Source organism: Amia ocellicauda, chromosome 14 (genome assembly GCF_036373705.1).
Source record: "Amia ocellicauda isolate fAmiCal2 chromosome 14, fAmiCal2.hap1, whole genome shotgun sequence".
NCBI lineage: Eukaryota > Metazoa > Chordata > Actinopteri > Amiiformes > Amiidae > Amia > Amia ocellicauda.
In genome coordinates, this window is record NC_089863.1 from 4,926,820 (window position 1) to 5,051,856 (window position 125,037).

The 125,037-nt window shown below is 49.3% G+C and overlaps 8 protein-coding genes across 11 annotated transcripts in view; 2 read left to right on the forward strand and 6 right to left on the reverse strand.

The window, feature by feature from the left end:
- Positions 1-4,008, reverse strand: part of capgb (capping protein (actin filament), gelsolin-like b) — a 9,295-nt gene extending 5,287 nt beyond the window's left edge. Inside the window, exons 1-3 of one of the 2 annotated variants that reach the window (XM_066722604.1) lie at positions 3,422-4,006; positions 1,429-1,508; positions 493-689 (exon numbers count right to left, since the gene is read on the reverse strand). In XM_066722604.1, the coding sequence (XP_066578701.1) occupies positions 493-689; positions 1,429-1,430 (199 nt within the window). In that variant the 5' untranslated portion in view covers positions 1,431-1,508; positions 3,422-4,006. Of the gene's footprint in view, positions 1-492; positions 690-1,428; positions 1,509-3,421 lie in introns of both variants that reach the window. The other variant, XM_066722605.1, reaches the window with a different exon arrangement.
- Positions 4,009-7,425: 3,417 nt separating this feature from the next.
- Positions 7,426-26,417, reverse strand: polr2a (RNA polymerase II subunit A). The gene is made up of 28 exons (XM_066722552.1): positions 26,071-26,417; positions 24,590-24,722; positions 24,331-24,467; positions 24,054-24,227; positions 23,684-23,965; positions 23,406-23,567; positions 23,088-23,308; positions 22,831-22,963; positions 22,553-22,677; positions 22,228-22,438; positions 20,357-20,566; positions 19,991-20,159; positions 19,805-19,899; positions 19,343-19,546; positions 18,539-18,761; positions 18,223-18,406; positions 17,756-17,927; positions 17,129-17,234; positions 16,814-17,019; positions 16,477-16,701; positions 16,133-16,379; positions 15,609-15,709; positions 14,828-15,115; positions 14,542-14,745; positions 14,194-14,380; positions 13,963-14,076; positions 13,616-13,765; positions 7,426-12,452 (listed from the first exon to the last, which is right to left on the reverse strand). The coding sequence occupies exons 1-28, from the start codon at positions 26,155-26,157 to the stop codon at positions 11,296-11,298; spliced, it is 5,907 nt and encodes a 1,968-aa protein (XP_066578649.1). The 5' UTR covers positions 26,158-26,417; the 3' UTR covers positions 7,426-11,295.
- Positions 26,418-34,078: 7,661 nt separating this feature from the next.
- Positions 34,079-56,942, forward strand: zbtb4 (zinc finger and BTB domain containing 4). 3 transcript variants are annotated; one of them, XM_066722554.1, is made up of 3 exons: positions 34,079-34,319; positions 37,676-37,793; positions 48,464-56,942. In XM_066722554.1, exon 3 carries the CDS (start codon positions 48,480-48,482, stop codon positions 53,580-53,582), a length of 5,103 nt encoding a protein of 1,700 aa, XP_066578651.1. In that variant the 5' UTR covers positions 34,079-34,319; positions 37,676-37,793; positions 48,464-48,479; the 3' UTR covers positions 53,583-56,942. The 3 variants fall into 3 exon arrangements, with proteins under 3 accessions (XP_066578651.1, XP_066578652.1, XP_066578650.1); XM_066722555.1 differs by lacking the exons at positions 34,079-34,319; positions 37,676-37,793 and adding an exon at positions 40,646-40,830; XM_066722553.1 differs by lacking the exons at positions 34,079-34,319; positions 37,676-37,793 and adding an exon at positions 45,821-47,489.
- A 1,084-nt stretch (positions 56,943-58,026) lies between these two features.
- Positions 58,027-67,710, forward strand: shbg (sex hormone-binding globulin). The gene is made up of 7 exons (XM_066722584.1): positions 58,027-58,349; positions 62,315-62,504; positions 62,691-62,852; positions 63,304-63,463; positions 64,339-64,478; positions 64,694-64,895; positions 67,140-67,710. The coding sequence occupies exons 1-7, from the start codon at positions 58,144-58,146 to the stop codon at positions 67,328-67,330; spliced, it is 1,251 nt and encodes a 416-aa protein (XP_066578681.1). The 5' UTR covers positions 58,027-58,143; the 3' UTR covers positions 67,331-67,710.
- A 1,676-nt stretch (positions 67,711-69,386) lies between these two features.
- On the reverse strand, positions 69,387-72,899 carry LOC136768390 (BTB/POZ domain-containing protein 17). Its single transcript, XM_066722575.1, has 2 exons — positions 72,817-72,899; positions 69,387-71,358 (listed from the first exon to the last, which is right to left on the reverse strand). Exons 1-2 carry the CDS (start codon positions 72,817-72,819, stop codon positions 70,018-70,020), a joined length of 1,344 nt encoding a protein of 447 aa, XP_066578672.1. The 5' UTR covers positions 72,820-72,899; the 3' UTR covers positions 69,387-70,017.
- Positions 72,900-77,623: 4,724 nt separating this feature from the next.
- LOC136768387 (BTB/POZ domain-containing protein 17) lies at positions 77,624-93,867 on the reverse strand. The gene is made up of 2 exons (XM_066722571.1): positions 93,719-93,867; positions 77,624-79,059 (listed from the first exon to the last, which is right to left on the reverse strand). The coding sequence occupies exons 1-2, from the start codon at positions 93,839-93,841 to the stop codon at positions 77,719-77,721; spliced, it is 1,464 nt and encodes a 487-aa protein (XP_066578668.1). The 5' UTR covers positions 93,842-93,867; the 3' UTR covers positions 77,624-77,718.
- LOC136768389 (BTB/POZ domain-containing protein 17) lies at positions 88,248-93,724 on the reverse strand. The gene is made up of 2 exons (XM_066722574.1): positions 93,566-93,724; positions 88,248-91,288 (listed from the first exon to the last, which is right to left on the reverse strand). Exons 1-2 carry the CDS (start codon positions 93,581-93,583, stop codon positions 89,957-89,959), a joined length of 1,350 nt encoding a protein of 449 aa, XP_066578671.1. The 5' UTR covers positions 93,584-93,724; the 3' UTR covers positions 88,248-89,956.
- A 9,938-nt stretch (positions 93,868-103,805) lies between the features above and the next one.
- grk1b (G protein-coupled receptor kinase 1 b) lies at positions 103,806-121,646 on the reverse strand. Its single transcript, XM_066722567.1, has 8 exons — positions 121,336-121,646; positions 112,442-113,163; positions 109,964-110,091; positions 108,766-108,923; positions 108,499-108,582; positions 108,133-108,257; positions 107,507-107,708; positions 103,806-106,879 (listed from the first exon to the last, which is right to left on the reverse strand). The coding sequence occupies exons 2-8, from the start codon at positions 113,138-113,140 to the stop codon at positions 106,590-106,592; spliced, it is 1,686 nt and encodes a 561-aa protein (XP_066578664.1). The 5' UTR covers positions 113,141-113,163; positions 121,336-121,646; the 3' UTR covers positions 103,806-106,589.
- Between the last annotated feature and the right edge of the window lie 3,391 nt (positions 121,647-125,037).

A 125,037-nucleotide genomic window follows, 5' to 3' on the forward strand; every position in this document is an offset into this window, starting at 1 on the left:
ACAGACACAGAGACACACAGGGACAGGGACAGAGACAGAGAGACACAGGGAAAGACACACACAGACACACAGAGACAGAGACCCAGGGACAGACACAGATACACACACATGGACACAGAGATACACACAGGGACACACACAAGGACAGAGACAGACACATGGACACACACAGAGACACAGGGACACAGAGACACAGGGAAAGACACACAGGGACACACACAGGGACAGACAGTGACACAGGTTCAGAGAGACAGACAAAGAGACACAGGGACATAGAGACATAGACAGACAGGCACAGACACAGAGAGACAGGGAAAGACACACAGGGACATAGAGACATAGACAGACAGGGACAGACAGGCACACAGTGACAGACACAGAGACACAGGGAAAGGCACACAGGGACACACACAGGGACATAGAGACATGGACAGACAGAGACACAGGGAAAGACACACAGGGACAGACAGAGGGACACACAGACAGACTGACCGATCCACATGTGCAGGCTGCAGCCACCCTCCTTGCCCTTGTTGCTCAACACCAGGTAGGCGTCCCCATTGAAGAAGGCACCCAGCTCCTTGGCGGGCAGCGGAACGGCCTTCATCTTCTCCACTCGCCAGGCGTGCAACCCGGGCTCGTGGGCACTGGGGCCGAACTGCCCCGGACTGGCCTTCAGTGGCTGCATCCTGCCCCGGGGAGAGGGAGGAGAGAGAAGAGGGGATGGGGAGAGTGGGAGTGGGACAGCAAGAGGGGGAGACGTGGGGCAGGAGAGAGAGAGAGAGAGAGAGAGAGAGAGAGAGAGAGAGAGAGAGAGAGAGAGAGAGAGAGAGAGAGAGAGAGAGAGAGAGAGAGAGAGAGAGAGAGAGAGAGAGAGAGAGAGAGAGAGAGAGAGAGAGAGAGAGAGAGAGAGAGAGAGAGAGAGAGAGAGAGAGAGAGAGAGAGAGAGAGAGTCTTTAGTCTTTCAGGACTGGCTGCCTGAGCAGATCGCTGAGAGAAGCAGTGCAATTAAAACCTGTCGGCACAAGCCCGCGCACAACACAGACAACACACGGGCCGGGCTCATCCGAGGAGACAGCACAGGGAGGGACTGCAGACAAGTCCCCTCACGCCCGCCCGTGTCTCACACACACACACACACACACTCAGTCGCTTTTTCTTCCGCTGGATCAGATTTAGTTCTAGTTTTTGCTTCTTCTTTTCCAGTCCTCACGAAAAAAAACACCGACACACAAGCAACATGAAGCCCAACTGTGGAACGACAAGCCGGAGCTGCAGCCGGAAAACTGACTGCACTGGACTGCACTGGACTGCACTGGACTGCACTGGACTGCACTGGACTGCACTGGACTGCACTGGACTGCGAGAGGCTGTTAGAGGCTGTTAGAGGCTGCGAGAGCTTCTGCTGTGCAACAGGGGGTGGCTCACATGTTTGTATCTGGGGTCGTGGGGGAGCAGAGGGAGCTCAGTCCGGCAGAATGGGTCACTCTGGCTGGGAATCTTCAGACCTGGGGGGGAAGGGTTACACCAGATGGAAAAAGGAAGATGCATTAGACCAGTTGGGTACGGTGTCCAGGGAGGCTCACACTCACCTCCGCTGCTGGGCTCCCGGCACAGTGTGATCTGGGCCGAGCTGGGATATACGGCACCGCGCTGTACCGTACTGGGCGATACTGCAGCTCTCCCAAGCTATTCTCCACCGTGCTATACCCCACCGTGCTGTGCTGCGATGCAGGGGATGGGGGGAGGCAGACGAAACCCGGTGACAGTTCCCCTGTGTGTTTTCAGCGAAACGGCACAGACCACAACCACAGGATGGTGTCGATGCCCGTGTGGTGGGCCATGCGGGACACATGATCAGATCTGAACTGGAGCAGACAGGTGTTTGTGGGGTGGCAGGGTGCATGCTCTGGGGAACAACGCTATACATATATATGATCAGTTATATCAGTTGATTTTGGGTCCCGTCGCTGCAAGCAAACTTTTCATTCCCTGCACTTTGGCATTTGTGAATGGATGATTTACGTATTTATTTATGTAATGTCGCTCTATTCATTTTCTTTTTCAACGTTTTGACATCCTGGATCGGGACTCTCTGTGCTGTATCGCGGTTCAGCACAGGAAACGTTGCGCACGTCCATGCGCAATCACGAGGTGCTAACCACCCCCCGCAGACAGTTATATATATACATATATATACACATCACCGTCAATTTTTAAGCCGTGAAAACAGCTGTTGGGCGAGGATGTCAAAAACACGAAATGTAGCAGCTAAAAACCTACCAATCGCCTCCGCCAACGGTTGAACAGACGTGCATTTTGGGTTCTGTCTGGGGAACCGCCCTAAGTGGAAATTAAATTATTTTGTTTTGTTTGGGGATTTATTTTTAACACTTATCCATGGAGACGAGGGTGAGTCACCTTCCTGCCACGACTAGAAGTAAAAATTGACTTAATCCACCCAGTTAATGTCCTGATCAGGCAGAAGTCGGGGTTACCGCAGGTTTTGCGCTAAGGGTTGCGCAGGGTTATGTTTTATTCAGCAGAGCAGTTGCCCATGACCAGAACACACTCAGTGTACACCTGGTAATTTACTTACTAGCTGGCACGGTATGAACACGGTGACCTGATATGCACCTGAAGTCCCCAGACTGCAAAACCAGCAACTGAACCGGCTCCGAGAACAGGCGCAAATTGCTCCGGGAATTCGCAACCACGCACAGGATGTGTCACAATATCACGCAAACCTGCAGAAGCTGCTAATTGGAAATCCATTTCTTTTCCAAAGGTACAGGCACCCAATCTTTCCCACACCCTCTGCATAAACAGCTCCCAGGCTCTGCATCTCGCCTCTCTCCCGGACTGCGCTAATTAACAGCTTACAGCGTTAGGTGAGGAATTGGTTCAACCTCTCTATAGCCCCTGTCACACAAAAAGCCACATTCATTTTGCCGATACAAGCACACACACATGAATGAATGAATACATGTTTTTCCCCTCCATATATCCAGCTTCTTCTATACTGCCAGCTCACAGTCCTGCACCCTTAACCCAAAACCTGTTGACAGAAATGCGGTTCTGCCGGTAACTGGAGAGCTCCCCGCTGCCCTCACCCCACCTTACAGGTGAAAATCAATCCCCTGGTCCTTTTGTAGGCGCTAATAGGCCAATTTAGTGTAAAGCACACTGCAATCATTACCCTGAGAAAGAACAGTACAGAGAGATATTTATCACTGATGTTTTTGTAATACTTATTCTGATCAGGCCACAGAGAGCAAGACAGACAGAGTGAGTTTTGCTGGTCTGTACAGAGAGAGAGAGAGAGAGAGAGAGAGAGAGAGAGAGAGAGAGAGAGAGAGAGAGAGAGAGAGAGAGAGAGGGGGGGGGGGAGAGTAAATGGAGAAGAAGGCTCAATCCCTACCTTGCGGAGTTCAGGGAGCTGGCGAGGATGGGCAGAGCTGGCAGACTGGAAGGCAGACAGGCTGGCAGGCAGGGTGACTTCTTACAAACTTCCTGTCTTTATTTATTCTGTCAAAAGGAAAAGAAAAAAGAAAAAAAACGCAAAGGCCAGCCCCCTTGGCCCCAGCCCACAGGGAGGGAGGCAGAGAGAGAGAGAGAGAGAGAGAGAGAGAGAGAGGAAGAGAAGGTAGAGGGAGGAGAGTTTTCTCACTCCTTCCGTGCTGCCGACTATGTATATAACTCTGTGGGCAGCAGGCACAAAACGGAGCACACCCTAACACGCACCGTTTATCCAATGCATTCTTGTCCGTTTGTCAAGTTTATTTTCAGGAAACCGCAACTTCCCCTTTAAATTGTGCGAAGGGACGGAGAACGGGAAACAGAACACACGCCTAGAAAGATGCAAACGGCCAAACAAGCCATGACAAATGAAATATATATTTTAAAAACATGTCGAAAAGCGTGCCCCTGTTCTCTTTCAGCCCCGTTTGGTGCTGGTATTGGGTTGCTGTTGTTTTTCAGTCTGCACATATGTATTCTTCTTCTTCTTCTTCTTCTTCTTCTTCTTCTTCTTCTTCTTCTTTTGCAGGAAATCTCTGCAAAGGAAACCGTGCCGATGCCTAGGGGCTCTTTTCTCCCGTTGTGAGCATGCGCAAACCCGAGCCCTAGGCACACAACGACACACCCCACATTGCACACCCAAATGAGCTGTTGGTTCGTTTTGTTATTGGAATCTGGAAGTGTCGTGTCCCTCAGAGATCGTTAATCACAGTTGTAGTCGCTTGGTAAGGTAGTGTGAGGCTGTGTGTGGGGGGCTGCGGCTCACAGTGAGTCATATTGTGCAAAACCACCAGACTAGAAGAACAGGAAGTGTGCCCACCCCCACAACACACACACACTTACACACACACACACACACTTACATACACACTTACACACTCACTCACAGACAGACACACTTACACACACACACACACATACACACACACACACACACACTTACATACACACTTACACACTCACTCACAGACAGACACACTTACACACACACACTTACACACAGACACACTCACACACACACACTTACATACACACTTACACACTCACTCACAGACAGACACACTTACACACACACACACTTACCCACACACACACACACACACTTACACACAGACACACTCACACACTCACACACAGACACACTTACACACACACACACATACACACACAGACACACTTACATACACACTCACTCACTCACAGACAGACACACACACACATTCACACAGACACACTTACACACAGACACACTTACACACACACACACAAACACACACACACTCACAGACAGACACACTCACACACACACTCACAGACAGACACACACACACATTCACACACAGACACACTTACACACACACACACATACACACACAGACACACTTACATACACACTCACTCACTCACAGACAGACACACACACACATTCACACAGACACACTTACACACAGACACACTTACACACACACACACAAACACACACACATTCACACACACACACACACACTCACAGACAGACACACTTACACACAGACACACTTACACACACACACACACACACACAGACACACTCACTCACAGTCACACACACAGACACACTTACACATTCACTCACAGTCAGACACACTTACACACACACACTCACACACAGACACACTTACACACATATTCATACTTACACACACTCACTCACAGACACACTTACTCACACACACACACACACTCACACACACAGACACACTTACACACTCACAGACACTCACACACAGACACACTCACACACTTACACACTCACACACACACAGACTGACACTTACACACACAGACACACTTACACACTCACACACAGACACACTCACACACACACACTCACACACAGACACACACACACTCACACACAGACTGACACACTTACACACACAGACACACTTACACACTCACACACAGACACACTCACACACTTACACACATACACACACACTCACAGACGCACACTCACACACAGACACACTTACACACACACTCACAGACACTCACTCACACACAGACACACTTACACACACACTCACAGACACTCACTCACACACAGACACACTCACACACTTACACACATACACACACACTCACAGACGCACACTCACACACAGACACACTTACACACACACTCACAGACACTCACTCACACAGACACACTTACACACATACACACACACTCACAGACGCACACTCACACACAGACACACTTACACACACACTCACAGACACTCACTCACACACAGACACACTTACACACATACACACACACTCACAGACGCACTCACACACAGACACACTTACACACACACTCACACACACACTCACACACAGACACACTCACACACACTCACACACAGACTGACACACTTACACACACAGACACACTTACACACTCACACACAGACACACTCACACACTTACACACATACACACACACTCACAGACGCACACTCACACACAGACACACTTACACACACACTCACAGACACTCACTCACACACAGACACACTTACACACACACTCACAGACACTCACTCACACACAGACACACTCACACACTTACACACATACACACACACTCACAGACGCACACTCACACACAGACACACTTACACACACACTCACAGACACTCACTCACACAGACACACTTACACACATACACACACACTCACAGACGCACACTCACACACAGACACACTTACACACACACTCACAGACACTCACTCACACACAGACACACTTACACACATACACACACACTCACAGACGCACTCACACACAGACACACTTACACACACACTCACAGACACTCACTCACAGACACACTTACACACATACACACACACTCACAGACGCACACTCACACACAGACACACACACACTCACAGAGTTTCCCTATAGTTCAGTGCAGGAAAAGCAGTAGAAATGCACATTAGTGCTTGTATGTAAGCGAATGGGGCCTATATTTGTCAGTACTGCACACACAGCTACAGGAAACCTTATTTATTTATTTTTTGGCAGACACCCTTATCCAGGGAGACTTACAGGAAAAGTGCAGCAATACATTCAATGATATTGAGCTTTTGACATTGAAGCACTAGGAACTTTGTTTCAAAATTAGTTTGGCTTATCAGACCCTGAAAGCAGAACACGACTGGGGAACAGAGACTGACTGGGCTGCAGTTGTGTAACCCTCGATCCTCACCATGTCTCAGTACCCCACAGTGCCCCGTCACTTCTTTAAAGACACCCTTTGTGTCTGCAGTGAAACGCAGGCAGAGGCTTAATCCTTAAGGTTAGGGGACTGGAACTTATTTCACATGCAAGTTCTGCATGTTGCTCTACAGGCTTTATTTCCATCTGTTTCTATCAATTTATTCAACTATGTATCCATCTCTGTGCCTCTCTCAATCTCTCTAAGCATTTGTGCATCTGTCTGTCCATTCATCCACCCATCAACGTATCTATTAAATTAGGTTTTCTGATCTGTAAAAGGTTTAAAATCACTTTCAGTTCCTTACAAAAAAAGATCCTCACATCAGAGAGGAAAAAACATCCATAGAGACAATACATCTCTGGTGAATTCGGACTGCTGCAGCTGGTGGAGTCTGGGTGTGTGGCTGTACCAGGGAACGGCTTTGGGTGCTGGTTGGTATGGAGGGTCCAGTTGATAATCAAGCAGCTCAGGAAGGTACAGCACAGATCTTCAGTACAGATTTTGCCGAAAACACTCAAAATCAGACGTATGACCTTCGCATCAGATCAAACCAGGAACTGTTTCCATGTCTGTGGACGGCCCCCCCGCCCCCACACCCCCCTTCTCTAAACTTCACAGGAGAGCAGAAAAGCAGAGCAAGCCACACCAGAGATGTAGTAAAACTTTTATTTTATTTAATTTCTCAATTCCAAAAAACAAACAAACAAAAACGAACAAAATCGAACAGATAACGATTCAATTTCTATACAGTTGCGAATTTCCTCTAGAATTTTTTTTTGTTTTTTATTTCTTCCCCCCCCCCACAAACCCCATCCAGTCTGCACTCACACACAATCGTCACAAACTCATTCACACGCAGATGTAGACTCGCTAGCCCACTCTGGACGCACACACACACACACACACGTTGCAGCCAGGAGTCAGGCAAGGGGGGGAAAACCAAAAGAAAAAAAAAAAAAAAAAAAATGTACAAAAATCTGAAAATGGAGCTCAACCGAAGCCCCGGCACCCCCCGAGCTGTCGGAGACCAGTGCTTTGCGAAGCGCGATCGGAGACCGTACCATCACTGCTGTACCCTCCCGCCTCCGGGGGCGAGGAGACGTCCACGAAACGGGAGTCTCTCCCCCCCACGAGCTTTATCAACCGGGAGAGATCTTTTGATACATCTCAACGACAGGAAATAAAATCACTAACGCACAAAAAAAAAAACCAAACAGATTTGATCATAAAGGATCTAGCAAATGCAAGAAGGTTTATGTATATATCATCATAATAATAATAAAGTTAGCAATCCAATAAACAAGATGTCATAGTACTAGTAAACCAGCCATTGAACAGAGGCTAAAAATCGACGGCACTGGTTCAGCGATCGCTTGGCTCCTTGGCGTGAAGGTAATGAAAATCGGACAGCGGCGTAGGTGCCCCCCCTACAGGGCTGTGCCAAAACTCTCACCCTCCCCCCCCACCCCCGGCACACTGGATCAGACTCCCACCACCCTCAATACAGATGTATAAGGAATTGGAAAACAAAATGATCGGAAGGGATGCTTCCCAGGGGATCGAGGGGTGGGGGGCAGACGGTCACTCGGAGAAGATCTATTTAAAAGGGGCTGTTATGCCTGGGGGTGGGGGAGGATTGAGGGGTTATTGCATCGTATAGAAGTCACTGCGGTCGGGTGTTATTGTAGTGGTTCGAACGTGTCAGAGAAGGGTTGGGGGGTGGGGGGGTGTTATATATATTAACCCTTCTTGTGGTATCAAAAAACATCTGTCAGGGGGAGGGAGGCTGGGGCGAATTAAGAGTAAAATTCATCTGGAAATTAAGCATGTAGTTTAAAACAAAAAGGCCTCCCTTTATAAGAAGGGACTCATAAAAGGATATTGAGGAGTTAAGGTCAGTATTGTTAATAAATAAGTTATTACTCAGAGCTTTCACCCCTGCCATCTTCCCCTAGACAGGGTTCGAACCCCCACCCCCAAACACAGGAAGCTTCTAGACTGTCCGGTCGCTTACAAAACACTTCGCAGCAGGGGGCAGGGGAGGGTAAAAATACACTTAAAAAAAAACAAAAAACAACATTCCCCTCAAAAGAAAAGCGCTCTGGGCACAGCACACACCGAGCAAGTGTCTCCAATTAAATTACTTGTACAGCGACTCGGAAAACAAAACGAAAACGGACCAGTCGAACGAAAAGTAGAGTTCTCGAAGCCATGAAAGGAGGGGGGATGAGAGGAGAGGCCGATAACTACCCCCTCCCTTCATTAAATAAAAACCAGGCAATGATTTTCAGGAACCTCACACTCCCCTCAACCACAGCGAGAGAGAGAGGCGGCCCAATTGATTTCACAAGCGTTTACAACAAAAAGAGGATAAATAAAATCTGCTGGTTTCGTCCTTCACGTTTTGTCTGTCAGCCGGGGGTTCAGAGTATTGGGGTTGGGGGGGTGCAGACAAAGCAGCAGGAATATGGTCTCTCTCCTTTCTTGGTTTTCAAACTCACAGCCCTGCAGGTGAAAAAATACACCGTTTTGTGTGGGTGACGCACCCCTGTCCGCCCGGTCCCACTTTGGATTTGAAATCCGGTGTCTGTGCGGTCCTCGTCCACAACACCGCAGACCGCCGCGTCCGTCATTGTCACGTACCGAGCGACTGATAGATCCGCCTGATCGGAAACCGTTGTTTTAAGGCGATGCTGTAATACTGGGGTGAGGGACTGCCGGTCTGGGATGGACGATCTCCAGACGCGGGGACACAGAGAGGACACCGCATGCGAAACGCCACGAGGGGTCGGGACAGAGAGCGCCGAGAAGATCTAGAATACTGATTGAATCGCAGGGAAAAGGGAGACTAACACCATTTATTTCGAGGATTGAAAGCGCCTCGCCCGTCTGGTCCAGCGCCGATTGCAGAGAGAAAAAGTACCTAATAACAGTACCAAAATACCTCCCCCAAAAAAGAGGAGACGTTGTGAGTTTTGGAGGCCATGTTCAGCAGATAAGACCACATCCTCCTGGGGTGCAAAATCTCAAAGTCAATCTTACTTCCGCTCGGTATTGCCCTTTAGCGGTGCATCGAAACTGACATGCACCCAAAACACCCCCGAAATGTATTAAAAAAGGTGTGTGGGGGGGGGGGGTGTTCAAAAAAAAATGTATAGAAAAAAAGACCCGCTTCTAAAAAAATAAATCCTTCTCACTCTATTCTGCTAAAGTGATTTTCTTGGGGGGAGGGAAAATAAAACCACACAGTGCAGTTCTCCCCGACTCTCTCTCCGCTCTACCCCCCCGCCAACACTTCCTGAGGATCTTGAAATAAAATCTACGTCTGTGTGCCGCAATACTGTGCTTGGGTCGGTGACGGGGTGGGGTACGGTAATTGAGGGATCCTAAATATGCACGAGAACCAGAGAGACCTATCCTCCCCATTTTGTATATTTTACAGATATTAAGAAAACTAAAAATATATATTTAAAACCTCAATACTGATTACTTGTTAGGCTTTCACTGAAGCCCAGAGTTCACCTTCCCTTTGAGCATCGAGGTGAGCCACACACCCTCTCTGCTTTTTGGTTCCGTTTGCTCGTTTTCTTTAAAATCACCCTTGTATCTTCAGCCGCCCCCTAGTGGGGGCTCCGGCGGGTTTAACGCCTTTTCAGCGGCGGCTCAAAGTCCCCGATGCGGACGGGGAAGGGACCGATCTCTCAACCACACTTCACTACTCAACTAGTGAACTCTACAGCGTACAATATATCATTTTTCTATAAGTCGATATCTATCTATATAGATACACGTTTTCTCCACCCCCCCCCGATGTAAAAGCGAGGAAGTGGAAGCGGCGCATCGGTCCGATTGCTCTCGATCAACCCCGCGGATGTCGTTGGTTGGATTGCGGATCTGTTTTTTTATGTGTGGGGGACGTTTCTCCGGGAATTGCCACGACATCGCCTCATGGGTCTTGCGTCTTCGGTTCCTCCGGGGGGCGCAAGGGAGAGGAGTGTGTCACCCATTGTTTTTAAAAAAGTGAAACCACCGATTGATGGGTTGAGAGAGAGGGAGAAGGAGAGAGAGGGGAGGATGACATCAAATCCCATCTGCTTTTAAAAGCGTTTCCCCACTGCTTTGTTAACTGCACACACCACTGGCTGGGCCAATCCCCCCACGGAAAAAAAACAATGATAGAAAACACCTGGTCATCGCCAAGGTTCAAGTCTCCTTAATGAAGCTGACGGGAGGGACAGGGGTAGGTTGTTAGAGGAAGCCGCCCCCATCTCCCAGGTCACTTGCAAATCCAGGGTTCCACAGGGGCAGGGGGGTAGTCCTTTCTGTTGAGCGGCAGCAAGGTGGTGGTCCAAAAAAAAAAAAACACCCCCCACCCCCCAAAAAAGAAAGAAAGAAAAGAAACAGTCCAATATACGTGCGCGAACACATACACTGTGCCACGGCAATGCAAACTGATCTCGGGGCGGCAGCTGGCGGGAAAGGTGGCAAGTCTCTGTGGGTCCAAGCTGCCCCGGTTGCCCCCTCAGTTCTCCTCGTCGCTGTCGTCCGGGCTGATGGCTGGGCTGGTGAGGCTGTAGGTGGGGGAGGTGGGGCTGTAGCCGGGGGAGGTGGGCGAGTAGGTCGAGCCCTTGGGGGAGGTGGGCGAGTAGGTGGGCGAGGTGGGGGAGTACTTGGGGGAGGTGGGGGAGTAGGTGGGAGAGGTGGGCGAGTATTTGGGCGAGGTGGGGGTATAGCCGGGGGAGGTTGGTGAATAGGTGGGCGAGGTGGGGCTGTACTTGGGGGTGGTGGGCGAGTAGGTGGGGGAAGTGGGCGAATACTTGGGGGAGGTGGGGGAGTATTTGGGCGAGGTGGGGGAGTACTTGGGGGAGGTGGGGGTGTACTCCGGGGAGCTGGGGCTGTAGCTCGGGGAGGTGGGGGTGTACTTTGGGGAGGTGGGGGAGTAGGACGGGGAGCTGGGGGAGTAGGAGGGCGAGCTGGGGGTGTAGGTGGGAGACTGCGGGGTATAGCGGGGGCTGGATGGTGAGTAGCTGGGGGAGGTGGGGCTGTAGCTGGGGGAGGTGGGGGAGTAGGACGGGGATGTGGGGCTGTAGTTGGGAGACGTAGGGGTGTAGTTGGGAGACGTAGGGGAGTATGAGGGGGAGGTGGGCGAGTAGCTGGGGGAGGTGGGGGTATAGTTCGGCGAGGTGGGGCTGTAACTGGGGGAGGTAGGGCTGTAGCTGGGTGAGGTGGGGCTGTAGCTAGGAGAGGTGGGGCTGTAGCTAGGAGAGGTAGGGGAGTAGGATGGGGATGTAGGGCTGTAACTGGGGGAAGTGGGAGAATAGGAGGGCGAGGTGGGGCTGTAGCTAGGGGAAGTGGGGCTGTAGCTAGGGGAGGTGGGGGAATAGGACGGCGAGGTGGGGGAGTAGGAGGGGGAGGTGGGGGAGTAAGAAGGAGAGGTGGGCGAGTAGGAGGGAGAAGTGGGGGAGTAGGAAGGAGAGGTGGGTGAATAGGAGGGAGATGTGGGAGAGTAGGAAGGTGAGGTGGGGCTGTAGTTGGGGCTGGTGGGGGAGTAGGAAGGGGAGGTGGGCGAGTAGGAGGGTGAGGTGGGCGAGTAGCCCGGGCTCTGGGGGGTGTAGCCCCCGGGTGAGCGGGGCTCGTAGGCCGGGGAGGTGGGGGAGTAGCTGGGCGACATGGCGCCACCTGGCGGGAGAGAAGAGAAGGACGTGAAAATTTGCCGACGTAAGTTTCAGCCGGTTTCACCTGCAGTCCTACATTTTCCACAGTCGACAGCGTTCCACTACACATGAGCACAATTCTACATACCATAGCGCAGAATATACGGCAATGTAGGGCAGACCATAACTATACGAGAATTCTAGGTCGTATACGTACATATTTACGTATAAAAATTGGAAGGTTCGTGAAAAGTTGTCACGTATACGTAAATATATTTTGCGAACCTTCCAATTTTAATACGCAAATATTTCATGGGACAAATTTACGTATACAAATAGGAAGGTTCACACAAAATTCTAGTATACGTAAATATTTATATACATATATCCGTCACCTTTTTGCAAGAAGAAATGTGTGCACAGTAAATGTATAGTGCTCACGGATGTGCCAATACATAATTCCACATCTGCTGACCCCGTTATGCTGCCACACTCGGTGCAGGCATGCATCAGGTATCGGATTTAAAAAATACTAACTGAACAAAATCGGATAATTAGCACGGCACATTACGAATGATTAAGAACTCAATCATACACGATAAATGCAATAAGTAGCACTCGCAATAGTAGGGTGGTCCAGTTCGAAGAATAATCCAAGTTGATGAAAACAAAACCCTATGTAACTATTTCAACATTTAAGAGTCCGAAAATATCATAACTTTATACATGGTAGTCAGGCACTTGTAGTCAGGTTATAGTTAAAGTGTATTGGGTCTCGGATTCCCCGGATCGTTTTCCTTTGGCCAGACTGTGCAGCCTGTTGGAAACCCCCAATAATACAGTCTGGATTGTTTGGTGTGTTTGGATGAGTTCATTAACCATCTCAAGGGGCTTGCCGAGGCTCATGGCAAGGTTTATACTTTCACAGCACCATATTTAACCAATGATTAATATAAATTATGCAAGGATTTTTGGGAAGACTAGTGTTTTGGCGATATTTCAGTGAAAATATTTGCATATACGTACAGATTCCACTGACAATCCTACTTATACACCGAATTCTATCTACACTTATGATGAAAGAGAACTCTAATTTCAAAATCGAAACACTTTCGCCTACACACGAGCCCCTTGTCCACCAATCAGAGATTGGCCCACGAGGAGGTGGCCCCAGTTCCTGCTGCTCACCTGGCGAGGGGATGTAGGGGCTGGCCGGCCCGGGAGAGCCAGGAGAGCCTGGTGTGGGTGACCAGGCCGGGGAGTATCCGGGGCTGAAGCCACTGGCATCCGAAGCCGCGCTGGGGGAGAACCCGGCGGCACCGGGGGTCATTCCACTTCCTATGGTGGAGGAAGAACGAGAGAGAGAGAGAGAGAGAAAGAGAATGAGAATGATACAGCCCAGCCCATGGATCTCCCTACAGTATGGGCTGAAGGCTACCGAATTGTGGCCCTTTAATTACAAATTTAATCAAACTATAATTGCTTAATTGAACCTTCACAATTAGTAAAATCAAAATCGGTGCAGAGGTACTCACCCACGCTGGGGGACCAGGCTCCATAGGCCGGGGTGGCTCCCTGGTTCCAGGGCGTCATGGCTGGTGACATGCCACCCATGGGGCTGGGCGCCGAGCCGAAGAACATTCCAGTGGCTAGAGAGGGAGAGGAAGAAAGATTGTGAAACATTTCCACACAGCTGCAGAGATTTAATTCACAATACCAACAGAACTGCAGCAGTGCATTAAACGGGGGCAGAAGTCTGTACTCACGGCCTGCCACGCTGATGCCGGGGAGGTTGGTGGGGATCTCCATGCCATACTTGCACTTCTCGGCGTCCAGCAACAGGTCGAAGCAGCCAGTGCCGGCGGGGGCCAGCTGGCCCAGCATGATGTTCTCGGACACGCCCTTCATGGGGTCGCTTTCCCCGTGGGCCGCCGCCTCCATCAGCACGTCCACCTGGGGGGGGCGGGGGCAGAAAGGGTTATTTATCATCCTCCCTCAAGGTTGTACCACTCCCATCAATCCCCTCCCTGCCCCTCCTCCACCATCTCATTAGCTCCTCCCATTACCCTGCCCCCTGCCCCTCCACACTATACCACAATGGCCCGTTCCCTTACCGTCTCCTCAAAGGAGCACTTCATCAGGGGCCCGGTGTCCTGCCGGTTGACCCCGTGCCTGGTGATGGCCATCAAGTGGCCCCTGCAGGTCATGGTGTCGCACAGCAGGGCCAAGTGGCGGTAGTTGACATAGGAGCCGTCAAAGGAGATGACGTGGTAGAGCTCTCTCTCCAGTGCCTTGCGCACTGCCTCAATGCCCAGCACCTGTGGGGAGGAGAGAGTGGTTGAAACCGGTCCAGACACATGAACCTCACCCCCCTGCCCCTCGGCACGCAGCCAGGCCTACCGTGAAGATCTCCACGATGTCGTTGGACGTGGTGCGCACGGGGTCCACGTCCTTCTCGCTCAGCACGCGCATCAGGCCCACGCCGTCCGTCTCCAGGATCCACTCCTGCAGCGCCTTGAACTCGCCGTCCTCCGTGATAATGATCTTCTTCTTGTTGTCCGTCTGCGGCAGGTGCATGTACACCTTGCTGATCTGCTCGATGCCCTGCAGCGTCATGTCCGTCAGCATGTTGGACTCGATGCAGCGCAGGAACACGTCGTCGTCCATCTTGTCCACCACCTCCTCGTCCTGCGGGGCGTGGAGACACGGGAACAAGAGGGTGAGGAGTCAAACACACGATTATACTATATCATAGACTATACTATAATATACACCATATTATACACTAAACACGATTATACTATACCATAAACTATACATAACTGTATATAACATACTATAGACTACTGTACACTAATGTATATAATATACTATAGACCATACACTAATGTATACTATAGACTGTACACTATAGACTAATGTATATAATACTATACTTGCATAATACTATAATATACCATAGAATATACACTAATGTATATAATATACTAGTGTTTAGTGTATAATATAAATACTACACCATAGACTATTCTGCACTACTCTCTCTAGGTAATGGAGAAAGACTAATACAGGGCCTTCAATTAAGACGGCTCCCTTTACAATAATGTAATGAACTCCATTACACACACGAGCAACCGAGTGCGAGTGAACTTTGACCCCAGAGTGCCGCCCAACCACTCACCTCCTGGAACTTGTTCTCGTCGCTGTTCATGATGCGGATGCGCAGGACGAGCTTCTCAGCGTTATCGTCGTTGAAGATGCAGTTCAGATCATCTCCGAAGCCTGGGGAGAGTGAAGAGCAGAGTGAAGAGGGGGCACAGGATGAAGGGGATCTCCCTCTCTGCGTCTGTCCGTCCGTCCCTCCGTGCCTCCCTCCCTGCGTGCGTGCGTCCGTCCCTCCGTGCCTCCCTCCCTGCGTGCGTGCGTCCGTCCCTCCGTGCCTCCCTCCCTGCGTGCGTGCGTCCGTCCCTCCGTGCCTCCCTCCCTGCGTGCGTGCGTCCGTCCCTCCGTGCCTCCCTCCCTCCCTGCGTGCGTCCGTCCCTCCGTGCCTCCCTCCCTCCCTGCGTGCGTCCGTCCCTCCGTGCCTCCCTCCCTCCCTGCGTGCGTACGTCCCTCCGTGCCTCCCTCCCTCCCTGCGTGCGTGCGTCCGTCCCTCCCTGCGTCTCTGGGTAGGAGGCGGGGAAGCAGGAAGGGGGCGCTGCTCACCTGCATTGATCTTCTCGGCGATCTGCTCCATGGTCAGCTTGCGGTCGGTCATATGCTTGCGGTCAAGCTCGATGCGCAGCAGCCAGGGCGAGATGCGCGTCACATCGAAGTCGGGCATCTCGTAGTACACGTTGACCCACTCCTGGTCCTCCGTCACCACCGTGTTCTGCGGGTTGGGGTCGTAGTAGATGGCCGTGTTGGCGGTCACCTTGCGCAGGGTGGTGTGCTCCAGCCGACACAGGATGTCCTGGGGAGGGGAGAGCACGGCGGGTTGAGGTTCTGACCCGAGCCGGGGGGCGGGGGGAGACCCACGGGTCGTATGGGGGAGGGGGTCGGTCCCTTACCTTGGCCCTCTCGGCATCCCGGGCGGCCTGGCCCAGCAGGAAGACGGTCAGCGAGGGGGTCTTGGGCCGCTTGGAGATGTTGATCAACTCCTTGAGTCGCGGCACGCCCAGGGTCACGTTCTTGGCCGACACACCGGCATAGTGGAAGGTGTTCAGGGTCATCTGGGTGGCTGGCTCCCCCAGGGATTGGGCGGCCAGCGCTCCCACCATCTCGCCCGGGTGGGCCTGAGGTGCAGAGGGAGAGAGAGAAGTGGAGTCAGATCCCGCTCCCCGTGGGCCACGCCGCTCGGACCCCCGCCCGCTAGCCCCGCCCCCTCTCCCCCCACCCGCCACTCACGATGGACTGGTTGAACTTGGTCTCGATCTCCCCCAGCAGCCAGTCGTAGGCCTCGGTGCTGAGCCGGAACTCCTCGGTCATGCGGCGCGAGCACAGCGTGGAGCGCAGGTGGATGTTGAAGAGCAGCGTGGCGTTCTCCTGGGCCTGCCGGCTCAGGGGGTCATCGCCGTTCACGATCACCAGCTTCTTGCTCAGATCCTGCACTCCTGGGGGGGAGGAGAAAGATGCGTTGATGGTCTCGTTTGACCGGACAGGATAGCGTCAACAGAAACATGAGAGAGGGCTATCCCCGGCATGCAGCGGGGCCTGCCGTACCTTCCACCACGCGCAGGGGGTTGAGGTCGGTGGGGGTGCGGACGTTGATGCGAAAGATCTTCTGCGCGTTCCAGATCATCCTGGCTAGGTTACAGGGCAGCACCACCTGGAGGCGGGAGGGAGGAGCACGTCTGGGTCAACACGGGCGCCTGGGAAGACTGCCTAGACACGCCACCGGGCTGAATCTGGATCAGTCTTCATCCCCCCCCTTCTCCTCTTCCCTCTCCCACCACCCCTAACCATCCCTCCTCCCTACTCTTCCTTCTCCCTCCCCCAACAGCATCCTTCTCTCCTCCCTCCCTTATCTACATCCCTCTCTCCATCCCCTCTTCCATCTCCCTCCCCAACATCCTTCTCTTCTCTTCTCCCTTATCCTCATCCCTCCCTCACTTCTCCTCCTTCATCCTCCTCATCCATCTCCCTCCCTTATACTCACCCACCCCCTCCCTCTTCTCCTCTTCCTTCTCCCTGCCCAACATCCTTTTATCCTCCCTCAACCCTCTCTCCTCCCTCCTCCTCTACCATCCATCTCCCTTCCCTTATCCTCATCCATCCCTCCTCCCATCTCCCTCTTCTCCAATCATGTCCCTCCCTCCTTCTTTCCCCTCCCCTCCCTCATCCCCTCACCTTGCTGTCTCCAGTTGGGAAGATGGCGCGCAGGATCTCGCGGTCCTCCTTCATCTGCTCGAACTCGCGCTCCAGCTCGCCTTGCACATGTGCGTTGGTCAGCACGTCCTTCAGCACATCCTCCTGCAGGGTGCGCCGCAGAGCGCGCTCGTTCGTGTAGTCGAACTTGAACCTGAGAGGGAGTGAGGAGGAGGGAAACTAAACAAAACCGGCAGGAGCTTTCGAAACTGGTCACCCTTGTTCTCTCCTGAGCGGATGACTGCTGCCCTCTTGTGGACAACTTGAGAAACTGCACCCCATCAAAATGGATGCATAGTGGATCACTATATTAGCAGACAGATGGACAGACTGAGGAAGAGCCAGAGACCCCAAGAGATGGACAGACGGACAGAGACTGAGAAAGAGAGACATGGACAGAGAGCGACAAGAGGAAGACAGTGAGAGAGATGGACAGATTCACGCCTCACTTCTTCTCGAAGGCCTTGTTGGAGGGTTTCAGTGTGGCCATGTTCTGGAACTCCACTGCCTCTCCGGCCAGCCCGTCCTCGCCGTAGCGCAGCTGCACCACCTGGTTGATTGAGTTACGCACCGTGGCATCATACTTCACCATCACCGACTCCATGGACTTGATGAGACGCCGCTGGATGTAGCCTGAGAGGAGGAGGAGGAGGAGGGTCAGAAGAGACCAGAGCAGGGAACTGCAGGAGAACACACAGCCCCTATAACACACCTCTGTACACAGACGTACATACACTCGCACACACGAACTCCCCCCGGCCCCACCTGTCTCAGCAGTCTTGACGGCTGTGTCGATGAGACCCTCTCGGCCCCCCATGGCGTGGAAGAAGAACTCGGTGGGCGTCAGGCCGGCCAGGTACGAGTTCTCCACGAAGCCCCTGCTCTCGGGCCCGTAGTCATCCTTGATGAAGTGCGGCAGCGTGCGGTGCTTGAAGCCGAAGGGGATGCGTTTGCCCTCCACGTTCTGCTGCCCCACCACCGCGATGACCTGGGGGCGAGAGGGGCAACTTCCAATTGAGCAACTGACTTCTACACGCACGCACACACGCGTACGGAGCCCCTACCCTGCGGGTTTTTGTTCCAACCCATCTCTCAATTACTTAATTGAACCCTTAACTGAACTAATCATTGCCTTTTCATTATTTTAAAACAGTGAGGGTTAAGTAGAACATTGTATAAAGAACACATCTTGTTAAGGAACAGACTTTCAAGTTACAGAGTCAAATGAAAGCAAACTACTAAATCAATTAAGGGTCCATTAAGTATGTTTACTTTTGTGTGAGGAAGCCATCATTAGCCGAGGTACGTTCTAGCTTAGCCAATCACAGACGAGAAATAAATCCCACCCTCCTGTCAATCTTCTCTACCACTACACAGACAATTAGCACAGGCTTTAAAATATATACATTTAATTGAAGGTTATCAACAGGTGTGTAACTCTGCAACACACTGTCCCGCACGTACACACACACACACTAACACCGTCCCACACACACACCCACTAACACAGTCCCGCACACACACCCTGTCCCTCAATTAACCAATCCATCGATCTAGGGGGGTGCTGACCTGCGAGATGTTGATCTTGGAGCCCTTGGAACCGGCCACCACCATGGACTTGAAGTTGTTGTACTCAGACAGGGACTTCTGGGCGGACGAGCCAGTCTTGTCTCGGGCGTCGTTCAGGATGCGGTTCACCTGGTTCTCAAAGGTCTGCCTCAGCGTGTTGCCGGGGGTCGGCTCCAGCTCGTTGTTGTGGGCCTTCTCAATGACCTAGAAGAGAGGGACGGAGAGAGGGAGTGAGTGTGGAGAAGGAGGGAGAGAGCAAGAGAGGAGGACAAAGGAAAATCAAGAATGGGGGGGACAGAGAAAGAATGAAGGAGAGAATAAGAGGGGGATAGAGAATGAGAGGGAGAGCAAGAGAATGAGGGGGGAAGAGAGGGAAGATCAAGAGGAGAGCAAGAATAAGGGGGGACAGAAGGAGGGAAAGAATGAGGGGGGGACAGAAGGAGAGAGAATGGACTGACGCACCTCTATCACATCCTGCTTGGCCTTCTTGATGGTGTTCTGGATGTCCAGGTAGGTCTTGGCGTCGGCAATGGAGTCTCCAATACCGATCGAGTGACCTGAGGGAGAAACGGGGACGTGTCAGTCAGGAGGTCAGAGGTCACGAGAGACAGACCGAGAGAGAGAGAGAGACACAGAGAGGAGCCTCACCCTCGATGAGCAGCCAGTTGTTGATGACCGTCTGGATGTTGCTGTAGAAGAGCCGCGTGACGTCGTGGCCCATCTCCAGGTAGGAGATGTGCACCAGGGAGCCGGCCGACGTGCCCAGAGACTTCTTACACAGGATGCCCATGATCAGCTCGCCGTTCTCCACGATGACCTGTGGCGAGACAGAGCACACTGAGCATGTGCGGGGTACAGAGAGCAAGACCGAAAGAGAGACGGGCAGAGACTCACAGGACCTGAGCTCCACACACAGGGCGCTGCCCGAGACCCCTTCTACACTACAGAAGGTAATGTCTCCAGGCTCTTTTTAAAGCCATGCTTCAATGGACCCCCACTGGGTTCTGGGCATACCTTGGTGTCCCCAGGGGAGATGTGCTTGTAGGGGCCGCTGTCCTCCTCGTCGGGGTGGGTGCTGTGGGTGCGGATGGCATTGATGTGCCCGGGGATGATCAGAGAGAACACCTGCTTGCCCGTCCACAGGGGGCGGGGCTTCAGCACGGCCGGCTGGGGGACCTTGCCGTCCCATGTGGACAGAAACATGAGCAGGTTCATCACCTCCCCCTGGGGGCAAGAGGTCAGAAGTCAGTATCATACAGTTAGACCTCACACACTCTTGCTTACACATGGACTTTAACACTCCTGCACACACAGACGCACGCACATGGACTTTTACACAACTTCGCTCACACACACACGCATCACGGACGGACTGTTACACAACCTCGCTCGCACACACTTTTACACAACCTCGCTCAGGCACACGCGCATCACGGACGGACTGTTACACAACCTCGCTCGGGCACGCACAGACTTTTACACAACCTCGCTCGGGCACGCACAGACTTTTACACAACCTCGCTCGGGCACGCACAGACTTTTACACAACCTCGTTCACACGGACTTTTACACAACCTCGCTCGCTCACACACGCACAGACTTTTACACAACCTCGGTCACGCACACACGGACTTTTACACAACCTCGCTCACGCACGCACAGACTTTTACACAACCTCGGTCACGCACACACGGACTTTTACACAACCTCGCTCACGCACGCACGCACGGACTTTTACACAACCTCGCTCACGCACGCACGCACGGACTTTTACACAACCTCGCTCACGCACGCACACAGACTTTTACACAACCTCGCTCACGCACGCACGCACGCACGGACTTTTACACAACCTCGCTCACGCACACACGGACTTTTACACAACCTCGCTCACGCACACACGGACTTTTACACAACCTCGCTCACGCACGCACGCACGGACTTTTACACAACCTCGCTCACGCACGCACACACAGACTTTTACACAACCTCGCTCACGCACGCACGGACTTTTACACAACCTCGCTCACGCACGCACGCACGCACGGACTTTTACACAACCTCGCTCACGCACACACGGACTTTTACACAACCTCGCTCACGCACACACGGACTTTTACACAACCTCGCTCACGCACACACGGACTTTTACACAACCTCGCTCACGCACGCACGCACGGACTTTTACACAACCTCGCTCACGCACGCACGCACGGACTTTTACACAACCTCGCTCACGCACGCACGCACGGACTTTTACACAACCTCGCTCACGCACGCACGGACTTTTACACAACCTCGCTCACGCACGCACGCACGCACGGACTTTTACACAACCTCGCTCACGCACGCACGCACGGACTTTTACACAACCTCGCTCACGCACGCACACACAGACTTTTACACAACCTCGCTCACGCACACATGGACTTTTACACAACCTCGCTCACGCACGCACGCACGCACGGACTTTTACACAACCTCGCTCACGCACGCACGCACGCACGGACTTTTACACAACCTCGCTCACGCACACACGGACTTTTACACAACCTCGCTCACGCACACACGGACTTTTACACAACCTCGCTCACGCACGCACGCACGGACTTTTACACAACCTCGCTCACGCACGCACACACAGACTTTTACACAACCTCGCTCACGCACACATGGACTTTTACACAACCTCGCTCACGCACACACGGACTTTTACACAACCTCGCTCACGCACACACGGACTTTTACACAACCTCGTTCACACGGACTTTTACACAACCTCGTTCACACGGACTTTTACACAACCTCGCTCGCTCACACACGCACACACAGACTTTTACACAACCTCGCGCACAGACTTTTACAAAACCTCACACAGCGCTCACCCTCTCTAAGAAGACGTCCCTCTTGGTGAACTTGCGCACGGCGGTCAGTGTGTCCTGCACGATGCCCATGACGGGCCTGTTGGACTGGGGCGTGACGATCATACGGGGCACCATGGCCAGCTCCTGGATCTCCGCCCGCGTCTCCAGGGATTGCGGCAGGTGCAGGTTCATCTCGTCCCCGTCAAAGTCCGCATTGTAGGGGGTGGTCACGCTGGGGAGGAGGAGGAGGAGGGCAGGGTGAGACGGATGCACAGAGAGACACAGACAGCCTCTATTGACAGCTGTACAACCACCCCGTACAGGACGTCCCAGCGGTGGAAGGTACCTGAGGTTGAGTCTGAAGGTGGACCAGGGCAGGATGCGCACCCTGTGCCCCATCATGGACATCTTATGCAGCGTGGGCTGTCTGTTGAAGATGACGATGTCTCCGTCACACATGTGTCTCTCCACCTGGGGGGGAAGGAGAGTATTAACAACAATGACTTTGAAATCTCCCAAATCCCTTAAATAAATGAAGTTAGGTTCCAATTAAGCGCATTAAATAACCAATTAAGTTTCAATCAAACAATGGAATCAAATCAAGTTTGCCCGGCAGCGGCGCACCTTGTATCCGATCTGCAGGTGCAGGTCGCTAGGCTTGGGGTGGAAGCGCAGGTCGATGCGGTCCCCGTTGTCACGGATGATGTACTTGGCCCCCGGGTACTGGCTGTTGCCCCGGCGCACCAGCTCCTGCAGCCTGGGGGGGGGGGAGAGAGTGGGATGTTCCATGGTTAGCATTCTCTTCCGAGCCGTGTCCGTATATTTTTGTCACCCGAGAACCTCCCCGCCGGTCAGCCGTCCCTGCTGCCCCCCGCACTCACCGGTCGATGTTGAAGGGCGTGACTATCTCGGGGAAGGTCATGTTGGCGGCGATGGAGCGCGGCACGCCCACCTGGTCGATCTGCAGGTTGGGGTCGGGGGTGATGACCGTGCGGGCCGAGAAGTCCACACGCTTGCCCATCAGGTTGCCGCGCACCCGGCCCTCCTTGCCCTTGAGCCGCTGCTTGAGGGACTTCAGGGGGCGGCCGGACTTCTGCATGGCCTGGAGGGGGACGGAGAGGGAGAGGGAGAGGGGGTGAGACACCGCTAGCGCTCACCGGGCTTTCCTGTTGGGGAGGCGGCAGTGTGGCAGTGCGTACCCTGGGCAGGCCGGGCAGCTCGTTGTCCACCATGGTGGCCACGTGGAACTGCAGCAGCTTGACGTCCTCGGCAATGACGTGGGCCGCCGCGCCGCTCTGCTCGTTCCGGCGCAGCTGGTTGTTGATCTTCACGATGTCAGCCAGCTTGTGCGTCAAGTCGTCCTGAGAGATAGAGAGAGAGAGGAAGTGGAGAGAGGGGAGAGAGTGAGGGTTAGATCTTCCTGAGAGAGAGAGCAAAGAGGGGGCGAGGCAGAAGTGTATGAGAAGCGGGCGCTCACCTGGTTGCGGGCGGACCCCTGCATGACTACGGCGGGCCGCACGGACAGGGGGGGCACGGGCAGCACGGTGACGATCATCCACTCGGGCCGGGAGAACTTGGGGTCCATGCCCAGGATGTGGTCCTCCTCATCGGAGATGCGCTTGAAGATCTCGTGGACGCGCTCGGGGCTCAGCAGGATCTTCTTCTCCTGCGAGTCCTCATTCACGTGCTTCCACTCGGCGTACAGCTCCAGCCCCGAGCGCCGGATGCGCGGCTGGTAGCGCCCGCAGCCCCCGTGGCCCTGAGGAGAGAGGGAGCAGGAGTGTGAAAAGGTGGAGAACAGGGGATGCAGTAGAGGAGGAGGGAGAGAAAACGAGGAGGCACCCTACCTTCTCCTTGCTGATGTCCTCCTCAGCCTCGGCCTGCTCCACGCCGAACTTGTTGTCCATCTCCTCACCACCCTCGCAGATGTTCTTGCCCTTGCATAGGTCGTACACGTGGGTCAGGCGCTTGCGGGGCTGCCCCTTGGACTTCACCAGGATGTCCTTGATCTTCGGATTGTTCTGGAGAGAGAGAGGGAAGAGGAGAGGAGAGTGATTGAAATCACATGTTCTGCAGATGCTACACGCACCCGTTCACTGTAGGGGGACAGGAAGCGCCACTCACCGAGTCCACCAGCAGCTTGGAGCAGAAGAAGCAGACGCAGCGCAGCACCTTCATGATCTTGGTGACGAAGCCCACGTGGAACACCGGCTTGGCCAGCTCGATGTGGCCGAAGTGGCCCGGGCACTCTGTCATGTTACCTGGGAGGAGGAGAGAGAGAGAGAGAGAGAGAAGATTGGGTTACAGAGGAACAGGGACTGGGGACAGCAACAAAACAACAACAACAACAAGGTCCAGCACAGAGGGAGAGCACGATCCTCACCTGCACATGTCTGACATCGCCCCGACCTCTCGATGACCCCTTGCCGGGGGTCCATGAGCCCCCCCAGCTTGGGGCGGCCCCCTTCTGTGGTTTCGGGGTACTTGATGCCCCCTTCTGTAACAGACATGCGTTTCTGGGGAAGGAGAGAGAGAGTCAAGCTGTGAATCAATGTCATTTACATTTATTGAAAACAAATCACCAGCGCAGGGCACAGACTGCAGAACAGCTTCGATTCACAGATTCACACGCAGCATGAAATTAAACTCCTCGCTTCCGAAGCGCACCCCCCCCCCCCCAAAAAAAGATGCCAAGGAGCGGAGGTTTGTTTTTGAGGGGGGGTTCTCAGAGACCCAGATTCGGACTGGGTCTCGGCCTAGCTGCTATTTAGCCGGTCTGGGGTCAGCGGTAAACAGGGGTTTAATGGAAGCAGGCTGTTCTAATACAGTATGTTATAGCAACCCAGGGATACAAAAGCACATCTCAGAAATGGCAGCATACTGGCATTAATACGCGACACACACTCTCTCTGGCTGCTCTGAAGCCCAGCATCACAGCTCCATAACTTATGGGGTTCGGTTTTACAATGTGGTCTCTAGGATAACCAGTATGAGGCTTCTCAAAAGACATTTTTTTTAAACCATCTGAATGTGCAAAATAAACAAGGTGTGGGATTTATAGAGAAACCCATATTTAGAAAGCCACAGTATGCAAGAAAATCTATAAATGTAAAGGTGTATGCAATGTAGTGGTGTAAATTCATCAACCTAGTGCAATGCAATGACACAAGCGAACTCAACTTGAAATGAGGAAAACAAATGCGTTGGAAAGTGTAAATATGCTGTAACTCAGTTTGCAGAGCCAGGATCTCAAACAGCAACACGTGAGTCGTACTAGCAAGAAGACAGCATTCACAAACGCCAAGTAATTAACATCAATACAGTTTACCACAGCAATGATTTCTTTATTATAAAATCAGATTTATTACATTTCTCAGCCTGTGTTGGTTCCCTACGGGGCGATTAAGCAGTATACAAGAGTGGGTCTGAACAAAGAGTCGGCTCCCTAAGCAGAAAGTGAAGTTTGTAGGAGAGCGGGCCTGCGCTTTGCAGTGGTCGAGATCACGATTCTCCAATAACATCGATTCTGTGGGGTTAATCGATAACTACAAACAAGTGTAACAGTAAGCATGTCTATACGTCCACTGGCACGGCCGAGGCAACTAAAATAGAGGACCGCGATGGTGGAAACACAGCTTTTTAAGATGCAATGCCGCTGTGGAGCTACTTTTGCAAGCGACTTGCGCCGGAGCAGCTTCCGGCTCCACACGTGAACCCGGCGCGCAGTGAAGCCCCCAGCGGGCCGCCGCTCCGCCGCCCGCACGACGAGCAACCGCACATTTCAACACGAATCAAACCAGCACCGGGAACGGGTCTGACTTTCACCCCTTAAAACAGGAAAAACAAAACAAAACAAAAACCTACAAGTTCATCTGGGCTGATGATGCCGAACTGCACTCTCTTGATCAGGCGCAGTGGGCATGCGCTGTCGCCGGAGGGCGGTCCGTGCATCCTCTCTATTCAAACAGACGCGTCTCCCTCGGCACGCCGCTTTGAACGGAGGAAGGCAGGGGGGAAAGACGGCCACCGAGACGCTCTCCTAGTCCCCAACGGCGACCGGAATGGCTCCGACAGCGATCGCTCACGTTCACACGCTGCTGCCGGCCACTGGAGGTTATTTATTTACGTTTTCTCCGCTAACACTAACGCTAAGCTCTGTCTCCTCCCCTTTTCCTGAACTACTCTCCAGTGCGCTCTGAGCGCATCTGAGCGCTTTCGCTCGCCACACAGCGTTATATAGACTCCCAGCCAGGGCACGGGTTTACCCCAGCTGCAGAGCAAGGGCTGAGGAGTCGGGGGGCGGGCCTTCGGGCCGCGTAGTAAATCTCTGATTGGCTGTGGGGAAGGAGAATATGAATAATTCATGTAAAGGCACGCACAGCCAAAGAACGGGCACGTTTCTATCTCTGGACCAATTGAAATTGGAGGCGGGCTTTAAATAGCCTTGCCTGATGCCTATTGGCCCATACCATCTAAGGGCAGGCTTACAAATGTAACCGGATTGCGTGTCTATGAATATTCTATAAGAAACGATGCCATTGGTCCCCTTCCTCATTAATATTTACAACTCGCCGACGATGGACCAATCGCTGGGCCTGTTTTGTGAATAATTACTCATCCCACGCTGACGTCGGTATAATTAGCACTCGGCCCGCCCCGTTTCCGAGCGCTGCCGACTTTTGCCGAGCGCTGGTTTTTTTTTCCTTTAAGCAAAAATAAAAAAAACCTGCGCTGTCTCGCCCGTCCCGCGTCGCAGCAGCTCCGGCTCTTGGAAAAGCAGAGGCTCCCGCTCCGGGCCTGCGGCGCCCCGCACGGAAAGGGACAATAAAGCGTCCCACTAAAACCCACAAATCCGCCCTTGAAAAACAGCACCCTGACTCAAATCGGCAGCGCCTTTCCAACCACGTCGACGTTTTGTCGCATTTTTGCGGATTTTTTCCACTTCACGGGAGTCTTCGAGAAGCCTCGGATTCAAGTAGGAGGCGACGCCGCGACAGGGAGCCTGCTCTCCGGCTGGGCGCTGCAGGAAAGTCCGGGGGAAGCCTAAATATGTAAAAAATGGAATATTTTCGATGGGACTTCATACGTCAAGTCTTGCCAATATCTAAACGAGCGTTTCGAGGCCGAATCGATATTTACTACCTGTGAGGAGGTTGTTTTGGTGGTGAAAATAGGGATTTTAACAGCATAGGCCTTTATGAGATACCCTCTCCTACTGTAGAAAAGAAACAAGTATGGCCGCGGGAAGAGAAGGAGAAACGGCTTGGGTTCCTGTTTTGGGGGAAGGGTGAGATGATCTCCCCACTGAAAATACCTCAATACTGTGGGTTTTTAGTCCCGAATAGATTTCAATAACTCCTAAATGTGCGTTATTTAAACCAGGCGGGAGAGAGAGATGGAGATAGCTTTGTTTCCTGGTTTCAACCCCTAGTCCACGGTGCGAGTGAGTGGATTTGCGTGGACATCTTATACTGTGGGACATTGCCTATAAATGTCCCTCCAGTTTGATTTAATGTGTGTATTTCCACGGGTGGGTAAGTCACAGCCACAATGGATGGGTCTGCATCGGTGTGGAGGGGTTTAAACTCAATTTAGTTCACTTTGAGGCGGTTTTAACACTTTATTATAATAAATGAATGCTTGATTTCAGCTCTGATGGCGTGTTTTAAGTCCTCGGTCGTGTAAAAGGGTGAAATGGCTGTTGTGATTGGGTGACACTCAATCTGAAGTGCTGGGTTTCAGTGTTTTAGCCCTGCTGTTCAGTTTTAAACTGTTTTGTGTGGGTCCTTGTGTAACGTGTTTTTATGTGAGTTGATTCTTAAAAAAAGTCCTGTTGTTCACTCTCAGTAGTCTGGTCTTCGGTGCTGTGTTGATTTGGCTTGATTTATTGTCTTTAATTAACTGTGAAACGTATTTTAAGTTGGAGGGACTCGTTTTTGGAGCTGAAAAAACATGGAGTCTGGCTGGGGCTTATTGTGTGAGTTGAAGCAGCTGGATCTGCGGGGCGGAAGAAAGAAAGAGAGAGGGGGAGGAAGAGAAAGAAAGCTCCACCTCGGCTTATATAACCAAGCATTATTCCTGTTTTTGGGGATGAGACGTAGTTTTTATGAGTTTTAAAGTACAGGGAGATTGAAGGGAGACGATTTCGTATTTCCTAAGAGAAAATGGCAGTAGATCCTCCTGTTGTGTGTGTCGCCACTCTCTAGCTCTTTCTTCCAATATGGACGGTGCTGGGAGTTTAGCTAGTCTGGCATGTCTTCGTATTAATACCCATCTCTCCCCACAGCTTCCCGAAGACACGGCTACAGAGTCACTCTTTTGTTTTGTTTTTTGGTGTGAGAAGTGGGATTTTATCGGTGTGTCGAGTTTGAAGTCAATCTGGTATTTAGTAACGGCCCAAACTGATCAGTCCTGCCGTGGGTTAGAGAGAGATTTCTGTCCTTTCCTTTGGCCTGTGTGAGATCATAGAGGTAGGCTGCCGTCCAGTCTTTTGTGTGAAGGGTAAGCAAGAGAAAATAGTTTGTGTATCGGTTTTGATTATAGAATGTACTATAATGTAATAGTGCTTTGTTTTCCTTGCTACACGCGTCCCCTTGCTTTTGTGTGGCGTCATACAGTCCAGCTTTGTCTCTTAGTCAAAGGGTACAACGTTGCTTTGTCCCAACTGTGGCTGTTACTGTTTACGTGTAGAAACCGCCATCTACCCCACCAGTGGGAATAAAAACGCCAGGGGCTTCTGCTTTGTACTCTGTGTGCCAGCCTCCTTTACGGATTGCTTTTGTTTGGCATATATTTCGCTTTCCCCATTTTGAAAAATACCCTCCACTAGTGAACTGGGAATGCTGGGGTTTAAGTCAAAGGGATGTCGATGCTAACTGGGGTCGGGATTGGCAATTCCAGCTGGATTTGGTCAGGACTGGGGTGACAGTGGAATTGAACAAGAGAATTGAGCCAATAAAGCACAAACTACCAGACACAAGCCCAGACCAAAGCACAACTGTCACCCCCCAGCTCTGGGCAGAATACAGACCTGTACCCGACTGGGGTTAAGTCTGGTCTCACCGGTCGGCTTTCTACCCGTTCCAGATCTGAGTGGGAAACATGATTTTCAGATTTAATTAAATTGCAAAAGATGCGCTTGGATACTAAAGTGTAACTGGAGATTCAAAACGGGTGACACAGAGGTGGAAATTGCTTTGTGGTTTGCCTTAGTAGGAGTCCCATAGTGAGCAGAGATTTTAGCTAAAAACCCAGGGGTTGTGCAGTGTTGTTGCGGTTGAGGCAGGTGACAATGCGCCCCCCACAGGGAAGGTGGGCATTGTGTACTCAGCCCCTCGTGTTGCAGGCTGTGGCACCCAGGCGAGAGGTGTGCCCAGGCAGCAGCCGTCAGCCGGGAAACTTGACTGCGTTTGTTGAAGCAGCCGCTGTAACTTTATTTTTATTATAATGAGCCACCTGACCTAAAAATTCCCTAAAAGTACAGACAAATTGAAGTGGACAGTTCTGGATGCCATCTGTGGCTGCTTCCCCCTCTCCCCAGTTGGTTTTTAAATCTTGTTCTTCCAGGAAAGAAAGAGAAAACAAGTTTGCCCCAGTCTGACTGCAGGCCGTTTGAGCTTTTATTTTCCTCTTCCCCACTGATGGGGAGTTGAGTTTGTCTGGTACCGTTCGAGACATTCAGCTGCAGATATGTGACTTAGGGCAGCAGTTGGTGGTGTTTTTTGTTTTGTTTTTTTATGTATGTGTGTGTGCGTGATCTGTGCTGTGCTGGACAGAGTAGACTTTGTTTGTGTAGATTGTGTGAAATATTGTATTGCAGTCTCTCCAAATGTGAGTGAGTGCAAGTGTAGTATGTGCTGTAATTGAGTGGAATATATTCTCCCGTCAATCTGAAACAAATATATTCTCACGGTGAAGAAGAGCTTGGTGTTCAGTCCCATGTTGGACATAGGGTGGGCTCAGGAAGTTATTGTGCGTCTGTACAGGGTGGGAGTGGTCTGCTTCCTGTCCTCGAGGGTTTAATGGGGCCCCCAGCAGGTTTCAATTAGCAATTAGAGCTGGAATCTGCTGGGGAATTGGACTTGTGGATGGGAAGAACCAGCTGTAATTAAGGCATAAATACCCTGAGGGTGGGGTGGGGGCAGGAATAAACACTTCTGGCTCTTGAGAACTGGAGTTCCCTGCTCCTACATAATCTTTCTGGCTTCAGCGAGAAGACGGGGACCCCCAGTCATTCCCCTGCCCACCTTCAACGGCTCCCCGGCGGCAGTCCCTAATGAGGCCAATTACACTCTGCCGTTCTGAGAGGGCCATCATTTCAGCTGCCGCCTCTCTGCCCTGCTCCTGGTGGGCGCGACCTAGAACGTGATCCTTTGGACTTCTGAGCCTGCTCGGTTTCCAGGGTGGGTGGGTGGGTTGGGAGTTGGATCCTGTCTGCGTCTGCTTCAATAAATGCCATTTGGAAGAGAAACCGTGCCTCTGTCTCGTTCTTTCTTTTCCCGCTCACCGTAGCCCAGCGTTGGGGAGGTGGGGGTACATTGTGAAGAGCCCCCCCCCCATCTGGTGCCAAGACAAGAACAAGGAGAATCTCTCCCCTCTTGTGTCCTGTTGACTGTGTTGTTCAGGAATCCCCCTTCCTGTCCCTGTGTGAGCTGGACTTTAACTGTGTGGTGTGAGTGCGTGTTGCTTAATGAACCTGTTTATTATTCCCATCCTCAAACATGAAGTCTGCGCTTGTACTGGTGTTACTCCGACTGTATTTCATTGTTTTTGTAAGTTGCCTTGCACCACGCTATCTGCTGAAGAACTTGCCACCACTCCTACAATACTTAGTGACGTCATTCTGCTACTCAGACCTGCTAAGTAACAGCTGAGCTGCCAAAACACACTCACGGCGTTGTTTCTCATCACAATCCAGTTGTTCCACTGCATCACATTTTGAAACGCAATGTGCGGGAGCAGGGTGGAGGGTGAGGGTGAGGGTGGGGATGAGGGTGATGGTGGAGGGTGAGGGTGGAGGGTGAGGGTGAGGGTGGGGATGAGGGTGATGGTGGAGGGTGAGTGTGATGGTGGGGGGTGGAGGGGTGAGGTTGAGGGTGAGGGGTGAGGGTGGAGGGGTGAGGTTTAGGGTGGAGGGTGAGGGTGGGGATGAGGGTGATGGTGGAGGGTGAGTGTGATGGTGGGGGGTGGAGGGTGAGGGTGAGGTTGAGGGTGAGGGGTGAGGGTGGGGGTGAGGGTGAGGTTGGGGGTGGAGGTTGAGGGTGAGGGTGAGTGGTGAGGGTGACGGTGAGGGTGAGGGGTGATGTTGGGGGGTGGAGGTTGAGGGTGAGGGGTGAGGGTGGGGGTGAGGGTGAGGTTGGGGGTGGAGGTTGAGGGTGAGGGGTGAGGGTGGGGGTGAGGGTGAGGTTGGGGGTGGAGGTTGAGGGTGAGGGTGAGTGGTGAGGGTGACGGTGAGGGTGAGGGTGGAGGGTGAGGGTGAGGGTGGAGGGTGGGGGGTGCGGTGCCAACGCAGGCTGCCTGCTCGCGCCCGGAATAGATCCCTGCGTGAGTCACGCGCTGGGGCCCCGGCCGGCCACGCGTGACGGAGGAGCGACGCGGGGCAGGTGACGCACACGGCCGGCGTGACGCACTCCGGGACTGTGGAGCCACGACACCCCGCCGCCGCCGCCGCCGCCGCAGCCTGGAGGCCGGGAGCCCGTCCGTGTGTGCTCAGAGCTGGCCTGCCTCAGCGGTGAGTCCACGACAGCGCACGCAAAGGGGCAGCGCCGGGGCCAGGGGTGCGACCACACGGCCTGTTCGACCGCGGCACAGTGCCGGGGGTCGCCGGTGGCGGGGCGCCCTCTGCTGCCCGCTGTTGAAACGCGCCGGTTGTTCTGAAGTGCGTCCCGGCTGACGTGCGTGGCAAAGCGGGCTTCCTTCGCCAGTGACGTCGCAGCAGCAGCAGCGGGATTTCATTACAATAAGAACATGCTTTACAATGCTGGTAAGAAGGATATTGGTCGGTGTCGGTTTATTTCACGGAGGTGAGTTTTCCCTGCGCCTGACTTTTGTGACCGACACGTACACGGACTGACACCCTGAATGACACACTGAGTGACGCACTGAGTTACTGACTGACTGACTGACACACTGAGTGAGTGACACACTGACTGACGTATTGACTGACTGACTGACTGACACATTGAATGACTGACGTATTGACTGACTGAATGACTGACACACTGAGTGACTGAGTGACACACTGACTGACTGTCACACTGAATGACTGACACACTGAGTGAATGACGTATTGACTGACTGACTGAATGACTGACACACTGACTGACTGACACACTGAATGACTGACACACTGACTGACTGTCACACTGAATGACTGACACACTGACTGACTGTCACACTGAATGACTGACACACTGAATGACTGACACACTGACTGACTGTCACACTGAATGACTGACACACTGACTGACTGTCACACTGAATGACTGACACACTGAGTGAATGACGTATTGACTGACTGACTGAATGACTGACACACTGACTGACTGACACACTGAATGACTGACACACTGACTGACTGACGTATTGACTGACTGACTGACACACTGAATGACTGACACACGGACTGGTTTCCATGTCGCCTATCCGGGAGTTGTCTTAGTATGCACGTGTACAGAGTACTGTATTATTATTATTATTATTATTATTATTATTATTATTATTCGGTGCCCGTTTATTTCTACGTCTGTGTGTGTGTTGGGGGGGGGGGGGGGGGGGGTGCTTGTTACGTAGCGCCCTCTACCGCTCCCTGTGCGCATGTGCGGCAGAGTCCGGGGCCTGCGGTGACGTCGGCGCCGAGGAATGATGATTACGTAACCCGCCGGTGACGCGCCGGAGCGAGTAAACAAGCGCGTCACCGTCTCCAGCGTTACCAGCAGTCATAATACTAATTAATTAATTAACCATAATACCAGCGACACTTTCTGCCAGTCTGAGTCAATACGCCGTTTACCTCGCAGGTAGACGCCAGTACACAAGCTTTGCATTACCATTATTCTTGTTTGTATTTTTATTTACCTGCAGTGCTGCAAAAAGATAAAACACCAGACAGAGATGAAACAGACCCACGAGTGGCAGATACAGACGTTGTTCATAAGTCATGCTCAAATCAGTGTTTCTATAGGTGTGTCTGTGTGTCCTGTCGTTTCGTCTGTCTCTCCCCGTGTCTCTGTGTTGGTCTGTCTTTGTCTGTCTGTCTGCTTGTGTGTCGAATATCTGCCTCTCTCTCCGTCTGTCTGTGTGTCAGCCCTGGCCGCTTGTCTGTCTCTCCCTCTGTCTCTGCGCTGGTCCGTCTCTTGCCTGTCTCTCTGTTTGTGTGTCGGTCCCGGCCGCCTGTCTGTCTGTCTCTGCCTCTCTGCGCTGCGTGTCCCCCTTGCTGTGTGCGGTTGCGTGTGTGCAGAGGAGTCCTGGGATTGTGCTGGATAATTCGTAAGCTGCTCTGTTTTGAAAGGGGGGGTGGATTGTGTGTCTGCGTCTGCGTGCGTGTGTGCATTGTGCCGGGTGGGGGGGGGGCTGACAGTTCCAGGTGTGAGAATATTCCAGCATACGCAACAAGCAGGCCGAATCGGTGAGATCCTCTCCTCTTCTCACTCCCGCTGTAGCCCTGGGTGTTTCTGTAAAACTTTAAGCCCAGAAGAGGGAGGGAGAGGGTGGGGAAAAGGAGGAGGAGGAGGAGGGTGAAGGGAAGGGGGGTGGGGAGGTGGCAGAGGGAGGGAGAGAGAGAGAGAGAGAGAGAGAGAGAGAGAGAGGGAGGGCACAGGAATACAGAGATGTGATGATGTCAGGATTTTTTCCTTTTTTTTCTCTCTCGCTTTCGCCTGGGTCCTGTGTCTGTGTTTGTGAGCGAGCGAGAGAGAGCGAGAGAGAGAGAGCTGCTCTGTTGCACACTGAGAGAGAGAGGGAAAGCGAGAGAGAGGGAGGGAGAGAGAGAGAGAGAGAGAGAGAGAGAGAGAGTACCAGGAGCAGAGTATGCACAACACAAGGGAGCAAGGGACTCCATTTTGGGAAGGAGACACCGGAGCCCTCTGTAAACAAATCCTGCTTCCCTTCCTGAGGTAAGGATCCGGCCGGGCCCGGCTCAGCCCGCTGCCAGCGCTGCTGCCAAGGCCCCGGCACCTGCAGTCTGTGTCTGAGCGCAGAGCGCGGGCAGAGGGTAGGCCCTGAGTGTCGTGCTGTGTGCGTAGTTTGTGTTGTGTTGTGTGTTTGTGTTTGTGTGCTGTGGGCCTGGAAGGACTGTGGCTGAGGAGGGCAGCAGAGGTGGGATGTTGTTGTGATTGTGTGTGTGTGTGTGTGTGTGTGTTGGGAGGTTTCAGGGGACTGTGCCGGGGGGTTTAGGTCTGATGGTGAATGGACTTAACTTTTGTATTTATAGACACTCAGAGGAAAGGCAAAATAAAATACAAATGGAGGAGCACTATCTGTTTCTCCTCATTTTAGGGGGGGAGCACTTTGTCTGTGTGTGTGTGTGTGTGTGTGTGTGTGTGTGTGTGTGTGTGTGGGCCCCTCCCATCCCTCTTTCCCACACACAACCCAGCCACCCATCCTGCCCCCCCCCTCCCCCATCATTCCCACCAGGGGCAAGGAAGGGTAATAGAGCTGGACCTGACGCCAGTCCGAAAGTCAGGATTTTGTGGCATTTTCCCCATTCTGTGCCCCCCCCTCCTTTGCCCTCCCCTCCCATATCTCCCTCCCCCCCCCACCTCCACTCCGAAAACAGCATTCCGCACATATGTGAACCGGGGCTCTGTATATAGCGCCTTGCAGCAAGGCACTAACATCTCAAAGCTCTTTACAACCGAGTCAGGAGGAATCATACGGTGCGGCGTCAGTCAGCTCCGGGGACAAAACTCTAATGGCCACAAAGGCATAACATGACAACTTGTTTTTGTCCTTAATTTTACCTGTTCTGAATTAAAAGGACACAGAAATCACTGTGATGTCACTGTGATGTCATTCATATATCAGGATTTCAGGGCCCAGATCTTGGTATCGAGGCACAAATCCTGATATATGAATTTAAATAAAACACACACACTTGCAGATACATACACTCACACCAACTAAACGCCCCAATACAATCAAAACACAGCACAGATAGTAGGAGTAGATTAGATTAGGCCCCTCCCCCTTGAGGGATGTCGAGGCCCCCCTCCCTTGAGGGCTCATGAGGCCCCTCCCCCTTGAGGGCAAACAGTCCATCCTGGATGGAAGATTTTTTTTGTTTTCCGCTGCCCATTTCTGTTACATTGCCTGGAGGGGGCCTGGGCCTCAAGCTGTGGACCCCCAGAAATGGATCTCCTTTTATAACAGTCTCTCCTCCACCCCCGATAGTTTACGTTCCCTTCTTTTGCATTAGTCCCAGGCTTGCTGGGAATGTCGCCACCTACAGGTCTGCCATCGCCAATGCACATTTGTATTTTGTATTTATGTAGAGAGACTCCCTATTCCTGTGGATAAATGGTTATACAGTCCGGCTGGTACACAAACAGAGAGAGAGATGGAGATAGATGACATGCACAATTAGATAGATTGTGCTCAATATGTGTAAATGCTTTTCCTTATTTTTCCTGAATCATTATTTAATTGTTTTTATTATATATATATTTATAGAGAGATAGATAAAAACTGTACCCCATAGCTCTTGAAATAGACCTTATATAACAAAAACACTAACAAACAGCTGACACTGAGTTTATATTCTTCCTATTTTCAGGCCCGGGGATCATCTTATTTTGTATGCAGGGGGTGGGGGGGTGAGCGCCTCTGCACCTGAGACGAACTCTCACCCTCATTCGTTCTGGATGCCTATTAAGCCGGGCTCTTATGACTACGGTGCCGGGTCGCACAGACGGGCCCCTCTCTCCTCCGCCGCTATGTCTGTTAACTCCCTCCCCCTCTCTCCTTTCTCTCTCTCTCTGTCTCTCTCTATCTCTCTGTGCCAGTCCTCTGACCCCCTGCCTTCCTCTCTCCCACACTCTTCTTCTCTCTCTTCCTCTCATCTCTGATCCCTGCCTTCTCTGCCCCCCTCCCCCTCTATCTCTCTCACTCCCTCTCCTTCCCTCTCCCCACCTCAACCCCTCCCAGTGCTGCTCCTTGCCCCCCCCCCCTCCCAGCCAAGTTCCACTGCCACCGGAAGTCCCATCTCGAGTGTTTGTGCGCCTGCTTCCCCTGGCCGGGCTCCACAGTCTCTCAGTCTCCTGCAGTAGGCCGCGCTTTATTATCATTATTAATATTATTATTATTTTTTTTTTTTCGTCCACGAGGGAGTGATTTCCTCTCTGAAACCTGTCTTTCTCCTATCGCCCTCTCTGTTCTCTCTTTGTCTCTCTTCTCTTGTCCTCTTCTTTCTCTTCACTCTCTCCCCCTCCCTCCCTCCCTCTAAGTTCTTTCTCAATTCTCTCCCTCCATTCTCGTTTCTCTCCCTCTCCCTCTCTCCTTCCCTCTCTTTCTCTCTTCCGCTCCCTATCTCCCTCCCTTTTTCTTTCTTCCTCTCCCCCTCTCTTCCTCTCCCTCCCTCCCTCTCTCTCTGTGTGGTAGTGTCTGGCAGTCGGGAGATGATGAGAGCTAATTAGTTTGATTTAGATTTTTCTCTCCAGCAGTGGAAAAAAAAAAGAAAAAAGGAGAAATCTGCCAGAACCGTCACCCACTTACCACCCCCCCATCCTCTTCCCCCCTCTCTCTCTCTCTCTCTCTCTCTCTCTCTCTCTCTCCCCGTCTCCCTCTCTCCCTCTCTCCTTCCCTCTGTGCCACCCCTCCCTGCAGATTTTCCACAGATCCGCTCCAGTGTCTCCCCCCCCACCCCCCTGTCACGTCTCTCCTCCCCACAGTGCTTTTGTTATTTTTGGTTGTACTTTCCCTGTTTGTGTCTCCCTCCTGACAGACGGGTGGGCGGCAATAAAGTCACACAGCGCCTCATCTTTGCTCTGAATCTCTAACCCCCACCCCCCCCTCAACCCAATAAACCCGTCCTTGATCTTTATCTGCCTTATTCAATATCTGGCAGAAGTGATTTAATTCTATTCAGACGCCAAAATGGGCCCCTTGTTTGTGGGCCGGCGTACGATATAGGGGACATATTTTAAATCTGATTTAGTCTGTTTTCCACTTCTATATGTTGTAGGTGGGAAATATAGGGTTGACATTGAATCTATAACATAGATACATAGATAACAGGCTCAAACAGATTTAAAATACGTCCCCTATATTTTTCATTTGGGACAATTTTGGCATCTGAACAATATAAGGGCCACACATTCCTGCCAGACGTAAAAACGCGTATGCGTGTGTTCCCTATGGGTGGGGTGCTACAGTCACAGACTTTTATTGATTTATTGATTGATTGGTTATTTGATTGAGACCTTGGCACCTCAACCCCACGCCTGTCTCCCTCCCCCACCCCGCTGTGTTTCAGAGGCATGAGTAAGGAGCGGCTGTGAATGGGGCCACGCTCAGAGCCTACGTGGGGCCAACGTCTCCCCCTCTGCCCCCCCAGACCGCAACGCCCTGCGCTGTGAGACCCAGGACCCCAGGTCAGTGAGGGTTGCTGTTCCTTTAACAATCCACAGAGCAGTAATTAATATTTAATGATAATAATAATAACAGTAATAATAATACATACATGGGCTGCCTTGGCAGAGCGCATAGAGAGAGAGAGAGAGACTTGTGGGACACAATGCCAAGCAGAAAACAGAGTAGCCTCTAACACAGTAGCCTTGTATCTGGTTTGGTCCTCGCCGGAGGCTGGTGTTGAGATTGTAGCGCTGTGTGTGTGTGTGTGTGTGTGTGTTGACGGGAGGCCAAGCATGCCAGATTGAATGTGCTGATTTTAATCGGGCAGGGCTCTGTATGCAGGTGTGTACGGTGTGTATAGATCGGCTAGAGACGTGAGAAACAAAGGCCTGGGAAACTGATCCAATTAAGCAATTACCCCCAGTTAGCTGATTGATTGAGCTGAGGTGGAAGCCAGAAAGCAAAACAAAGCAGGAGACACCTCGGCGCCGGTGCGCAGGGGTGCCCTGGTAAATCCGCGGACTGTGGCAGCCCAGGGTACAGTCCAGGCCTGGTGTGGGACGGCACAGACCCACCAGGACCACAGGGAAGCGCCGAGGCCCTGTAAGGGTCCGGCCACAGCGCGGTCTGGTGCACAGAGCGCCATGTGGGCCGGCGGAGGAATTCCCACCGTGTGTGAGACGCCGTTCACAGACACTGTTCGGCGTCTACGTGACGGATCGCTGGTCGCAGCTACGCCCCCCCCACCCCTCCATGTCTACCTCACCGCCCCCCCCCCCACCTTGAAAAAAAAAAAAAGAAAAACCACACAGGGAGAGAGGGAAGAAAGAGAGTTGAAAAAGAAGCGACGACATGAAAGGAGTGATTCCGAAACACGGAGGGGTCAGGGAGGAACGCGGAATCCAAATGCGGTTGCCATGGTGATGCACGGGCTGATACACAAAGAGGGAGAGAGGGAGAGGGAGGAAGAGAGAGAGAGGAGGGGAGCGGGGTGGCTGCAGTGAAGCGAACGAGAGAGAGGGAGAGCGAGAGAGACAGACAGAATGGAAGGAAGTCTGGTTACACACACACACACACACACACAAAGGTTCCAGAAAACTCCCGCCCTCCCTCCTCATCCCCCCTTCCCTCCTCCTCTCCCTCCCTCTCTATCTCCTTTTCAGTTTCCGCTCAGTAACCTCTCTGTGCTCCCTCTCTCTCTCTCTCTCTCTCTCTCTCTCTCTCTCTCTCTCTCTGTCTTGCGGTCTCCCTGTCTCTCTGCCTCCTTCTCTCACTCTCTCTCTCTGTCTCCCTCTGTCTGTCTCCTTATCTCCCTCTCTATCTGTTTCCCTCCCTCTCTCCCTCTTCCTCTCCCTCTCTCTCTCTCTCTCTCTCTCTCTCTCTCTCTAACCACCACACAATCCACCTTGGGCCCATTGATAGGCCTTCCTCTGTGTATGTTTACCGTGGGGTTTGTGTGCCGTGGCCCTAGTCTAATCCTTACTTATTACTTATTATTATATTGGGCAACAGCTAGAACACCTCTGGGAGGAACTGTAGTGGGGGGTACTATCAGGAGGATTGTTCCAGTTCTCCTTGTCAGACTCACAGCTCTTGGTACAGCCACGGGACAGATTACGACATGCATAATCTGCACAGGGCATGGGGCCCCCGGCTAGTAGGCCTTGAACGCGCTTGGCCTACAGCGGGAGCCGGGAAGGTCGGGGGGCAGAGCTCCCAGACGGCCGTCTCCCCTCCTCGGTCCTCTCCCCCATCCGTCAGTGCTGTTAATTGAAACGGCGTAATTAGACATGCATTGGTTTTCTCTCTCTCTCTCTCTCTCTCTCTCTCTCTCTCTCTCTCTCTCTCCAGTAGTCATAGATCTCGGGAGAACAAGCAAAACAAACCTAAAAAAGTAATGAAATCAACCCAAACAAAATGGAATTACAGAGAGAGAGGTTATGACTAAATCATTCCCGTATGCCTTGACTGACTAGACATGGAGCCCGTGGTGCCTCAGGGTATTCCCGGGGCCCGGAGTGGTCAGGCACAGTGAGGGCCCGATGCCGAACCAGGAAACCACGGCGAGACGGCAGTATAGCACACTGAGTCAGACCAGGGCCACGGCATGCAAACCTCGCGGTAAACGGACGCAGGATAGCGAGGGTTCGAGTGAACGGTGTGTGCGGCACAATCCTCTCCTGCTCGGGATCGATACTTTTCCTGCCTCGCTGTCCGTGGGTCTGTGGCCCCCCGCCGCGTTGTGCGAACTTGTTTAAATGCGGCCATTATATAGGCGCCCGTTCGGTTTTAAAGGGACGGTGCATCCCTGCCCGTTCTCTCCCCCGTCTGCCTCCAGAAAGATCAGTTTGATAAACACCAAAGGCGACGGGCGGCGGACGCTGGAAAACAAACACAAACTCACTAACCTCCCTCCCAAAACAAACAGACAAGAAAGCGTCCTTTTCTCTTTTTAATTTCCCCCCTGCTCTCTCTCTCTCATTTAAACCCATCTCAGTTTCGCTCTCCCTCTCCCTCTCTCTCGCTAATTTAGGGAACAGTACATCCCTCTCATCGACTGTCTCTCTCTCTTTCTGTGTGTGTGTGTGTGTGTGCGCGCGTGTGTGCGTGTGTGTGTGTGTGTGTGTGTGTGTGTGTGTTCTGCAAAGCTGGCATCATTCCTGTTTGTTTTCAGCCATTTTGGGGCTTCTAGTGCCTGTGAGGAACTGCTAAATGGCTGCCTCTCAGAATCTGGGAGCCCAGCAGCCTGCAAAACTCTCCTAAAAAAAAGAGAGAGAAGAAAAAAGGAAAGAAAAGAAAGAGAAAGCCAGCCATAGGGTGTGTGTGTGTGTGTGTGTGTGTGTGTGTGTGTGGTGAAGGGGGGGGGGTTAGTAGGGGGGGCGTCAAAGGGAAGAGAGAGAGAGAAAAAAGAAAAAGCTAACTAACTACCCAGCGAGAGAGTGGCTCGTCAGACAGGGCCGGCTCGGGGAGTTAGCAAAAGTCAGTGAGCTGGAGGCGCCGCGGCACTGTGGTCTGAGCACAGACTGCGCTCCGAGATGCGGCTCCACGTTTTAAGAGGTACGTAACCTTGCTGTTTACCCACTTGCTGCTAGAGGGAGAGGAGGAGGGAGAGGGAGAGAGAGAGAGAGAGAGAGAGAGAGAGACAGCATTGGTGGCTTTGGGTTTTTTTCTTTCTGGATTCTGGATTCATCCTCCTTTTCTACTTCTATTTGTGTGTGTGTGTGTGTGTGTGTGTGATTTTGCAGATTAAATTGGATGTTCGTCTCCGGGGGGGGGGGCTTTTTATTTTTATTTTATTTTTCTTTGCTCTGCTTTGTTTCTCTTTTCTTGCTGTTTTGTTGTGTCTGTTTTTGTTTTGTTTTGGGCCTGGTCGGGGGTTTGTTTACACCAAGGGGCCTGTGTCTAGGTGGGTGTCGTGGTGGGGGGGGGGGGGGTCCTTGTCGGCACATTATCTTGTGAAAGGTGAATCGTTGGGAAAGGGCCACAACAACAACAACAACACACACGCACGTACACAGATCCACAGCCGGGGACAAGAAAAACAACAATAACAATAATAGCAAAGATCCATTCAGCCGTTTTTGTTGTGCAGCTGGTTTTGGCAGCCATGTGGCGCTGAGTACGCACCAGGAATTTCGCAGCAGAAGTGTGTCAGTCTTTTTTGGTTTTGTGTTTCTGATGGAGTTCATTCAGGCTGGCGAAAAGGAAGACAACACTTCTCTCCAAACTCATCTCTCTCTCTCTCTCTCCCACAGTCTTGTCGCTAATATTATAAAGAGAGTTGTTGCTTTCCATCTCTGTGGTTTATTTGTTTTTTTTAGATGCGTATCCCCGCTCCCAGCGCCGTAAACAACCATCTGCGCACTCCGAGTGGCCGTGCGGCGCGGCCCGGTGTTTCCCACAGCGCAGGAACACAGACCCGACGCGCTAACGAGGGAGCGTCTCGGCGGATCGTAATGGGACGCCCTCGAGGCGCCGGGGGGAAGGAGGGCGAGGGGGTGCCACACTCGTTATTGTCAGACTTGGCGGACGTTCGGGGGGCCAGATGGGATGGTGATGAAATGAGGAGAGAGAAAGGGGGGGGGGGGGGAGGAAAACAAACAGATCAGAAAGAGAGAAAGTCTGCGCACGTCGTCGGTCAGGAAAAACAAAAAAGGCCAGTCGTGTCTTTGGGGAGAAAAGAGAAAGACGGGGAAGGAGTGTCTGTCTCCCGTCCTGTCTGATCAGAATGTTCTCCCACGAGGACCCGGGCCAGATTGCTGGCGTACCGGGGGCCTTTTCTAGGTGTCTGTGCCCGCTAATCCGATCTGAACACCCCCCCACCCTCCGCTGCCGCTTGTGAGAGGGAGGCCTCGGTTTTATTTTTGTCTCTGCCTGTCATTGTGTGGCGTCGCCGGTGCCCTCGGGGTGAGCGAGTGGGCGTCTGCTGCCGGTTTATTTGCTCTCCCGGCCGCTTAACACAATAAGTGTTGCCGTGGCAGAAACCCTGCCGTCACAGATATCGGGGATTGGGGTGGGGGGGTGAATTGCACTGCTGCACAGAGCTCTGCGGCCCACTGCTCCCTGAAGCCTGCGCAGCGCTGAGCTCTCCCCTCTACTAACACCAACATTTATTTATAGGCATTGTGGGATACTGTGCCGAAGGATTTGTGTTGTATGTAGTACAGGGCCCGGACTGGAGCCGGCACTGTGTGGACTATAGTACAGGGCCCGGACTGGAGCCGGCACTGTGTGGACTATAGTACAGGGCCTGGACTGGAGCCGGCGCCGTGAGGACTGTAGTACAGGGCCTGGACTGCAGTCAGCGCTGTGTGGACTATAGTACTATAGACTGGAGCTGTGTGGACTGTAGTGCAGGGCCCGGACTGGAGCTGTGTGGACTATTATACAGGGCCCAGACTGGAGTTGTGTGGACTATTATACAGGGTCCAGACTTGAGCTGGCGCTGTGTGGACTATAGCACAGGGCCCGGACTGGAGCTGTGTGGACTGTAGTACAGGGCCCGGACTGGAGCTGTGTGGACTGTAGTACAGGGCCCGGACTGGAGCTGTGTGGACTATAGCACAGGGCCCGGACTGGGGCTGCGTGGACTGTAGTACAGGGCCCAGACTGGAGCTGTGTGGACTATTATACAGGGCCCGGACTGGAGCCGTGTGGACTGTAGTACAGGGCCCGGACTGGAGCTGTGTGGACTATAGCACAGGGCCCGGACTGGAGCTCTGTGGACTATAGCACAGGGCCCGGACTGGGGCTGTGTGGACTGTAGTACAGGGCCCAGACTGGAGCTGTGTGGTCTATTATACAGGGCCCAGACTGGAGCCGGCGCTGTGTGGACTATAGCACAGGGCCCGGACTGGATCTGTGTGGACTATAGTACAGGGCCCGGACTGGAGCTGTGTGGACTATAGCACAGGGCCCGGACTGGAGCTGTGTGGACTATAGCACAGGGCCCGGACTGGAGCTGTGTGGACTGTAGTACAGGGCCCGGGCTGGAGCTGTGTGGACTATTATACAGGGTCCAGACTTGAGCCGGCGCTGTGTGGACTATAGCACAAGGCCCGGATTGGAGCCGTGTGGACTATAGCACAGGGCCCGGATTGGAGCCGTGTGGACTATAGCACAGGGCCCGGACTGGAGCTGTGTGGACTATAGCACAGGGCCCGGACTGGAGCTGTGTGGACTGTAGTACAGGGTCCGGACTGGAGCCGGCGCTGTGTGGACTATAGCACAGGGCCCGGACTGGAGCTGTGTGGACTATTATACAGGGTCCAGACTTGAGCCGGTGCTGTGTGGACTGTATTGCAGGGCCCGGACTGGAGCTGTGTGGACTATTATACAGGGTCCAGACTTGAGCCGGCGCTGTGTGGACTATAGCACAAGGCCCGGATTGGAGCCGTGTGGACTATAGCACAGGGCCCGGATTGGAGCCGTGTGGACTATAGCACAGGGCCCGGACTGGAGCTGTGTGGACTATAGCACAGGGCCCGGACTGGAGCTGTGTGGACTGTAGTACAGGGTCCGGACTGGAGCCGGCGCTGTGTGGACTATAGCACAGGGCCCGGACTGGAGCTGTGTGGACTATTATACAGGGTCCAGACTTGAGCCGGTGCTGTGTGGACTGTATTGCAGGGCCCGGACTGGAGCTGTGTGGACTATTATACAGGGCCCGGGCTGGACCTGTGTGGACTATTATACAGGGCCCAGAGTGGAGCCGGCACTGTGTGGTCTATAGTACAGGGCCCGGACTGGAGCTGTGTGGACTATAGCACAGGGCCCGGACTGGAGCTGTGTGGACTATAGTACAGGGCCCGGACTGGAGCCGGCGCTGTGTGGACTATAGCACAGGGCCCGGACTGGAGCTGTGTGGACTGTAGTACAGGGTCCGGACTGGAGCCGGTGCTGTGTGAACTGTATTGCAGGGCCTGGACTGGAGCTGTGTGAACTATGGCACAGGGCCCTGACTGGAGCCGGCGCTGTGTGAACTATAGCACAGGGCCCGGACTGGAGCCGGCGCTGTGTGGACTATAGCACAGGGCCCGGACTGGAGCTGTGTGGACTATAGTACAGGGCCCAGACTGGAGCTGTGTGGACTATAGCACAGGGCCCGGACTGGAGCTGTGTGGACTATAGTACAGGGCACAGACTGGAGCTGTGTGGACTATAGCACAGGGCCCGGACTGGAGCTGTGTGGACTATAGTACAGGGCACAGACTGGAGCTGTGTGGACTATAGCACAGGGCCCGGACTGGAGCTGTGTGGACTATATTACAGGGCCCAGACTGGAGCCATGTGGACTATAGCACAGGGCCCGGACTGGAGCCGGCGCTGTGTGGACTATAGCACAGGGCCCGGACTGGAGCTGTGTGGACTATAGTACAGGGCCCAGACTGGAGCTGTGTGGACTATAGCACAGGGCCCGGACTGGAGCTGTGTGGACTATAGCACAGGGCCCGGACTGGAGCCGGCGCTGTGTGGACTATAGCACAGGGCTCGGACTGGAGCTGTGTGGACTGTAGTACAGGGCCCGGACTGGAGCTAGCGCTGTGTGGACTGTAGTACAGGGCCCGGACTGGAGCCGGCGCTGTGTGGACTATAGTACAGGGCTCGGACTGGAGCTGTGTGGACTGTAGTACAGGGCCCGGACTGGAGCCGGCGCTGTGTGGACTATAGCACAGGGCCCGGACTGGAGCTGTGTGGACTATATTACAGGGCCCAGACTGGAGCCATGTGGACTATAGCACAGGGCCCGGACTGGAGCCGGCGCTGTGTGGACTATAGCACAGGGCCCGGACTGGAGCTGTGTGGACTATAGTACAGGGCCCAGACTGGAGCTGTGTGGACTATAGCACAGGGCCCGGACTGGAGCTGTGTGGACTATAGCACAGGGCCCGGACTGGAGCCGGCGCTGTGTGGACTATAGCACAGGGCTCGGACTGGAGCTGTGTGGACTGTAGTACAGGGCCCGGACTGGAGCTAGCGCTGTGTGGACTGTAGTACAGGGCCCGGACTGGAGCCGGCGCTGTGTGGACTATAGTACAGGGCTCGGACTGGAGCTGTGTGGACTGTAGTACAGGGCCCGGACTGGAGCCGGCGCTGTGTGGACTATAGCACAGGGCCCGGATGGCAGCTGTTTCTTTAAACAATGTCCTTCGTTTCCCACCTGACGGTTACAACATGACCCGACCCATGTCTGAGTGGAAAGTCAGGCGTACCAGGCTCCACTTTGTCGCAGTCGGGCCGTTTCTCTGCTGGTGTTGGTGCCGGTGGGCTGCTATTTCCCTTGCGCAAGTTTACTTGGGTACACTTTCACCTGGGGCTGTTGCCCTTTCATTGGAGTTGTAAACAACATTTCAGTACAGACTTTCCCAGGTCTGTCCAGTGATTTCCTACGGGTTCAGCAACCCAGTTTCCCTGTGTCGTCCCACCCTGGGCCTCGCGCTGTAACCACGTTGCGGTATGGGCAGCAGCTGTCCTCGGCCACACGGAGGCCCAATTAGACGAGGATTAGGGGCAGTCTGTGCCCCTCGCTCTGTTTTGCTGTAAATAACAAATCCCATGACCCCCCACCGATGCAGGGGCCTGCGTTCTCCGATGCGCCCCACTGGCTGCCTGTGACCTCCGCCCGGTGGAGGGGAAGAAAGATGAGAGAAAAATAGTTTCAGATGACAGATGAGATGCTTCTTCTTTGGCCGGCGCCTCAGTCTGCATGTCTTGGGGGGTTTGTGCAGAAGCTGACGGTTCCCAGGCGGCCGTTTTCACTTTAAACTTTGTTGAAGGTGGGTGTTAAAGCTGCCGGCAGAGAGACATCCACGTCCAGCAGAGACACATCTGATAGGGGATGCAACAGGACCGCCATTTCTCATCTTTCTCGTGCGTTACAGAGATTGAAAACTTGGGTTCTCGATCCAGTCCTGTTCCCCACCATGGCCACCTGCGTTTTCTCTCCGGGGGGCTCTGGGTTGGTATTGACGGGAGAAGACAGGCGAAAACTGCGACAGCATCCTGAGTGCCCTCCACGGTGTGGTGTTGTCAAAACGTTCCCAAACAACGTTATAAACTGACATGTTTAACTACATTAAAGGGATGCAATATCAGACAAATGCTGTTTATCAAACACAGATTAAACAGTTTAATTGAAATGAAAAATGGATCTAACGAGATATACGGTCACGCTTCGTATGGTTGTGCGATTTGTAGGAGGGACCCCTGACAGGTGCAGACAACGATACTGCGCCAAATGCTCTGTGGGGGGGGCGGGGTCACGTATTTTTTTCGCACGGCGTCTCATACTAAAGTGCTATATACTGCCTCCCCCACTGTTTAAAATAATGAAGTAGCTCAAATCGCACACATTACGAGCCCAGGTGCTTCAGGTCCAGTGAGGTGACTGAGAGCTCGGACTGCGTGTGTGTGCGTGTGTGTGTATTGGCTGGTGCATTTCTTGCGAGTGTGTGTCCGCCTCTGAAGGGGCTGGGGAATCAGTGTGTTTGTGTCTGTGTTTATGTGTGTATCTATTACAGTGTGTGTATTTTTGCTCAATTGTGTGTGTATTACAGTTTGTGTGTGTGTGTTAGTCTGTTCATCTTACAGTGTGAGTGTGTGTGTGTGTCTTAGATAGTGTGTATGTGTTTGTGTCCTCACAGTGTGTGTGTGTGTGTGTGTGTGTCTCACAGTGTGTGAGTGTGTGTTTGTGTCTCACAGTGTGTGAGTGTGTGTTTGTGTCACACAGTGTGTGTGTGTGTGTGTCTCACAGTGTGTGAGTGTGTGTTTGTGTCACACAGTGTGTGTGTGTGTATTTCCTCACAGCCGTTCTGTCTGTCAGCCTCCCTGCAATAACAGGCCTGACCTAGTTTCTGGTTCAGGGCTGCACTCGGGCTGTGGAATTTTACAGGACGGCCGTCTCTCTGAGCAGAGCGGAAAAAGCCACGGAGGCGAGAGAGGAAGGAGAGGAAGAAAGAGAGAGAGAGAGAGAGAGAGAGAGAGAGAGAGAGAGAGAGAGAGAGAGAGAGAGAGAGAGAGAGAGAGAGAGAGCGAGCGAGCGAGCGAGAAAGGCAGGCATACAGCCGGGTTTCTGGCCATGTACGCAGGCCGGCCCTCCGAGTCGGATCCCAGAGTGTAAATAGCGAGGCAGCGCTGGGGCTGTGATCTTTTTTATTTTGTCTGCGGACGGCGAGCGCAGGAACGGTTCTCTGCAGCAATGGCGCCCGACGGAAAATGTGTGTCATCGAGATTTGGTTTCCTTCGCTGTGTTTGTTTGGTGTTTGCCTTTTTTTTTTTCTCATGCAGAAAGCTTCAGATAGAGTCTTTCCCTTTTGTTTCTCTTTTATCTCGGGCTCCGCAAAGACTAGATGTGGGGGGGATGTTTGTATATATATGTATAAATATATATATATATATTTTGGTTTGGCCTACTTTGTGCAGCGTTTCAGGTAAAACAGACGCTCGAAAAATATAATAATAAAGAAGAAATATTAATAAGAGAACAGTTGTTGTGGGCTGTGGGTCAGAGGTTTATTAATCTTTGCTGTTGTGTCATATCGATGATGTCGTTTTGTCTGCATTATATATATATATCTTTCTGTTCTTGCTCTTGCTTGTCTCACTGTCCTGTTGAGAGCGATGCTAGGCCTTAAGCTTCTTACGCCCCCTCCCTCCGGTCCTGTTCCTTTCATGACAGGAAAGCCTTATTTCTCATATTTGACCAGGGTCTACTTGGCCAAGATACCCCGAGCAGGCCTGTAGAATATGATTTAAAACCACGGCATCACCGCTCTGATGTCATCAGAGAGCGCCCGAAGTCCAGGGAGGGTTCGGGCTATTCAAACAGCTGTCACTCCTTTTTTTTTTCGAGCTGCCCCCCGATTCTGCTGTGATTTCACCAGTGGAGTGAAACCTTGCCCCCTGCAAATCCCCCCCCACGCCCACACAGAGCTATTTTATCCTTTCATGTACGGCGTTTTCCTTCCTGCAAGATTAACCTCTCCCCCTCTCTCTCTCTCTCTCACTCCCCCTCTCCCTCTCTCAGTGCAGTGTCAAAGTAATGGCCAGTCTGTATGTGTGTCAGTGTGTCAGTCAGTGTGACTTCATTAACCTCCATCTCTCTCTCTCTCAGTGCAGTGTAGTGTGCAATGTAGTGATCAGTCTGTCCATCGGCCAGGCTGTACTAACCCCACCTGTCTCCCTCCCCCAGGTTGTGGCGCGACGCCATGGTGTCCTGGCCCGCGGTGTCGGACCGGAGTCACGCGGACGCCCTCCTCTCACAGCTGAACGAGCAGCGCCTGGGCGCCGGCCTCTACTGCGACCTCACCGTCATCGCCGGCGACGACGCCAAATTCCGGGCCCACCAGAGCGTCTTGGCTGCCTGCAGCCCGTACTTCCAGGAGCTGCTGTCCTCCCCGCCCCCCGGGCCCCCGGCTGCCCCCGGAGCCGGCCGACCCAGCGAGCGGGTGCTGGAGCTGCCCCACCTGAAGTCCGCCGTCCTCGCCGACGTCCTGGATTACGTGTACACCTCCCGAGTGTCTGGCCGCGGGGCCAAGGCCAACAGGCAGCTGTCCGAGGCCGGCAGGACCCTGGGCATCCCCTTCCTGGCCAGCCTGGGAGCGGGCGACGCCGGGCGCAGCAGGACCAAAAGCAGGGGCAAAGTGGACAGGGCGGCCTGCTCCTCGCCCCCGGGCCTGTCGAGATTCCCCGGCGTCAGGGAGCTGCGGGCCACCCCCTCGCCTTGCTCCCACACCGACCCAGAAGACCTGCCCTGGAGGATGGCGGAGCCGGTGGAGTACGCCTCGGGGGGATCGCTGTCTCCCATTGACCTCACCGCCCCCGGACGTAGGGACCCGGAGTCCACATCCTCATCCGCCGCTGTCCGGTTCCAACTTCCACCACAGAGCACTTTACCGCGGCTGCCGTACCCCGTGGACGCCCTGCAGGGCGACCCTGTCGCGCCCACAGACTCTGAGCGCTCCGCCGCGGAGACAGCCAAGATCCTGTTCAACCTGAGCGCAGTGGCCTTCCAGGGACGGGGGCACAGACACATCCGGGGGCCCTGCGACGCAAGCAGGACTTCCCCGGAGGAAAGGGAGGCAAAGGACGGGGTGCCTGGGTCAGCCCTTCCTCCTCTTTCTCCTCCTCCTCCTTCTCCTCCACCTCCTCCGTCTGTGACTAAGGGCTTCTTCTGTGGGTTGTGCCATCGCTCCTTCAGCTCTGGCTCCACGCTCAGTGCCCACATGAAGCTGCACCGAGGCGGGAGAGCGCTGAGCTGCCAGCACTGTGGCAAGGCCTTCATCCACAACAAGAGACTGCTGTCCCACCAGGCGCTGTGCGGACAGGCCCCACCACCAGCGCCCGCCACACCCAAGGAGGAGGAGGAGGAGGAGGAGGAAAGGGAGGTGGAGGGGGCGGGGGAGGCTGTGGGGCATGGGAGCCGGGAAGAGGAGGAGGAGGAGGTGCTTGAAGGAGAGGTAGAGGAAGAGGAGGAGGAGGAGGAGGAGGAGGAAGGGGAAGGGAGGGAGGAAGGGGAGGAGGGCCGCCCCCGGCCCACCAGGCTCCACAAGAGGGGCCGTGGCTTCCTGGCGCGGCACCGGGGCTTCCCGAGGGCTGGCCTGCTGGCGGAGGAGGACCACTTCGTCAAGGTGGTGGACGGCCACATCATCTACTTTTGCACGGTGTGCGAGCGCTCCTACATGACCCTGTCCAGCCTCAAGCGGCACTCCAATGTGCACTCGTGGCGCCGCAAGTACCCCTGCCGCTACTGCGACAAGGTCTTCGCTCTGGCCGAGTACCGCACCAAGCACGAGGTATGGCACACGGGCGAGCGGCGCTACCAGTGCATCTTCTGCTGGGAGACCTTCGTCACCTACTACAACCTCAAGACGCACCAGAAGGCCTTCCACGGCATCAGCCCGGGCCTCATCACCAGCGAGAAGACGCCCAATGGGGGCTACAAGCAGAAGGTCAACGCTCTCAAACTCTACCGCCTGCTGCCCATGCGGTCCCAGAAGAGACCCTACAAGACCTACAGCCAGGCCCTCCCCGACGGCCTCCTGCTGCCTCCGGAGGGCATCCCCCCCGTGCCCCTGGCGCTGCCTCTGGACGGCAGTCTGCTGGGGCCAGACGGGCTGCAGACGTACACCAAAGAGGAACAGCCGATGGACCTGCAGACCGATGCTGCCGGGTACCTGCTGGCGCCACCTGCTTTAGAGCCAGACATAGTGGGGGTAGGGGGGGTAACCCCAACATCACCTCCTGCCCTCCACAGGGTGTTGCAGACTGCACGTAGGATGAAGGGGGCCCGGACAGAAGAGGAGGGAGAGGCAGGCAGCAGGGCGCCAGGCGGGGCAACAGAGTTTGGTAGCTCCTCTACCGTCATCGCCTATGGCCACCCCAAGCCTTCGGTCATCGTGCGAGGCACCGCGGCGTCCTCCGTGATCGTGCACAGCAACCAAGTGCTGCCCACGAGCAGCAGCAGCAGAGTCTATCCCGAAGACGGCAGCCCCAAGCCGCCCACCCGCATCGCCCGGCCTATCAAGAAGCAGGTGCTCAAGGACTACTTCCTGTCCCAGCGAAGAGCTTCCAGTGGAGACATGGCCACAGAGGAACAAGGGAGCAAGGTGGAGGAGGAGGCGGAAGAGGTGCAAGAGGAGGAGGAGGAGGTGGAGGAGGAGGAGAGGAGGCCGCACAAGCCTTGCAAGACCCACGGCAAGAGTGTGACGTACGTGGCCAAGCCAGCCTGTGTGGGGGGCTCCTCGGAGGCCAGAGGGGGTGCCCCCTTGTGCCAGATCACCGTGCGCATCGGGGAAGAAGCCATCGTCAAGCGGAGCATTTCCGAGACTGACCTGATGCGGGACAAGGGCTCCCCGCCGCCCCCCAGCAAAACCAAAAAGACCGACCCTGCCGAGAAGGAGGAGACAAACCACCAACACCACCACCACCGCAGTCATCATCGCAGCCACCACCGCAGCCACCACCACAGCAGAGACCCCCCCCCAAATGAGGAGACGGCGCCCCACCCAGCCCAGGCCAGGGAGTACTACTTCCGCCGTGAGGTCCGAGAGGAGGAGGACAGCGACCAGGACGCTGGGGACAACCTGTGGCGACCCTACTACTCCTACAAGCCCAAGAGGAAGGCGCCGCACATGCAGAAGGTCAAGAAGAGCAGCTGGCAGCGCAAGCTCCGCTACAAGCGCTCCCTGCGACTGATGAAGAGGGCTGAGAGACTCCTGGACCAGGAGGTCTCCCAGGGAGCCTCCAGCAGGCTAGAAGACCGTGGGGAAGCTGGAGAAGAGGAAGCCACCCCCGCCTGCGAGGTGTCCACCCCACCCTTCCCAGACTCCCCTGCTCGGAGGCAGCCCCACCAGCCGGCAAAGGCCCTGACATGCTCCACCTGTGGGCGTCTCTTCTCCACGCCCAGGAAGCTGGACAAACATGAGCTCTCGCACCTGATGGAGTTCGTGTGCATGCTGTGCCAGGAGTCCTTCGTCTCCCGGGTCCTGCTGGAAGAGCACCAGAGCGCGAGACACGGCAAGGCAGAGGAAGAGAGCCCCCCTCCGCAGAGCCAGGCCCAGCAGCCGAGGAACAGTGTTGGCCAGACGCGCGTGGGCCGGAAGCCGTCAGTCCGGCACGCTTGCCCCATCTGCCCCAAGGTGTGCAAGACAGCTGCCGCTCTGGGGAGGCACATGAAGCGCCACGAGTCCGATGCCGCCAAGGTCCCTGTCGTCCCCTTCCCTTCGGACCTGGGCAAGGATTTAGAAGCAGAGACAGAGCCGGCGCAACCCATCCCGGTCATCAACTACTCCAAATCAGTGCCCCCAGCCTCGCCTCAACCTCAGCGTGGCAGCCCAGACCTTGAGGGGGAGAAGGCAGAGGAGGAGGCCGGCAGAGAGCAGACGCCTGTGCCCTCTGGCAGTAGCGGGACACCCGGCGAGAGGGAGGAGGAGGGTGGAGACGTGTCCGTGCCCAGTTCCGTGGGGATCAGGACGATATGCTCGGAAGTGGCTTCCAAACCTGAGGTCCCCGGCAGCTGCGTCCAAAGTGTGCTGGTCCTGAATGGGAAGGATGGTCTGCTGGAGTCGGGCTCCACCGAAAACTGCTCCTCAGATAAGCCATGCCACCGGCGCTGTGACGATCCTGGAGAGACGCCAAGCTACAGCAGGCAGCGCAGGGGGATTGGTATCGCCGACGCCCTGCTGAGCAACACCAGGCTGAACTTACCAGAATTGCCGGATACACGCCCCTATCAGAGACAGTCAGCGGAGCAGGATGGAGCCTGTTTGGGCGTCATTGTGCCACAAGAAGGCGACGCTCCCCCACTACAGCCAGGCAAGACTCTTAATGCTCACCTCCGCGAGGCCGAACCCCCCGCGGGGGATCAAGCATCGTGTGGGGAGGAGGAAGACAGGAGGTTCACAGGGCAGGGCCTGCCGATGCCTCCCACGGGAGAAGAGGGACCGGGTCCCGCCCAGGAACTGAGGCTGGGGAGAGAGGCCAGCCCGGCACAGGTCCTCCCGGAAATGGAGGCGGCACAGAGGGTGGCTTCAGTGAGGGAGGGGGCTGAGGCACGGGGACTGCTGAGGCTGCCCGTGGCAGAGGACACCCCAGTGGGGACAGCACCAGACTTTTGCGTTGTCCAGCCCCTCCAGCACCCCTCCCCGGGGCCTGTACGCGAGCAGCCAGTTCCCAACACCCAGACGCGGATGAAGTCTCCCGGCATCCCTCCCACCCCGGAGCTGCTGCGCCCGGCACACCCGGGGCCCAGCCAAGCCCAGGGGTTACTCCTGCCGCGCGTGCCGGGAGCGAGCGACTGCCGCCCTCTGGCGCCACCCCGGGGCGTCCTGGTCCCCCGAAAGCCCGACGAGGAGCCCCCAGCTACCCGAGATCGCCGCGGGGATGTGATCTACCCGGTGCAGGAGTTTCCCTTGCCCCTGATCGTGCCGGGGGGTTGCCGCTCCAGCAAGAAGCAGGAGGACAACATCCTGGTCTCGTACCCGGCCGGCGCCATCCCCTTCGGCCCCCTGGCCAAGATGTCCAATGGCGACCTGGGGAAGCTGCCCTTCTACCACGACCCCTACCAGCTCCTCTACGGGCCGCAGCTGCTGGCGTACCCCTACAACCTGGCTGCCCTGCCCATGGCGCTCAACATGGTGGTGCCTGGGGACAAGAGGGAGCCGCTGCCCTTCCTGCCCACCCTCTTCAACTACGTCAACCCTTGCCCGGGTGCTGGGCCGCAGCACCACCTGGTGGCGGGACCTAGCCAGTGCGGTAGTGGTGGTGGCAGTGGCGGTGGCAGCGGCGCCCGAGAAGGCGCCAACCAATAGGCACAGGGAAGGGTTGGTGGGGGGCAGGGACAGGGGAGGGCTCGACCCCTCGGACACATTGTAAACAGCATGACCTTGCCTCTCCAGCGCCCCCCTCCCGCTGTCTGGTGTGAAGCAGCGATAAGACCGGGGCGATGGGGTAGTAACAGAGGGGAGGGGATGGGTGTCGGGGGGGGGACTGTGGGGCTTTGAAGACTGTGTCATCCTCTCTCTCTCATCCCTCCCCTCCCCCAAACCCTTCCCCTCCTCACCGGCTCCCCCCTAACTTAGCTCTTATCTCTGTCCTTCCCTCTCTGTAGTAGCGTAGCGCTCGATAACTATCCTCCGAGACTAAAACAGCTGACAGGATGTGTGTGCAACTTAGTTCAGTCCGCTTCCTGTAGTGATCGATTGCAACAACAACAAAAAAACAACAAAAACAACAAAAAAACACACAAAAAAATAAATAAATCCTTTCCGTGATGGATAATCTTGACAAGAACGCTCCGCTCCCCACCCCCACCCCTCCTGTATGTGTATATATATATATATATATATATATATATATATATATATGTGTGTATATTTATACATTCTGTACAGAGAGGGGTTGGGAGATCCAGTGTGGAGCACAGAGTATACTGGGCACAAGATCGAGTTAAAAAATGGTGATTCATTCCACAGAGGTCAGAGGGGGCAGAGGGGGTGCCATGGCCAGTGCCAGTAAACTATACTGGGCTGGGCTGTTCAGTTCAGTCAGGACCAGTTGTAGACAGGACCAGGGCAGCGGGGCACAGCAGGCATGTCGAGTGTCTCGAGAGGGGTTCAGTGTAGCCCCTCTCTCTGCGACAGAGAGAGCATCAGAGTGAGCAGACCAAAATGGTGCTTGCCGCTGGTAGTGTACAGCACAGCCCACCTGGTAAGCAAAGGCTGCTGGGAAAACCAAGTTGGGCATCTGTGGTTCACAGTCCCGGTAATAGGAATTGAGTGCCAGTGAGACCCTCATCGTGGACACGTTGTCAACTCTTTGAAATACCCCAAAAGCAAAGACTCATTGACATTTGGACAGGGGCTCTCGTGTGGCGCCCTAACGCACCCGCTGTGTTAAGCTGGCGCCGGGGAGCTGTAGAGAGAGAGTGGGGTCGCCTCCCAGGGGCGAATGAATAAACACATCCAAACATAAATAAATAGAGGAAGGATAGTTTTGGTGGCCTTGTCTCCAGGGTATCTCGCCACTCACTCCCTCCTGGCGCCCTTCGACGGGGAAGACTGGGAGACTCAGCCACGTTCCTCTTTCTCTTCTTTCTTCAACAAACGGAGCTTCCTTCAGGATATTTAAATAATCGGCCGTGGCGTCCGACGCAGCCCGTTCACGTATCTGTATTTTCAGTTATTTTTTTCCTCTGTTTCCCGATTGATGCTTTCCTCCTTTCTTTCTTCCCGCCCCTTCCACCCTCTCCCCCTTCTCCATTTTTTAAGATGTTTTTTTTTGTGTGTGTTGTTCTGTTTTTTTACAGATTTGCTAGGTGATATTTCTGGAAAGGGGGCTTGAATATATGTACGCAGGCATATGAATGTAATATAGTGTTGAGTTTCGCGAAGTAGGGAAAAAAGAAACGTATTTAAAACAAGGTCAAGAAGAATCAAATGTAACAAAGACACACAGAACCCACCTTACTTCGCCGCACACTCTGGCCACCAACACTATAGGAACATAAAGTCAAGACACTTTGCACCTGGATTTACGAAGCAGTCGCACACCGATTCAGTTATAATTTTTTTTCCATTCGCTTAAAGAAATATATATTCTGTTGCCGTATCAAAACCAAAAAAAGCAAGCTGCCCTTTGGTCTGGTCTGTCTCGACGCCATTTTTTCCTCGAGGGGGCGCGTAAAAGCACAGCGAGAACCTCGGAGATTGTACGAGCCCGTCATCCTTGTTACTCCAAATCCAAATGGGTTTTGTTTGTTTTTTTAGTTTTTTTTACCAAATCCTTCATTTTCTTGGCCTGGTTATTCTTCTACTGCCATGTGTGTTGTCACGGACATGTATTTCAAAGCTTGCCTGGTTTGCCTTTTTTTTCCCGTTTGTTTGATCAGTCTCACTCCTGTGTCCAAACAATCAGGCACTCCCTCACACACAGACACACACACACACACACACACACACACACACACACACACAAGCATCAGTACAAGGTTCCCTTCCAGTGTCAGTAGCTTTGCATCTCTCCGCCTCCCTCGATCTCCCATCCCTCGATCTCTGCCCCCAGCCTTCCCTTCTCCCAGTCTCCGCCCCCAGCCTACCCACAACCCCTCCTCCATTTCTGCTCCCCCCCTAGGCTCCCACAGCATCTCTTATCAACTTGGGAGAGACAGAGACTTACCGTACACCCAGCACTGACTCCGTGTTACACTTAGCAGGGGGGGGGCAGTGTGCCTAGGGGCCAGAGCTGAGAGAGAGGCGATTACGGTCACCCCTCCGAGGGATCAGAGAGAGGAGGGCATTGAGCGGCCAGGCGAGGCGAGGAGGAGAGCCGGTTGTGTCCGCGACAGACGGATGACACCACCCGCACACTCTTGTTTTATGTCATGTGCACAGTTGATCCGGCCGCACATGTCTCTTTTCGTTCTTTCTTGGGTGGGTGTCAATCCATTCGTTCATTCGTTCATCCCAATAGATGCAGATAAGTCAAGACATAATTTTAATTCTCTCTCTCTCTCTCTCTCTCTCTCCCTCTCTCTCCACGCTGTTACCCAGAAGCCCCCGCACAACGACGTCACACCCTAGGGCCGTAGCGCCGTGGTTTATTGGGTTGGTTTGAGTTGATGGCAGACAGGCATGACAGGAAAGCTCTTTGCAATATCTTTTTTTAAATGTATTTCATTATTATTATTATTATTATTATTATTATTATTATTATTATTATTATTATGACGCAAGCTACCACACCGTGAATTCCAGTTTCTACCCATACAAAACTCAAGCACTCCTCTGCTTTGCATATTCTTGATGTCATTTTGGTTCATTTTAATTTATTTTAATGTTTTTTTTGGAGGGGAGGTGGGGGGGAATTTACGTGACGTCCACCAGATACATTTTGGAGTAAAACCAGATCGGAGAACCCCCCTGGCCTCCCCGCACACACTCATACACAATCTCCCACCCCCTAAGTGGGTCTTGGTACCAGACCGTGCCACAGGGTGTCAGAACCATCAGTGGTACAGACTTCTATTTTAGTTCTCGTTTTCTGTTCCTTCTCATTGTCGGTGATGAAGGATTGTAGCCGCAGCTGCCCCCTACCCCACCCCTCTGTCTGTTTCATTTCTTCTCTCTCTCCTGCTACAGTCAAACAAATAAACTATTAACCTGACAACCCTGCTCCGGAGTCTCTTTGGTGTCTTTTCTTCTCGTTTACTCTCTCTCTCTGTCTCTCTCAGAGTCTGAAGAGGCTGTCGTCCGACTGTGTGAACACAACACCCTCGTGTGAGAGCCGGTCTTAGGTCTCCGTAAGCCCCTCTTACCTTGGCTTCCTCTCCCAGGCTGCCTTTAAGTCTCCACGGTGTTGTCACTTTCTCCACTAGAGGGAGACATCTCAGTCTCACAGGAAGAGCAGCCGTCGCGCAGGACACACACATGTGCGCGTGCGCACACTGGTCAGAGTTCAGGTTTGGCACATGCTAGTGTAACCAGGGTAACAGAGAGGTCAGTGACTGTACACACAGATAACATGATGTACTCTGGGTTTTGTCAACAGCGACTGCTGATTTTCAGAGTTCGACACAGGAAACTGGACACAGTGTGGTGGGGAGGGAGTGTGTGTGTGTCGGTCAGTCTGCTGAAAAACTGGACAGTTGGCCAGTTGCTAATCTACTGGTCCTGGAGAGTCATTTTTTCCTGTTTCCAGCTGAACTCCCCTTTCACTTCCTTAACAAGTCCTGTAAATTGGAAACAAACACACACAAAAATCATCGTTGGCTAAATTTGTCCCACTTCCATTTATGCAGCACAATTCAATTTGAATCAATAAGCATTTCTTCAAGCTGCCAGAAACCTTGACCCTGTTTGGCGAGGTGTGTTGAGGAGAGCGAGAGACTCAAATTAATCAATAATGGGATGACCAGATCTAATCCCAGGCTGATCTTAGCCGGCTGGTCGTGATTCCCAGGGCTGGGAATGGTCGGGACGGTGGCCTGATGCTGCCTGTCGTGTCTCCGCTTCTTGACACCCGTCCATTCACTGGACTTATATGACATTATCAGGACGACACGTGCCCCTTTTGACCCACTGTCAACAATCTACTTTCCTTAGACTTGCTTTTTTGAATCAGAATCCCACCCCCAAAAGGGCAGGAAATGACATTAAACAAATAATGATAAATAGATCAATATTTAACCCCCCACCCGTGCGGCCTTTGTCCTCGCCCTCCTGTCTGCAAATCGATACTTCCCGGGGGTGCGTGTGAGTCCAAGGGCAGTGGGTCCACACTGTGGGACACGCGACACAAGCCCAGTGTGTGGAATAATACCTCCTCATCATCATATTAATCATAACGGCACACAAGTCGGGACACTAATTTAGTATGAATATGCGAAGGGCTGGCGCTGTACTGCTGCTCGTCGGCCTGGCACTGCTCGGGTGTCGGGTGCGGAGCGCGGCCACCAGGAGGGTCCGGCGGGACCCGGGGCACAGCTACCTGACAGACCAGCACGCGCTGAACCTCGGGCAGCGATGGGGAGAGATCCAGCCCTTCACCACCATGAAGGCAAACCTGTCCGAGGTCACCAGGTAACGCTTGCTGATTTATTATTATTATTATTATTATTATTATTATTATTATTAGTAGTAGTAGTAGTAGTAGTAGTAGTAGTAGTAGTAGTAGTAGTAGTAAAATACTGTTTTATTGGTAAATGTATTTTACAATACATAATAAAGACATTCAAAATTTTAATACTTATTATTACATTTTATGTAAAATTCAATTCTAAAATCATTTAAAACTTTTAAAATCCTTTAGTGATTTTAACCAAAATACAAATGTGGATTCAAAACAAAATGCATTAAAGCAATCAAGGTGTGCTAAAATGGCAAACTGCCAAAAGAAAATAAACAATTAAGATAAACAGTTTAGTACATTGAAATTAAAGGGAAATGCATCAGATAAACAAAACAAAATAAAAATCTGATGCATTTAAAGAGAATAAGAACGGTCAATGTATTAGGCAAAAAAACATAACAAAACACCAAACTATCGAAACAAGAAAACAAGTGTCTTTACATTAAAAACAATTAAAATCATTAAAAAAAAAACAATAATTTTCATTAATAAAGCAATTAAAGTTCTTGGACTCGGGCTCCAGCAGGGGGAGTATCTGTCCCCGGAGGTAGGGTCCCATCATGGGATACTGAGCTCCCCCAGATCTTGGATATGATCTTGGTGGATCTCCAGATTGACATGGTCTCTCACTAGGACCAAGCCCCTCTGTGCGATGACTTTCAGGTCCAGGTTCTGCTTGTTGAAAAGACAGATGTTACGTCCCTCCCACATGCCTGCTTCACCTCGCAGACGACACGCCACCAGCACCTCAGGGTAGATGATGTTAGGCCCCTGGCTGGTCCATACAGGATCTGCCGGGCGGTCTTCCATACAGGAATGGCCAACCTGTGGAGGAATGTAAAGAACAGGAGCCAGACCCTGCAAACGGAGGGGCAGTCCTTACAAATATAAGCCTCTGTCTCCCTTCCCAGGCAGCCCTTGTAGGGACAGGTATCAAACAGGGCTAAGCCCCTTCTGTACATGAATACTCGATGGGGAGACACCGACTCACGGCCATCAAGGAGACATCTTTCTGCGTATTTGTGAGGCAAACATGCATAGCATTAGCCCAGATATTCTGGCAGGTTTTGGGAGGGAAATCTTCTATTATGCTGGTCTTCTGGGTAGATCTCATCTGGCTACAGATGGTCTTATAGTCCCAGGAGACCAGTGCGGCTTTGTGGTGTTGTCCATGGCGCAGAGGCCGAGTAGTCTCAGGCTGCTGGCAAAGTAAAATCGGTTCATAAAACTCACTTTCTTGCCAGCAGCCTGTATGTTCTTAATCACATATGCCAGCCCCTGCACCTTAATGAGCCGCACGTCTGGGACCCCCCTACCTCAATCCAGGGCACCTTTCACCATCTGCACTCATTTCAGTCTCTCCATTTTACTCCCCCAGACAAACCAAAATATAATTCTGGTGATCAATTTTGCGGTGTGCCTGTCTGGGGGAAATATCATGCTGACGTAGAGAAGTATTGGGAAGAGGATGGCCTTTACGACCAGCACCTTACCAGCCATCGTCAAGGTCTTTGTGCTCCAGCCGTGGATCTTCCTCTGTACTTTGGATAAAGCTTCCTCCCAGCTCCGGGTGCCCGTGTTGGTCCCGTCAAGAACCTTGATAGCCGGTGTCACAGGGAACATGGTGGGCGGGCCCCAGCTGACAGGCCATGCCTGAGAGAGGTAGACCTCTTGGCCTTATTCACAGCAGCCTCTGTCGCCCTGCAGAAGCTGTCCAGCAGTTCCTCCACCCTGGCCACGGACGGCGCCTCCGTGCAGACCACAGCCACATCGTCCATGTAGGCCAGGGCTTTCAGTTGCTCTCCGCTGGCGCCCAGGAGATGGAAACCTGTCACACAGGCGTCCCGGCAGATCGCCTGCATGAACGGCTCCAAACAAAGGACCCCCAACCTGACTGTAAATGGTTTGATCAGGTGGCAGGTGGCAGGATCCTGCTGCTTAGGCTGCTGTAAATAATCTTCACCCACCTCCTCAAGCCAAGAGCGAGACCCATCCTCTCCATAACAAGCTGCAGGTATCCGTGCTGATCAGGATCAGTGGAAGTCTTCTCTCTTATGAGTAGGCCATGACATCCCTGAGCAGCATGGCATTGTCAGCCCCTGATCTACCCTCTCTGTACACCGACCCCAAGACCTGAGCCAGATCTTCCTTAAGCACCTCCCAAAAGACCTTATAGAATTCAGCAGGGATCCCATCGGGACCCGGTGTCCTTCCAGAGTTAAGACTCTTTATCACCTGGGAGAGTTCCGTGGTGGTGATCTCTGGATCCTCCTCCGCCTCCTCGCCCCCCTCCTTGCGGGACTCCAACAGGGACATAAAGTAATGGATTAGATTTTGATCCACCACCTTCTGATCGTACAACTCCCTGTAGAAGTCCCGCACCACTGTCTCAACAGCCTCTCTGCCCTCTACCTCCCTCCCCAAGGAGTTGATCATGGAGGACATTGCAGGCCACCTCTCCTTTGTTTTCTTGAAGAAGAAGCGGCTGCATTTCTCAATGTCCTCCATGATACGGACCCTGGAAAGGACCTTGAACTTTTCCTGTTCCTCCCTATAGGGGGCAGAAAGGCTCAGTTTCACCCGGGCCAACGCATCAGCCAGGTCGAAGCCTCTGAGCGTTGGACGCCGGCGTTCAGATGGAAATATCTCACCCGCTTCTCGCAAGCTTTCCGTTTCCCTAGCTGAATGAAGTAGCTCTTGGTTCTAACCTTTACCATCTCCCACCACTCTATAGGAGAATCAAAAAGGTCCTTCAGGGTCCTCCACTCCTTGAGGCGACTGCCAAAGGTCTTTACGACACGATGGTCATTGAGCTAGTAGTACAGTCCAGTCCAGCAGGGTCTCAGCCCTGGTCTTGAGAAACACAGTCCAGTCCAGCAGGGTCTCAGCCCTGGTCCTGAGAGACACAGTCCAGTCCAGCAGGGTCTCAGCCCTGGTCCTGAGAAACACAGTCCAGTCCAGCAGGGTCTCAGCCCTGGTCCTGAGAAACACAGTCCAGTCCAGCAGGGTCTCAGCCCTGGTCCTGAGAAACACAGTCCAGTCCAGCAGGGTCTCAGCCCTGGTCCTGAGAAACACAGTCCAGTCCAGCAGGGTCTCAGCCCTGGTCCTGAGAAACACAGTCCAGTCCAGCAGGGTCTCAGCCCTGGTCCTGAGAGACACAGTCCAGTCCAGCAGGGTCTCAGCCCTGGTCCTGAGAAACACAGTCCAGTCCAGCAGGGTCTCAGCCCTGGTCCTGCAGAGACACAGTCCAGTCCAGCAGGGTCAGCCCTGGGGCCGGTTGCATAAACAGTAGTATAATTACAGTATAAGTTAACTAATGATAGACAGTCAGTTAAAACAGTTGCATAAAACAATACATCCTTACTAGTCAATCACATAATGCATTCTGGGAGTCTTTAGGTCACTAGAAAAAAAAATGGACTGACGGTTCTCTAAAGCAGCGATGATAACAGATTACAGTATATGAAAATGTGTCCTTGTTATTGCAATGCAATGCAGAAACATATATACTTTTGGGGAGATTTGCACTCAAACTCAAGGTGTGTGAACAAATCAAATAAAAGTTAAGTTTGTGTGCGATATGTAAAAGGCATGAAGAAACGGTGGAAGAATCTGCTAAAACATATCTGAAAGAAAACATCCGGGTACTCAAGGAGGGCCTCAAAACTCATGGATTGGCTATTGATGTCTGTGGGTGGAGTCTCTATGTTCTATATCTGTGACGCGTGTGAGCCAGTGGGAGGAGTCAGCATCCGTGACACGTCTAATATACTAGTTTTAAGGAACCGTCCGCTGTTCCTGTGGGTATGTAATGAGTCTGGCCTGGTGCACTGTGAGTATATCATGAGTCTCTCTCCTCCTTTCACCCCTCTCTCCCTCTCTCCTTCTGTCTCTCTCTCTCCCTCCCTCTCTGCAGCATAAAGTCCTCATTCTTCTTCCGCTCGTTTGACCCCGATGGTGTGGTGTTCTACGGGGACACGAAGGCAGGGCTGGACTGGTTCGTGCTGGCGCTGCGGGGGGGGGTGCCCGAGATGCAGATCGGCAAGGGAGATGCCCGGGTGTCCGTGTCGGGGGGTCCACGCCTGGACGACGGCCTCTGGCACCAGGTAACACCACTCCCCCCCATACGCTTCCCCTCCCCACGCCCCCTCTGTCTCTCTTCTCTCTTTTGATTGGCTTTTCCTGTCTCTCCCTCTTTCATTTTCCTTTGTCTTTCTTTTTTAATTTGTTCACTTACAATCCATTCCCTCCTCCCTCCTCCGTCCGTTTACCCCTGCCTCTCTCACCCCCAGGTGCAGGTGAGTAGTGTGGGGCAGTTTGTTGTGCTGGAGGTGGACGGGGCGGCGGTGCTGAACGTGGGGCTGTACTCCCCCAACATGGACCCTGAGCTGCAGGGGCAGATCCGCCTGGCGCTGGGGGGGATCCTCGTCAACAGCTCCCTGCTGTTTAGCCCAGTAAGACAAACACACAAACTCTCTCACACACACACAGATACAGACAGACACAGAGACGCACAGAAACAAACACACACACACAGACACTCTTGCTGCTCTGAGCCCACAGTCAAGGTCAGACCGGGGTTGGGTAACGCAAAACTTGTTTTCTTACAGCAATCATTAAGGTTCAAAGTTCAAAAGTGCACATTTAGCAAGATGAGAAGTAGCTACGGTGCAGAGAAGCAACTCCTATCTGTCCTATACCTGTGTGTCTGCTCTGTATCAGTCTGTGTGTGTGTGTGTGTGTGTCTGTCTGTCTGCATATCTGTCTGTCTGTCTTCATGTCCATCCTGTAACCCATGTCGGTCTCATATCTGTCCCCGTTTCTGTCTCATGACTTTCTCATGTCCTGTGTGTGTCTCTGTGTCTGTCCGTCCATCTTGGCGTCCCCTCTCTGTCCGCCTCCCAGCTGAGACCGGAGATGGATGGCTGCCTGCAGGGTGGAAACTGGCTGAACCTAAGCGCAGCCTGGGAGTCTCACCTGGACGCGCCGCCCAAGCTCTGCTTCCAGCACCTGTCGCGGGGCAGCTACTTCCCCGGCACCGGGCTCGCCCTCCTGCAAAGCACGGGTGAGCAGCGCCGCACAGACGCACATGCCTGTTGGGGACGACGGAGAGAACTGCAGCTGTGCTCCCCGACCAAAGCGGCGTGGTTCTTACCAGCTACGATCACAAGCTTGTAAAAAATCATCATCATCAACAACGTCATCATCATGATAAAAATAATACATTTTATTCATAGAGCGGTTTTCATTTCACACAGAAATCACAAATCTGTACGTCAGCAACAATTACAATTAATAATAACAAACAATTGAAAACTAAAGACGAGACAATAAGAATTAAATCTTCATATAGAACAGACAAAAGAAACCACAACAAAAGCCAGCTGGTAAAAATGTGTCTTTAGCCCAGACTTAACAGCAGCGATGGTTTAGGGCTGAGGGAGCACAATGCACGACACCCCATTGTTTTGAGATGAGTCTTTGAGACAGAAAGAAGTCTTTGATCGTCGGACCGAGGTAGATGGGGAAACAGTTTGGAACGGAGAAGCTCTCTAAGATAACGAGGACTGGTGGCATAAAGTGCTTTAAATTCAAAATTCAATGGGTAGCCAGTGAAGGGAAGACAGTACAGGGGTGATGTGATCAAATGAAGTGCTTGTCATGCTCAGTGACAGATTGAAAGTGAAATAATAATAATAACAATAATAACAATAATAATAAAAGCATTAACAGTGCAGGTTAAGGCAGTATGGATTTGAGCCTCCCCCATACAAAACTTTAGAAATGGTAACTGACAGATACAAACCATGCCACCAGACCCCCTCACAGCATGTAAACACAGCCACTGGTGAAGCCTGGCACCCCAATAAACCCCCCCAAACAATGCAGTGGTTTGTAGTTTTCATCCCTAAAAGGCTGTTTTGTGTCCCTGGGGGCCAGACTTCCCTCTGGATGCGGCGGACAGGAGGATCACAGTGGAAGTGAGCGTCCACACCGAGAGACACAGGGGGACGCTGTTCGCCGTCCTCAACAGGCAGAATGAGACGCTGATCACCGCCACGCTGCAAGAGGACACCGAGGTGCGACCCTCCCCCTCCCTCTTCCTCACTGCTCCTCCACTCCTCTTCCTCATCTGCGGTCCCAGATGCCTATAACGCTCTGTCTCTCTCGCTCCCTCCCTCTCTCCCTTTATCTCTCCCTTTTGCCTCTCGCATCCTTCTCTCTCCCTCCCTCCATCTCTCCCCCTCACCCTTTCTCTATATCTCTCCCTCTCCCTCCCCATCTCTCTCTGCAGGTGCTGAAGTTGACAGTGTGCGGCAGAGACACATTCTTGCCATTCCCCTCGTTGGGGGAGGCCAGCTTGGCAGTGAGTGTGTGGGAACATGGCATGCAGCTCCAGACTGGCACCAGCGCCCCCATGCTGCAGCCAGGAGACCTGGCAGACTGGCTGGACACCTGGGAGAGCGGGGTGCTGCTGGCCGTCGGTGGGGTGCCAGGTAAGGGGGCACGTTCCCACACCACTGTTCCTCTCATACTGCCCCTGATATCGGGGCACTATAGTGTAGAGCAGTGGTCCCCAACTCTCCTCCTGGAGGAGCCCCTACCCTGCTGGTTTTTGTTCCAACCGATCTCTCAGTTACTTCATTTAACCCTTAATTGAACTAATCATTTCCTTTTAATTATTTTAACAAGATTGTATAAGGAACGTATTATTATTATTATTATTATTATTATTAATAATAATAATAATAATACTAATATTATTTCTTGGCAGACACCCTTATCCAGGGCAACTTACAACATAAGTGCAAAACAAAGTACAAAAATACAGTTAAGTAAAAACATAAAACATAGCAATTCAAAATATAATACATTTTACAAATTCCAATTTACAATTTACACAGGCAAGTACAGTAAGTGAGGTCCTACATCCTGGACGGTAAAAGCTAAGTGCTGTCAAGATGTAGGGTTACAGTCAAGGGCTACGGGAAAGGGTGCAAGGAGGAAAACAAATAAAAACACAAAAAGCATAATAACGCTCTGTGAAATGCTATCTAACGGGGATTACAATGACAAATATTATAAGTACAGTCTGAAAAGATGTGTCTTGAGTAAGCGCTGGAATGAGGTCAGGGACTCTGCTGTTTTGACTTCGGTGGGCAGGTCGTTCCACCACTTAGGGTTCAGGGATGAGAAGGAGTGGCTCTGGAGGAAGAGGAGTGGAGAGGAGGCAGAGTTAGTCTCCTGGCACTGGAGGAGCGCAGTGGTCTGGAGGGGATGTATGGACAGACGAGGGTCTGAAGGTATCTTGGTGCGGTGTGGTCGAGACAGCGGTAGGTGAGGGTCAGTGTCTTGAACTGAATGTGTGCCGCTATCGGGAGCCAGTGGAGGGAGCGGAGCAGTGGAGTAGCGTGTGAATCGGGCAGAGAGACACCAGACGAGCCGCAGAGTCCTGGATGAGCTGGAGCGGCGGGTAGTGGATGCAGGCAGGCCGGCCAGGAGGGAGGTGCAGTATCCAGGCGGGAGAGGACCAGTAACTGGACGAGTAGCTGAGTTGAGTAGTCGGTGAGGAAGGGACGGATCCGGCGTATGTTGCTCAGGAAGAATCTGCAGGTGCGCGTCAGTGTGGTGATGTGCTGGGTGTAGGAGAGCGCAGGATCGAGGGTGACTCCTAGATTTTTAGCGGAAGAAGAAGGAGAGAGTGTGGTGGATTCCAAGGGGATCGAGATGGGGAGGTCAGCAGAAGGAATGGGGGAAAAAGAGGAGATCTGATTTGGAGAGGTTGAGCTTGAGGTGGTGCGAGTGCATCCAGGCGAAGATAGCAGACAAGCAGGAAGAGATGCGAGAGGGGATGAGAGGGTCAGAAGAGGGAAAAGACAGGAAGATCAGGACGGAGCCTTGGGGAACGCCTGTGAGGAGAGGTTGGGGGGTGGATGAGGAGCCTCGCCATGTCACTTGGTAGGTCCGGTCGCTGAGGTAGGAGGAGAACCAGGTGAGAGCAGTCCCAGAGATCCCAAGGTCAGCGAGGCAGGAGAGGAGGATGGAGTGATCAATGGTGTCAAATGCTGCAGAGAGGTCAAGGAGGATGAGAACTGAGGAGAGGGAGGTGCCCGAGCACAGCTGAGGGAGTCAGTGACACCCAGGAGAGCCGTCTCAGTGGAGTGAGCTGTGCGGAAGCCAGATTGCAGAGGATCAAGGAGTGAGTGTTGGGACAGAAAGTCAGAGAGCTGACGGTGGACCGCCCGCTCGAGAGTCTTGGAGAAGAAGGGGAGTAGGGAGACAGGGTGGTAGTTCTGAGGAGAGGTGGCATCAAGGGTTGGTTTCTTGAGGAGTGGGATGACGGCAGCTTGTTTAAAAGGAGAGGGGAAACAGCCAGAGAGGAGTGAGGAGTTGAGGAGGGAGGAGATGAAGGGGAGAAGATCAGGAGCAGTTGCTTGGAAGAGGCGAGAAGGGAGAGGGTCCAGGGCACACTTTGTAGGTTTGTGACGTAGGAGAGTGGAAACTTCAGCATCTGAGAGAGGTGTGAATGAAGTAAAGGAAGCTTGATCGGTATAGGGTAGTGTAATATTCTGCAGTGTAGTGTAGTACAATGTTGTGTACGGAAATTCTAGTGTAGTGTTCTAGGTGTGTGAACTCTGTGGTGTTCTAGGTGTGGGTGAGGCGCAGCAGTCAAAGCCCCTAGGTGACCCCTGACTTTCTCTGTGTGTGTTTGTGTGCCTGTGTGCGTCTGTACTTGGCAGACAGCTCATGCTACAATGGCTCCCAGGACCAGGACTACTTCCAGGGCTGCCTGCTGAAGTTCAGCATCCAGGGGAAAGCGGTGGACCTGGACCGGGCCTGGTACAAGCACGACTCAGTCTCCTCTCACAGCTGCCCGGGCAAGGAGCCGGAGTCCGAACTGTCCAACCTAGTAGCGACTGGAGCCATGTGATTAATGCCTGCCGTCTCACAAAAGGGCGGTGCATTACAGCTAACTCTACTGTTCCTTGCTGGGGGTTAGGGTGGCAGTGTCTGAGGAACAAAAAGAAAACGAATTTCCCGTAAACACCAACATGTTGCGTTTGGTTTTGCCCCTTTCTGCTCTCCTTCCTGTATGTTTTGTGTATCAGGGTAAAGAAAGAAAAAGTCCTGCAGAAGCTCTGATCACTGTATTGTGTTTTCAATGACAGAAAATATAATGCCTGAGTCTATGTGTGTTTGTTTGTTGGTTTAAGTCTTGTTGTGTTGTGGGTATTACTGACATAAATCACTGTAGGCCGGGAAGGAAGGTACAGTAATTGAGTTCATTAAAAATAACAGTCAAAATAACAATGTGTCCCTCCTTTGTAAAAAGCGGTTATAAGTGCCGCACCGGGCAGCGCTGTCTGAACAGCTGTGCACAAACTACTGGCAACAAGGGAGGATGAACAAGGACTACATTTAAAACAGTAACCGATGTTTTCTTACTGAAATGACGGGAAAATTGAAGGTAAGTTGTGGAAAACCAAAGGAAAATTACTTTATGTATTTATTTATTGTTATTCAAGAATAAGATCAATTATACAGATAACATGTTTGTAGTACACGGTTCAATTCAAACTTGAAAATTGTGTTTTCTTTTAATTCTGGGGATAGGCTTAGTTGTGTGTTTTTCACATTTAACTGTGCATGTTAAGAAAGAAAGGAAAATAAATCTTTATTAATTATTAATTGACTAATAATATTATTAATTATGTAGTAGTAATTGCTTTTACAGTTTTGCAGTCCTTTTTTGAAACACTGTTGGAAAAATCAGAAACATTTAACAAACATATCCCAGATCTTTACATGAACCAGTTGAACATTGCACTGGAATGTACAAAACAACATGCAGTGTCTCAGTGAGGTGTTGGGCACCACGAGCCCCAGAACAGCTTCAATGCTCTTGGCACAGATTGTACGAGTCTCTGGACTCTACTGGAGGGATGAACTCCATTCTTCCAAAAGATATTCCCTCATTTGGGGTTTTGATGATGGTGGTGGAGAGCGCTGTCTAACACGTCCATCCAGAATCTCCCATAGGTGTTCAATTGGGTTGAGATCTGGTGACTGTGAAGGCCATAGCATATGATTCACATCATTTTCATACTCATCACACCATTCAGTGACCCTCGTGCCCTGTGGTTCGGGGCATTGTCATCCTGGAAGAGACACTCCCATCAGGATAGAAATGTGTCACCATAGGATAAAGGTGATCACTCAGAATAACTTTGTAATGATTTGCAGTGACCCTTCCCTCTAAGGGGACAAGTGGACCAAAACCATGCCAGGAAAATGCCCCCCACAGCATAACAGAGCCTCCGGACCCCCTCACTGTAGGGGTCCAGCAGTCAGGCCTGTCCCGTTCTCTTGGTGTCCCACACATGCACTCGCCCACTTGTCGAGAATATGGTGAAGGATGACTCATCTGACCAGATCACTTTTTCCCACATCTCTGTAGACCAGCGCCTGTGGTGCCCCAATAATGACCCCTCTTTCAAAGTCACTTAGATAGTTTCCTCTTGCCATCAAAATCAAGGTCAGCTGGGCCTGCTCAGCATTTGTATACATGCCACAGAGCATGATAGGATGTTAATTACTTCATTGTATCATGCAGTACACCTGTTTGGAGGCACCTGCATTCGTTATGTTCCTCCACTCATTTATTCAGGTTTTTCCTTTCATTTGTCACCCGTCTGTATTTATTTGTTTGTTTGACATTTGTATAATATAACTACAATGGGCTTATCTGTGAAGCTTTGTTCCCTGCAGAGTTAAATGCTTGTATAGGAAAACACATTTGCCTTATTCAATACTTTTTCTTTTAACAGCAGCAGCCAACTGTGAGTTTCTGCTTGTTCACACATTGCCACCATTACTGAAACTAAAACCTGATTCACTTACGCCCTCTAGCGGTAAAAAGCAACACTACTACAGTGGAGAGAAATGGGTTTATATTGAAGTGATTTTATGAATAAGGAGGATGAGGATGAGGAAGTAACAAGTTTATTACAAAGAAACATAAATACAGATTAACCCCAGAACCTCCTCTGACATGAAGTGAAGAAAAGAACTAAGGATGTGAGTCAGAGAAGCCTTTTCATAGCTTTAGATATCTTCAGTGTTGCAGTCTTATCTATCAGCAGTGATTACATCTCATTAGAATACAGTTGTACAAACAGATTCACCACATGCATAATAATGAACACAAACCTGAGCTGATTACTGTTGTCGTTGTGTTTGATGAGTTGATTGGTGCTGCTCAGCGTTCTTCAGGCAGCAGATGTTTATCAAAGACATTGTTTTAAGTCCTCAACCAAATACCTGTGCCCCAAAACACACAGCCTTTAAACTGTTTAACTGGTGTAGCTGGTTGAATATCCTAGACGGCTTAGTTGAATAGATTATCCTAAAAACAACAAGGAAAACAAGGAAATCCAAGGTACCAATGAACCTAAGACAGAGACAGGGTAACAGGACTTTGGTAGATCTTTGTAGCATCCTGGGTATGAAACTACAGACTAGTAATGTTCAATTTTCATAGATTTGATTAATTCTCTACATTTCGACAGCACCCAAGAGCACCCCAGTAAACCCTTGAGTGCCTTGACTGGTCCTGTCTCAGTCCACCTCCCACACTGTTTGCCCAATGAAGTGCAGCCTCAAGGTGTCAGAGCTCACGTACTGCTGCAGCTCTGACTCTGGGATCAGGTCTTCTATCTTATACTCACATCCCGGCACCGAGTCAAAAGTGTCCCGCACGTCAGTGACGAAGAATTCGCCGTTGTGGAACTTCTGCAGCAGCACGATGAGTCTGTGTTTATGGGGGGACTGAGTCATCCGACAGTTCTCCACTGTCCACGCGATGGCAACGTCGTCAGTGTCCTTCACCACTCGCTCCACATAACACAACGACTGATTGTAGTATGATTTGACTGCACTGTACTGTGGTTCCTGAACAGTGACCCTCTCTCCTTTTGGGTAAATTTTAAGAGACCAGTTACACTCAGCTTCTAGCAGTCTAGTAGTAAATTTGATCTGATGTTCAATCTTCTGCTGGCTCTGATATCTACTGATTTCCCAGGTGTTCCCATTATTTATCGATTTATAGAACCTCATGGAGAACTGAGGTGAATTGATGTCATAACTGGATTTGAGAATATCTAAAGGGACGGAGTTGGCCTGGTAGATGAGCAAACTCTTCGACTGTATGTACAAATTCACAGGCTTCTCGGCTGTGTGTGAAGCATTATACTGAAAGAGTTGACTGGCTTGAATCATGGGGTACCGGATGTGTTGTAACATGTTACTGCACTGGTCTGGATGTTCATCCAGCCAGTCAACAGCGGCCTTTAACAAAGTCATCTCGCTCTCCACGACCAGGTCGGACCTTTGGAGAAGGTCGCACAGGTAAGCGGAGTCAATGGACCTCCAGACAGGAGAGCAGATCACTGTGTCCATATTCCAGGCAATGAATCTATCACAGGCTTCCTTCAGCTCGGCGAGGTCGGCCAGTTTGGCGTATTGTCTCCACTGGATGGCTCGGTTACACTTGCCCGGTGTGGCCACGTTCTTGACCATGAACTCCTCACAGCATTTCTTCAGAGAAACAACATTGTACTTGTCTGCCAGCATGCCGACAGGAAGGGCATTGTCGGTGCTGAGGGTGAGAGCCCCGCTGTAGAAGTACCGCAGGAAGTCCTCAAAGTAGGGCAGGCACTGCTCCTCCTCCGTGAGGCTGATGGTCTGCTGCTGGGCCTCGGGCCAGCGCCGGCTGGACAGCATGGTCTTGAAGACGCTGCTCTGGGCCGCCAGGAGGAGCCGGTGGCAGTGGACGCTGAGGCTGCCGTTCACCATGATCAGAAGGTCACTGAGGTCCTGGCTGTTGTACAGGCTGGAGAGGAGAGCCCTCAGCTGCTGGAGGTGGTCCACCTGCTCACACGGCCCACTCTGCCTAGGGTCCTGAGGACACACAGAACAGCACTGAGGACGGGCCGCCTGAATCAGGGAACAAAATCTTTAATGGTCTCAGGTCCAAACTCTTTAGGCTCTATGAAGCTTGTCTTTGAAGCTCTCTGTAGTATTTTGGGACTCTCAAAGTGCTAATAGCCATACAAATTATAAACATTATTGACCATTATGAAAGTATACTAAGTGAGAGTCCATAGCTAAAATAATGTTTTCTATGCGGGATATCTTTACTTTCAATATTGTTGCTAATCATGTATTTTGGGATATTTTGAACTGACAATGACTGGACAATATTTATTTATTAGATGTGCTGTTTACCACCAACTGTGAATCTGGGATTTGTATTGAAACATTAATTTTAAACAGCAATTTCAGATGAAACAGTGTGCATTTTAAGTTCCCATTTTGAGAAATGTATGATTAGGTTCATTAACATGTTTATGTGCACAATAATTATGTGCTGATAACTCGGTGACTAGCAATATAATTGACTACCCATTATACAGACGGGTGAGAAATGAAAGGAAAAACAACATGCAGTGTCTCAGTGAGGTGTTGGGCACCACGAGCCCCAGAACAGCTTCAATGCTCTTGGCACAGATTGTACGAGTCTCTGGACTCTACTGGAGGGATGAACTCCATTCTTCCAAAAGATATTCCCTCATTTGGGGTTTTGATGATGGTGGTGGAGAGCGCTGTCTAACACGTTGATCCAGAATCTCCCATAGGTGTTCAATTGGGTTGAGATCTGGTGACTGTGAAGGCCATAGCATATGATTCACATCATTTTCATACTCATCACAACATTCAGTGACCCTCATGCCCTGTGGTTCGGGGCATTGTCATCCTGGAAGAGAGCCACAGAGCATGATAGGATGTTAATTGCTTAATTGTATCATGCAGTACAACTGTTTGGAGGTACCTGCATTCGTTATGTTCCTCCACTAATTTTTTCAGGTTTTTCCTTAAATTTGTCACCCGTCTTTATCTACATTCTCTACATCATGTACAATGGTGTTCCTGATAGGAGAAGCAACAATGCAGCAACATGTTTCATTCTGCCTGTTCTAGCAACATGTAGACTGGGGTCCCTCAGCTTCAGAGGAAACTACTCAAAGCTGGAAGCAGGTTTAGACAGCGTGACCACAGTATAGACTGGTGCCGTGTGTTTCCTGTGAAAGGATCTCCGAGAGTAGAGGTTTCACAAAAACCTTTTGCAGAATCACCTTCAGAGACATGACTATCCCTGTTGGGACAGAGAAGCAACAATACAGAGAAGCATACAAGCCCTGACAAGCACAGCCCATCGCTCATATCTCCCCTTGTTGTGATGAAGAGCACCCCCAGGAGCTCTGAGGTGAGCTGCAAGTCACCACCTGACTGGGAACTCCAGCCCGACCTTCAGCACAGAATTGCAAACTGCTCGTCATCAGGAGGAGCACAACTCACCATTGTGTCGGATGTGTTGTAATGTTGAGAGGAGCTGGACGAGCTGGGCTGGATGCAGGAGAAAGCGCTGTGCAGCCTCTTGCTTTCAGTTTCATTTTGTGGGAAATATCGTGAGTGTGAGAGTGCAGCCTGGGAAGGGGGTGGGACAGGGAGAGCTCATTTCTCACTGCAGGACAAACCTCTACAGGGCTCTCACTGAGAGAGAAGTAGTTCTCCTTTTGTAACAAATATTTATAGTTGGTTTCTTTCTCAGGGTACTTTAACAGGTTCAAGTAACATTTATTATAATTTCCTACTGTAGCAAACACACATTTTTCACTTTACACTGTTTACTGTTTTCTATTTGTTTTTCATGTGTCTTGCTAGCTATCACAGATACTGTTGGCTGAGATTAAATTAACAAGAGAAACTAAAGTCTTTTACATATTTGATAGCTGATTTTCCTGGACATTTCTTCCCCCAAACACCCAAAAATAGGCTCAAGAAAACACTAAGTCTGTGTGAAAGGGAGACCAAGACCAGTTCAGTGCATCATTGGACAGTCATTTACTCCGAATATCCAGGTAAAGCATATAGGCCAAAACAAAGCAGTAAAGACAACATCACTCAGAGCGTTTATTATGTCACAGCGGCCCTCAGTCGAAAACCAGGTCTTGTATGTGATATAGCGATGCATTTCAGAAGAAAAACTGAAATAAAATGAAAATGGATAAGATTGAGAAACAGAAGACCCCCTTGTTCCTTCATGTGGGGGTTGAAGACGCAATAGAAATTTTCAACACGTTTGTAAATGACGGAGACAAGGACAAATAGGACATAGTAATGCAGAAGTTCGAGGAATACTGCACACCCAGAAAGAATATCACATACGAACGGAACATCTTCTTCACATGAGTACAGCGGCAAGGTGAGACAATAGACCAATATGTGACTGAATTGAAAAGTAAAAATAAAACCTTTTTCAGAAACCTAGCTGAATCTTCAGTTAGAGATTGAATTGTATGCGGTATAAGCGATCCAGTTTAAAAAGATTGTTGAGAGACCCAGACCTTACTTTTCAGAAGGCAGTGGACACTTGCAAAGCAGCCGAGGTTACAAAAAGAAGAATCAAGACTCTCACAAATACTGAAGCAAAGAGTCAAAGCCCTGAACTAGATTAAATAAAACGGTACAAAGAAAACAAAAGAGCAATAGCACGAAACGTGGAAAGGCCATACCAGGACACTCACAGACAAAGGAAACCGATTAAATGCGGGAGGTGTGGCAAAGAACATGAGACAGAATAGCTATCCAGCCATAAAGAGTGCTTAAACTGTAAAAAGAAAAACCATTTTGCAAGGATGTGCAAAACAGGGCAAATACAGACCGTAAAACAGTACGATGGTGACACCGACGGTGAAAGCGAACTGTTCATTGGAGTTCTGGAGAACGCAGAAAACTGTAAAAGCCTGGAAAGTGCAGCTGGAAATAAACGGTGAACCGATCATGATGAAACTCGATACGGGAGCTCAATCATGACTTGAAGCATGTTCCAGGAAAGATCATATTTAGTGGAGCTACCTGCAGGACATCACCTGAGAAGAAACAGAAGAGAAATCCAAAAGATTCCACAGGATAGTACGGTTCTTCCAGATGAGAATACATCATTGTCCCAGGACTGGGATTTTGAACAAACTGCAAATAACAGCAGCATGGAAGAAACTGTGGAATCTCCGGTAGCTGAGCAGGAATACAGAACAACAACAACACCTGTCTAGAGAACCAGAAGTGGACGTCTGGTATCGAAACCTTCGAGATATAATGAATTAATCTGTATCGTCTGCAGTGTAGGCTGATCGCTGCCCCAATACAACTGAACAGTGTAAAACCCATTATAATGCAACATGAACACATGTTAAAGATAAACATGAATGTTATCATACAATTGCAGTAAAGCAAAATAATTACAAGCAAAAGATTAATACTGAAATGTTAAGCTGTAGAGTTGTTCTGTTAATGCTGCAGTTTATCATGCATAAGAATAAACAAATATATATATATATATATATATATATATATATATATGTTATGGCTGATTGGTGTATATATATATATATATATATATATATATATATATATATATATATATTTGTTTTTGCATCATTAATAATATACATATACATCGATCAGCCATAACATTATGACCACTGACAGGTGAAGTGAATAACACTGATAATCTCGTTATCATGGCACCTGTCAGTGGGTGGGATATATTAGGCAGCAAATTAACATTTTGTCCTCAAAGTTGATGTGTTAGAAGCTGGAAAAATGGGCAGCGTAAGGATCTGAGTGACTTTGACAAGGGCCAAATTGTGATGCTAGACGACTGGGTCAGAGCATCTCCAAAACTGCAGCTCTTGTGGGGTGTTCCTGGTCTGCAGTGGTCAGTACCGATCAAAAGTGGTCCAAGGAAGGAAAAGCGGTGAACCGGCGACAGGGTCATGGGCGGCCAAGGCTCATTGATGCACGTGGGGAGCGAAGGCTGGCCTGTGTGGTCCGATCCAACAGACGAGCTACTGTAGCTCAAATTGCTGAAAAAGTAAATGCTGGTTCTGATAGAAAGGTGTCAGAACACACAGTGCATTGCAGTTTGTTGCGTATGGGGCTGCGTAGCCGCAGACCAGTCAGGGTGCCCATGCTGACCCCTGTCCACTGCCGAAAGCGCCTACAATGGGCACGTGAGCATCAGAACTGGACCACGGAGCAATGGAAGAAGGTGGCCTGGTCTGATGAATCACGAGTTCAAGGTGTTGACTTGGCCTCCAAATTCCCCAGATCTCAATCCAATCGAGCATCTGTGGGATGTGCTGGCCAAACAAGTCCGATCCATGGAGGCCCCACCTCGCAACTTACAGGACTTACAGGATCTGCTGCTGACGTCTTGGTGCCAGATACCACAGCACACCTTCAGAGGTCTAGTGGAGTCCATGCCTCGACGGGTCAGGGCTGTTTTGGCAGCAAAAGGGGGACCTACACAATATTAGGCAGGTGGCCATAATGTTATGGCTGTTCAGTGTACATTTAAGGTTCTTTAAGGATCCTTGTTTGCAAGGAACCTTGGTAAAAGCTTCTAATAAGAACCTTAAGGGTTCATCCACAGTGTCCACCACGGGAACACTAAAACACTTCACTTCTTAGAGTTTACATATAGGCTGAATACTGTAATTGTGTAAGAAAATGTACATGTTTAGGTAAATTAGTGTTACCATAAGCTTTAATTCATTTGTAATACATTTTAGGACAGCCCTATAACTCTATTAATTTGTCACCACAAAGTGGATAGGCTAGAGAGAAGATCACAAAAATATTAATATGAATACTTACCACTTGTGTTTAGCCTTCGTGCACTGCGCAGTTGGCGCTCCTTTTTCAAATTCTGTTGACTCTTCCGGAGAAGCAGGCTTGGCTGACTTGCTTGCGGTCCAATGGCATAAGTCAAATATATTTTACAATGTACCCTCCCGTAATTGCTTCTGAAAATGCTGCAGGTGCTTTAATTTTTTTCAGCACTTCCAAATGACGCAGCTGCTGCTTTATTTTTTCAGCAGTTGCACTTCAGGGCGACCGTTGTGAACTCCGTTTTTAAGCTGTGACTACGTTGCAGCAACAAAACCACTATGTTGCCACAACCAATATTGTTAGTTGGACACTCGACAACTACACGCTCCACCCCACCCACACAACCCGCGGACTTGAAATGAATCTTAAAAATAGACTGGATAGGATCCTCGGATCACTTAGATATTAATGGACACCAAACGAGCACGATGGGGCGAATGGCCTCCTCTCGTTTGTAAACTTTCTGATGTTCTTCTTATGTTCTTATTATTTTTAGCAGATGCCCTTATCCAGGGCAACTTACCTCCTCCTTCTAGTTCTTTACCACCTTTCCGGTCCACTCGCTGGATGAACTGGACTTCCTCCTCCCCTCACTCTCCTCACCTACCATCCTCCTGGGAGACTTCCAACATCCAACCCCTTCCAATCTGCTGAATTAGGGAGCCAGTGGCGAGTGGGTACGTGTTGTGAGGCCGGAGAGATTAGGACAGGAATTGGAGAGCTAGTCATAGCTGCCTGGCGTCTCCTCGCGGTCTTCTCCTCACCGTCTTCTCCTCGTTGTAGTCCCACAGCTAGAGTCCCGGCCCTTTGGAAGCATGGCTTCCACCTGTAACTAATTAGGAGAGTACACACCTGCATTGCATTGAATTACACTCCTTTGTCATGATCGCACAAGTCCCTCCCTAGTGCCGCAAATGGCCGAACTCGGTGCGTGTAAAGTCAGGAATGCTAGTAGCACAATAATAATAATAATAACAGACACACACATACTGATACACACGTACAGTAACAAGCACACACGCACACACATACAGACTTGTACATAAAAAAAGTTAATAATGGAGAAGAAGATTGAGAGAAAAATGAATATATACAATGAGTATATTATAACCCTGTTCTTTATTTTTCTCTTGACCTGAAATTGTCTCCATATGAAATTAAATCCAAGCAAATTTCCTTTCATGTAGCATCTGAAACAATTATAAGGTAATGTCAATTGAGAAAAAGTGAGAAAATGATTTATTTTGGTGTTATTCATTACTGTACATACAACCCAATTGAGCACAGATATTTGTGTATGTATATTGCTGTTTATCTTGAACAGTCAGAACTAATGACTCGAAGTGACCCGAGCCAGATAGTTGACTCGTCTCAACTCGACAAATTCAGTGACTCGACTCGATCTTGGCACATCACTGACTCGACTCGAGTCTGTACTCCTAAATGACTCAACTTGACTTGAGTCCCAGTTTTAGTGACTTGGTTACAACTCTGCTAGAAACACTTGCTTTGATTGGTCTCGTCTCAGTCCACCTCCCACACTGTTTGCCCAATGAAGTGCAGCCTCAAGGTGTCAGAGCTCACGTACTGCTGCAGCTCTGACTCTGGGATCAGGTCTTCTATCTTATACTCACATCCCGGCACCGAGTCAAAAGTGTCCCGCACGTCAGTGACGAAGAATTCGCCGTTGTGGAACTTCTGCAGCAGCACGATGAGTCTGTGTTTATGGGGGGACTGAGTCATCCGACAGTTCTCCACTGTCCACGCGATGGCAACGTCGTCAGTGTCCTTCACCACTCGCTGCACATAACCCAACGACTGATTGTAGTATGATTTGACTGCACTGTACTGTGGTTCCTGAACAGTGACCCTCTCTCCTTTTGGGTAAATTTTAAGAGACCAGTTACACTCAGCTTCTAGCAGTCTAGTAGTAAATTTGATCTGATGTTCAATCTTCTGCTGGCTCTGATATCTACTGATTTCCCAGGTGTTCCCATTATTTATCGATTTATAGAACCTCATGGAGAACTGAGGTGAATTGATGTCATAACTGGATTTGAGAATATCTAAAGGTACGGAGTTGACCTGGTAGATGAGCAAACTCTTCGACTGTATGTACAAATTCACAGGCTTCTCGGCTGTGTGTGAAGCATTATACTGAAAGAGTTGACTGGCTTGAATCATGGGGTACCGGATGTGTTGTAACATGTTACTGCACTGGTCTGGATGTTCATCCAGCCAGTCAACAGCGGCCTTTAACAAAGTCATCTCGCTCTCCACGACCAGGTCGGACCTTTGGAGAAGGTCGCACAGGTAAGCGGAGTCAATGGACCTCCAGACAGGAGAGCAGATCACTGTGTCCATATTCCAGGCAATGAATCTATCACAGGCTTCCTTCAGCTCGGCGAGGTCGGCCAGTTTGGCGTATTGTCTCCACTGGATGGCTCGGTTACACTTGCCCGGTGTGGCCACGTTCTTGACCATGAACTCCTCACAGCATTTCTTCAGAGAAACAACATTGTACTTGTCTGCCAGCATGCCGACAGGAAGGGCATTGTCGGTGCTGAGGGTGAGAGCCCCGCTGTAGAAGTACCGCAGGAAGTCCTCAAAGTAGGGCAGGCACTGCTCCTCCTCCGTGAGGCTGATGGTCTGCTGCTGGGCCTCGGGCCAGCGCCGGCTGGACAGCATGGTCTTGAAGACGCTGCTCTGGGCCGCCAGGAGGAGCCGGTGGCAGTGGACGCTGAGGCTGCCGTTCACCATGATCAGAAGGTCACTGAGGTCCTGGCTGTTGTACAGGCTGGAGAGGAGAGCCCTCAGCTGCTGGAGGTGGTCCACCTGCTCACACGGCCCACTCTGCCTAGGGTCCTGAGGACACACAGAACAGCACTGAGGACGGGCCGCCTGAATCAGGGAACAAAATCTTTAATGGTCTCAGGTCCAAACTCTTTAGGCTCTATGAAGCTTGTCTTTGAAGCTCTCTGTAGTATTTTGGGACTCTCAAAGTGCTAATAGCCATACAAATTATAAACATTATTGACCATTATGAAAGTATACTAAGTGAGAGTCCATAGCTAAAATAATGTTTTCTATGCGGGATATCTTTACTTTCAATATTGTTGCTAATCATGTATTTTGGGATATTTTGAACTGACAATGACTGGACAATATTTATTTATTAGATGTGCTGTTTACCACCAACTGTGAATCTGGGATTTGTATTGAAACATTAATTTTAAACAGCAATTTCAGATGAAACAGTGTGCATTTTAAGTTCCCATTTTGAGAAATGTATGATTAGGTTCATTAACATGTTTATGTGCACAATAATTATGTGCTGATAACTCGGTGACTAGCAATATAATTGACTACCCATTATACAGACGGGTGAGAAATGAAAGGAAAAACAACATGCAGTGTCTCAGTGAGGTGTTGGGCACCACGAGCCCCAGAACAGCTTCAATGCTCTTGGCACAGATTGTACGAGTCTCTGGACTCTACTGGAGGGATGAACTCCATTCTTCCAAAAGATATTCCCTCATTTGGGGTTTTGATGATGGTGGTGGAGAGCGCTGTCTAACACGTTGATCCAGAATCTCCCATAGGTGTTCAATTGGGTTGAGATCTGGTGACTGTGAAGGCCATAGCATATGATTCACATCATTTTCATACTCATCACAACATTCAGTGACCCTCATGCCCTGTGGTTCGGGGCATTGTCATCCTGGAAGAGAGCCACAGAGCATGATAGGATGTTAATTGCTTAATTGTATCATGCAGTACAACTGTTTGGAGGTACCTGCATTCGTTATGTTCCTCCACTAATTTTTTCAGGTTTTTCCTTAAATTTGTCACCCGTCTTTATCTACATTCTCTACATCATGTACAATGGTGTTCCTGATAGGAGAAGCAACAATGCAGCAACATGTTTCATTCTGCCTGTTCTAGCAACATGTAGACTGGGGTCCCTCAGCTTCAGAGGAAACTACTCAAAGCTGGAAGCAGGTTTAGACAGCGTGACCACAGTATAGACTGGTGCCGTGTGTTTCCTGTGAAAGGATCTCCGAGAGTAGAGGTTTCACAAAAACCTTTTGCAGAATCACCTTCAGAGACATGACTATCCCTGTTGGGACAGAGAAGCAACAATACAGAGAAGCATACAAGCCCTGACAAGCACAGCCCATCGCTCATATCTCCCCTTGTTGTGATGAAGAGCACCCCCAGGAGCTCTGAGGTGAGCTGCAAGTCACCACCTGACTGGGAACTCCAGCCCGACCTTCAGCACAGAATTGACCATGAACGTTCTTGACCATGAACTCCTCACAGCATTTCTTCAGAGAAACAACATTGTACTTGTCTGCCAGCATGCCGACAGGAAGGGCATTGTCGGTGCTGAGGGTGAGAGCCCCGCTGTAGAAGTACCGCAGGTGAATGACCTGTCTGGCTCAATGTGATAACTGTGGATCTTATGTACTTGTGCTGAGGCACATGTAGTGGGATGAAATGGCCAGACTGTCAAAAATAGTTACTGTTTTGTTATAGAAATGACATGGTTGCTGCAACATTATCCAATGAGTTTTGATTTTCTAGAACCAAAATTACGTAATAGAATTATTTCAGCAATGGAAGCCTAAACTGGTGTGGGTAGGGTAGCCAACCATGCCTTTTAATACAGAATCATCCCGGAATGAAGAGAAAATATTTCTGTGTTGAATCAATACAGGATGCGATTTGTCACGTATTTTTGCAATTTCAGGTTTTACTGTAAAAATCTTGCTATATATTACATTCACAAACAATGCTTTGGTAATACTATACATATTAATAGTCATGCCAATAAAGCTTCCTTTTGACAACAAGTGATCCCACCGTGTATGTGTGACATTGTGTGTGTGTGTGTGTGTGTGTGTGTGTGTGTGTGTGTGTGAGTGTGTGAGTGTGTCATGTTATCACCTCGCCACCAGAGGTCAGCATCACCCGAATTGTAGTCCTGTCTCTGGCATTACATTCCACAGCCCCTTGTGCATTTAGTTGAATTAACCCTCTTCCCCTCCCATTGGTCCAGCATGCCACTCCTCTGCTCTCTGCGCCCTCAGTCCTGTGTATATATATCCCTCTGTTGCCTCATTCATTGTGAAGTCTCAGTTGGATCAGTGTTATAGGGGTGTGGGTGTGGGTGTGGGTGTGGGTGTGGGTGTGGGTGTGGGTGTGGGTGTGGGTGTGGGTGTGGGTGTGGGTGTGGGTGTCTGACCTAATAGCCCTTTTTGACCACAACTCTTGGATTCTCCTCTTCAGCCTTGTTTGCCAGCTATAAACGCCTTTAAACTACCTCCTTTCCCAGACCAGCATTACCCCCGCACCTGGGTCCCCTGCTCATGGCCACAGTCCTCCTGACAATGTGAGTCTGAGGTTTGATTTAAGGGTGTGTAGAGTAGTAAGCGTTTGCACAGTAGAGTGGTTTTGCTGTGTGCAGGCTGGAGTGAACATATACTGCCAAGAGTTTAACAACGGTTTAGCTTTCTCTCAGATCTCAGGCAGCAGGTTTTGTGGAGTGCAGTCTCACGATCTCGGGTTTTCACAGATCCAAATTAGTTTCAGCCCTTCCCACTTTGGACACCTTTACTAGTTAGCAACTTTTACTCAGACATAGAATGAAAAGTAAATCTAAGCTGCCTTTAGAAAATATTTACAAAATTAAGAGATGTAAGAAAGAATGTTGATTAATGAAAGTTAATTATACATCTCAGTAAATACTACTCCTGCCCAAGATAAATATTTTCCTGCATTGCAGAATATATCAAATGTATTTAAAGAAAAGGTAAATGTAAAGATTGAATAAGTTTTAAAGGTGTGTGTATATTCACACCACTGTGTGATGTAAATACAATGTAATGATAGTAAGTTAACTTAAGAAATCCTTTAAATATTACAGAATATATATGTAGAAAGTGGTACATTTAAATAAAACTCAAAAGCTGAGGACTTTAATGGCCTTGGTTGTAGTGAGTGTAAGAAGTGTTAACAGCCTTCAGCACAACTAACTAGTAACATTCTTGCAGAAATAGTGAAAACAACAATTTAAACATTTCCCCCCCTGACAATAAGTGAATGAAACTAAATCATACTAATTTCACTTAATACTGAATATATAAGCAATTAAAATGACCACAACAGTCTTTGTTAACTAGATAACTCTCAAAGGTCAAACAAAAGCCTTATAGTAGTAACTCTTTCACAGAAATAGTGAACCCCATGATGTGAAGTAAAACATGTAGTAATAATAAAGTAACTTTAGACTTTAAATATGTATAAATCAATAAGTATGTCTATTGAATCAGCAGATGAGTACTTTTTCTAGTTAAATCGCCAGTCTCAGCATCTCGGGGACTGAGACCAATGTACCAGCAAATACATTTTACAGGAGTGGAGTTGTTAAATAACATAAGAGGGGACAAGGGTGAGTAATACATACAAAACCGACACAGTTGAATATCTGAAAGGTTTATTAAGAATTTACTTCACCCAAACAGTTTAGTCATTCCAAAAGATGAGTCATGAGGCCCCTGACTCGGCCACACTGGGGGGTGATATTGTACAGATATGCGACACACCAGCTGTATTTCACTTCAAATGTTTAGTTTTGCAAGCTGCTTTATAAGACTTACTGTCTATATTCAAGTACTTCCCGAGGTGTGTTGAAACATGCTCAGTGCACAGAAAGGGGGCCTACATTATATCCATGTGATAATCAAAAACTATTTCGTTACAAATGTTGAATTTTGTGACATACATTTTAAAAAGCATTTTCTATATCCAAGTCAATTCCAGCTGTAACAAAACATACAGCAGGCAGAAATAGGGAATACAGTATATTAATTTCACAATCCTTCATTAGTTGTGTAAAATGTGTCATTTTAAATATTCCCTTTATAGGTTTCCTCAAGCGGCGCTGTAGGGCTCTGAGCTCAGGCATCTACAGAAGCCTCTTAATTCCCTTCTCTGTTTCAAGAGCAAAGTTGAGCCGTTTGTTCTCACTTTTTAACTGCAGTCTTGATCACATGAGGCTGAGTCTATTTGTACACGTAGTGCTTACAGACAGCATCACCCTGAACAAATCTGGCAGATCACCAGCCAGGACATCAATTACAGGGGCAACATTAACAGGCCTTTGTTGTTCTATTAAGGTTAAGTTTTAGACACAGATTTAGCACATAAGAAACAGCTGCCTTTACGGCATATAGCATGACTTGGGCCTCTAGGATTGAAAACTGCATTGAAGAGTCACATTCACACTTCCGCCGGTTTACTAATTATCTTGGAAACGTGAGCAGAAGAACGCAGAACAAGTCCAGTTCTGATTCATTTTCTATACAGTGGTCTGATCAGCATCATTTCCTTCCTTCCCACATTGTGTGTGATATTAGCGATAAAAAGAAGCAATTCAATCCATCATTCCTATTTTGTACAAAAATATGTTCTTATCGTCTTGCGTCTCTCTGCGGCACCTTCATTGCACACCTCTGTCTCAGTGCATGGCACGGGCTCTTCACATTGATCGGGACCGGCTGCTAAATCTGACTTCACTTTACTGCACAACTCGTAACCGAAATAACGTTTGAGTAAAACAGTTAAAGACAAATTACGGACACCAACCTGTTTTCAGTTTGAAATATCCCTGTACACAGATTATAGAAGTGTTGTTTCAATTGCCTCCTCGTCTTCCTCACGCTCCGAGCCATCCAGCGTGTTGCTCACGAGGCCGGAGTCGGGTCTCTGTGCAGAATTGAGGATGGAGGCCGGCTCAGTCCTGGAGAGGACCAGGCTGTTGACCCCACAGGGTTCAAAGCGGACGGGAATCTGGTTTTCAAAGTAATATAAAATAAATAAATGTGTAACTTTAAAAATAAATGCATGTTTTACTCATTTGTGTCAACAAAGAGAACTAATGAGTCCCGAAGTCACGAAACTTGATTACAGAAACAATTACATAAGCTTGATTTTTATCTTATTTTCTTTCTGGTTTAGTATCCTGAAAAAGGACTGCATGTACTTATCAGATTGGGGCTTTGATGTGGTATGAGAGAGCTCTGAACACAGCGATGGGTAATGAGCATCAGTCACATGTTAGGGGTGCCATGCCTGGTTGTAGCCGCTCATCAAACCCAGGGAGTAGAGCAGGGCGTCTCTAAGAGCAGCTCTGGTTTGTATCACAGGCCAAGGCCCAGGTAGTAGGAGTGTGTTTTGTTTTATTATGTACTACGTAACTTAAAATCGTTACTCAACATCCGTAAAATAAAAAGACAAACAGTTATAATAGAGGAACAGACGGAAGAATGAATTGTTGCATTTAAAATTGCACTATAGCCTGTATGTATGAAATGGATTACAGCATTAAATAGATCAAATGACACACACACACACTTTTTCCATTCCCATGTATTGTATATTTACTTAAGTGTCCCATTCTTAAACTTGACATTTTTATTGCCATATTTTATACATGCAGTCTTTAAACATTTCATAATTTCTTACTGTCTGTATCTCAATGGAATTAATATCTAGTATTTTACAGGCCGCTATTGTAAAGCTATCTAAAAGGCTGTTTGTTGTCTTTCCAACTCTATACAACCAAAAGATGTATTTAGTTATTTCACCAACAGGAGGTGTATTTCTATCTTAAAACAACTCAGACATGTTTACATATTTCAATGAATGTGTTTATATCGAGGTATCCACAGTGAGAAACAGCTGAGATGCGTTTATTCTTTTGGACCCATAAACATTTAGGTCGGTGACTGGGTACGAGAGTAAGTTTCCTCGGATGGCCTTGTATAGTAATGTGCAACAATGGTTCATTCTCTGAGAAATCCGGTCAACAAATCTGTATCACAGACAGTGGAGAGCGTTGTGTGTTGAATAATGTACTTCAGTGCTGTATGGTGTAGAGAATTAGGTTCAATCAGGATTAATAGTCAAAGTCATCAACTGTGTCCCTGTGCTTTCAAGGTCAACATTTAGATGCTACTTATTCTTACAATGTCCAGTCTCTTAAAGAAACATATTTTAAACCGCTCTTAGATGCAATCTTTACACTTTCAACTTAGTCATTTATAATGTCAACATTTGGAAAGTTGAATTTGTCTTCAGCGCACTCACAGAAACCGTTCATCCCGATCAGGTGGTGGGTGGTCAGTATATAAAAATAAAGAGAAATGAATCTTTTACATCACAAACATTTTATTGGTATTGTCCTTTAGTTTACTAATCTTGTATATAAATGATAACACTTCACAAGAAACAAGACCTCACAGTTCTCCCGTGTTTCTGTACAGCCTTCAGTCTGAGAGAGTCTGCGGAGAATGAACACAACTCTCTCACCAGTCCGAGCCCGTGTCCTGTTTGAACTGTTTTAATGACATAATTGACGTTTCTCTTTGCTCTTCAGGCTCTGTGTCGTGGGGAAGCTGCTGTATGAATGTGTACACATGAGTTCAGATAAGAGAGCGGCCGTGGAGAACACACAGGCCCCAGATTCCCGTCCGCTTTGAACCCTGTGGGGTCAACAGCCTGGTCCTCTCCAGGACTGAGCCGGCCTCCATCCTCAATTCTGCACAGAGACCCGACTCCGGCCTCGTGAGCAACACGCTGGATGGCTCGGAGCGTGAGGAAGACGAGGAGGCAATTGAAACAACACTTCTATAATCTGTGTACAGGGATATTTCAAACTGAAAACAGGTTGGTGTCCGTAATTTGTCTTTAACTATTTTACTCAAACGTTATTTCGGTTACGAGTTGTGCAGTAAAGTGAAGTCAGATTTAGCAGCCGGTCCCGATCAATGTGAAGAACCCGTGCCATGCACTGAGACAGAGGTGTGCAATGAAGGTGCCGCAGAGAGACGCAAGACGATAAGAACATATTTTTGTACAAAATAGGAATGATGGATTGAATTGCTTCTTTTTATCGCTAATATCACACACAATGTGGGAAGGAAGGAAATGATGCTGATCAGACCACTGTATAGAAAATGAATCAGAACTGGACTTGTTCTGCGTTCTTCTGCTCACGTTTCCAAGATAATTAGTAAACCGGCGGAAGTGTGAATGTGACTCTTCAATGCAGTTTTCAATCCTAGAGGCCCAAGTCATGCTATATGCCGTAAAGGCAGCTGTTTCTTATGTGCTAAATCTGTGTCTAAAACTTAACCTTAATAGAACAACAAAGGCCTGTTAATGTTGCCCCTGTAATTGATGTCCTGGCTGGTGATCTGCCAGATTTGTTCAGGGTGATGCTGTCTGTAAGCACTACGTGTACAAATAGACTCAGCCTCATGTGATCAAGACTGCAGTTAAAAAGTGAGAACAAACGGCTCAACTTTGCTCTTGAAACAGAGAAGGGAATTAAGAGGCTTCTGTAGATGCCTGAGCTCAGAGCCCTACAGCGCCGCTTGAGGAAACCTATAAAGGGAATATTTAAAATGACACATTTTACACAACTAATGAAGGATTGTGAAATTAATATACTGTATTCCCTATTTCTGCCTGCTGTATGTTTTGTTACAGCTGGAATTGACTTGGATATAGAAAATGCTTTTTAAATTGTATGTCACAAAATTCAACATTTGTAACGAAATAGTTTTTGATTATCACATGGATATAATGTAGGCCCCCTTTCTGTGCACTGAGCATGTTTCAACACACTTGAAAGTACTTGAATATAGACAGTAAGTCTTATAAAGCAGTTTGAAGTGAAATACTAGCATATCTGTACAATATCCCTCCCAATCTCGGTTTACTGTGCATGATTAATTAAGACTGATTGCATTTTTTTACTCTTTATTTGAAGGTTCGACAAGGGTCCCTGATTTGCATAAATGGTTAAAACCAGACTTAAAGCCAGACGCACAGTTACGAGCTTCATAGAATTTATACAGAACTTATTTTAGAGATGTTACTGAATTACGTTACTCAGGGTAGAAGTGTCTGACCACCGGTTTTGGTGGTACAATTTAAATCATTAGGGGGTCTAGTTTTGTGTTGCTTGACAGAACCGTACAGCTCCCTGCAAACCCCCCCGCGGTGCTGAAAGCAGGATGTTCTGCGTCTAAAGACCCTCTACTGCCGCTGTGACCGAGTCTGGGTCCTCATGACTCTTGTCTGTGGAATGACTGTGTAAACTGTTTTGGTGAAATGTAAATTCTTATTAAAACTTTCAGATTCAACTGTCGGTTTTGTATGTATAACTCACCCTTGTATGTATTTATTTTAAAAACCTGTATCTTTCCGTGTCTCCTTCATTCCCTCAGTTTTCTCTTTCTATCCCATCTCTAGTTTTCTGCAGACGGAGGTGAAAAAACTACAACAATGTGTATCAAATTCTGCTGGTTTAATAGGCATATTTATTCATACATATTTAATGTAAATACACTCAATCTTATTGCATGGATGGATAACATCAGATATGTATTTATAAGAATATGATGTTTGTTACTAATATTACAAATGCAGCTTATTTGAGTTTTATTGAAATTGACCAGATCCTACATATATATATTCTGTAATATTTAAGGATTTCTTAAATTAACTTGGTATCATTAAATTGTATTTACATCACATGGTGGTGTGAATATACACACCTCTAAAAATGTATTCAATCTTTACATTTTTCTTTAAATAATATGTTTGATATTCTGCAATGAAGTCTTGAGTAGGAGTAGTAATTACTGAGATTATGCTGATTACTGAAAGTTTTAATTTACATTTTCTGTATTACATTTCTTAAAAATGGGGAATAGGCAGATTAGATTTCTAGGTCTCTCTCTCTCTCTCTCTCTCTCTCACACACACACACACACACACACAGCTAATCCTTGATGATTATATTAACTTAATCTTACATGAGACTTTTTCTTTAAATACTGTGTTCTCTATTGTCTAACTGGATTTTTACTTGATTGCGAAATAGATTTATATTGATAATTTTGTTTATATGACTTGTTGACATTTTTGCATTTCCATTTCCTTTAATTTCATCTATCTATTTCATCCTAAAACCGGTCTATACATTTCTCATTATTAGACATTAACAGTTCTGTGTGAAGAAAATACTAATACAGTACATATTTTCTTTTCATTTGTATTTATTTTAGTTTATTTTTTAAGCTTTAAGTTACAGCATTTTAAAATGACTTCTGTCAACATTTTAAACATGGACTGCTGAGATGGTCTTGTTTCGGACGGTCCTAATGCATAATGTTTGGAAGAGCAGCATATTACTCTTAGACTACCCACAGCCCTCACCGCTTCTACAGATTTACGACTCTGCAAATTCAGCAACCATAAAGAACATCACGGCATAATACACACAGGCCAGTATTTTTCCTGAGTCCAACCATGAGGCCTGTCGAATTCAGCAACACCCAAAGTGCCTCAGAACACACCTCTTCACATGTACACGCCTTTAGTGCCTCTGACTCCACCCACTAGACAGGGGGCCTCAAGATCAAGGTCAAAGGTCAAATCCCCCACAGCCCCACATTTCAAAAAGCTGCTGTGCATGACTACTAACAGTCTGTCAACAGTTGCACGTTAATGCATTTTCTTTTTTTAACCGATTCTGTGAAATTGATTGTATTTTAGTCAACCATATGATTTACAATGCTAATATTTATGTATTGTTAATGGTCACTTTTCAACACCACAAACACACACACACACACACATATTTTGGACAATAATTAGTTATATTTGTTGTACTGTTGTAAACAAAACAAGACTGACCACAAGGACTCTTCAACAGCGCATTGGCTTGGCAAACTGGACAAAGCAGTGACTCCATCATTGTACCCCAGTCCTGTCCCAACTCCAATACAGAATATAACATTTAAGAAGACACACAAGTATATTTATTAAATAATAATTGGAGTTATGTTCTGTATCATCTAGGCCTTCATGTGCAATAAGAGTCGTGCAAGAAAACCTCTGCGAAATACTCGTTTAGAACATTTGTCTTGTCGTTTTCCAAGATACCTCAGTTTTTGCCCTTTATCTGTTTCACTTCCTGCTTTATTGACCTCTTGCTGTTGTAATATTGAAAAAAGCTCTTTGCAATAGTTTCTTTCTATTTCCCTCTTTGCTTTCCTGATCCCTTTCTTAAGATCTCTTAGCAGCTCAACATATTCTTTGTATTTAGCTTAATCTCTATCTCTTTTGTATGCTCTATACAACTTTTTCTTTCTCAATATTTTTTTGCATACTTCTATTAAACCACTTTGGCCAGTGTTTTTTGGTCCTCAATTTGCTACGTTTTGGTACAAATTTCTCCTGAGCCTCAAGTAGTATATTCTTAAAATATAACCATCCATTTTCAACTGACTCTGTATCCAGTGTGCTCCAGTCTACCTCTTCTAAGTGCTGCCATGACATTGCTGCCTTTTTTCTATCTTCATAGTGTGTCTGACTGACAATAGATACAGACGGATAAGCAAGTTGGAGTCTACCGGTAACTGCCGTGTAATTAGTGTAAAATACGAAGCAGCATTTGCATGTTATAAAATCTCGATTTCGCAAATTATTTTATCGCCCAGCCCTATTGGACAGTCATTTATTTAGAATATCCAGGTAAAACATATAAGCCCACTTAAAGCAGTACAGACAAAATTACTCATAACATTTATTATGGAACAGTGGCCCTCTGTGGAAAAGCATGTCATCTGTGCAATATAGCTATACTTGACATTATTGTGCCTGCAATTGACTTGGCTGAGCGTTATTTCCCCTCCTTATCTTTCTTCCGCACCGTGCGTCCGATGAAGTGCAGCCGCATACTGTCGTTGCTGAGATACTGCCCCACCTCTGACTCCGGGATCAGGTCTCTCTCTCTGTTTAATTGCCCTGGTTTGGTGTCAAACGTTCTCACGCCTGTGATGAACCAGCTGCCATTGTGGAAGCTCTGGAGCAGCACCGTCAGGCTTTGTTCGTGGTGATCCTGCTGCCTGTTCAACTGCTGTACTCTCCACGTCAGCGCTCTGTTATTTTCCTCCACTACACGTTCGTTCATTTTGTATCCAGTATGCCGGTTGTACACACTCTCCTGCACTGTTATGGTTTCTCCTTTGGGGTGAAACGTGAGGGCCCACTCACAGTCTGCCAGCATGACCTTGGTCCTAAATTTGATCTGGTGTGCTCGTTTGGCCTGATTGCTGTAGCCCCGTATCTCCAAGAGACTCCCGTTGTCGGTGGATTTGTAGAGCCGTGGGGAGAATGTAGCCGAACTCACGCTGTTGTTCTGGCTGAGGATTTCGATATCCACAGAGTTGGCCTGGTAGGTCAGGAGGATCTCTTTCTCAATATACCTGTAGATGTCTGTGTCCACTTTATGCCCAGCCTGGTAGTGATAGAGCTCGTTGGGTTTAATCATGGGGAACCTTATGTGCTGCAGTACAGTGGGGGTCTCCTTTGGGCGGCCCGCCAGCCAGTCAACAGCGGCCTTTAACAAAGTCATTTCGCTCTCCACGACCAGGTCGGATCTTTGGAGAAGGTCGCACAGGTAAGCGGAGTCAATGGACCTCCAGACAGGAGAACGGATCACTGTGTCCATATTCCAGGGAATGAATCTATCACAGGCTTCCTTCAGCTCGGTGAGGTCAGCCAGTTTGGCGTATTGTCTCCACTGGATGGCTCGGTTACACTTGCCCGGTGTGGCCACGTTCTTGACCATGAACTCCTCACAGCATTTCTTCAGAGAAACGACATTGTACTTGTCTGCCAGCATGCTGACAGGAAGGGCATTGTCGGTGCTGAGGGTGAGAGCCCCGCTGTAGAAGTACCGCAGGAAGTCCTCAAAGTAGGGCAGGCACTGCTCCTCCTCCGTGAGGCTGATGGTCTGCTGCTGGGCCTCGGGCCAGCGCCGGCTGGACAGCATGGTCTTGAAGACGCTGCTCTGGGCCGCCAGGAGGAGCCGGTGGCAGTGGACGCTCAGGCTGCCGTTCACCACGATCAGAAGGTCACTGAGGTCCTGGCTGTTGTACAGGTTGGAGAGGAGAGCCCTCAGCTGCTGGAGGTGGTCCACCTGCTCACACGGCCCACTCTGCCTAGGGTCCTGAGGACACACAGGACAGCACTGAGGACGGGTGGCCTGATTCAGAGAGGTCAATGCCTCAGGTCAAAACTCTTTAGACTTCATGGATCTTGCCTACATATAGAATTGAGTCTCAATACAATCTCTTTGTGTGATCATGTTGTAGAACGCAGTACATTGCAGGAAGCTGGGTGGGTTCAATCGTGTGGTGTAGGTGACCCACAGGTAAACAACCTGTGTGGTTCAAATGTACTTTGGCATGTGTAGTGGGATGAAATGGTCAGTTACTGTTTTGTTATATAAATGACATGGTTGCTGCAACATTATCAAAATAGTTGGCAAAAATGAAAAAAAAAAGTGAGATTCTCCTTATCAATTTGTTTCAGGGTGAATATATATATTTATATTATGTATTTGTACTTGTAAGTAGGAGAGGCCAGTCAATAAGAATTAAAATCTCAATTTTAATTCGACAAGGTGAATTATTGCAGAATTAGTTTGACAGTATAAGGCCAAAATTAGTATTAAAAACAAAGCTAATTATATTTACATAAATGACAAGTTTGTTGCTACACTGCCCACAATCAGGAAGTGTCTGTCAGTGACGTCACAAGTGGAATACATAATGAACATCACCATAAACAACACAGGGAATCTAAAATACGGTATTATTATTATTATTATTATTATTATTATTATTATTATTATTAATTGTAGTAGCCTATTTAAATATGGGAAACCAGGGATGGCGGACCTGTGGCACGCAGTGTCGTATAGGTTGGCACACCAAGTGAGCGACTATCTGCGTTTTGTTCAGTTTTTTATGTTTGGTAGTTTTTCTTTTTTTCCTTTTGTCCAGCCCGCCCCTCAATTGTATAAACTGATTGACACTTGTGAAAACCAGTCAGTGTATTTGGCAGTGACGGCACCGGCTCACGTTATTGTCTGAATATTCATGTTTATGTCGGGTTCTTGTGCGCAGATTATCGCAGTTGTGCGCAGAACTGCAGTCTCCTCCGCTCCCATTGGTGGAGCTGCGCAGATCCGCGCAGAACTGCGACAATCTCTTATGATGAGTGTTTGCGCTGCGGGCGGCGCTGTGGGAGCAGCAGGAAGAGGACAAACTGAGTCTGTGCTGCTGGGATTCATTGTCAGCAATGGACGGGTTTTGCATTTTGTGTACTGTTACCTCCTGTATCAAATGGGGAAATGGCCAATCATTCGTATTGAACACATATTGAAAACTTCATAAAGTTGGCAAAATAAAGCTGAATTCTCAAAAAAACCATAATGCCTTTAAAAAATAATAATACACATATAAGTTAAAAAAAAATCAGTTTAGCCCCTGTATAAACTTTAATATCCCTAATGTATCATTGGCACCCTGTGGTGGGAACTCCAGTGTGAGGTGACTAGTAAATACTGTTTATTTGGTTAAAGTATTTCACATTTTACAAAATTAAAAACAATTCCAATTATCCACCATTTCCCAAAGTATCCCATCATATGGCGACTTTGGGTTAAAGTGGCTCAAACAAACAAAGGATTTTCTCGGGGCGACAGATCTGTGGTTTGAGGGGCTCACTTGACTCCGACAGCTTTTCAGATGCGGGGTTTAGCAAGAAATTAGATGACAAACTAAGTCTGTATCCACACAACCAACAGACACAAAATACATCATAACAGCAGCGAGGGGCTTGAGTCAGTTGGGTACATCATAATACATATCATTTACAATCTCAGCTGCGCGGGTGAGAGTTTTAGCAGAACCACAAGGACACAGCAGCAGCAGCACTGGCTATTTGGGACATATTCATGATCATGCTGAACTGACACTGATCGGACACACTTCTGTTTTCATGTGTTCATACTGCAGTCAACACACACCGCTGTGGCCACATGTGTCCGCTGGCTGCGCATCTGGGATTGGTGTGGACACGATCATTTTACACAGCGCACATTTCTATTGCATGTATGGTATTTTACGTTTCCATGTTGCAGTGTGGACTGTGCCTCTGCTTTTGTGAAAAGTGTTGTATATCCCAGGAGAACCCACAGTGCGCGGCAATAACGGATGCAATGCCTCGGTTAATGATGGTCCTGTAGAAAACGTGCAATAAACACATTCAAACGTCTCCCTCTATACGATTAGATTCATTAACACGTCTATGTGCACAATAATTAGCTGCTGATAACTCAGTGACTAGCAATATTACTGACTGCCCATGAACATGATCTACATGATCTACATGTGCAATGTGTCCCTGTAGGAGAGAACAATGCAGCCACATGTCTCACTGCCTCTGGTGGCATCATGCACACTGGGGTCCCTCTTCAGAGGACACTGCTCAGAGCTGGACGCAGGTTCAGCCACAGGGTCCACTTGGCCGGGAAGTCCTGCCCGCCTTTCAGCGCAGGAGTGAAGCTGCTGCCATCAGGAGCGCAACTCACCATCGTGTCGGACGTGTTGCAGCCCTGAGGAGCTGGACGAGCTGGACTGGGTGCAGGAGAAGCGGTGCAGCCTCTTGCTTTCACTTTCATTTCTTGGGAAATATGGTGTGTGTGAGAGAGCATGCTGGGGAGGGGTGCGGCAGCGGGGGCTGTACAGCTGAGTTCTGGACACTCCCTGATCTGATCTCACTGCAGGACAAACTGTACAGCAGTGCTTCTCAGCCTGGTCCCGAGCTCTTAATTACTTAATTGAACCTTAATTACATTTGTCTTTTAAAACAACTGATAAAAAGGTGATTCCTTAGTAAGATAAGTTCTTTATACAATTTTATACATAAATCCCCTCCAGTTTAATATAATTAAAAACTCTGATTTAGGAAATTATTAATTAAATTAAGGGTCCAATTAAGTAACCAAGAGATCGGTTGGAACAAAACCCAGGAGGGTACAGGCTCCTCCAGGACCGGGGTTGGGAACCACTGCTCTACGGGGTGTTCACTGAGAGAGATTTCCTTTCGTAACATTTATGTATAGTTTATTTCTACCTCAGAGTATTTTAACGTGTTAAAGTATCAATTATAATAATTTCCTACACTGTCAATAAATGGTGCAATATAGCACCAAAAGGGGTCCATGGCTCATTTCATATTTGGCCCTCAAAATGGTTCCATATAGATTTTGATTTTCTGAAGCTCTTTGGTGAAACACGCTATTCACCCATATAAGCTAAATTATAAAATATATTATTATTATGTATTTGTTAGCAGACACCCTTATTAGTTTAATTGTACCCCACTTTTAATAACTTATTTTGTTATTGTTATTATAGTTGTTGTGAATACAACAGTATAAGCTTTAACTGCTGTATGAAATGAGTGACTGATCAGGCAACAATAAACTAGAAAAGGAAGTCTGAAGACAAACCCCTTAATTTGGTAACAAGAACCAAAGGGTGCTACACAGAACCCAAAAGAACCTTCATTTAGTGTACTATAGCCACTTTTTCACTTTACAGTGTTTAACTCTTTTCATTTATGAAATTACCTAGAAAATATTCTGTGGAAATGATGGCCAACAATTTATATTTGTTGTCTGGATGTCATGCTAATAAAAGATGTTATCACTGATACTGTCAGGTTATGATTGGAATAAGAAGAGAAACTGAAATCTTGTACTTGTTTGAGAGCTGAATTTCCTGAATATTGTTCCCCCAAACACCCAAAATAAGACTGAAGAAGAAAATAAGTCTGTGTGAAAGAGAGCCCAAGACCAGTTCAGTGTGTCATTGGACAGTCATTTATTCAGAATATCTGGGTAAAGAGTATAGACCAAAACAAAGCAGTAAAGTTAGTAAAGACAACAACACTTAGAACTTTTATTGCCCTCACTGGAAAAGATGGTCTTCTATGTTATATAGCGATGCGAACACTTCTTGTGCCAGCGATTGACTCTGCTGGCCGTTACCCCCTGCTTCTCTTTCTTCCACACCGTGTGTCCGATGAAGTGCAGCCGCATGCTGTCGTTGCTGAATTACTGCCCCACCTCCGACTTCGGGATCAGGTCTTCCTCTCTGTTCTCTTGCCCTGGTTTGGTGTCAAACGTTCTCACGCCAGTGACGAACCAGCTGCCGTTGTGGAAGCTCTGCAGCAGCACCGTCAGGCTGTGTTCGTGGGGATCCTGCTGCCCGTTGCACTGCTCTACTCTCCATGTCAGTGCTCTGTTGTTACTTTCCTTCTGGACATATTTGGTTCTGCTGTGTCTGCTATGTAGGTCATACTTTTTTTCCACAACCGTTATGGTTTCTCCTTTGGGGTGAAATGTGAGGGCCCATGCACAGTCCGCCAGCATGGCCTTGGACCTGAATTTGATGTTGTGCGCTTGTTTGGCCTGATCGCTGTATCCGTGTATCTGCCACCGAGTCCCGTTGTCGGTGGATTTGTAGAGCCGCGGGGAGAACGCAGCCGAACTGACAGTGTTGTTCTGGCTGAGGATTTCGATATCCACTGAGTTGGCCTGGTAGGTCAGGACGCCCTGTTTCTCAATATACCTGCAGATGTCTGTGTCCCCTTTATGCCCAGCCTGGTAGTGATAGAGCTCGTTGGCTTTAATCATGGGGAACCTTATGTGCTGCAGTACAGTGGGGGTCTCCTCTGGGTGGCCCGCCAGCCAGTCAACAGCGGCCTTTAACAAAGTCATTTCGCTCTCCACGACCAGGTCGGATCTTTGGAGAAGGTCGCACAGGTAAGCGGAGTCAATGGACCTCCAGACAGGAGAACGAATCACTGTGTCCATATTCCAGGCAATGAATCTATCACAGGCTTTCTTCAGCTCGGTGAGGTCGGCCAGTTTGGCGTATTGTCTCCACTGGATGGCTCGGTTACACTTGCCCGGTGTGGCCACGTTCTTGACCATGAACTCCTCACAGCATTTCATTTCACAGCATTGTCGGTGCTGAGGGTGAGAGCCCCGCTGTAGAAGTACCGCAGGAAGTCCTCAAAGTAGGGCAGGCACTGCTCCTCCTCCGTGAGGCTGATGGTCTCCTGCTGGGCCTCGGGCCAGCGCCGGCTGGACAGCATGGTCTTGAAGACGCTGCTCTGGGCCGCCAGGAGGAGTCGGTGGCAGTGGACGCTCAGGCTGCCGTTCACCACGATCAGAAGGTCACTGAGGTCCTGGCTGTTGTACAGGCTGGAGAGGAGAGCCCTCAGCTGCTGGAGGTGGTCCACCTGCTCACACGGCCCACTGTGGTTGGGGTGCTGAGGACACACAGAACAGCACTTGATAGAGAACAATACTGTTTCCATTACATCCCAACTCACACATTTGTTCCTGGCAATGCGCAAGGGTGTAGCTTGGTTCTGACTAGGGCTGTCCTGAAGGGTACAGTAATAATGGTTTTATTAGTTTTTTCAAAGCACATGGTTTATATTGATTTTACTGGGGTCTCTGTTCACAAGAGAATTGCTTGATTTGAAGTATAAGTATTGATGCAAACCCATAAATCACACAGCTCCTGGAATTACAATAATTTTTAATGTTACTCTCACTTCATTTATTTAAAATAAAACTGAACACATATGATGACACTATTGACTGTAAAGACTTTAATGGGAAGTAAAATTAGAAGTGAGGGTGCACTGTACAGAGCGACAAGTGTAGGTCCTGTCGGCTAATTTCATATCTCGATCATGACCTCTGCTATCCAGATAACAAATGCCAAATCACTTTGACTTCAGAATACACTGTACAAAGAGAGAGCTTAACTCACATTTAGTTGCACATATTATGTGTGTGTGTATGCGTGTGTTCCCTGTACAGTGTTCATCATATGTATTAAACATAAGCACACACACACACACATCTAAACTGTAACGTTTTAATGCTTGATGCTTTTCATTAATGTGAAATCAGTTGTCTTATTTCTGTTAACATTGGCCATCTGGGTTTACAGTTTGCAAACACTGTTTTTTATATTTAATTTACTTGTTATTTTTATTAAACAATAGAGCATGTGAATGACAATTGCTTTAAGAAACACCTAAAATAGGGTAACTGTGCTTGAAATTATTATTATTATTTATTTATTTATTTATTTGCAGATGCCCTTATTCAGGATGACCATACCTGACAAACAGTATAAAATAAACTAATTACCATCGGCTCAGTGCAATTAATGTGAGTTAAGCTCTCTGTACAGTATATTTCTGAAGTCAAAGTGATTTGGCATTTGTTATCTGGGTAGCAGAGGTCATGATCGAGATATGAAATTATCCAACAGGACCTACACTTGTCGCTCTATACAGTGCACCCTCACTTCTAATTTTACTTCCTTTTAAAGTGTTTACAGTCAATAGTGTCATCATATGTGTTGTTGTTTTTTTAATAAATGAAGCGAGTGTAACATTCAGGGGTGCTGTTCTATTTTCACAAATACATAATTATTTTAATAAAGTCCACCATAAAGCAGGGGAAGTCTTTGAAAGTCTTTTGCATTTACAATTTAATATTGTCTGCGAATGTGCGTGTAGTATATGTAAATTAAAATGCAAATAGGATTACTGCATTTTCATTTTGTCCCAAATAATGCGTGCACATATGGAAAATTATTATACAATTGTGGGATTGCATAATGATGTTCCATTTTGCATTATCATTTGAATTAAGTCCTCTATATGCTGAAAGTAGTACATACCAAAAACACTGGAAACTTATCTTAACATTTGGTTGAACTATAATAAAAAGACTCTCCTCTGCAGAGTTTGTTTCAACTTTATATATTATTATTATTATTATTATACCGAAAAATAAAAATAATAATGGCTGAACTGCAACGAACTCGGAGCTGCGGGCTAAACTTGGGATCATCTCCAGGGTTTCCAAGGAGTAAATCCAACTCATCATTGCGGGTACAACAACAAATGAATGAATGTATGTATGTATTATTACTGCAGCGCACACAGGTCTCAGGGACTGAACACACTCACGCACTGACTCGTTCTTCCGCCTCCCTCCACCGGTTATGCCTCTCCCTACACTCGTCCACACCGCACCGCCTTTACCCCATTACCCCTGTATCTGGTGCGTTGGCACGGTTCAGATATTGACAGTTTGTATCAACAAGAGAAAACACTTTGACTGTCACATGACGAACCTTCGAATGTCTGGAGACCGAATGAACCGTCGAACATTCGAACATTGTAACGTTCGGACAAACGTGACGAGACGCACACGGCAGAGACTTCAGCGGCACCGACACGAGTCCAGCTCAGCTGTAGGGTGCTTGCATGCATCTACTCTCTGTCCTCTGTGTCCGTGTGTGTGTGAATTGTACAGAATGTGGTTTGAAGATGCAAGTGATGCAATATAATTATTTATATTATAAATACGACCCAAATACACATCTGTCTTCTGTTTCTCGCACCAATACCTGCCTCACTGTTCTGTTATACACATTGGCGGCGCTAGAGCCTATTTTTTTGGGGGGGGGGCTTTATCCCCCATGTATTCTCTCTCAGCCCCCCCAAAAATATTGGCACAAAACAAGACTGAAGAACTAACTTCGCAAAACACCGGGAAAAAAAACGTCAGCCCCACTAAGCCCCCCTAAAACTTGAAGCCTAGAACCGCCCCTGGTTATACACATACATAATCCTGCACACACACACACACACACACATATACCATCGATGGCGAGTTATTTACGTCCGACATTGCCCGCTCGACGATCTGTTGTAAAATACAATCGCTCTAATGCCCGGGTCCTTCTCAGAGGTGCGCCCAAAGCGCTGCGCATGCGTATGTCCCCGCGGGAATTGCTCGAAACTCAAAGAACACTTTGGAAGAGTGGAAAGAATGGGCTTACGTGTTAAAGCAGTAGAATACAATATTATTGGATGCTGATTATTAAAATAATAATAATATTTGTAGCTGTTGGTGGATCTAGTACAATTGAAGCTTCTCATACCGAGATATTTTCCATTTGCTGTTATTTGCATGGGTTTTATTCTTAAATACTTAATTATATGGGCCTATTTGTCGCTGGATATATATATATATATATATATATATATATATATATATATACACACACACAGTATATCACTTTTAACAGTCAGGTTTGATCTGTTTTTTTAAATACTGTGATTGAGGTAAAAAATACGCTATGAAATGGGTTGGAAACAATCAGGTTTAAACAATGTTTCTGCTCTGTGTGATAAGAAATATTTAATGAATGTACAATATATGTAAATGTATGATTTTAGCAAATATTAATTTATGTTTCTATGGTTTATAAATATGCTGCAATTGACAACTTTGTTAAAAATATTTTATAGACACACAAATATGTATTACTCAGGACATCTGGTAACCCTAAAATTAACCAATTGTTTACTTGCTTTCTGGATTAGTGTTTTTTCAATATATATTTTTTAAGTCTGGGGAAGGAACTAATCCCTGACTATAAATGTGTGTATTTTATGGATTTTATAATTGTCATATATAATCATGATGCATTACAGTATTTGTATTTGTTATGGATTTTAAATAAGGTGTATCATCACATATTATGATGTATTACAATATTTGTATAATAGGGGTTTTACATTAATTATTTTTAATGAAAAACTAAATGTATTATATGCTTTTAAAATGTATAGATTATAAATTAAATACATTAATTTGTGGAAAGCATTCTTAATAAAAGTTTCAATTAGAATACATATTATACTGTAAGTGTCTGTTTCATGAAAAGTCCCGTCTAATTACATGGATTTCATGTGAATGTATAGAAAATATGATTCCAGTTGTTACATACCGTGGGGCACAGGAACAGGGCACCCAGTTGCAGTGCTGAAAGGGATGGTCAGACAGGCGTGGGTCAGATACCGGCAGGACAAGGCAACAGACAAGGGTTGGGCGATCCGGTAGTACGGGGGCAACTGCAAGCGTTAGGCGACTGGATTGACCTGGCACAGAACCCAGAATGGACCTATGTACTGGGGGCTGAGTTTTTTGGAGGGGAGACTCACCGTGTTGTCCCGGGTGGACAGCCAAACCTCCTGTCCCAGCAGATATTGAGGCGCTGGGCGGCGATGACGGTCTGCTGTGGTCTTCTGGCGACGGATCGCACGTTGCAGCCGGGTGTGCGGCGCTTGCCAGACCGCAGCACTGCGGTGAAACCAATCGTCCAGTGCCGGGACATCCGTGGATTCCTCATCCCAGCGGAACAGGGCAGGCTGGTATCCGAGGGTGCACTGGAAGGGAGTGAGGCCGGAGGAAGAGATGGTGAGGGAGTTCTGAGCGTACTCTGCCCAGGAGAGATAGCGACTGCATGCCATCTGGGACAAGCTGCAATAGGAGGTCTGTCTATTAGACTGGGGGTGGTAGCCGGTTGTGAGGCTGACATGCACGTTTAGTGCCTTAAAAAAGGCAGACTAGACCGGAGGTGAACTGGGGCCCTTATCGATGTCGAGACGATGTCCTCAGGCAACCCGTAGATGCAGAAGACGTGAGTGAACAGCATCTCCGCCATCTCTAGTGCAGTGGGGAGTCCCTTGATAGGAATGAGCCGGCAGCCCTTGGAGAACCGGTCAATGGCCTCTAGGATGATGGTGTAGCCCTGGGATTTGGGGAGATCCATGAAGAAATCCATGGCAATGTGGGACCAGGGACAGTGAGGGACAGGAAGCGGCTGGAGCAGACCGGCAGGGAGACATCTGGAGGCTTTGGACTGCGCCGACGAACCCGGTGACGTCACGCGCTAAACCAGGCCACCAGAATTTTCCCCCGAACAAGGGCTGCGGCCAGTCGGTAACAGCGCTCACCTTCTCCACATCTACATGTATGCCACTGGCATCGATGATGTAGCTGAGGAAGCCCACACACTGGCAGTGGAACTCGCACTTCTCCGCCTTGATGTACAGTCCGTTGCGCAGCAGACACTGGAGCACCTGCTGCACCTGGGAGACGTGCTCGGAGAGGGAAGAAGAGTAGATGAGGATGTCGTCAATGTAGACAATGATGAAGCGATGGAGAAATGATCTCAGAGCATCATTGACGAATGCTTAAAAGACAGTGAGACCGAACAGCATGAAAACGTACTCATAATGGCCGGTCTGGGTAAGGAACGCCATCTTCTGTTCATCCCCCTCTCTAATCCAGATGAGGTTGTAGGCGCTGCGCAGGTCCAGTTTGGTGATGTAGCGGGCTCCTCTGAGTTGCTCCAGGGCGTCTGGCACTAAGGGCAGCGGGTACCAGTACTTCACCATCACTGCATTGAGCCCCCTGTAGTCAATGCAGGGCCGAAGACCGCCGTCCTTCTTTGAGACGAAAAAGAAGCTGGCGACGGCAGGTGACGTGGACGGATGGATGATCCCCAGATCCAGAGCCTCCCTGATGTACTCCTCCATGGCCTGTGACTCTGGGAGAGAGAGAGGGTAAATGCGCCCTCTGGGAGGAGAGGTGCCCAAAAGGAGGTCAATTGCACAGTCCCCGGATCGGTGCGGTGGCAAACAGGAAGCCTGGGTCTTGCTGAACACCGCCGCCAGGTCTATGTCTTCAGGGGGGATCTGTGTTGGTGCGGAGAGAAGGGGGCTCTCTATGTGTGTTGCCCAGCATGGGTGAGACAGGCACCAGGAAATACAGCTCTGCCTCCAGGATATTATATCCCCATTAGTCCACGAAATGACAGGGTTGTGGTGAGCGAGCCATGGCAGGCCGAGAATGATGTCCGCTCCTGACGAGTCAATGACGAGGAAAGGCAGGGTTTCCGAATGAAGCAGACCGATGGACATGGTGATGGGACACGTCTTTTGGGACACCGGACAGGAACCAATGGGCTGGTTATTAACAGCCCGGACGCGGAGAGGAGGCACACATGACGAGAGAGGGATGTGGTGTTTAGTGACTGTCGCTCAGTTGATTAAATTCCCTGCAGAACTGGAGTCCAACAGCGCATAAACAAAGACGTGTGTATTGCCGAGACTGTCCGTAGTAGAGGCAGAGGCGCTGCTGGACTCTCCTCCGTCTCTCATCGGGGGACAGGTGTGTTCTGCCCAGCGGCATGGGCTGTGTCTCACACACGGGGCTGGGTGCAGGACTGAGGATGGCAGGCGGACGAGACACAGCAGGAGTGGACCGGGTTCGCCTCGTCTTCATCAGATTGTCAAGTCTGACTGCCAGCTGGATGAGTTGCTCCAGCGTGAGAGCCTCGTCTCAGCAGGCGAGCTCAGCTTGCAGGTCCTGGTCCAGTCCCTGGGAGAACACGGTGAGCAGAGACCGGTCACACCATCCGCTGCCTGCTGCCAGGGTCCGGAACCTCAGGGCGTAATCCGATGAGGTGCCCTGGTGCAGTGAGAGGAGCTGTTTCCCGGCGTCTATCCCTTCCACTGGGTATCCCGGAACTGTGTGAAGAAGGCAGTCAGAGACCGTGTCACCACACCCTGTTGCTCCCAGCAGCCCATCCGAGCACTTTCCCAGTCAGGAGGGTGACGATGAAGGCGATCTTAGCCTATTTGGTGGGGAATGACGTGGGTAGGTGGGCGAAGTACAGCTGGCACTGTAGTACAAAGCCCTTACAGTGGTCCAGGGAGCCGTCGTATTTCCCCGGGACAGCCAGCTGGACCGGCTGGATAGCAGCTGCAGGGGCAGCAGCAGGAACCGGATCAGCCGTCACCAAGGGAGCAGGCTGCTATTCGGGTAGGTGCTCAAGCAGTTGGTCCAGAGCGGTCTCAATCCACCCGAGAGTCCACTCATGCTCCCCAAACATGGCCCTCTGGGTGGCAAGGGTGATCAGCATCGCTGGGTCCATTTTTTTGGCTATGTTTTCTGTTACGTACTGTGGGGCACGGGAACAGGGGACTGTGATGAAAGGGATGGTCAGACAGGCATGGGTCAGATACCGACAGGACAGGGCAAAATAGGGCAAGGCGAAGACGTGGTCATGGTCAAGGGTCAGGCGATCAGGCAAACAAAGTAAAGAGGAAAGTCTAAAGTCGGAGGTCAGGCAAGTAATTCAGGGAACAAGGCAATAATCAAGGCACTGGGAGTAACGCTCAAAGATGTAGTCGCAAACTGACAAAACTTCGCAAATGCTGGGAGTTAATGAGGGGTTTACAAGTGGAACAGAAAACCAGGTTGGGAGGTGCAGGGCGAATGGGAGCAGAGGGTGATTGTAGATTGTAGATTGTACAAGGGTTTCAGGAATGTAGATTGAATAAGTGAATGAAGGGAACTGGGAGAGGTGACTGGGAAAGAAGGGTGATGGCGACATCTAGTGGAGAACTGGGGATGTGTTTTGAACTGTGACACCAGTAAGCATTCAATTATCCTGCTTAGAGACTTTATAAATGTATTTGCAACAACAACAAAAAGGCAACATTTGTATTTTAATGTAAATATGATATATTCTATATATTAGTATATTTTCCAAGATTAAAAATAAAATGTTATCGAAGATATATGAATAAATCTCTGTGAGTATCTGCAGGTTGGTGACAGATCCATAAGCATTATGTACACAATGTGTCCGTCAGGCTCGTCTGTAGCTTCCCAGCTGTTGAAGTGCCAAAGGACGAATTGAAACAAACGCTGGTGCTGACATGTATTTTATTTAGAATACATAATTAAGGATACATCGTCATATACAATATTATATGATACAAGCAAATGATCGTTTATTCTCAGTCTCTATGTCTCTGTCTCATTCGATCTCAGAACCTCGTGAACGTGAACAGCTCTCCCCTTTGCTACTTTTGTGCGACTAACTACAAAAATAGAGCTCTTTATTTTTATGTCTCTATAAATACTTGTGTGTGTATATATAAATATATATTATTTTCCCTCTATTAGTTATCAATCATACGTCAAGTTTCAGTTTAAAATGGAACAGTATAGTTGATTCTTCAGTAAAAGTCTGTTGACCCGCAGATGGTTTTATTTGGTTGTTTTCAATCATTTGTAAGTGCAGGTGCAAAACCGCGGTCAGAGCCACTGCCACGACGGCTCTGGATGGAAAGGGCACCAGATAGAGTCGAGCATCACAGTGTAAGAGTGATGTTGAGTCGGGTGGAAAACAGTGTACAAATAACTGAATTTAGATGGCATAGATTTATATGTAGAGAGATATAGTTTTCTATATATATGTGTGTGTTTGAAGGTTCAGGTCCGGGCCATGAACACGTGATCCTGGGGTGCACCATCCTGAGCTCTGCCAAGCTTGAGCTTCTCCCATGTGGAAACCTGATATGTGTTCAGTATCTCTGTATATGATATGTTTTTGTATATTTGCCATATACGCAGAATGTGATATAAATGTACCATCCTATATTGTGAATATGTGAGTTTTCCCGATGGGCAGGGGCATGGAGAGCCGCCAGCGCCAGTAAGCAGATCCCTCCCACCTGGAGGTCACGAGGGATGTGACGAACAGTTTCTCTTCTGTCAAAAATGGCCGAAGCAAGAAACTGCGCTTCAGATGGGCAGACTGGAGGCCTAGCCCCACCGGCCGGTTTGTTTCCCCTGCAGGATGGTCAAGTGGGTGTGGCCCATACCCAATCCTCACCCCCTCATTCGGGGACATTATGCACGAGCGGTTTGCCAATGATGGTAAGGCTTCAGAGTTTGAGGGGACGGAGCTACCGGAGCACACTGTGACCCAGACAGTTGTCCTCACAGTGTGATTGACAAGTAGTCTCTCTTCCTTTGTATTTCTTGCAAAAGTAATGTCCTACATCCGAGAACGGTGAGTTTTAAATTGAATATATTTACATTTTATATTTATATCAGTATATATAGATAGATATTAAAATCAACACCAATAAAACAGCAAAGTAAATTAAGTAATTTTTTTTTTTCATTTATAAAGCTTTTTTGTGTTCTTTAACAGTTCTCAAAAATCACTAACAGGTACTCACTCATAAGAACCTAATAAGCACACGTCATTTACAATTATAATGTGTGCTACACACACACACCCATACGGATAGCAGAATAACCAAGCACACACACACACATATGCATAAGTGATTGTATACAGAACATATCCAGAAAGTGGATTGATTAGAAACATGAGAACTTTTGCACACAACCTGTTTTTGTTTTCTCTGGCCTCGTTCAGCTGTATGTGATGACAGAGTTGTTTAGATAGGGCCCGTTCGGCTGTGTGAAACTAACCAACCAACCCATCCTCCTTCTGTTTTTCTCTTTTATTGTGTGTGGGGTGGGTGTGAGTGTGTCTGCGTGTGAAAGTCTGTGTGTGAGAGTCTGTGTGTGTGTGTGTGTGTGTGAGTGTGTGTGGGGAGGGGGGGTTTGAAAGATAAAAAGGTATATTTGGGACTCACCACTTTGGCTCTCTAGAAAAACATGAAATATGTTACAGCCCTAAGACACAACTGTACAGTCCTAACTCGGAGTAAAATGTCAACACTTTCTCCAACTTTCTCCACCCTCCCTGGTTACTTTTCAGCATTCCCTCTTTCTCTCACCAAGAACAAAGCCGTGTCACGGGTAGACCCTCCTGTCAACACGACCACAACCTTCTTCAGCTGTGTGGACTCTACCCAGCGTCCTTTGCCAAGCCTCCTACTCCGATGCAGTGACCAGGCCACAGTCCAGGACAGCACAGCGCCGGTCCATACAGTCTTCGAGGATGGTTCTAGTCCTTGCATAGCTGGTGTGACCCTGGTGTCTGGCCTCATGCCATGCTGTTCCCAGGCCCAGGTAGGGCGCTGGACAATGTTGCCCCTCGGCCGTGGTATACAGCTTCAGACTCACGGATCCCGTGGGCAGGAACTTGAGAAGGGTCGCTGAATCACTTCAGCACCAACGCTAGATGAGTGCCGGTCTGGCCACGTTCAAACCGCCAATTGCCGACAGAGGGAAAATTCAACTAAGTGTTTGATTTTTTGTGAGTTTTTTTGTGTAAATCGGAAAGCTTGTTTGCGTGCCCTCCCTTGTGCCTTCCTCTGCACCTGTTCTTGGTCTTTGTGCGATGAGATGAGGCATTCTCCAGGAAGCTTTAACACCCCTCTCCCCCCCAACCACACACACACACACACACACACAACCCACGCAACACTCTCAAACTTCTGCGGCCATGCAGGATTTGACACACCGGGCCGAACCAAGATCACAAAACAAAAGCAATCTCCGCTCCCGGGTTTCCTTGGCCGAGCACAGGAGGCTCCCATTGTGCACTGCAGAAGTTTGTTTTGGTTTGATTTATGCTTACTCTAACAGCTACAGTAAAATCCATGTTGGCAACCAATCCCAACGCCTCCCTCTGCTACACACACACCCACACACACACACAAACGCACGCACACGCACACTCTCATGCTTCCTTCCAGTCCCTGCCCCCACCCTACTCTCCTCTTCAGAGCAGCGCGCAGGTCCCAGACTTGGTGGTCTCTGGCACGTAGTTGGGGTTGAGGTCGTTGGGCGTGGAGCCCTTGGGGCCCCACTGGTTCAGCTCTCCGAAGACCCCCGTCTCGATCATCTCATCCTGCCAGGGGATGGGGATGTTGCCGGTGGAGAAGTCATCATAGAACTCCTTGTCCTTTTCGTCCAGCACCACACCCTTGATGGTACTGAAGGCGCCGACATCGTCGATGTCCTTGGCATACACCATCTTGGGGTCCGGGACGAACGGAGGCGGCAGCAGACCTGGCAGGATAAAAAAACACCATTTAAACAAACAAACAACACAAAAGACTCAGAATTCCCCCCCGGCTCCATCTTACGCACAGTCTTTGACCCTGTCTTTGTACCAGCCAAGCAGGGCGGGGGACATTCCAGGAAACACTCAAATGGATCCCTTCCTGCTAAACCCACAAGCACTGGTAAAGAGAGGATATCTGACTATAATAGATTAGATAAATAATCTACAAAACTAAATACCTATCAGTGCGCACCGTCCCTCCCCCGCCCGTACATTCAAAGAGCCTTGATACATTTTCAATGCACGTAAAATGTTTTCAAAACACACAGATACAAATCAGTTGTCATTGGCCTGAACGCAAAGGGCCAGCCCCCTTTAGACGAGTGTCCCGGTGGCCATGTCCACAAGCCACTTATGAATGATTCCCAAGCTCCAGTTGCCACATTTCATCCATTTTCTAATGACACTTAAATTCATCCTGACACTTAACGACACTTAATTCTGCCCATGTTCTTGCTTTGCTACGTTCTCCGTCGACCCGAAGGAGCTGGAATTCCGTTTCCCTGTGAATCCCCTCTCAGTCGACAGCTGGGAATAAAAAAACGAGAGTGCGCTGGTGGCAGGGTCCCTACCTGCCTCCAGGCGGCCCCAGTTGATGGTCTTGAAGAAGACGTGGTTCTTGAGGTCCATGCACTCGTTGTCCTTGAAGCCCAGCCTCTTGGCCGGGTCCTTCTCCATCAGCGCCTCACACAAGGCCTTCAGGTTGGCGCTGAACTTGTCTGGGTACGAGACGGGGTCGTTCAGGATCCGCCGGGTCACCTCCTTGTTCTCCACCTGGGACCGGGCACAGACAAAAAGGGGGGGTTATACTTGCTGACCTGAGAGAACAACCTCCCTCCCGTCTCTTCCCAAACTAAGACGAATGAGCGAATGAGCAGATGTGGAGATTGGAGTAATGTGTGGGGGGGCAGGAGCTGATAGGAACCTGGTATTTACAGTTCGGGGAGCAGAAGTGAGAGTGTGGGATTGGGGTTGTCCACTCCCCAACTCTCTTTCCATTCCAGATGGTGTAGGGCTCTAGAAATGCTTACACTTCGAAAATGGCGTCGGCCAGAGTGCAGGGCATATGTGTGTGTGTGTGTGTGTGTGTGTGTGTGGAGGGTGGTGGAACGTGTTTGTGTGTGTGGGGAGGAAGTGGGATAGAATGTGTGTCGGAATCAGTGCTGGGGTGGGAGGTGGTGGGGAGGGATGGTGGTACCTTCTCTCCACGACTCCTGAAGGGCCCCTTGGCGGCGACCAACTCGTACAGCGTAACCCCCAAGGTGAAGTAGTCTACACAGTAGTCATACTCCTCGTTCTTCAGCAGCTCCGGCGACATGAAGCCTGACGGACAGAAGTGGGCACCCATTTGGCCTGAGCCTCAAGCTCCTGTAACAGCCTGCCACCCTACAGGAGATTGTGTTTTTCTCTCCCATGTGCCTGATGGTGTATTTACTTATGTATTTATTCATTAAACCACTAGACCGAATGCAATTGATTGATGGATTGATTGACTTTGCTCAATTGTCCTCCCCCTATTTCCCATGGGTTGCGCTGACCTGACTGGACAATCGGAGTGACTGACCTGGGGTCCCCGCGTATCCTTTCGTCTTGTTCAGACCATCCTTCAGCTCAATGGCCAGACCCAGATCTGATATCCTTACGTGCCCTGAAAAGAGACGGCAAGCCGGGGCGGTGAAGCGAGTGGATTTTCCTGATTGGTCACTTGGTTCTGTGGTCACTTATTTATTGCAGCATGGCCACAACGTTATTTGAGTAACTGGGATGAGAGTCCCTTTTTGTCAAAATAGCACCCCTTCAATAACAGTATCATGCTGTAAGGGGGGGGTACCTGCATCATCCAGAAGCACGTTCTCTGGCTTCAGGTCCCGGTAGATGATCCGGTTCTGGTGCAGATGCTCCAGGCCACAGATGATCTGGGCCCCGTAGAAGCAGGTTCTCTCCTCATTGAAGCCCGGGTTCTTCTCATCCACATTGTACACGTGAAACCTGGAGAGAGAGAGAGTTGGGGGGTGGAGAGGCAGAAGGACAGAGATGGAGAGAGTGAGAGGTGGGGAGAGCGGGTCAAAGGGAGAGAGGAAGAGAGGGAGTGAGAGGCAGAAAAATGGAGAGAGAGAAATGGAGAGAGTGAGAAGGAGAGAGAAAGAGGTAGAGAGCGAGAGCGGTGGAGAAATGGAGAGAGTGGGAGGGCGAGAGTGAAAGAGAGGGTGAGAGAGAGGCAGGGAAATGGAATAGAGACCGTGAGAAGGAGAGAGAGTTAGAGAGCCAGGAAACAGGTGAGAGGAAGAGAGAGAGAGAGAACAGGAGAAGCAGACAAATGCAGAGTGGGAGGGTGAGACTGAAAGGAAGGGAGAGAGAGATTCACAGCTGTCCCTGTCAGCAGAGGGAATCGTGTGAAAGCAGGATCGTACACATTGAATACGTGTTCCTGTGCCAAATGGGTGCCCGCCTCACAACCGCGTCTAATTTTGTCCCGCTGCGCTTATCTGGAGCACAGCTCAAGTAGATTAGCCACAGGGTTGATTAGGCACTAGGCAGATTAGCGGGATTATATAAAGGAGCAATGGGGGGGTGGGGGTTAGTGGCAGGACTCTCACTCCCAGAGCACAGCCTGGATCGAATGTGATGTAATGATTGCAGCTCAGGGTGCCCAGCCCTCTATGAAGACTGCACCCTGTCTGTCTGTCGGCCTGTCAATCTGTCTGTCTCCACAAAGAATGAAGCTAAAATACAGACAATATAAGCTCTATCTAAAGGTGATGAAACCACAAATAATGCAATATATGGCTGTTGGTGTCTGGTGTTTGCATATGTATTATTTTTTCACTCTTTATTGCCCCTAGTGGTACCTTTGAATAATGACCCTGTCTGTGTACTCGATTGTCTTAACCGGGTGTGATTGGGTGTTGCTGCTCGTGTGTCGTTTTAATGCTTAATACGGCCCTCTATTCATCATGAACGGGACAGGAATGGCGGCCTATCGTATGTGACTCGGTCCTCCCACCCAAAGCCCCCTGTCCCCAGCCTACCTCAGGTCCCCTCCGTTCATGATGGTCATCACCAGACACAGGTCGTTCTTGGTCTGGAAGGCGTAGGCCAGCGTCACAATGAAGCGGCTGTGCACCTTCGCCAGGATCCGCTTCTCCACGATGGCCCCCTGAGACACACACAGACGCACACGCATAGACACACAACCATCATCGTCTCATCATCATCCTCTTGAGAGCTGGAGGAGCTGCCTGTCAATTGAGCGTGAGGTGAGAGAAAGCGCAGCTCTGCCCACCAACTGAAGGCTAGTGAGCAGTTTGCTTTCCTGGCACGACCGAATCCCCACCCCACCCCCACAGACAGGACTCCTGATCTCAGTGTTTCTCAGTGATTGACAACCCTCTGGACCTCAGTCATGTGAGGCAACTGCCGACTCCAAATCTTTCTTCCAGCACATGGTTTACTTGCGGAAAAAATCCAGCTGTACTTTTTAATCGGCACAAACATGCAGCACTAATATGTGTAAAAAGTCTGCAAAACACTGTGTGCTCAGTGACAATGAACGAAAAGCAAACTCACACTTCACACTCTCTGATCTGTGGTCATTAACGGCACCGGTGCCCTGCAGGTCACAAGAAAAGCCTGGTGCTCCTCTCAGCCCTGGGATCAGCAGGACCAAAGGGATCAGGGCAGTTCTCTCCTTGACTGCGATAAGCTGAGTGTGGATCTGTCACAGCTTAGCCTACTTTTGCTATTAATATCAGCACTTCAGCATTGGCAGGACAGCCTCACTGCTTCGGGAGCCAAACGTAGCGATCGGGAGTCGGTGGTGCGCCCTGCCCTTTCGTTAACAGGAGGGATTGTCAGACATCGACTGCTTAATATGTGTAAACCTACAGATCTCACTCGCTGGGGGCCTGACTGGTGCTCGCTGGACGTCAGTGTTTTGTGAGTGACCCGGGTCGAGGGAACCGAAATAGGTCACGATGAGAAAATGCGATTTAAATGAAAAAAACGCAGTGAATTTAAATTGTGCCCTAGGAGAGTCACTCAAACCCGTATATCCTCCCACACCTGTCAGATGAAATGCCGTCTCATTCAGCGTACATTCACTGAGAACGGCTAGGTCTATGATTTCCCAGGCGTCCTGAAGATCAGCGGTCGGCCCATTGCTGAAATTGGCATGAGCGGAAATAAGACTGGGCGGCGCCGCACTTGTCAGGAAACACGTCGCTGACAAGTCCCACCTCCCTTAAAGTGATATCTGTGGGCTGACTTTATTTTAAAGGCCTGAGAGTTGATGAACCCCTGAATGCAGCGGCCGGCATAGGTCCATCGTAACCATCGTTTACACTATTCACAGTCTCTTATTTATATTTTCTTTCGCTTTTACTTGCACACAGCCCATCCACCTGTATCTGGAAGGGGGACTGGGGACGGGGACTGTGCCGTCTTGGTCTAGTCCCTAACTGATCTATTACGTTTAAACACAATAAAGATCTGACCAAAGACGCCATATATGTACCTACAAACCCACACGGTTGAGCCATCGTGGGTGCGGTTCCAGAGAGAGACCAGTGACAAGCACGGACAACTCTTATGTCATTTTTCATCACAAGGCGCCTTCGTCAGAACCGAAACACAACCCGACTACAACCTCACACAACGTGGCCAGAGTGAGGAGTGTCAGCTGGGACATTGGATGTTGGTATTATTATGATTATGATCATATATTTATCACTGGTGTTTCTCATTGATTCACCGATGGGATCAATGTATCGAGAGGAATATGTGAAGTCTGGGTCTTTATTACAATTGGTATTAGAACTAAATGATTTTTTTTGTTCCTGGAAGAGTGTTTTCTAATTGCTATTTAAAGACACCTGTGATGGTATTTGACTTGGCTACCGAAACATGTAATTTGTTAGTAATAAAATTATACTTTGTATATGAAGTAGTCTTGTCCAGTACTTTTGTACTGAGTGTGTGGGTATACAATTTAGCTCTGGCTCCAATGGGGTGTTAGTGGTGGGCTAATCTCTGCCACCCAGTAATGCGCTGACGAGGGGGAGTGCGATTGCTTGAGACAGGGCTTTCTCTCCCACGGGGCCTGAGCGCCTTTTCCTGGGTCTCTTAGAGCTGCAAGCCTCTTTGCAGTGAGTAAATACGCCCCGATTAGCGCACGCTAATTCACTGCACATAAATACCAGGGGCAATCCCCCTTCTTCTCTCTGTCTCCGCCATCTCTCTCTCTCTCTCCCTCTCTCTAGTCCTCCATCTTCCAATCCCTCTCTCTCTCTCTTGCTCTCCCTCTCTCTCCCTCCCTCTCTCTCGTTTTCCCTCTCGCTCTCCCTCTCGTTCTCTCACACACTCAAAAACACACACGGCCCTCACTTGCCTCTTTCTAAAAGCGCATCATAACCAGACAGAGAAACACAACCACAGCTCCCGACACCCTATCGAGCTGTTTTTTGGCTGCTCTGATCAGCTCGTTTGATCATCTGACCCACAGGGTGTACCTCGTAGCCCTTGCGCTTCTTCAACCTCTTCTTGTTGAGCTTCTTGTTGGCATACATCTTGCCAGTGGCCTTCATCTGGCAGGCGTGCACCTCCCCAAAGCCGCCCTTGCCCAGCACACGGAAGTCCATGAACCACTCTTCCGTCACCGACTGCGCCTCAAGCCACTTGAACTGCAGATAACGCAGGAAGTACAAGCTGCCCTTAAAGCCCTCCAGGGCCTTGTTCTCCAGGTGCTTGAGCAACTGCTGCTCCGACTCCTTGAACAGGTCCGCCCGACAGTTCTTGTGGTCCTCCTTGACCCGCGAGATGGCTTTCTCCTCCAGGAAGCTGCAGAAGTTCTTGGAGGCCGAGTCGTAGTACTTGTTGACCATCTTCTGGGCCTTCTGCGCACGGTCCTTCTCCTCGGCCGTGCTGTAGTCCTCGATGTCTTTCCACAGGTTGCCTGCCGTCTTCAGCAAGTCCTCGGACTCCAGGTACTGCTGCAGGAGCCGCTTGCCGATGGGCATCTTGATGCACATGACCTCGAAGCTCTGGTCCACCGTGCTCTTCATGTGCTCGCACACAGTGATGTGTGGCAGCTTGAGTTTGGCGCGCATCTTCTTGTCACGCATGGTGGCTGCCGCATTGCCATCCACACTGCCACGCGCCGCGACGTAGGCCGAGTTGGCCACCACCGTCTCCAGACCACCGATATCCATGGCGTCAAGGGCTGGGCTACTGCCTGCAGGCGGTGGGGGGTGCCGGGGCAGGGAAGGGTGAGACGGAGAAAGAGGAGAATTATTATAATTGTCATTATGATATTAGAGGCACACACACTGTATGGCAGGGCTATATATATATTTATATACAGTGAGGAAAAAAGTATTTGATCCCCTGCTGATTTTGTACGTTTGCCCACTGACAAAGAAATGATCAGTCTATAATTTTAATGGTAGGTGTATTTTAACAGTGAGAGACAGAATAACAACAACAAAATCCAGAAAAACGCATTGCAAAAAAGTTATAAATTGATTTGCATGTTAATGAGGGAAATAAGTATTTGACCCCTTCGACTTAGTACTTGGTGCCAAAACCCTTGTTGGCAATCACAGAGGTCAGACGTTTCTTGTAGTTGGCCACCAGGTTTGCACACATCTCAGGAGGGATTTTGTCCCACTCCTCTTTGCAGATCCTCTCCAAGTCATTAAGGTTTCGAGGCTGACGTTTGGCAACTCGAACCTTCAGCTCCCTCCACAGATTTTCTATGGGATTAAGGTCTGGAGACTGGCTAGGCCACTCCAGGACCTTAATGTGCTTCTTCTTGAGCCACGCCTTTGTTGCCTTGGCTGTGTGTTTTGGGTCATTGTCATGCTGGAATACCCATCCACGACCCATTTTCAATGCCCTGGCTGAGGGAAGGAGGTTCTCACCCAAGATTTGATGGTACATGGCCACGTCCCTCGTCCCTTTGATGCGGTGCAGTTGTCCTGTCCCCTTAGCAGAAAAACACCCCCAAAGCATAATGATTCCACCTCCGTGTTTGACGGTGGGGATGGTGTTCTTGGGGTCATTCCTCCTCCTCCAAACACGGCGAGTTGAGTTGATGCCAAAGAGCTCGATTTTGGTCTCATCTGACCACAACACTTTCACCCAGTTCTCTGAATCCTTCAGATGTTCATTGGCAAACTTCAGACGGGCCTGTACATGTGCTTTCTTGAGCAGGGGGACCTTGCGGGCGCTGCAGGATTTCAGTCCTTCACGGCGTAGTGTGTTACCAATTGTTTTCTTGGTGACTATGGTCCCAGCTGCCTTGAGATCATTAACAAGATCCTCCCGTGTAGTTCTGGGCTGATTCCTCACCGATCTCATGATCATTGAAACTCCACGAGGTGAGATCTTGCATGGAGCCCCAGACCGAGGGAGACTGACAGTTATTTTGTGTTTCTTCCATTTGCAAATAATCGCACCAACTGTTGTCACCTTCTCACCAAGCTGCTTGGCGATGGTCTTGTAGCCCATTCCAGCCTTGTGTAGGTCTACAATCTTGTCCCTGACATCCTTGGACAGCTCTTTGGTCTTGGCCATGGTGGAGAGTTTGGAATCTGATTGATTGATTCCTTCTGTGGACAGGTGTCTTTTATACAGGTAACAAGCTGAGATTTTCTCCCTTTAAGAGAGTGCTCCTAATCTCAGCTCGTTACCTGTATAAAAGACACCTGGGAGCCAGAAATCTTGCTGATTGATAGGGGATCAAATACTTATTTCCCTCATTAACATGCAAATCAATTTATAACTTTTTTGAAATGCGTTTTTCTGGATTTTTTTGTTGTTATTCTGTCTCTCACTGTTAAAATACACCTACCATTAAAATTATAGACTGATCATTTCTTTGTCAGTGGGCAAATGTACAAAATCAGCAGGGGATCAAATACTTTTTTCCCTCACTGTATATATATATATGGTGTTATGTTCCTATCTGGTCAGTATGTGGCAGTGTGTTTCTACTTTAACTTTCACTGGTATAATGGCAAGCAGACATTCTCATTCTCATTCTTATTCTTATTTTAATTCTTATGCCTATTCTTTTCTTCTTCTTCTTCTTCTTCTTCTTCTTCTTCTTCTTCTTCTTCTTCTTCTTCTTATGTTTTATTCTTATTCTTTTATTCTTATTCTTTTATTCTTATTCTTATTATTCTCATTCCTATTCGTTTTATTCTTATTCTTATTATTTTATTCTTATTCCTATTAGTTTATTCTTATTCTTATTACTATTATTTTATTCTGATTCTGATTCTTATTTATTTCTAAACAGACGCCCCCGAACCAAAGGCAACTAATTTGGCTTTTTGTTTCTATCCAATTCAGCTAGATTGTTAACCGTGATGCAAAGCAAATTAAAATCCACAGGTAGAACAAAGGAGAAATCTAGGGGATATTTAGAATAAAAAATGTGCTGAACTGGGTGCTAATGGTCCCATACTCAGGTTGGGCAATGTAGGCTAAGCCCAGGCTTTCTACGAGATATGAGCTCCTGGGAGAGAGCAACTGCAATGGAAAGTCAGCTAAAAAGAATTCCAGCGTCCTTTTAAGATTATTTTTTTAAAGATTTTTAAGAACAAATAACAAAGACAGAGAAGGATACAGGTTAGAGCCCTGTAGTCAAAAGCTGAGCCCAGGGAGCTCCACAGACCAGCGAACCCACACTGAGAGAGAGAGGTTTTCAGGCAGGTGACTTTGATACGATCTCACACCAAAGGCAGTCTGAATGCACACACAGCTATAGCTTTGTGTGCTGCATCTGTTAGGTTTCTTACTACTACTACCATACAATTTACTACTATGAACTCACAATCGGAGCAAGATCATGACACCCTGAGCTCGGGGGCAGCTGGACTATCCCGCAACATTGTTCTCACCGCACAAAGCAAAATACGAAACCATAATACAAGCAAACTACAACCTCACACAACTGGGCCAGAGTCCAACATGATCCATGGGTGCCCCCACCCCCCTATCCCGGAGAGCCAAGGGGTCCTCGGATTGTGGTCTCACCTGGCCAGACTCTGATTGTGGGCTCACCTGGTCAGTCTTTGTCAGGTTACATTCTGACCTTCTAACAGTGTAAAAAACCTGCAGTGCTTCATGTTCAATTATGTTTCCATTTAACTTCAACTGGTTATTCTTCATATTTAGATTTCGTCACTGGTGAATATTTGTTTCTCTTTGGGGCATTGTTACAAAATGCTGAGGTTCTGCGGTCTCAGATGTAACGCAGTCAGCTGGGTCAGTGTCTATATATACCGCCCACCGCGTACGTGGAGGATCATATGGGCCGCTGTATGATCTGACCCCGGCCGCTCTGTCAAACCCATTAGCTGAGTTCCCTTGAATCAGGACCCGGGGAGTTGAAGCTGAAATTTAGCGCGGCTTCATACAGCTAATCTATTTATAAGGAGATACAAGCTACCTGGGTTGGATTGTAGGCAGAATCGGCCAACGGCTGATCAAGACCAAACTGTGTCTCTTACAAGCCCCGTGATACACACTACCGTATGTGCTCTGTTCCTTTAACCAGCTCTTGACTCAATTGAGTGACTTAATTGATTAATTGAGCATCGAGGACTTAATAGATTAATGGAGTATTGAGAATATCCAGCATATCTGAAAAGATGCCCCTCCCCACCGCTTCCCCCACACTTCAGTGGAAATATCCCCAGCTGACACATTACGCTGTTTATTCTGCGTGTGTTGATTTTGTCACTTCACTTGTGTTAGTTAATTAGACAAATTCAGTAATTCAGTGCAGTCACAAATGTCAGTTTAATAGCGTTAGTTATAGAACATTTTTGATAACCACTCCCGGAGTCAACAGGTTGTCCTTTGCCTCCACGTGGCTTAGTGTTGTGTGAGCTGGGTGACTGTTCTTCAGCTATACCGAATAAGACGGCGCCCGAGTCCTCGGCTCTGGCCTGTCAGAAGCCAATCATCCCCGGACTCCATTGTGGACAGTCCTCAACGTCCACTCTGTTACCCAGCATCCTTCACCACCACTGCCCTAAAAACTCCTAACTCTCTCTCTGCGCTGATCGCCCCCCGATGTGTCCTCATGGCCGATTGGGATTCCTTGCCTGCTTTCTTTATACAGGGCAACAGAAACCTCTCCTACTTTCAATTGTGCCATCCAGCAGATTAATTGCTTAATTGGACTGACTGCTCTCTTTAATTGGAGACGATTTGGCGACGGCCCATCTCGACATATTATTTTCGAGGTGAGAAATACGTACTATTGCCTCCAAAAATACGTACTGAGGCTGCTTTCAAAAACGTCCTGAGCCTCCCGGAGAAGACAACACAGAGGGGTTCACAGGGGTTGTGACGTACAGTTCACTCTGAATCCCCCGAAGACACGCAGAGCTCAAATATCCCACGGCTGCTTCTCCACTCTTCAGTGTTGTTTTTGAAGTTACGCATTACGACTGCATTACAGCGGGTGGCAATATTGAGCTCTGTCTCTAAGCACGCAAGGATCCTATGGGTGCCATGTTCTCTGCTTCTGTCTGTCCTGTGTCCTTTTCCCAGGGAATTGGTGACTCAGACCAGCACATATGGACCTACCACGGCTTCAGGCTCCTTCCCAGTTCCTCGGCACAACCTGCCACGGCCCTCGGAGCCAAGCGGTCTGCCATGTGACCCCCGTTCACTGCGCGGGAGGCTCAGCCATGTGAGTCTGACCGGGAGGCGGCCCTAATCCGGCACAGAACTGATTACAGTGGACTGAGACAATGGCCATTGTTTTCTTTTTTCCTTCTTTCCTTCTTTTTATTTCTTTAAATACTTCACTTGCTGTTTGAAATCGTACAACATGGTGCGCTATGGACCACAATCCAATCACACTCCAATCGATTTTCGTGTACCTGTGGTTTTAAAATCAGCCTGTGATTTCCACTATCTGTGTCCAACTGCAAACCCACCAGCTGCGTTTGGGTCTGCTCTGATTTGTGCTTGGTGTTTTGCAGTTTGTATGACCTCGGTGTCAAGGCAGCTGAATAATACCACCCCAGCCCTTCATAGTCACACTGATACAAACAGTAACTATCGCACTGTACTTGTATTAATGCCCGTATAGACTGAGCCCACGAAAAGCAGTTTCACGGAGTAAAAGCTGCACAGCAAGGGTTAGGCTCAATGACAGACATATGACCCGTCACATGATCCGGGCTCTGAAACTCCTCTTTATCCCTTAATAAGTCCTGTGAGAGCCGCAGTCTTCAGGACCCCTGTCTGTCTGCCCCCTTTCCTTTAGCATTTCCGTCGACTTCTGCTTTCATTCATTCCTCTATAACGTGTTGCCATTTTGCCAGCTGGTCCCATTAGGTGCCGGCGACTGACAGCTAATTGCGAACACGCCGCCTGTCGGCCTCAATTGGTGCTTTGGCTGAGGTTTCCATTCTCATCGTTCCTGTGTGTGTTTCCCCCTGAATCGAACCCACGGCCCACTGAGGACACATATTTTAATGCAGGGTAGATATGTGAGATCCTTATATTTGACCTGTATCACAATTGCCCCCTTTAATGTGTTAAGTGTGGAGCAGTGGTTAGGCCTCTGGACTCCTGAGTGGACAGTTGTGGATTCAGTCTGAGACTTGATCATTATTGGCATTTGTTCTATAGCTTGGACGTGTTTCTTGGAAAAAGTTTCGGCTGCATGAACACTACCACTAATGCTACCACTACTATTACAAAACACCTACTTTATTTGCATCTGTAACCCATGTAGTTATTTGATATTTTGAGAGTTTATCCTTAGAAATTAGCCTCACCATAGATATACTTTCCACCGATAAAGACACAGGGGAATTACAGTATATTTTAAATAGACAAAGGAAATTAGACAGTGTCTTTGGTGTATGAGGAATATCGGAAACATGTCTGCCACATTGCACACACGTGTGTTTGCTCCAGACGGATGCACGTATGACCTGTCACTCTGCCACCACTTCAGCCCCAGATTAACCACAGCCGGTAGAGTGCACCGTGCGAGCGCTACTCACAACTGAAACACAGCTACAATCAAAAATACACAACCGTCTAATGTTACTACAACTCCTGGTTCTCTGGTGTCCTTAATGTTTCTTAGGTATAGCGTCTTCTGTACACAAAGGTGCTCCTCAATCTGTATTGTGTCAGACTCCAGTCCTGGGGGGCCACAGTGTCTGCTGGTTGTTGTTCCAGCAGGAGCTCCCAGCGACTCGATTAATGTCATTATTTACTCAGGTGGGCTGATCTAAAACTGTCACATTTGATCTTCAGGGCCGATATCTTGATGACTCTAAACATTGAACCCACAGATCATTTTAGAGTCTGATTAATTAGACCAATTAAGGAGCCAAGAACCAGGCTGGAAAAAAAAAAAAAAACAGCTGACACTGCAGCCTCCCAGGACTGGGGTCTGAACCTCCTGAACTAGAGAATGTAGGTTTTGTTTGTTTGTTTGTTGGGGGGGTGGTACCTTACAAAGTATTTTTGAGGGAGACATAGTTACGATGTTATGATTTTCTCTGTATTATTATTATTATTATTATTATTATTATTATTATTATTATTATTATTATTCAGTTTTGGACTGACAGTGTATTACACCCAAAAACTGAGGAAAACATCCTATAATATACTATCATGGCCAAGATGCATATCACTGCTTCACAGTGCCCCCCCAACACACACTCCCTCCAGCACGCCGGGGGTTAAGCAATGACTTTCCGTGATCAGAACATAACAGCACAGATGTGTAGCCCACACGCATCAAACATGTAGTATTGGCATCGGGTAGAAATGCACAATCCTTATTTCATGCATAATTTCCGGTTTTAACTGTAAACCCTAAAAACACAACCTGTCCCCGCTGCTCCATATTCCTTCACATTGATATTTCCGTCCATAAGTGTATAAGACCGGCAGTCATTTTGCTGAGGCACCGGACAGATTATGGGACACCGGGGGTGACAGGACGTGAACGTGTGATGTCACTAACTACTAATAGGGAGACTTACATGTCAATAGCTGGTCGAAAGGCGTGGTCGCAAAATGGGCCCCTTTGGTGTCTATTTGAAATATTGGGGATATATATGTCACATATATCTCAGTCTGTGATCTGTGTCTTTGTTTTATAGGTGGAAGAATATAGTGTAGACACTACCCATATATTTTCAAACCTGAGATATTTCATCCCATATGTTTTCAATAGACCTAACAGGGGCCCCACTGTGGCATCAAGAAAAATATAAGCATCACACATTTCTAGCATATGATAAGATTGATCTGATTTCCCTCTGGGTTTTATATGGACATCAGACCAAAGCACCGCCCGCCTCGTTCTTGCTAAGGCCCGTAATCTCCGCAAATGTCGACCTTCAGAGACGATCTCTCCAGCTGGGCGCTGTATGGACAGACGGGGACGCAACCAGCGCCCATGTATTAAGCCATTGTGACCCTCCACGGGCAGCCATTAAATAATGACTTTCTTAATTGGGATTTGTTACAGGTGCGCGAGAGTGAACTCGGGAACCGCATTGGATTATCCTGCCAGCAGCGTCTGTCGCTACTTTAGCTTAAGAAAGGGGAAAGAAATATTTATTGAGCTCTATGTCTCTATGAGCTCTATGTCATGTTATAACTGAGTGAAATTCCGACTGGAGAGGATGTCCCGGCCTCTTCTCCACTCATTTATGCCTCCTTTCAAACTCCTAGATAAAAAAACAGTGAACACAACAACCTCCATTTAGTTTCCCTTTTGCCTCTGGATCAATTTGCTCCTCCTGTCTGGTGGAGGAGTGGAGCCGCTATATAAAGCTTAGAGAAATCCCAGCTTTTCCCATTACCCCAGTGAACTGACAGCACTGTGGGACGTTGTGTTGCGGTTGTGTTGCGGTTCCGACAGAGAGTCGCGGACGTCCTCTGCTCGTTGGGGCATACAGTACATATCAAAGCGCCACTGTGTCATTTGTCAGGCACAGTATCAATATACAGGCTATTGTCCTAGAACCATTTTTCATTTTACTTAAACTGTTCAGTGCATGTATATTGATTTTCCGGTTCTTCGGTCCCCGGATTGCACCCCTTATTGGGTCAGCTGGGCAAGGCTAGCTCTCGCTTTCAAGTCACTTCATTCACGTCAACCTGTCTTCTTACCCCGCCACGTCCACCCGGTACCCACTGAGGATTAGACTTTTACCAGAACATCCAAGTCACGACCGCAAAAAGTGCCAGACAGGGTAACGTCTACCTAATAGAGTCCAGTTAGGATTTCTACAGTACTTTGAGGAACCAGTCTGAGAGAGAGACAAGGCAATAATCAATATCTACCCCCCCACCCCAAACCAGCAGTACACCACAACGTTTACAATTAAACACTTACTGCACTCTTCTTTAACTGCCCTCTTCTTCGTGGAAAACTGGGACTTAACACCCCCCCAAAAAAATAATTTAACAAAAGGAGCAAAAAGCGCAGCACTGTACAATCCACGTTCGGCGAGTTGGCTTCTCTTTCACGGCTTCCGATGAGAGGAAAGCAACGAAAACGAACGAAGACAGGGACCGAACAAAACCAAAAACGAGGAAGAGGTGGGTTTTTTAGTTTCTTGTTTTTTTGGGGGGCGTAATTTGTTAAAGCCCTCGTGTTCTCGGTCCCAAGGGTGCCTTCTTGGTCATTGCTTCAATGCTCGCATTCTCTCCCTCTCTCCCTCCCTCTCCCTCTCTCTCTCTCTCTCTCCCTCCCTCCCTTTCTCTCTCTCTCTAACTTTGCCCAAGTAGGGGGTATTAGACGAGGCAGAAAAAAGAACAGGACCCTCTGTGAATCTGAAATCCTACTTGATAGTTCATTAGCCGCTGGGATTAGGCCTCTATATCTGGAGGAAGGAAACTTGTCAGGGGGTATTAGGGCAAATCTGCTGTAATGGCCCGGGAGCTCTCAAGAGGCTTTGCAAAACTCAGAAGTCCCTGCCCACCCATCCCCCCAGAACCCCACCCGTCCTTTCATACCCCGAGCTGCCGATATCTCCGGTGAATTTGCGGGGCCGGGACTCTGGGCCTTTAATCTCTCCGCCGACTTTACATAACCTCCTAATACGGCCCAGAGATCAAGGCTTCGTGGGAGAGAGAGAGAGAGAGAGAGAGAGAGAGAGAGAGAGAGAGAGAAGGGCCTTGTGGGAGTCCTGATACGGTCCTGTGACGAGGAACCCGGCTCGGATTAGCCCTCCAAAGAGGAACGACCTTGTTTTGTGCCGCTCACAGTTCCTGCCCGGGCCACTCTGTCAGCCGGCCTAGCCCACACCAGGCCCCTCATACGGGACACACTTATATTTCATACACGGCAGGACGTGATCCCTAAACTGGACCCTTTTATGGTATATTTGACATGCAGGGGTATAGTTCAGTTATATTTTAGTCTGCGATCCACACGTGTGTTTTGTGGGCTGAAAATATTTATTACCTCCTGTAAAAGAAATGTACGGATTGCGGACGACCAAAAATTGGAATTTCATATATTTTGAACCGATGCTCGTTTTGGCGAATGAAAAGTGTCCGGATCGGGCCTCTCCAGCAAACATGGCAGATACATTTGTTCTGAATGGGGAGGACGTCTCCTCTCCTCCTAGATTGGATAATCGCTCTATTTTAGAAACCCGCTTAGATTAGCATTAGCCTGCTAGCTGTAAGACCCGTTCACAGCATTGACTCGATCTCTGCTTTCGAGCATTCGTGCTGAGTGAAAGGGCTGCCACACTCCCAGCCTGCCGGCCTACCGAATAACGATGTCACCACGTCGCTATGAAGTGACCACAGAACCAATCTGTCGACCCCTGAGGGGGGCGGTGATGGAAACCTTATGACTCTAAACTATAGATCACTGCTGCCCAAACCCAGTCCTCGAGACCAGCAGGTTTTATAGGTAACGTTTAATTATCCATTTCTTAACACCTGGAACCATTTCAATGTGATCAGTTAAGCAGGTGATTTGTGAAATTAAGTTATATACGGATTTGGTATAAAGAAAATGAACTCTCCTTTTCAGACTATCCAATTCTCTTAATTGAACAAGTTAATTGCTTAATTGATTAATAACTTCCATGTTCTCCCAGTCTGTTCAAATTAGCGATTTGCGTGACTGACAAAATGTATTGGATAGGTGTTTGCTATGGATCAACAGACGTGTCCACGCTGAGAAGAGACAGATGTTCACGCATGATAGCATCAACAGACAACTGAAAAATCATCAAAATATTCTGTGTGTGTGTGTATGGGTGTGTGTGCGTGTCTCTGTGTGTGTGTTTGTGTGTGTGAGTGTGTGTGTCTCTGTGTGTGTCTGTGTGTGTGTGCATGTGTGTGTGTGTCTGTGTGTGTGTGTCTGTGTGACTGTGTGTCAGTGTGTGTGTGTGAGTGTGTGTGTGTCTCTGTGTGTTTGCATGTGTGTGTGTGTCTCTGTGTGTGTGTGCGTGTCTCTGTGTGTGTGTGTGAGTGCGTGTGCGTGTGTGTCTGTGTGTGTGTGTGTGTGTCTCTGTGTGTGTGTGTGTGTGTGTGCATGTGTGTGTGTGCATGTGTGTGTGTGTCTGTGTGTGTGTGTCTGTGTGACTGTGTGTCAGTGTGTGTGTGTGAGTGTGTGTGTGTCTCTGTGTGTTTGCATGTGTGTGTGTGTCTCTGTGTGTGTGTGCGTGTCTGTGTGTGTGTGTGTGTGAGTGCGTGTGCGTGTGTGTCTCTGTGTGTGTGTGTGTGTGTGTGTGTGTGTGTGTCTCTGTGTGTGTGTGTGTGTGTGTGTGTGTGAGGAGCAGGGCTCAGCAGGTGGAGGCGGCGGGGCCAGGGCTGGTTATACTTTCAATCCCTCTTGTGAAAAGCAACCTGTCATCAGCTCTGGATCCTATTAGGCTGGTTAGCGTCGGGCACCCTGCCACCAGCCCAATCCAGATCAAACCACGCCCACCCGATCGCTGCTACACAACTGCTGACCTCTCACCCCCCACAGACGCACATGGCAACTGGCACTCACTCAGGACATGGGCCCCTTGTGGAGGCCTGCGGGAGGGACGAGGTTAAAGCCAGAGGGCCCCTGCGCTGTTGCTGGAGGCCCCCGTGCTGCCCGGGCCCGCTGTGTTTATATATAGGAGTGCCCTGTCCAATGTCCTGAACACGCTTCATCCACGGGGTAATGCCTTAATGAGCTACATCCTGAGCTGAGAGCACAGACCCCGTTCCTGCAGCCGGCCTGTCCTGAGGGGACACCAGCACGGAGCCACACCGGCCCCCTTGTTCCCCTGCCCGCTCAACTGGAGTTCACTGGTAATTATCCTTGCTTCCTGTCAAGTGCTAATTAAACGCTGATAATCCAGCTGGCTCAATACCAGTTTTTCTGAATTGCTAAAACACTAAACCTCATTCTCTGAAGCAAATGCTCAGTGGCCTTAACCCATTTGTCAAATCAATCACTCTTTTGGCAAAACCTTAAACAAGTTCAGGTAGTTAGACACCATTTGCAAATCTCATCCACTCTCTTTGCAAAACTCTAAACACATTCTCACTCAGTAAAACACATTTCGCACTTGTGTTTACTGTATACATTTGATTCAATACATCACTTTGCCAATAGAAAGGGGACTGGGGGAAAAAGAAAACCTTTCTTACCATACAACATTTTATGTATAGAAGTAATGTATGCATACAGTAAAAATAGTAATGGATGTTTGTAAGTGCATTTTCCCTTTTTGTAGAATTGCAAGACTACCACATGAGGGTGGAAGGACTGCTATGTTCTCCCAACAGCAAGAGGCTCTCATTGTTGATATGGTCCTTCAAAATACAACACAGAGTTGTTGAACACATCAGAGGCAGGAACATAATTGGCCGACATGCCATTGTGGAAGTTCCTGGCCAGTGTGGTGATCGTGGGGTTCTCCACCATCATGCCACCCTGGGGCCATATAACACTGACCATCTTCTTCCATTTCTGGGTGGTCTTCGGGATGTTTTGTTTGACCGTGAGCAGCCGGGTCATCAGCAGGCGGTGCATCCTGTCAATGTCGCGGTTTGGGACAACGTCAGCTTTCACCGTGGTGTACAGATATGTGAG

Coding starts and splice junctions, on each gene's coding strand:
- grk1b (XM_066722567.1), bottom strand. CDS start 113,140: ATGGATATCGGTGGTCTGGAGACGGTGGTGGCCAACTCGGCCTACGTC. Junction 108,583..108,765: donor CGTGCTTCTGGATGATGCAG/GTACCCCCCCCT, acceptor GTCTCTTTTCAG/GGCACGTAAGGATATCAGAT. Junction 108,258..108,498: donor AGGATACGCGGGGACCCCAG/GTCAGTCACTCC, acceptor TCTGTCCGTCAG/GCTTCATGTCGCCGGAGCTG.
- LOC136768387 (XM_066722571.1), bottom strand. CDS start 93,841: ATGCTCTCTCACACACACCATATTTCCCAAGAAATGAAAGTGAAAGCA. Junction 79,060..93,718: donor GCAACACGTCCGACACGATG/GTGAGTTGCGCT, acceptor GTGTGTCCTCAG/GACCCTAGGCAGAGTGGGCC.
- shbg (XM_066722584.1), top strand. CDS start 58,144: ATGAATATGCGAAGGGCTGGCGCTGTACTGCTGCTCGTCGGCCTGGCA. Junction 58,350..62,314: donor AACCTGTCCGAGGTCACCAG/GTAACGCTTGCT, acceptor CCCTCTCTGCAG/CATAAAGTCCTCATTCTTCT. Junction 64,896..67,139: donor GGCCGTCGGTGGGGTGCCAG/GTAAGGGGGCAC, acceptor TGTACTTGGCAG/ACAGCTCATGCTACAATGGC.
- polr2a (XM_066722552.1), bottom strand. CDS start 26,157: ATGCACGGACCGCCCTCCGGCGACAGCGCATGCCCACTGCGCCTGATC. Junction 20,160..20,356: donor TCTCCCCTGGGGACACCAAG/GTATGCCCAGAA, acceptor GTCTCGCCACAG/GTCATCGTGGAGAACGGCGA. Junction 17,928..18,222: donor AACAAGGCCTTCGAGAAGAA/GTGAGGCGTGAA, acceptor ACTCCCTCTCAG/GTTCAAGTTCGACTACACGA.